Raw genomic sequence first — 144,179 nt, 5'->3', positions numbered from 1 at the left:
TCAGCTCACCTGGTGAGTGTATATAACATCTATAGCGGGGTTGTGTAAGGTGTCAGCTCACCTGGTGAGTGTATATAACATCTATAGCGGGTTGTGTAGGGTGTCAGCTCACCTGGTGAGTGTATATAACATCTATAGCGGGTTGTGTAAGGTGTCAGCTCACCTGGTGAGTGTATATAACATCTATAGCGGGTTGTGTAAGGTGTCAGCTCACCTGGTGAGTGTATATAACATCTATAGCGGGTTGTGTAAGGTGTCAGCTCACCTGGTGAGTGTATATAACATCTATAGCGGGTTGTGTAGGGTGTCAGCTCACCTGGTGAGTGTATATAACATCTATAGCAGGTTGTGTAAGGTGTCAGCTCACCTGGTGAGTGTATATAACATCTATAGCGGGTTGTGTAAGGTGTCAGCTCACCTGGTGAGTGTATATAACATCAGCGGGTTGTGTAAGGTGTCAGCTCACCTGGTGAGTGTATATAACATCTATAGCGGGTTGTGTCGGGCGTCAGCTCACCTGGTGAGTGTATATAACATCTAAAGCGGGTTGTGTAAGATGTCAGCTCACCTGGTGAGTGTATATAACATCTATAGCGGGTTGTGTAGGGCGTCAGCTCACCTGGTGAGTGTATATAACATCTATAGAGGGTTGTGTAAGGTGTCAGCTCACCTGGTGAGTGTATATAACATCTATAGCGGGTTGTGTAAGGTGTCAGCTCACCTGATGAGTGTATATAACATCTATAGCGGGTTGTGTAAGGTGTCAGCTCACCTGGTGAGTGTATATAACATCTATAGAGGGTTGTGTAGGGTGTCAGCTCACCTGGTGAGTGTATATAACATCTATAGCGGGTTGTGTAAGGTGTCAGCTCACCTGGTGAGTGTATATAACATCTATAGAGGGTTGTGTAGGGTGTCAGCTCACCTGGTGAGTGTATATAACATCTATAGCAGGTTGTGTAAGGTGTCAGCTCACCTGGTGAGTGTATATAACATCTATAGCAGGTTGTGTAAGATGTCAGCTCACCTGGTGAGTGTATATAACATCTATAGCGGGTTGTGTAAGGTGTCAGCTCACCTGGTGAGTGTATATAACATCTATAGCGGGTTGTGTAAGGTGTCAGCTCACCTGGTGAGTGTATATAACATCTATAGAGGGTAGTGTAAGGTGTCAGCTCACCTGGTGAGTGTATGTAACATCTATAGCGGGTTGTGTAAGGTGTCAGCTCACCTGGTGAGTGTATATAAGATCTATAGAGGGTTGTGTAGGGTGTCAGCTCACCTGGTGAGTGTATGTAACATCTATAGCGGGATGTGTAAGGTGTCAGCTCACCTGGTGAGTGTATATAACATCTATAGCGGGTTGTGTAAGGTGTCAGCTCACCTGGTGAGTGTATATAACATCTATAGCGGGTTGTGTAGGGCGTCAGCACACCTGGTGAGTGTATATAACATCTATAGCGGGTTGTGTAAGGTGTCAGCTCACCTGGTGAGTGTATATAACATCTATAGCAGGTTGTGTAAGGTGTCAGCTCACCTGGTGAGTGTATATAACATCTATAGCGGGTTGTGTAAGGTGTCAGCTCCGCTGGTGAGTGTATATAACATCTATAGCGGGTTGTGTAAGGTGTCAGCTCACCTGGTGAGTGTATATAACATCTATAGCGGGTTGTGTAAGGTGTCAGCTCACCTGGTGAGTGTATATAACATCTATAGAGGGTTGTGTAAGGTGTCAGCTCACCTGGTGAGTGTATATAACATCTATAGCGGGTTGTGTAGGGCGTCAGCACACCTGGTGAGTGTATATAACATCTATAGCGGGTTGTGTAGGGCGTCAGCACACCTGGTGAGTGTATATAACATCTATAGCGGGTTGTGTAAGGTGTCAGCTCACCTGGTGAGTGTATATAACATCTATAGCGGGTTGTGTAAGGTGTCAGCTCACCTGGTGAGTGTATGTAACATCTATAGAGGGTTGTGTAAGGTGTCAGCTCACCTGGTGAGTGTATATAACATCTATAGCGGGTTGTGTAGGGTGTCAGCACACCTGGTGAGTGTATATAACATCTATAGCGGGTTGTGTAAGGTGTCAGCTCACCTGGTGAGTGTATATAACATCTATAGCGGGTTGTGTAAGGTGTCAGCTCACCTGGTGAGTGTATATAACATCTATAGCGGGTTGTGTAAGGTGTCAGCACACCTGGTGAGTGTATATAACATCTATAGCGGGTTGTGTAGGGCGTCAGCACACCTGGTGAGTGTATGTAACATCTATAGAGGGTTGTGTAAGGTGTCAGCTCACCTGGTGAGTGTATGTAACATCTATAGAGGGTTGTGTAAGGTGTCAGCTCACCTGGTGAGTGTATATAACATCTATAGCGGGTTGTGTAAGGTGTCAGCTCACCTGGTGAGTGTATATAACATCTATAGCAGGTTGTGTAAGGTGTATATAAGATGGTGGATGGCCTACAGTGTATTATCTTATTTTATGGCTGTCTATATAGAATAAGGACGGTCCTTATTTCCAATAATAGTAGATGCGTGCGGAGTCCCTATCGTCAGACACGGCTCCCACTTCAGAGGGTGAAGGGATATACGCTGGAGGACAGCTGGGAATACGCTGTACTGTGGGTGAGGAGATCCAGCTCCCAATATAGAAGCTCCAATTATTTAAAAAGATGAGCTTCATTTATTCCATGCAAAACGGTGAAATGAGACGCGTTTCAGGCAATAAGCCATAACACAGTGTAACGGCTGTGGCGGTGTCCTGTGCTCCGGTCTACCACTGCGCCCGCATCCGCTGTCTGTAGTTTGTGGCGGACACAGAAGCCTTACACGTCCTCGCTCCAGTCTATTGCTCCCTCGGCCAACACGTGCGCCCCTGCCTCCTAGGGTGCGCCCGCTTGGTGCTCTGAGCTTAAAGGGGAAATCTGGGCAAAATAATTTTAAGATATTTTATTGCCCAACAAAAGTTATGAAAATTACTAATAGACACTTATTATAGGAAACGCACCTATATTGCATTTTCTCTGCACTTACTACAGCATGGCGCATTCAGGTCTCTAAAGTTGGTGCTGCAGCGGCAGGGGCTGGCTGGCAAATTTTAGCCTGGGGGGCAAGCACACAGCACTGGCCCATGAGTAGCCGGCTAGCGGCCCATCCTTCAAGGACCACTCTAGGCCCTCACTTATTACACTCCCCACATCAGTGCAGCGAAGGTAGATGCCACCCACTCCAATACTTCCTCCAGCGGCAATGTTCTCACACTTCGGATAACACATTCAGCCCTTCCAGTCATTTGTAAACAGGGAATTCCTACTGCTCGCTGTGACGGGGTCGGGGATCTCTTTACTGTATAAGTATATGGGACGGCTCAGCGCTGACACGGAACCATCCCATAGACTTACATTGACAAGGTGACTTCTGGCCCCTTCACACAGAGCAGTAGGAATTCCCTGTCACAAATGACCAGAAGGGAAGGAGACGTTACCCGAATTGTTGGAACATCGCCGCTGGCAGAAGTACAGACCCGGGGTGCCATCTACCGTCCCTGCACTGATGTGGGGAGGGTAATAATAGGTAAGGGCTGGAGTGCTCCTTAAAGGGAACCAATTAGCACAATTGTGGTGATATGGTTTTCAGCTGCACAGTATAGATATACTATGCAGCTCCCCGAGGCTACCAGCCACTGAGTATAAGATGGTGGGAAAGCTGGGTGACCTCCATCTTACTGAGTATAAGATTGTGGGAAAGCTGGGTGACCATAATATACTGAGTATAAAATGGTGGGAAAGCTGGATGACCATATTATACTGAGTGAAAGATATTGGGGAAGCTGGGTGACCTCCATTTTACTGACTACAAGATGCTGGGAAAGCTGGGTGACCTCCAACATACTGACTACTATATAATATGCTCCAAAATACCCTACAAAATGTGTATATTGTTCTGTATGAGTGCGTATTGTTCTGTATGGGTGTATATTGCACTGTATGGTTCTGTATGGGTGTATATTGTTCTGTATGGTTCTGTATGGGTGTATATTGTTCTGTATGGGTGTATATGGTTCTGTATGGGTGTATATTGCACTGTATGGTTCTGTATGGGTGTATATTGTTCTGTATGGGTATATATTGTTCTGTATGGGTGCATATTGTTCTGTATGAGTGCGTATAGTTTTGTATGGGTGTATATTGCACTGTATGGTTCTGTATGGGTGCATATTGTTCTGTATGAGTGCGTATTGTTCTGTATGGGTGTATATTGTACTGTATGGTTCTGTATGGGTGTATATTGTACTGTATGGTTCTGTATGGGTGTGTATTGTACTGTATGGTTCTGTATGGGTGTGTATTGTACTGTATGGTTCTGTATGGGTGTATATTGTACTGTATGGTTCTGTATGGGTGTGTATTGTACTGTATGGTTCTGTATGGGTGTATATTGTACTGTATGGTTCTGTACGGGTGTATATTGTTCTGTATAGGTGTATATTGTTCTGTATGGGTGTATATTGTACTGTATGGTTCTGTATAGGTGTACTGTATATTGTTCTGTATGGTTTTGTATAGGTGTATATTGTTCTGTATTGGTGTATATTGTTCTGTATTGGTGTATATTGTTCTGTATGGTTCTGTATGGGTGCGTATTGTTCTGTATGGGTGTATATTGTACTGTATGGTTCTGTATGAGTGTAAATTGTTCTGTATGGGTGTATATTGTTCTGTATTGGTATATATTGTTCTGTATGAGTGTATATTGTTCTGTATGGTTCTGTATGGGTGAGTATTGTTCTGTATGTGTGTATATTGTACTGTATGGGTGTATATTGTACTGTATGGTTCTGTATGGGTGTATATTGCACTGTATGGTTCTGTATGAGTGCGTATTGTTCTGTATGGGTGTATATTGTACTGTATGGCTCTGTATGGGTGTATATCGTACTGTATGGTTCTGTATGGGTGTATATTGTACTGTATGGCTCTTGTATGAGTGTATATTGTACTGTATGGTTCTGTATGGGTGTATATTGTACTGTATGTTCTGTATGGGTGTATATTGTACTGTATGTTCTGTATGGGTGTATATTGTTCTGTATAGGTGTATATTGTTCTGTATGGTTCTGTATGGGTGTATATGGTTCTGTATGGGTGTATATTGCACTGTATGGTTCTGTATGGGTGTATATTGTTCTGTATGGGTGTATATGGTTCTGTATGGGTGTATATTGCACTGTATGGTTCTGTATGGGTGTATATTGTACTGTATGTTCTGTATGGGTGTATATAGTACTGTATGGTTCTGTATGAGTGTAAATTGTTCTGTATGGGTGTATATTGTTCTGTATTGGTGTATATTGTTCTGTATGGGTGTATATTGTTCTGTATTGGTGTATATTGTTCTGTATGGGTGTATATTGTTCTGTATGGTTCTGTATGGGTGAGTATTGTTCTGTATGTGTGTATATTGTACTGTATGGGTGTATATTGCTCTGTATGGTTCTGTATGGGTGTATATTGTACTGTATGGTGTGTATGAGTGCGTATTGTTCTGTATGGGTGTGTATTGTACTGTATGGTTCTGTATGGGTGTATATTGTACTGTATGGTTCTGTATGGGTGTTTATTCTGTATGGGTGTATATTGTTCTGTATGGGTGTATATTGTTCTGTATGAGTGTAAATTGTTCTGTATGGGTGTATATTGTTCTGTATAGGTGTATATTGTTCTGTATGGGTGTATATTGTTCTGTATGGTTCTGTACAGGTGTATATTGTTCTGTATAGGTGTATATTGTTCTGTATGGGTGTATATTGTTCTGTATGGTTCTGTACAGGTGTATATTGTTCTGTATAGGTGTATATTGTTCTGTATGGGTGTATATTGTTCTGTATGGTTCTGTACAGGTGTATATTGTACTGTATGTTCTGTATGGGTGTATATAGTTCTGTATGGTTCTGTATGAGTGTAAATTGTTCTGTATGGGTGTATATTGTTCTGTATGGGTGTATAATGTTCTGTATAGGTGTATATTGTTCTGTATGGGTGTATATTGTTCTGTATGGTTGTATATTGTTCTGTATGGTTCTGTATGAGTGTAAATTGTTCTGTATGGGTGTATATTGTTCTGTATGAGTGTATATTGTTCTGTATGGTTCTGTATGGGTGTATATTGTTCTGTATGGGTGAGTATTGTTCTGTATGTGTGTATATTGTACTGTATGGGTGTATATTGCACTGTATGGTTCTGTATGGGTGTATATTGTTCTGTATTGGTGTATATTGTTCTGTATGGGTGTATATTGTTCTGTATGGTTCTGTTTGAGTAAAAAATTGTTCTGTATGGGGTGTATATTGTTTCTGTATGAGTGTATATTGTACTGTATGGTTCTGTATGGGTGTATATGGTACTGTATGGTTCTGTATTGGTGTATATTGTTCTGTATGGGTGTATATTGTTCTGTATGAGTGCGTATTGTTCTGTATGAGTGCGTATTGTTCTGTATGGGTGTATATTGTTCTGTATGGGTGTATATTGCTCTGTATGGGTGTATATTGCTCTGTATGGGTGTATATTGTACTGTATGGTTCTGTATGGGTGTATATTGTACTGTATGGTTCTGTATGAGTGCGTATTGTTCTGTATGGGTGTATATTGTTCTGTATGGGTGTATATTGCTCTGTATGGGTGTATATTGTACTGTATGGTTCTGTATGGGTGTATATTGTACTGTATGGTTCTGTATGAGTGCGTATTGTTCTGTATGGGTGTGTATTGTACTGTATGGTTCTGTATGGGTGTATATTGTACTGTATGGGTGTGTATTGTTCTGTATGGGTGTGTATTGTACTGTATGGTTCTGTATGGGTGTATATTGTACTGTATGGTTCTGTATGGGTGTATATTGTTCTGCATGGGTGTAAATTGTTCTGCATGGTTCTTTATGGGTGTATATTCTGTATGGGTGTATATTGTTCTGTATGGGTGCGTATTGTTCTGTATGGGTGTATATTGTTCTGTATGAGTGTAAATTGTTCTGTATGGGAGTATATTGTTCTGTATAGGTGTATATTGTTCTGTATGGGTGTATATTGTTCTGTATGGTTCTGTACAGGTGTATATTGTTCTGTATGGGTGTATATTGTTCTGTATGGGTGTATATTGTTCTGTATAGGTGTTTATTGTTCTGTATGGTTCTGTACAGGTGTATATTGTTCTGTATGGGTGTATATTGTTCTGTATGGTTCTGTACAGGTGTATATTGTTCTGTATGGTGTATATTGTTCTGTATGGGTGTATATTGTTCTGTATAGGTGTGTATTGTACTGTATGGTTCTGTACAGGTGTATATTGTTCTGTATAGATGTATATTGTTCTGTATGGGTGTATATTGTTCTGTATGGTTCTGTACAGGTGTATAATGTTCTGTATAGGTGTATATTGTACTGTATGGGTGTATATTGTTCTGTATGGTTCTGTATGAGTGTAAATTGTTCTGTATGGGTGTATATTGTTCTGTATGGGTGTATAATGTTCTGTATAGGTGTATATTGTTCTGTATGGGTGTATATTGTGCTGTATGGTTCTGTACAGGTGTATATTGTTCTTTATGGGTGTATATTCTGTATGGGTGTATATTGTTCTGTATGGGTGCGTATTGTTCTGTATGGGTGTATATTGTTCTGTATGAGTGTAAATTGTTCTGTATGGGAGTATATTGTTCTGTATAGGTGTATATTGTTCTGTATGGGTGTATATTGTTCTGTATGGTTCTGTACAGGTGTATATTGTTCTGTATGGGTGTATATTGTTCTGTATGGGTGTATATTGTTCTGTATAGGTGTTTATTGTTCTGTATGGTTCTGTACAGGTGTATATTGTTCTGTATGGGTGTATATTGTTCTGTATGGTTCTGTACAGGTGTATATTGTTCTGTATGGGTGTATATTGTTCTGTATGGTTCTGTACAGGTGTATATTGTTCTGTATGGGTGTATATTGTTCTGTATAGGTGTTTATTGTTCTGTATGGTTCTGTACAGGTGTATATTGTTCTGTATGGGTGTATATTGTTCTGTATGGTTCTGTACAGGTGTATATTGTTCTGTATAGATGTATATTGTTCTGTATGGGTGTATATTGTTCTGTATGGTTCTGTACAGGTGTATAATGTTCTGTATAGGTGTATATTGTACTGTATGGGTGTATATTGTTCTGTATGGTTCTGTATGAGTGTAAATTGTTCTGTATGGGTGTATATTGTTCTGTATGGGTGTATAATGTTCTGTATAGGTGTATATTGTTCTGTATGGGTGTATATTGTGCTGTATGGTTCTGTACAGGTGTATATTGTTCTGTATAGGTGTATATTGTTCTGTATGGGTGTATATTGTTCTGTATAGGTGTATATTGTTCTGTATGGGTGTATATTGTTCTGTATGGTTCTGTACAGGTGTATATTGTTCTGTATAGGTGTATATTGTTCTGTATGGGTGTATATTGTTCTGTATGGTTCTGTATGGGTGTATATGGTACTGTATGGTTCTGTATTGGTGTATATTGTTCTGTATGGGTGTATATTGTTCTGTATGAGTGCGTATTGTTCTGTATGGGTGTATATTGTTCTGTATGGGTGTATATTGTTCTGTATGGGTGTATATTGTTCTGTATGGGTGTATATTGTTCTGTATGGGTGTATATTGTTCTGTATGGGTGTATATTGTTCTGTATGGGTGTATATTGCTCTGTATGGGTGTATATTGTACTGTATGGTTCTGTATGAGTGCGTATTGTTCTGTATGGGTGTGTATTGTACTGTATGGTTCTGTATGGGTGTATATTGTACTGTATGGTTCTGTATGGGTGTATATTGTTCTGCATGGGTGTAAATTGTTCTGCATGGTTCTTTATGGGTGTATATTCTGTATGGGTGTATATTGTTCTGTATGGGTGCGTATTGTTCTGTATGGGTGTATATTGTTCTGTATGAGTGTAAATTGTTCTGTATGGGTGTATATTGTTCTGTATAGGTGTATATTGTTCTGTATGGGTGTATATTGTTCTGTATGGTTCTGTACAGGTGTATATTGTTCTGTATGGGTGTATATTGTTCTGTATGGGTGTATATTGTTCTGTATGGGTGTATATTGTTCTGTATGGGTGCGTTTTGTTCTGTATGGGTGCGTTTTGTTCTGTACAGGTGTATATTGTTCTGTATGGGTGTATATTGTACTGTATGTTCTGTATGGGTGTATATGGTTCTGTATGAGTGTAAATTGTTCTGTATGGGTGTATATTGTTCTTTATAGGTGTATATTGTTCTGTATGGTTCTGTACAGGTGTATATTGTTCTGTATAGGTGTATATTGTTTTGTATGGGTGTATATTGTTCTGTATGGGTGTATATTGTTCTGTATGGGTGTATATTGTTCTGTATGGTTCTGTATGAGTGCGTATTGTTCTGTATGGGTGTATATTGTTCTGTATGGGTGCGTATTGTTCTGTATAGGTGTATATTGTTCTGTATGGTTCTGTACAGGTGTATAATGTTCTGTATGGGTGTAAATTGTTCTGTATGGGTGTATATTGTTCTGTATGGGTGTATAATGTTCTGTATAGGTGTATATTGTTCTATATGGGTGTATATTGTGCTGTATGGTTCTGTACAGGTGTATATTGTTCTGTATAGGTGTATATTGTTCTGTATGGGTGTATATTGTTCTGTATAGGTGTATATTGTTCTGTATAGGTGTATATTGTTCTGTATGGGTGTATATTGTTTTGTATGGTTCTGTATGAGTGCGTATTGTTCTGTATGGGTGTATATTGTTCTGTATGGGTGTATATTGTGCTGTATGGTTCTGTACAGGTGTATATTGTTCTGTATAGGTGTATATTGTTCTGTATGGGTGTATATTGTTCTGTATAGGTGTATATTGTTCTGTATAGGTGTATATTGTTCTGTATGGGTGTATATTGTTCTGTATGGTTCTGTATGAGTGCGTATTGTTCTGTATGGGTGTATATTGTTATGTATGAGTGCGTATTGTTCTGTATGGGTGTATATTGTTCTGTATGGGTGTATATTGTTATGTATGAGTGCGTATTGTTCTGTATGGGTGTATATTGTTCTGTATGGGTGCGTTTTGTTCTGTACAGGTGTATATTGTTCTGTATGGGTGTATATTGTACTGTATGTTCTGTATGGGTGTATATGGTTCTGTATGAGTGTAAATTGTTCTGTATGGGTGTATATTGTTCTTTATAGGTGTATATTGTGCTGTATGGTTCTGTACAGGTGTATATTGTTCTGTATAGGTGTATATTGTTTTGTATGGGTGTATATTGTTCTGTATGGGTGTATATTGTTCTGTATGGGTGTATATTGTTCTGTATAGGTGTATATTGTTCTGTATGGTTCTGTATGAGTGCGTATTGTTCTGTATGGGTGTATATTGTTCTGTATGGGTGCGTATTGTTCTGTATGGTTCTGTACAGGTGTATAATGTTCTGTATGGGTGTGTATGGTTCTGTATGAGTGTAAATTGTTCTGTATGGGTGTATATTGTTCTGTATGGGTGTATATTGTTCTGTATAGGTGTATATTGTTCTGTATGGGTGTATATTGTGCTGTATGGTTCTGTACAGGTGTATATTGTTCTGTATAGGTGTATATTGTTCTGTATGGGGTGTATATTGTTCTGTATAGGTGTATATTGTTCTGTATAGGTGTATATTGTTCTGTATGGGTGTATATTGTTCTGTATGGTTCTGTATGAGTGCGTATTGTTCTGTATGGGTGTATATTGTTCTGTATGGGTGTATATTGTGCTGTATGGTTCTGTACAGGTGTATATTGTTCTGTATAGGTGTATATTGTTCTGTATGGGTGTATATTGTTCTGTATGGGTGTATATTGTTCTGTATAGGTGTATATTGTTCTGTATGGGTGTATATTGTTCTGTATGGTTCTGTATGAGTGCGTATTGTTCTGTATGGGTGTATATTGTTATGTATGAGTGCGTATTGTTCTGTATGGGTGTATATTGTTCTGTATGGGTGTATATTGTTCTGTATGGGTGCGTTTTGTTCTGTATGGGTGTATATTGTACTGTATGTTCTGTATGGGTGTATATGGTTCTGTATGAGTGTAAATTGTTCTGTATGGGTGTATATTCTTTATAGGTGTATATTGTTCTGTATGGTTCTGTACAGGTGTATATTGTTCTGTATGGTTCTGTACAGGTGTATATTGTTCTGTATAGGTGTATATTGTTTTGTATGGGTGTATATTGTTCTGTATGGGTGTATATTGTTCTGTATGGGTGTATATTGTTCTGTATGGGTGTATATTGTTCTGTATGGGTGTATATTGCTCTGTATGGGTGTATATTGTACTGTATGGTTCTGTATGAGTGCGTATTGTTCTGTATGGGTGTGTATTGTACTGTATGGTTCTGTATGGGTGTATATTGTACTGTATGGTTCTGTATGGGTGTATATTGTTCTGCATGGGTGTAAATTGTTCTGCATGGTTCTTTATGGGTGTATATTCTGTATGGGTGTATATTGTTCTGTATGGGTGCGTATTGTTCTGTATGGGTGTATATTGTTCTGTATGAGTGTAAATTGTTCTGTATGGGTGTATATTGTTCTGTATAGGTGTATATTGTTCTGTATGGGTGTATATTGTTCTGTATGGTTCTGTACAGGTGTATATTGTTCTGTATGGGTGTATATTGTTCTGTATGGGTGTATATTGTTCTGTATGGGTGCGTTTTGTTCTGTATGGGTGCGTTTTGTTCTGTACAGGTGTATATTGTTCTGTATGGGTGTATATTGTACTGTATGTTCTGTATGGGTGTATATGGTTCTGTATGAGTGTAAATTGTTCTGTATGGGTGTATATTGTTCTTTATAGGTGTATATTGTTCTGTATGGTTCTGTACAGGTGTATATTGTTCTGTATAGGTGTATATTGTTTTGTATGGGTGTATATTGTTCTGTATGGGTGTATATTGTTCTGTATGGGTGTATATTGTTCTGTATGGTTCTGTATGAGTGCGTATTGTTCTGTATGGGTGTATATTGTTCTGTATGGGTGCGTATTGTTCTGTATGGTTCTGTACAGGTGTATAATGTTCTGTATGGGTGTGTATGGTTCTGTATGAGTGTAAATTGTTCTGTATGGGTGTATATTGTTCTGTATGGGTGTATAATGTTCTGTATAGGTGTATATTGTTCTGTATGGGTGTATATTGTGCTGTATGGTTCTGTACAGGTGTATATTGTTCTGTATAGGTGTATATTGTTCTGTATGGGTGTATATTGTTCTGTATAGGTGTATATTGTTCTGTATAGGTGTATATTGTTCTGTATGGGTGTATATTGTTCTGTATGGTTCTGTATGAGTGCGTATTGTTCTGTATGGGTGTATATTGTTCTGTATGGGTGTATATTGTGCTGTATGGTTCTGTACAGGTGTATATTGTTCTGTATAGGTGTATATTGTTCTGTATGGGTGTATATTGTTCTGTATAGGTGTATATTGTTCTGTATAGGTGTATATTGTTCTGTATGGGTGTATATTGTTCTGTATGGTTCTGTATGAGTGCGTATTGTTCTGTATGGGTGTATATTGTTATGTATGGGTGCGTTTTGTTCTGTATGGGTGCGTTTTGTTCTGTACAGGTGTATATTGTTCTGTATGGGTGTATATTGTACTGTATGTTCTGTATGGGTGTATATGGTTCTGTATGAGTGTAAATTGTTCTGTATGGGTGTATATTGTTCTTTATAGGTGTATATTGTTCTGTATGGTTCTGTACAGGTGTATATTGTTCTGTATAGGTGTATATTGTTTTGTATGGGTGTATATTGTTCTGTATGGGTGTATATTGTTCTGTATGGGTGTATATTGTTCTGTATAGGTGTATATTGTTCTGTATGGTTCTGTATGAGTGCGTATTGTTCTGTATGGGTGTATATTGTTCTGTATGGGTGCGTATTGTTCTGTATGGTTCTGTACAGGTGTATAATGTTCTGTATGGGTGTGTATGGTTCTGTATGAGTGTAAATTGTTCTGTATGGGTGTATATTGTTCTGTATGGGTGTATATTGTTCTGTATAGGTGTATATTGTTCTGTATGGGTGTATATTGTGCTGTATGGTTCTGTACAGGTGTATATTGTTCTGTATAGGTGTATATTGTTCTGTATGGGTGTATATTGTTCTGTATAGGTGTATATTGTTCTGTATAGGTGTATATTGTTCTGTATGGGTGTATATTGTTCTGTATGGTTCTGTATGAGTGCGTATTGTTCTGTATGGGTGTATATTGTTCTGTATGGGTGTATATTGTGCTGTATGGTTCTGTACAGGTGTATATTGTTCTGTATAGGTGTATATTGTTCTGTATGGGTGTATATTGTTCTGTATAGGTGTATATTGTTCTGTATAGGTGTATATTGTTCTGTATGGGTGTATATTGTTCTGTATGGTTCTGTATGAGTGCGTATTGTTCTGTATGGGTGTATATTGTTCTGTATGGGTGTATATTGTTCTGTATGGGTGCGTTTTGTTCTGTATGGGTGTATATTGTTCTGTATGGGTGCGTTTTGTTCTGTATGGGTGTATATTGTTATGTATGAGTGCGTATTGTTCTGTATGGGTGTATATTGTTCTTTATGGGTGTATATTGTTCTGTATGGGTGCGTTTTGTTCTGTATGGGTGTATATTGTACTGTATGTTCTGTATGGGTGTATATGGTTCTGTATGAGTGTAAATTGTTCTGTATGGGTGTATATTGTTCTTTATAGGTGTATATTGTTCTGTATGGTTCTGTACAGGTGTATATTGTTCTGTATGGTTCTGTACAGGTGTATATTGTTCTGTATAGGTGTATATTGTTTTGTATGGGTGTATATTGTTCTGTATGGGTGTATATTGTACTGTATGGGTGTATATTGTTCTGTATAGGTGTATATTGTTCTGTATGGTTCTGTATGAGTGCGTATTGTTCTGTATGGGTGTATATTGTTCTGTATGGGTGCGTATTGTTCTGTATTGGTGCGTTTTGTTCTGTATGGTTCTGTATGACCGTATATTGTTCTCTATGAGTGTGTATCATTCTGTGTGTGGGGGCACAGCAGTCTGAAATGTGTGTGTGTGTGTGGGGGGGGGGGGCAAAGCAGCCTGAAAAGGGGGGGGGGGGACCGCAGCCTGAGGGGGGGGGGGCACAGCAGCCTGACGGGGGGGGCACAGCAGTCTGAAGTGTGTGTGTGGGGGGGGGGACACAGCAGCCTGAAAGGGGGGGGGGAGAGGCAAAGCAGCCTGAAGGGGAGAACACAGCAGTCTGGGGGGAAGGCTCACACAGCAGCCTTAGGAGGTACATATCAACTACAGGTGCAGAGGGGCAATGCAGCCTGTGGAAGAGGGTGCAGCTATAGGGGGTAAAGGGCAGCAGCTACAGGGGGTTGGGGGAACAGATGCTAGTGTGTGTGTGTTTGCCTCTGTCAGCCTAGCTCAGCAGACAGCCCTCTCCTCTCTGTCCCGACCTCCCTCCTATCTACAACCCGAAGTACCTGCATTTATAGCTGCTGAGCAGAGAGCAGGACACCAGGGGGATGGTCAGGGAGCAGGAGCCTGGAGCTGGAGGTTAGCAGCAGTCTCCTCATCTCCACACTGTGTAATACAGGAAGTCCTGGGCCAGGAGGAACATGGGAGGTACACAGGGGGCGGGGCTTAACGGGGGCGGGGAGCAGCTTCAGCTGCAACTGGCATCACAGAGCGGCCCTGCAGCACAGGCAGAGAGGAGAGCGCTGGGGCGGTAAGCAGCCTCAGCGCGGCCCTGTAATGTACTGGGGACGGCCGGCCCGGGGGGCAGATGCCACCCTGCCCCCCGGCCAGGGGCTGGCTGGCAAATTTTAGCCCGGGGGGCAAGTACACAGCACTGGCCCATGAGTAGCAGGCTGGCGGCCCATCCTTAAAGGACCACTCTGGCCTCTAACCTCTTACCTATAACATCTTCGGTCCTTCCAGTCATTTGTGACCAAATATCCTACTGTGCCCTGTGAAAGGGTCAGAACTCACTTTCCTGTATAAGTCTATTGGGCGGCTCAGTGATGACACGAAATGGTCCCATAGACAGATGCTAGGAAAGCTGGGTGACCTCTATCATACTGAGTATAAGATGCTGGAAAGCTGGGTGACCTCCATTATACTGAGTATAAGATGCTGGGAAAGCTGGGTGACCTCCATGATACTAAGTATAAGATGCTGTGAAAGCTGGGTGACCTCCATTATACTGAGTATAGGATGGTGGGAAAGCTGGGTGACCCCCGTCATACTGAGTATAGGATGGTGGGAAAGCTGGGTGACCTCCATTATACTGAGTATAAGATGCTGGGAAAGCTGGGTGACCTCCATCATACTGACTACAAGATACTGGGAAAGCTGTGTGACCTCCATCATATTTAGTATAAGATGCTGGGAAAGCTGGGTGACCTCCATCCTACTGAGTATAAGATGGTGGAAAAGCTGGTGACCCCCATAATACTGTGTACAAGATGCTGGAAAGCTGGGTGACCTCCATCATACTCAGTATAAGATGGTGGAAAAGCTGGTGACCCCCATAAAACTGTGTACAAGATGCTGGAAGGCTGGGTGACCTCCATCATACTGAGTATAAGATGGTGGGAAAGCTGGGTGACCTCCATCATACTGAGTATAAGATGGTGGGAAAGCTGGGTGACCTCCATCATACTGAGTATAAGATGGTGGGAAAGCTGGGTGACCGCCATTATACTGAGTATAAGATGGTGGGAAAGCTGGGTCACCTCTATCATACTGAGTATAAGATGGTGGGAAAGCTGGGTGACCTCCATCATACTGAGTATAAGATGGTGGGAAAGCTGGGTGACCTCCATCATACTGAGTATAAGATGGTGGGAAAGCTGGGTGACCTCCATCATACTGAGTATAAGATGGTGGGAAAGCTGGGTGACCTCCATTATACTGACTACAAATACAAGATGCTGGGAAAGCTGCCTGACCCTCATTATACTGACATGCACCTCACCTCCGCGCCGCCTGCTTGACCTGCACCTCTTGCCCGGCCGCCAACCCGTCACTCTACGCTGCTCCACCTGCAATGATTTTTTGTGAAAATTGAATTTATGGTTTTAATCGAAATTGATTCTAACCTTCTGGGCAAATTAATTTGATTAATCGCCCAGCCCTAACTCCTCTGTATGTATGTATCCTCTATGCACCCCTGTATATATGTCTCCTCCTGTATATATGTCTCCTCCTGTATGTATGTATCCTCTATGTACCCCTGTATATATGTCTCCTCCTGTATATATGTATCCTCTGTATGTCTCCTCCTGTATGTATGTATCCTCTATGTACCCCTGTATATATGTCTCCTCCTGTATATATGTATCCTCTGTATGTCTCCTCCTGTATATATGTCTCCTCCTGTATGTATGTATCCTCTATGTACCCCTGTATATATGTCTCCTCCTGTATATATGTATCCTCTGTATGTCTCCTCCTGTATATAAGTCTCCTCCTGTATATATGTATCCTCTATGTACCCCTGTATATATGTCTCCTCCTGTATATATGTATCCTCTGTATGTCTCCTCCTGTATATATGTATCCTCTATGTACCCCTGTATATATGTCTCCTCCTGTATATATGTATCCTCTGTATGTCTCCTCCTGTATATATGTCTCCTCCTGTATATATGTATCCTCTATGTACCCCTCTGTATGTCTCCTCCTGTATATATGTATCCTCTATGTACCCCTCTGTATGTCTCCTCCTGTATATACATATCCTATATGTACCCCTGTATATATGTCTCCTCCTGTATATATGTATCCTCTGTATGTCTCCTCCTGTATATATGTCTCCTCCTGTATATATGTATCCTCTATGTACCCCTGGTAAAGTCCAAGGTTGGAACAGCGGAACCTCCCAGGGATGCACAGTCTCCGTCAGGTGGGCCCACACCTGATACTCAATAGCGAAAAAGAAATGGTGTGGAGACAGCATCCATCCAGTAAAAATATTTTTACTTTATTTTAAGCCATTGCATATAAAAGATTACCGACGTTTCGGCTCTAACACTCCTGAGCCTTTCTCAAGTGTTAGAGCCGAAACGTCGGTAATCTTTTTATATGCAATGGCTTAAAATAAAGTAAAAATATTTTTTCACTGGATGGATGCTGTCTCCACACCATTTCTTTTTCTCTATGTACCCCTGTATATGTCTCCTCCTGTATATATGTATCCTATATGTACCCCTGTATATATGTCTCCTCCTGTATATATGTATCCTCTATGTACCCCTGTATATATGTCTCCTCCTGTATATATGTATCCTCTATGTACCCCTGTATATATGTCTCCTCCTGTATATATGTATCCTATATGTACCCCTGTATAGATGTATCCTCCTGTATATATGTATCCTCTATGTACCCCTGTATATATGTCTCCTCCTGTATATATGTATCCTCTATGTACCCCTCTGTATGTCTCCTCCTGTATATATGTATCCTCTATATACTCCTCAGTATGTCTCCTCCTGTATATATGTATCCTCTATGTACCCCTGTATATATGCTTCCTCCTGTATATATGTATCCTCTGTATGTCTCCTCCTGTATATATGTATCCTCTATGAACCCCTCTGTATGTCTCCTCCTGTATATATGTATCCTCTATATACTCCTCAGTATGTCTCCTCTTGTATATATGTATCCTCTATGTACCCCTGTATATATGCCTCCTCCTGTATATATGTATCCTCTATGTACCCCTGTATATATGTCTCCTCCTGTATATATGTATCCTATATGTACCCCTGTATAGATGTATCCTCCTGTATATATGTATCCTCTATGTACCCCTGTATATATGTCTCCTCCTGTATATATGTATCCTCTATGTACCCCTCTGTATGTCTCCTCCTGTATATATGTATCCTCTATATACTCCTCAGTATGTCTCCTCCTGTATATATGTATCCTCTATGTACCCCTGTATATATGCTTCCTCCTGTATATATGTATCCTCTGTATGTCTCCTCCTGTATATATGTATCCTCTATGAACCCCTCTGTATGTCTCCTCCTGTATATATGTATCCTCTATATACTCCTCAGTATGTCTCCTCTTGTATATATGTATCCTCTATGTACCCCTGTATATATGCCTCCTCCTGTATATATGTATCCTCTATGTACCCCTGTATATATGCTTCCTCCTGTATATATGTATGCTCTATGTACCCCTTTGTATGTCTCCTCCTGTATATATGTATCCTCCTGTGTAGGTCTCCTGTATATATGTATCCTCTATGTACCCCTGTATATATGCTTCCTCCTGTATATATGCTCTATATACTCCTCTGTATGTCTCCTCCTGTATATATGTATCCTCCTGTGTAGGTCTCCTGTATATATGTATCCTCCTGTGTAGGTCTCCTGTATATATGTATCCTCTATGTCAGGGAGGGGGAACCTTGGCTCTTCAGCTGTTGCAAAACTACAACTCCCATCATCCATGGACAGCCTATCACTCTCCAGCTATGATGGGAGTTGTAGTTTTGCAGCAGCTGGAGGGCCTTGGTCCCCTCCCTCTGCCCTATGTCCTGCTGTGTAGATCTCCTCCTGTGTAGGTACCTTGCTTGGTGCAGACACCATCTTCTCTGTCTTCAGGCTCTTCTAGCCCAGTTGCAGGAGAACGAGCTGGGAGGAGAGAGCGGCCTCTGGTGGCCGGAGGAAGATACTGCGTACAGCAGTTTGCTTTTTACCATAAGCCTCATAGGCTTATAGAAAGCATAGTGGCCATACAGGGGGCGGGGCTTACCGGCATGGGGGCGGGGCTTCGGCGGCCGCTTCCATCACAGTCCGGATCCACCACAGCCACAGGTAAATATGACAGAAGAGGGCGGGGCTGTAAGCAGGGGAGGTACTGAGGACTCCAGCCAGCTGTCAGCAGCCATGCGGCCCTGACAGCTGGGGGAAGACCGGCCCGGGGGGCATATGCCCCCCTGCCCCCCGGCCCAGCCCGCCCCTGTGCAGCGGTGGGACAGACTGGAGCAGCAGGAGTCGGCAGTTTATGTGACGTGACATCACCAACTTTACAGAGACCTGGACACGCCATGCTGTAGTAAGTGCAGAGAAAATGCAATATAGGTGTGTTTCCTATAAGTGTCTATTAGTCATTTTCATAACTTTTGTTGGGCAATAACATAACTTAAAATTATTTTGCCCGGACTTCCCCTTTAAAGGGCCAGTGCACCCTAATTGGCTGCAGCCAGTCCCTATAAATACCCTGCATGCATCACGGTCTGCATGCTTCCCTAAGTGTGTGGTCCCAGCTTTAGCCCCTGATTCCTGCCCATGGTTCCTGCTGTCTGTGACTGTGCGGCAAATCAGTATGGATGCCATTGGCCTGGGTAGGTTTGGCGGTGATGTGGCTGCTAGGTGGGTGTAGGCAGGGTCGGCTCCAGGTTTTTGTGGGCCCTTGGGCGACAGAGCCTCGGCGGGCCCCTTTGAGGAGCAAATCATGGAGATACAGGTGAGGAAAGATATGCAGAAGAAACATGCGGCTGCTGCATATCTTTCTCCTCCTGTGTCTCCTGATCTCTGCGGTAGTCAGGACTCTGGAGGAGTCAGACACAGTTACAGGATGAGGGGTAACAATCACTGCAGAGTAAGGGTAAATTCACAAGGGTGGACCCTGTGAATTCCAATGTGATTACATACTCGCACCGGGATTCTCATCTCGCTGCCAATATGTAAGTGCCGGCCCCATAACCCCTGCCGCCCGGGATAATACATTACCGGCAGTGAGATCCGGCCGTGTCTGAGGCTCCCAGCTCCCGGAGGTCCCGCGCAGCCAATCAGTGCACGGCCCCGCCACAGTCACTGATTTGCTGCGCGTGACCTCCGGGAGCCTCAAATGCGGCCGATAGCGGTGCAGGTAATTTATCATCCTGGGCGGCAGGGGTTAATGGGGCCGGGACTTACATACTGTCAGCGAGATGAGAATCCCGCTGCGAGTATGTAATCACATTGGAATTCACAGGGGAAGGATCCGCAGCGGTTTCAGCTGTGAATTTGCATAGTTAAATCCGCTGCGGATTCGACCGTGTGAATTTACCCTAAGGTCCAGCTTGCACAATGCTAAAAATGGCAAAATGGCCCTGGAACTAGAAGCCCCAGCTAACACATGAACATGCTGAGACCTCTAGTTCTCCTTAATACACTCACCGGCCACTTTATTAGGTACACCTGTCCAACTGCACGTTACCACTTAATTTCTAATCAGCCAATCACATGGCGGCAACTCAGTGCATTTAGGCATGTAGACATGGTCAAGACAATCTCCTGCAGTTCAAACCGAGCATCAGTATGGGGAAGAAAGGTGATCTGAGGCCTTTGAACGTGGCATGGTTGTTGGTGCCAGAAGGGCTGGTCTGAGTATTTCAGAAACTGCTGATCTACTGGGATTTTCACGCACAACCATCTCTAGGGTTTACAGAGAATGGTCCAAAAAAGAAAAACCATCCAGTGAGCGGCCGTTCTGTGGGCGGAAATGCCTTGTTGATGCCAGAGGTCAGAGGAGAATGGGCAGACTGGTTCCAGATGATAGAAAGGCAACAGTGACTCAAATAGCCAACCGTTACAGCCAAGGTAGGCCGAAGAGCATCTCTGAACGCACAGTACGGCCAACTCTGAGGCAGATGGGCTACAGCAGCAGAAGACCACACCGGGGGCCACTCCGCTCAGCTAAGAACAGGAAACTGAGGCTACAATTTGCACAAGCTCATCGAAATTGGACAGTAGAAGATTGGAAAAACGTTGCCTGGTCTGATGAGTCTCGATTTCTGCTGCGACATTCGGATGGTAGGGTCAGAATTTGGCGTCAACAACATGAAAGCATGGATCCATCCTGCCTTGTATCAACGGTTCAGGCTGGTGGTGGTGGTGTCATGGTGTGGGGAATATTTTCTTGGCACTCTTTGGGCCCCTTGGTACCAATTGAGCATGGTTGCAACGCGACAGCCTACCTGAGTATTGTTGCTGACCATGTCCATCCCTTTATGACCACAATGGACCCAACATCTGATGGCGACTTTCAGCAGGATAATGCGCCATGTCATAAAGCTAGAATCATCTCAGACTGGTTTCTTGAACATGACAATGAGGTCACTGTACTCCAATGGCCTCCACAGTCACCAGATCTCAATCCAATAGAGCATCTTTGGGATGTGGTGGAACGGGAGATTGGCATCATGGATGTGCAGCCGACAAATCTGCGGCAACTGTGTGATGTCATCATGTCACTATGGACCAAAATCTCTGAGGAAGCTTCCAGCACCTTGTTGTATCTATGCCACCAAGAATTGGGGCAGTTCTGAGGGCAAAAGGGGGTCCAACCCGTTACTAACATGGTGTACCTAATAAAGTGGCCGGTGAGTGTGTATATATATATATATATATATATATATCACTGCAGGACCTGTATACCCAAAACAACTAGAACACTATTAGTTTACACAGCCTACCTTTCTGCCCTCTATCAGGTGTCCGATCACATGACCTGTGACATCATCACAGGTCCTTCTTCTTGCCCCATAGATCTCCCAGCAGTGGAATATAGCCTATCCCACACATCAGACTGGTCACATGGGCATGACCTCATCAAAGGTCCTTTACACCTCCAGCCGGCCCTGGAAGGAAGACGTGATGTGCCCAGGGACCCCAGTATGTATCGGCGGGCCCCTAACTGTCACATGCGGCCTCTAGGGGCCCAGTCCCCTCTGTTACTACACTTTTTTATTTTTTACTAACAGAAAAAAAATGTAGCAACAGACGGGAGTGTGCCTAGAGGAGCTGTGGGCCCCGGCACTTGCCCTAGTCAGCCGGGTGCTGACGCCGGCCCTGGGTGTAGGCCACTTGGGCACTTGTCACAGTGGCCTGGAGTGGTGTTGGTGCCCACCCCCGGTCAGACAGGCACTACTTCCACAATTTTGGATAACCCAAGTGTGACCTAGTGTGTAGGTGCAGAATTATCCAGAATAACGTCCGTTTACTTGAGTTCTTCAGTACAATACAAAATAAGAACTGTAGAAGTGAGAGTAGAGGAGCGTCTTGACGGCCCTGCCCAATGTAGCTGTGTACTCTGCCAGGATAGTGTAGTGAAGAGAAGTAAAAGAAACTAGTACTCACGTATCTGACCGCCTAATGCCCTACATTGTCGGGATACCCGTCCTATAAGGGTAGTATGAGGCCCCAGGTGCCTGCGCTGGGTGATGTAGACTTCACAAAACTTTTCAGAATAGCTGTGCGTTACAGCAGGATACGTAGGCGTAATCTGCAGCTTTGTTGTCAGTACCCTACTCAGGTATACTTTGCCCAGGTGCAATACAAACTTAGTGGCACACCTGTGCTGGGACACTACAACTGTTGCTCTATTTCCAGCCTGCCAGTTCTGCTGCAATTCTGCCTGCCTACGTGTCTCCAGCTACAATTTTGCTGCCACTGCTAGCAAGCCAATCCAGGAGTAGCGACCTGAAAGAACGCCTTGCGGTGGGCACTGGTGAGAATCAGCGCCCCCTTGGACTCTGCTGCTGCTTAGCTATCTCTAGTGATGGTTCAGCGGATCCACTACTCCTGCCGTGACAGTAGGCTCCAACCATAAAGCAGATTGCACAGCACTTGCAGCAGTTGTCTGCCATGTTGCAGCGGCTTGTTTTGGCTTAGCAGGTTCCACCAGCACCTCCATCGCCTATGTCTGGTGCTGCCACCTACATTTTGTGGTGATCCGAAGATGTGCAGGGGTTTCATCTCTCGGTGCGCCGTGCACATCCAACTCATGGCTAATCAATTTACCACGGAGAGTTCCAAGGTGGCGTTAGTCCTCAGACCCCTTGAGGGGAAGGTCTTGGCCTGGGCAACACTACTGTGGGATCGAGATGAACAGGTCACTGCCAATCTCCAGGCCTTCTCTCCAGATGAATGGAACTACACCATTGGGGATCAAGAGCTTTTGGCCATCAAACTGGCTCTGGAGGAATGGCGCCATCTTCTGGAAGGGGCTGATCACCCGATCACCATCTACACGGACCACAAGAGCCTCCTCTAACCTCAGACAGTTCAGCGTCTCAATCCCAGGTGACCCGGAGCGGGTTCCTGTTGAGCGTCCGGCAATCATCTCACAATTATTTGTTATGACGACTAATACGGTGAAAGATTGAGAAATTAGGGAATTCTATAGTGTAATATCCGTATTCTGGGCGCAGGTATCGCGATTCGCGATATAACATCCAAAGAGGGGAGAGGGGGAATGGTTATTTATGATGAAATTTCCATCTCATTGTTGTCCTTTGCCCCTTTGTCTCACTCTGCAGCCTCCTCACTCGGCTCCATAGACAAGCGCAGCGCCCGTTCCATTCATCGCAGGGGAACAGGGGAGCTGCAGGATACACTGAGGCGGCTCTGGTAGTGAAATGGTTAAGGACATGTGACATCTTGGTGCATTGCTCCCTGTTCTCATGTTATCTCTCCTGTGCAGGGTTACATGCAGTGCCAGCTCTCTGCCCTCCTGGTACCGCCGCGCCACTCTTCATATAGACCATGCCAGCATCATATTCATTGTCCTCATAATCTCCCCCCCTCCCGTATGTGAGGAGCACCGGCCGCTAATGACCCCCCCCCCCCCCTGTATGTGAGGAGCACCGGCCGCTAATGACCCCCCCCCCCCCGTATGTGAGGAGCACCGGCCGCTAATGACCCCCCCCCCCCGTATGTGAGGAGCACCGGCCGCTAATGACCCCCCCCCCCCCCCCGTATGTGAGGAGCACCGGCCGCTAATGACCCCCCCCCCGTATGTGACGAGCACCGGCCGCTAATGATTCCCCCCCCCCTGTATGTGAGGAGCACCGGCCGCTAATGACCCCCCCCCCGTATGTGAGGAGCACCGGCCGCTAATGACCCCCCCTCCTGTATGTGAGGAGCACCGGCCGCTAATGACCCCCCCCCCGTATGTGAGGAGCACCGGCCGCTAATGACCCCCCCTCCTGTATGTGAGGAGCACCGTCCGCTAATGACCCCCCCTCCTGTATGTGAGGAGCACCAGCCGCTAATGACCCCCCTCCTGTATGTGAGGAGCACCGGCCGCTAATGCCCCCCCCCCCCCGTATGTGAGGAGCACTGGCCGCTAATGACCCCCCCTCCTGTATGCGAGGAGCACCGTCCGCTAATGACCCCCCCTCCTGTATGCGAGGAGCACCGGCCGCTAATGACCCCCCCCCCCGTATGTGAGGAGCACAGGCCGCTAATGACCCCCCCCCCCCGTATGTGAGGAGCACAGGCCGCTAATGACCCCCCCCCCCGTATGTGAGGAGCACAGGCCGCTAATGACCCCCCCCCCCCCCCCCGTATGTGAGGAGCACCGGCCGCTAATGACCCCCCCCCCCCCGTATGTGAGGAGCACCGGCCGCTAATGACCCCCCCTCCTGTATGTGAGGAGCACAGGCCGCTAATGACCCCCCCCCCCCTGTATGTGAGGAGCACCGGCCGCTAATGACCCCCCCCCCCCCGTATGTGAGGAGCACCGGCCGCTAATGACCCCCCCCCCCGTATGTGAGGAGCACCGGCCGCTAATGACCCCCCCCCCCCCCCCCGTATGTGAGGAGCACCGGCCGCTAATGACCCCCCCCCCGTATGTGACGAGCACCGGCCGCTAATGATTCCCCCCCCCCTGTATGTGAGGAGCACCGGCCGCTAATGACCCCCCCCCGTATGTGAGGAGCACCGGCCGCTAATGACCCCCCCCTCCTGTATGTGAGGAGCACCGTCCGCTAATGACCCCCCCTCCTGTATGTGAGGAGCACCAGCCGCTAATGACCCCCCTCCTGTATGTGAGGAGCACCGGCCGCTAATTCCCCCCCCCCCCCGTATGTGAGGAGCACCGGCCGCTAATGACCCCCCCTCCTGTATGCGAGGAGCACCGTCCGCTAATGACCCCCCCCCTCCTGTATGTGAGGAGCACCGGCCGCTAATGACCCCCCCCCCCCCCCGTATGTGAGGAGCACAGGCCGCTAATGACCCCCCCCCCCCGTATGTGACGAGCAGCGGCCACTAATGATCCCCACCCCCCTGTATGTGAGGAGCACCGGCCGCTAATGACCCCCCCCTGTATGTGACGAGCACCGGCCGCCAATGCCCCCCCCCCTGTATGTGAGGAGCACTGGCCGCCAATGCCCCCCCCCCTGTATGTGAGGAGCACCGGCCGCTAATGATTCCCCCCCCCCCTGTATGTGAGGAGCACCGGCCGCTAATGATTCCCCCCCCCCCCTGTATGTGAGGAGCACCGTCCGCTAATGATTCCCCCCCCCCCCCCGTATGTGAGGAGCACCGTCCGCTAATGCCCCCCCCCCCTGTATGTGAGGAGCACCGGTCGCTAATGCCCCCCCCCCCCCTGTATGTGAGGTGCACCGGCCGCTAATGCCCCCCCCCCCCTGTATATGAGGAGCACCGTCCGCTGATTGACCCACCATATGTGAGGAGCCCCGGCCGCTAATGCCCCCCCCCCTCCTGTATGTAAGGAGCAGCGACCGCTAATGACCCCCCCCTCATGTATGTGAGGAGCACCGGCCGATAATGACCCCCCCCCCCCCCCCCCGTATGTGAGGTGCACCGGCCACTAATGATTCCCCCCCCCCCCCCCGTATGTGAGGAGCACCGGCCACTAATGACCCCCCCCTGTATGTGAGGAGCACCGACCGCTAATGACCCCCCCCTTCATGTATGTGAGGAGCACCGGCCGATAATGACCCCCCCCCTGTATGTGAGGAGCACCGGCCACTAATGACCCCCCCACCCCTATATCTGAGGAGCACCGGCCACTAATGACCCCCCCTGTATGTGAGGAGCACCGACCGCTAATGACCCCCCCCTTCATGTATGTGAGGAGCACCGGCCGATAATGACCCCCCCCCCTGTATGTGAGGAGCACCGGCCACTAATGACCCCCCCACCCCTATATCTGAGGAGCACCGGCCACTAATGACCCCCCCACCCCTATATCTGAGGAGCACCGGCCGCTAATGACCCCCCCCTGTATGTGAGGAGCACCGGCCGCTAATGACCCCGCCTCCAGTATGTGAGGAGCACCGGCCGCTAATGACCCCCCCTCCTGTATGTAAGGAGCACCGTCCGCTAATGACCCCCCCCCTGTATGTGAGGAGCACCGGCCGCTAATGACCCCCCCCTGTATGTGAGGAGCACCGTCCGCTAATGACCCCCCCTGTATGTGAGGAGCACCGTCCGCTAATGACCCCCCCCCTGTATGTGAGGAGCAACGGCCGCTAATGACCCCCCCTGTATGTGAGGAGCACCGGCCGCTAATGACCCCCCCCTGTATGTGAGGAGCACCGGCCGCTAATGACCCCCCCCCCGTATGTGAGGAGCACCGGCCGCTAATGACCCCCCCCTGTATGTGAGGAGCACCGGCCGCTAATGACCCCCACCTGTATGTGAGGAGCACCGGCTGCTAATGACCCCCCACCCCTATATCTGAGGAGCACCGGCCGCTAATGACCCCCCCACCCCTATATCTGAGGAGCACCGGCCGCTAATGACCCCCCATCCCTATATCTGAGGAGCACCGGCCGCTAATGACCCCCCCCCCCCCCCCTATATGTAAGGAGCACCGACCGCTAATGACCCCCCCTTCATGTATGTGAGGAGCACCGACCGCTAATGACCCCCCCCTTCATGTATGTGAGGAGCACCGGCCGATAATGACCCCCCCACCCCTATATCTGAGGAGCACCGGCTGCTAATGACCCCCGCTGTATGTGAGGAGCACCGGCCGCTAATGACCCCCCCCCCCTGTATGTGAGGAGCACCGGCCGCTAATGACCCCCCCCTGTATGTGAGGAGCACCGGCCACTAATGACCCCCCCCCCCTCCTGTATGTGAGGAGCACCGGCCGCTAATGACCCCCCCCCTGTATGTGAGGAGCACCGGCCGCTAATGACCCCCCCCCCTGTATGGGAGGAGCACCGGCCGCTAATGACCCCGCCTCCTGTATGTGAGGAGCACTGGCCGCTAATGCCCCCCCCCCCTCCTGTATGTGAGGAGCACCGGCCGCTAATGACCCCGCTTCCTGTATGTGAGGAGCACTGGCCGCTAATGACCCCTCCTGTATGTGAGGAGCACCGGCCGCTAATGACCCCCCCACCCCTATATGTGAGGAGCACCGGCCGCTAATGACCCCCCCCCCTCCTGTATGTGAGGAGCACCGGCCGCTAATGACCCCCCCCCCTGTATGTGAGGAGCACCGGCCGCTAATGACCCCCCCCCTGTATGTGAGGAGCACCGGCCGCTAATGACCCCCCCCGTATGTGAGGAGCATCGGCCGCTAATGACCCCGCCTCCTGTATGTGAGGAGCACCGGCCGCTAATGACCCCCCCTGTATGTGAGGAGCACCGGCCGCTAATGACCCCCCCACCCCTATATCTGAGGAGCACCGGCCGCTAATGACCCCCCCCCCCTGTATGTGAGGAGCACCGGCCGCTAATGACCCCCCCCTGTATGTGAGGAGCACCGGCCGCTAATGACCCCCCCCCCCCTGTATGTGAGGAGCACCGGCCGCTAATGACCCCCCCACCCCTATATCTGAGGAGCACCGGCCGCTAATGACCCCCCCCCCTGTATGTGAGGAGCACCGGCCGCTAATGACCCCCCCCCTGTATGTGAGGAGCACCGGCCGCTAATGACCCCGCCTCCTGTATGTGAGGAGCACCGGCCGCTAATGACCCCCCCTGTATGTGAGGAGCACCGGCCGCTAATGACCCCCCCCTCCTGTATGTGAGGAGCACCGGCCGCTAATGACCCCCCCTGTATGTGAGGAGCACCGGCCGCTAATGACCCCCCCCCTGTATGTGAGGAGCACCGGCCGCTAATGACCACCCCCCCTGTATGTGAGGAGCACCGGCCGCTAATGACCCCCCCTGTATGTGAGGAGCACCGGCCGCTAATGACCCCCCCCCCTCCTGTATGTGAGGAGCACCGGCCGCTAATGACCCCCCCCCCTGTATGTGAGGAGCACCGGCCGCTAATGACCCCCCCCTGTATGTGAGGAGCACCGGACGCTAATGACCCCGCCTCCTGTATGTGAGGAGCACCGGACGCTAATGACTCCGCCTCCTGTATGTGAGGAGCACCAGCCGCTAATGACCCCACCTCCTGTATGTGAGGAGCACCGGCCGCTAATGACCCCCCCCCCTGTATATGAGGAGCACCGGCCGCTAATGACCCCCCCCTGTATGTGAGGAGCACCGGCCGCTAATGACCCCCCCCTGTATGTGAGGAGCAACGGCCGCTAATGACCCCCCCTGTATGTGTGGAGCACCGGCCGCTAATGACCCCCCCCCCCCTGTACGTGAGGAGCACCGGCCGCTAATGACCCCCCCACCCCTATATCTGAGGAGCACCGGCCGCTAATGACCCCCCCCTGTATGTGAGGAGCACCGGCCGCTATTGACCCCCCCCTCCTGTATGGGAGGAGCACCGGCCGCTAATGACCCCCCCCCCCTGTATGTGAGGAGCACCGGCCGCTAATGACCCCCCCTTCCTGTATGTGAGGAGCACCGGCCGCTAATGACCCCCCCACCGTATGTGAGGAGCACCGGCCGCTAATGACCCCCCTCCTGTATGTGAGGAGCACCGGCCGCTAATGACCCCCCCACCGTATGTGAGGAGCACCGGCCGCTAATGACCCCCCTCCTGTATGTGAGGAGCACCGGCCGCTAATGACCCCCCCTCCGTATGTGAGGAGCACCGGCCGCTAATGACCCCTCCTGTATGTGAGGAGCACCGGCCGCTAATGACCCCCCCCCCCCCGTATGTGAGGAGCACCGGCCGCTAATGACCCTGCCTCCTGTATGTGAGGAGCACCGGCCGCTAATGACCCCCCCCCCCCCGTATGTGAGGAGCACCGGCCGCTAATGACCCCGCCTCCTGTATGTGAGGAGCACCGTCCGCTAATGACCCCTCCTGTATGTGAGGAGCACCGGCCGCTAATGACCCCCCCCTGTATGTGAGGAGCACCGGCCGCTAATGACCCCGCCTCCTGTATGTGAGGAGCACAGGCCGCTAATGACCCCGCCTCCTGTATGTGAGGAGCACCGGCCGCTAATGACCCCCTCCTGTATGTGAGGAGCACCGGCCGCTAATGACCCCCCCTCCTGTATGTGAGGAGCACAGAACGCTAATGACCCCCCCCTCCTGTATGTGAGGAGCACCGGCCGCTAATGACCCTCCCTTCCGTATGTGAGGAGCACCGGCCGCTAATGACCCCCCCCTCCTGTATGTGAGGAGCACCGGCCGCTAATGACCCCCCCTGTATGTGAGGAGCACCGGCCGCTAATGACCCCCCCTGTATGTGAGGAGCACCGGCCGCTAATGACCCCCCCTCCTGTATGTGAGGAGCACCGGCCGCTAATGACCCCCACCTGTATGTGAGGAGCACCGGCTGCTAATGACCCCCCACCCCTATATCTGAGGAGCACCGGCCGCTAATGACCCCCCCACCCCTATATCTGAGGAGCACCGGCCGCTAATGACCCCCTCCTGTATGTGAGGAGCACCGGCCGCTAAGGATTCCCCCCTATATGTGAGGAGCATCGGCCGCTAATGACCCCCCCCCCCTGTATGTGAGGAGCACCGGCCGCTAATGACCCCCCCCCCCTATATCTGAGGAGCACCGGCCGCTAATGACCCCCCCACCCCTATATCTGAGGAGCACCGGCCGCTAATGACCCCCCATCCCTATATCTGAGGAGCACTGGCCGCTAATGACCCCCCCCCCCCTGTATGTAAGGAGCACCGACCGCTAATGACCCCCCCTTCATGTATGTGAGGAGCACCGACCGCTAATGACCCCCCCCTTCATGTATGTGAGGAGCACCGGCCGATAATGACCCCCCCACCCCTATATCTGAGGAGCACCGGCTGCTAATGACCACCGCTGTATGTGAGGAGCACCGGCCGCTAATGACCCCCCCCCCCTGTATGTGAGGAGCACCGGCCGCTAATGACCCCCCCTGTATGTGAGGAGCACCGGCCGCTAATGACCCCCCCCCCCCTGTATGTGAGGAGCACCGGCCGCTAATGACCCCCCCCTGTATGTGAGGAGCACCGGCCGCTAATGACCCCCCCCCTCCTGTATGTGAGGAGCACCGGCCGCTAATGACCCCTCCTGTATGTGAGGAGCACCGGCCGCTAATGACCCCCCCACCCCTATATCTGAGGAGCACCGGCCGCTAATGACCCCCCCCCCTCCTGTATGTGAGGAGCACCGGCCGCTAATGACCCCCCCCCCCTGTATGTGAGGAGCACCGGCCGCTAATGACCCCCCCCTGTATGTGAGGAGCACCGGCCGCTAATGACCCCCCCCCCTGTATGTGAGGAGCACCGGCCGCTAATGACCCCCCCTCCCCCTGTATGTGAGGAGCACCGGCCGCTAATGACCCCCCCCCCGTATGTGAGGAGCACCGGCCCCTAATAACCCCACCCCTCCTGTATGTGAGGAGCACCGGCCGCTAATGACCCCCCCTGTATGTGAGGAGCACTGGCCACTAATGACCCCTCCTGTATGTGAGGAGCACCGGCCGCTAATGACCCCCCCACCCCTATATCTGAGGAGCACCGGCCGCTAATGACCCCCCCCCCTGTATGTGAGGAGCACCGGCCGCTAATGACCCCCCCCTGTATGTGAGGAGCACCGGCCGCTAATGACCCCCCCCTGTATGTGAGGAGCACCGGCCGCTAATGACCCCCCCCTCCTGTATGTGAGGAGCACCGGCCGCTAATGACCCCCCCTGTATGTGAGGAGCACCGGCCTCTAATGACCCCCCCCCCTCCTGTATGTGAGGAGCACCGGCCGCTAATGACCCCCCCCCTGTATGTGAGGAGCACCGGCCGCTAATGACCCCCCCCCCCTGTATGTGAGGAGCACCGGCCGCTAATGACCCCCCCCTGTATGTGAGGAGCACCGGCCGCTAATGACCCCCCACCCTGTATGTGAGGAGCACCGGCCGCTAATGACCCCCCCTGTATGTGAGGAGCACCGGCCGCTAATGACCCCCCCCCTCCTGTATGTGAGGAGCACCGGCCGCTAATGACCCCCCCCCCCCTGTATGTGAGGAGCACCGGCCGCTAATGACCCCCCCCTGTATGTGAGGAGCACCGGACGCTAATGACCCCGCCTCCTGTATGTGAGGAGCACCGGACGCTAATGACCCCGCCTCCTGTATGTGAGGAGCACCAGCCGCTAATGACCCCACCTCCTGTATGTGAGGAGCACCGGCCGCTAATGACGCCGCCTCCTGTATGTGAGGAGTACAGGCCGCTTATGACCCCGCCTCCTGTATGTGAGGAGCACCGGCCGCTAATGACCCCCCCCCTGTATGTGAGGAGCACCGGCCGCTAATGACCCCCCCCCCCCTGTATGTGAGGAGCACCGGCCGCTAATGACCCCCCCCTGTATGTGAGGAGCACCGACCGCTAATGACCCCCCCCCCGTATGTGAGGAGCACCGGCCGCTAATGACCCCCCCCTGTATGTGAGGAGCACCGGCCGCTAATGACCCCCCCCCTCCTGTATGTGAGGAGCACCGGCCGCTAATGACCCCCCCCCCCCCTGTATGTGAGGAGCACCGGCCGCTAATGACCCCCCCCTGTATGTGAGGAGCACCGGACGCTAATGACCCCGCCTCCTGTATGTGAGGAGCACCGGACGCTAATGACCCCCCCCCCTGTATGTGAGGAGCACCGGACGCTAATGCCCCCCCCCCCTGTATGTGAGGAGCACCGGCCGCTAATGACCCCGCCTCCTGTATGTGAGGAGCACAGGCCGCTTATGACCCCGCCTCCTGTATGTGAGGAGCACCGGCCGCTAATGACCCCCCCCCTGTATGTGAGGAGCACCGGCCGCTAATGACCCCCCCTCCTGTATGTGAGGAGCACCGGCCGCTAATGACCCCCCCCTGTATGTGAGGAGCACCGGCCGCTAATGACCCCCCCCCTCCTGTATGTGAGGAGCACCGGCCGCTAATGACCCCCCCACCCTGTATGTGAGGAGCACCGGCCGCTAATGACCCCCCCACCCCTATATCTGAGGAGCACCGGCTGCTAATGACCCCCCCCCCTGTATGTGAGGAGCACCGGCCGCTAATGACCCCCCCACCCCTATATCTGAGGAGCACCGGCTGCTAATGACCCCCCCCCTGTATGTGAGGAGCACTGGCCGCTAATGACCCCCCCCTCCTCCGTATGTGAGGACCACCGGCCGCCAATGACCCCCCCTGTATGTGAGGAGCACCGGCTGCTAATGACCCCCCCCCTGTATGTGAGGAGCACCGGCCGCTAATGACCCCCCCCACCCCTATATCTGAGGAGCACCGGCCGCTAATGAACCCCCCCACCCCTATATCTGAGGAGCACCGGCTGCTAATGACCCCCCCCCCGTATGTGAGGAGCACCGGCCGCTAATGACCCCCCCCCCTCCGTATGTGAGGAGCACCGGCCGCTAATGACCCCCCCCCCCTATATCTGAGGAGCACCGCCTGCTAATGACCCCCCCCCCTCCGTATGTGAGGAGCACCGGCCGCTAATGACCCCCCCCCCTCCGTATGTGAGGAGCACTGGCCGGTAATGACCCCGCCTCCTGTATGTGAGGAGCAACGGCCGCTAATGACCCCCCACCCCTATATCTGAGGAGCACCGGCCGCTAATGACCCCCCCCCCCCGTATGTGAGGAGCACTGGCCGCTAATGACCCCCCCCCCCTCCTCCGTATGTGAGGAGCACCGGCCGCCAATGACCCCCCCTGTATGTGAGGAGCACCGGCCGCCAATGACCCCCCCTGTATGTGAGGAGCACCGGCCGCTAATGACCCCCCCACCCCTATATCTGAGGAGCACCGGCCGCTAATGACCCCCCCCTCCTGTAAGTGAGGAGCACCGGCCGCTAATGACCCCCCCCCTTCTGTATGTGAGGAGCATTGGATGCTAATGACCCCCCCCCTGTATGTGAGGAGCACCGGCCGCTAATGACCCCGCCTCCTGTATGTGACCAGCACCGGCCCCTAATGACCCCCCACCCTATATCTGAGGAGCACCGGCCGCTAATGACCCTCCCCCCCGTATGTGAGGAGCACTGGCCGCTAATGACCCCCCCCTCCTCCGTATGTGAGGAGCACCGGCCGCCAATGACCTCCCCTGTATGTGAGGAGCACCGGCTGCTAATGACCCCCCCCCCCCTGTATGTGAGGAGCACCGGCCGCTAATGACCCCCCCCTCCAAATGTGAGGAGCACCGGCCGCTAATGACCCCCCCCCCCTGTATGTGAGGAGCACCGGCCGCTAATGACCCCCCCCCTCCTGTATGTGAGGAGCACCGGCCGCTAATGACCCCCCCCTGTATGTGAGGAGCACCGGCCGCTAATGACCCCCCCTGTATGTGAGGAGCACCGGCCGCTAATGACCCCCCCCTGTATGTGAGGAGCACCGGCCGCTAATGACCCCCCCACCCCTGTATGTGAGGAGCACCGGCCGCTAATGACCCCCCCCCCCCCTCCTTTTTTTTTTCATTGCTAAAAAGACCTTCACGGAACAAAGCTAAATATATTCAAGGAGACCTACAGCACTGTGTGTATACAGCCACGCATCTCATAGAGAGAACAACACCCCTGCTATTATAGCATTGCAGACAGCTCTGCGGGCCATCACTCAGGCCTGACAGGACCCGCAGCCTCTCCATGTGACTACTAAATTTATAGATGGCCCATAATTCTCCGCACCATTATGTGATGTTACATAGGACTGCCGTAATTCCTAGATGGCCTATAATTCTGTGCACCAGTATGTGATGTTACATAGGACTGCCGTAACTCCTAGATGGCCTATAATTCTGTGCACCAGTATGTGATGTTACATAGGACTGCCGTAACTCCTAGATGGCCTATAATTCTGTGCACCAGTATGTGGGGTTACATAGGACTGCCGTAACTCCTAGATGGCCCATAATTCTGTGCACCAGTATGTGAGGTTACATAGGACTGCAGTAACTCATAGATGGCCCATAATTCTGTGCACCAGTATGTGAGGTTACATAGGACTGCCGTAACTCATAGATGGCCTATAATGCACCCGCTCAGGCACTGGGATCTGGGAACTGAGAACAATACATACTATTGTCCTATCCCATCGCTAACCATCAGCCTACAATGGTGAGTGCCGATGCCTTTCCAGTAATATAATGTGCAGCGGGGACCCCCAGGTCACTACCCGGGCGAGGTGCAGCTGGAGACAGGTAGGTGCACTGGCCCTTTAAGCTCAGAGCACCCGGCGAGTGTGCGCCCTAGGAGGCGGGGGTGTATGCATTGGCTGAGGGGGCAGGGGGCGAGTGTGCGTCCTAGGAGACGGGGGTGTACGCATTGGCTGAGGGGGCAGGAGGCGAGTGTGCGCCCTAGGAGGCGGGGGTGTACGCATTGGCTGAGGGGGCAGGAGGCGAGTGTGCGCCCTAGGAGGCGGGGGTGTACGCGTTGGCTGAGGGGGCAGGAGGCGAGTGTGCGCCCTAGGAGGCGGGGGTGTACGCATTGGCTGAGGGGGCAGGAGGCGAGTGTGCGCCCTAGGAGGCGGGGGTGTACGCGTTGGCTGAGGGGGCAGGAGGCGAGTGTGCGCCCTAGGAGGCGGGGGTGTACGCATTGGCTGAGGGGGCAGGAGGCGAGTGTGCGCCCTAGGAGGCGGGGGTGTACGCATTGGCTGAGGGGGCAGGAGGCGAGTGTGCGCCCTAGGAGGCGGGGGTGTACGCGTTGGCTGAGGGGGCAGGAGGCGAGTGTGCGCCCTAGGAGGCGGGGGTGTACGCATTGGCTGAGGGGGCAGGAGGCGAGTGTGCGCCCTAGGAGGCGGGGGTGTACGCATTGGCTGAGGGGGCAGGAGGCGAGTGTGCGCCCTAGGAGGCGGGGGTGTACGCATTGGCTGAGGGGGCAGGAGGCGAGTGTGCGCCCTAGGAGGCGGGGGTGTGCGCATTGGCTGAGGGGGCAGGAGGCGAGTGTGCGCCCTAGGAGGTGGGGGTGTACGCATTGGCTGAGGGGGCAGGAGGCGAGTGTGCGCCCTAGGAGGAGGGATGTACGCATTGGCTGAGGGGGCAGGAAGCGAGTGTGCGCCCTAGGAGGCGGGGGTGTACGCATTGGCTGAGGGGGCAGGAGGCGAGTGTGCGCCCTAGGAGGCGGGGGTGTACGCATTAGCTGAGGGGGCAGGAGGCGAGTGTGCGCCCTAGGAGGCGGCGGTGTACGCATTGGCTGAGGGGGCAGGAGGCGAGTGTCCGCCATGCTGATAATCTCCACACCTGGTCACAGTTCCCCTTTAAGCCCTGTACATAACATCCCCGTGTCTTTCAGGTTGAATGAACAGGTTGATTCTTTGGACGGACGGTGCATAGAATGGAGTCTATGGCATGGGCGGGAATTTGGGGAGTCCGCGAGCGGGTGCGACCTGCGGAATCCATAACAGGTTTTCCGTCAGGATTCCGTAATGTGAACGTACCCTTACACTGAGCAGGGAGGGAGAGAGAGCTCCGTACATAGTGTCCTTGGTGTCTTGGTATAGGGGGCCTCCTGCCCCCTCAGCCAATGCGTACACCCCCGCCTCCTAGGGCGCACACTCGCCTCCTGCCCCCTCAGCCAATGCGTACACCCCCGCCTCCTAGGGCGCACACTCGCCTCCTGCCCCCTCAGCCAATGCGTACACCCCCGCCTCCTAGGGCGCACACTCGCCTCCTGCCCCCTCAGCCAACGCGTACACCCCCGCCTCCTAGGGCGCACACTCGCCTCCTGCCCCCTCAGCCAATGCGTACACCGCCGCCTCCTAGGGCGCACACTCGCCTCCTGCCCCCTCAGCCAACGCGTACACCCCCGCCTCCTAGGGCGCACACTCGCCTCCTGCCCCCTCAGCCAATGCGTACACCCCCGCCTCCTAGGGCGCACACTCGCCTCCTGCCCCCTCAGCCAATGCGTACACCCCCGCCTCCTAGGGCGCACACTCGCCTCCTGCCCCCTCAGCCAATGCGTACACCCCCGCCTCCTAGGGCGCACACTCTAAGAAAAAGACAAGATGGTGCAAGTAACGGCCGCACGGCGGGAGGAGGTGGGGTGGTCTGGCAGACGCTGCATTGGCTGGAATCAGAGCGGACAGACTGTGTAGAGACACGCCTCCTAAGATGGAAAAAAATAAATAAATTAAGAGACCGGTGTGGTCAGTAAGGGGTTAAAGGGATTTTCTAGGCGCAATGATGATCTCTTCTCAGATTGTCAGACTCAGATAACGTCCTGTCTGTGTGTGGGGTGATCATCCCTCTGGACCCCCAAAACCAGTCCTATAACTCCGCCCCTTTAGATTCTTCCCCCAGGGCGGGGGTCTCCTGGATATACACTTTATGTAGAATTATTAAACACCCGCTCCACCAGTATGGCGGCTTTGTGCGCAGTCAGGTTTTCATTCTAAAGGACGAATATAGATCATCCCCAAACAATGCGGCGTCCCTGCGGCTGCGGAGCGATCGGCTGATCCTCCACATGTGAAATGGATTCTGGGAATTACCATATAAAATAACTTTGTCATTAAGGGATTAGGAGCAAAGCTGTGTCACCCCGGCCCCGTGCAGCTGCATAGCCCGCCTCATTATACCGCCTGATACTCTGCATCATACCGCACAGCCGCCAGCTGATTATACTCTGCATCATACCGCACAGCCGCCAGCTGATTATACAGTGCATCATACCGCACAGCCGCCAGCGTATTATACTCTGCATCATACCGCACAGCCGCCAGCTGGTTATACTCTGCATCATACCGCACAGCCGCCAGCGTATTATACTGTGCATCATACCGCACATCCGCCAGCTATTTATACTCTGCATCATACCGCACAGCCGCCTGCTGATTATACTCTGCATCATACCGCACAGCCGCCAGCGTATTATACTGTGCATTATACCGCACAGCCGCCAGCTGGTTATACTCTGCATCATACCGCACAGCCGCCAGCTGATTATACTCTGCATCATACCGCACAGCTGCCAGCTGATTATACCCTGCATCATACCGCACAGCCGCCAGCTGATTATACCCTGCATCATACCGCACAGCCGCCAGCTGATTATACTCTGCATCATACCGCACAGCCGCCAGCTGGTTATACTCTGCATCATACCGCACAGCCGCCAGCTGATTATACTCTGCATCATACCGCACAGCCGCCAGCTGATTATACTCTGCATCATACCGCACAGCCGCCAGCTGATTATACCGCACAGCCGCCAGCTGATTATACTCTGCATCATACCGCACAGCTGCCACCTGATTATACTCTGCATCATACTGCACAGCCGCCAGCTGATTATACTCTGCATCATACCGCACAGCTGCCAGCTGATTATACCCTGCATCATACCGCACAGCCGCCAGCTGATTATACTCTGCATCATACCGCACAGCCGCCAGCTGATTATACCCTGCATCATACCGCACAGCCGCCAGCTGATTATAGTCTGCATCATACCACACAGCCGCCAGCTGATTATACTCTGCATCATACCGCACAGCCGCCAGCTGATTATAGTCTGCATCATACCGCACAGCCGCCAGCTGATTATACCGCACAGCCGCCAGCTGATTATACTCTGCATCATACCGCACAGCCGCCAGCTGATTATACTCTGCATCATACCGCACAGCCGCCAGCTGATTATACTCTGCATCATACCGCACAGCCACTAGCTGATTATACCGCACAGCCGCCAGCTGGTTATACTCTGCATCATACCGCACAGCCGCCAGCTGATTATACTCTGCATCATACCGCACAGCCGCCAGCTGATTATACTCTGCATCATACCGCACAGCCGCCAGCTGATTATACCGCACAGCCGCCAGCTGATTATACTCTGCATCATACCGCACAGCTGCCACCTGATTATACTCTGCATCATACTGCATAGCCGCCAGCTGATTATACTCTGCATCATACCGCACAGCTGCCAGCTGATTATACCCTGCATCATACCGCACAGCCGCCAGCTGATTATACTCTGCATCATACCGCACAGCCGCCAGCTGATTATACCCTGCATCATACCGCACAGCCGCCAGCTGATTATAGTCTGCATCATACCGCACAGCCGCCAGCTGATTATACTCTGCATCATACCGCACAGCCGCCAGCTGATTATAGTCTGCATCATACCGCACAGCCGCCAGCTGATTATACCGCACAGCCGCCAGCTGATTATACTCTGCATCATACCGCACAGCCGCCAGCTGATTATACTCTGCATCATACCGCACAGCCACTAGCTGATTATACCGCACAGCCGCCAGCTGGTTATACTCTGCATCATACCGCACAGCCTCCAGCTGATTATACTCTGCATCATACCGCACAGCCGCCAGCTGATTATACCGCACAACCGCCAGCTGGATATACTCTGCATCATACCGCAAAGCCGCCAGCTGGTTATAATCTGCATCATACCGCACAGCCGCCAGCTAATTATACTCTGCATCATACCGCACTGCCGCCAGCTGATTATACTGCACAACCGCCAGCTGGATATACTCTGCATCATACCGCACAGCCGCCAGCTGGTTATACTTTGCATCATACCGCACAGCCGCCAGCTGGTTATACTCTGCATTATACCGCACAGCCTCCAGCTGATTATACCGCACAGCCGCCAGCTGGATATACTCTGCATCATACCGCACAGCCGCCAGCTGATTATACCGCACTGCCACACGCTGATTATACTGCACAACCGCCAGCTGGATATACTCTGCATCATACCGCACAGCCGCCAGCTGATTATACTCTGCATCATACTGCACAGCCGCCAGCTAACTTTACTCTGCATCATACCGCACAGCCGCCATCTGGTTATACCGTACAGCCGCCAGCGTATTATACTCTACATCATACCGCACAGCCGCCAGCTGGTTATACCGTACAGCCGCCAGCGTATTATACTCTACATCATACCGCAAAGCCGCCAGCTGATTATACCGCACAGCTGCCACCTGATTATACTCTGCATCATACCACACAGCCGCCAGCTGGTTATACTCTGCATCATACCGCACAGCCTCCAGCTGATTATACTCTGCATCATACCGCACAGCCGCCAGCTGATTATACCGCACAGCCGCCAGCTGATTATAGTCTGCATCATACCGCAAAGCCGCCAGCTGATTATACCGCACAGCTGCCACCTGATTATACTCTGCATCATACCGCACAGCCGCCAGCTGGTTATACTCTGCATCATACCGCACAGCCTCCAGCTGATTATACTCTGCATCATACCGCACAGCCGCCAGCTGATTATACCGCACAGCCGCCAGCTGATTATACTCTGCATCATACCGCACAGCCGCCAGCTGATTATACTCTGCATCATACCGCACAGCCGCCAGCTGATTATAGTCTGCATCATACCGCACAGCCGCTAGCTGATTATACCGCACTGCCGTACGCTGATTATACTGCACAACCGCCAGCTGGATATACTCTGCATCATACCGCACAGCCGCCAGCTGATTATACTCTGCATCATACTGCACAGCCGCCAGCTAACTTTACTCTGCATCATACCGCACAGCAGCCAGCTAATTATTCTCTGCATCATACAGCACAGCCGCCAGCTGGTTATACCGTACAGCCGCCAGCGTATTATACTCTACATCATACCGCACAGCCGCCAGCTGGTTATACCCTACAGCCGCCAGCGTATTATACTCTACATCATACCGCAAAGCCGCCAGCTGATTATACCGCACAGCTGCCACCTGATTATACTCTGCATCATACAGCACAGCCGCCAGCTGATTATAGTCTGCATCATACCGCACAGCCGCCAGCTGATTATAGTCTGCATCATACTGCACAGCCGCCAGCTGATTATACCGCACAGCCGCCAGCTGATTATACTCTGCATCATACCGCACAGCCGCCAGCTGATTATACCGCACAGCCGCCAGCTGATTATACTCTGCATCATACCGCACAGCCGCCAGCTGATTATAGTCTGCATCATACCGCACAGCCGCTAGCTGATTATACCGCACAGCCGCCAGCTGGTTATACTCTGCATCATACCGCACAGCCGCCAGCTGATTATACTCTGCATCATACCGCACAGCTGCCACCTGATTATACTCTGCATCATACAGCACAGCCGCCAGCTGATTATACCCTGCATCATACCGCACAGCCGCCAGCTGATTACAGTCTGCATCAAACCGCACAGCCGCTAGCTGATTATACCGCACAGCCGCCAGCTGGATATACTCTGCATCATACCGCACAGCCGCCAGCTGATTATAGTCTGCATCATACCGCACAGCCGCTAGCTGATTATACTCTGCATCATACCGCACAGCCGCCAGCTGATTATACTCTGCATCATACCGCACAGCCGCCAGCTGATTATACTCTGCATCATACCGCACAGCCGCCAGCTGGTTATACCGTACAGCCACCAACGTATAATACTCTACATCATACCGCACAGCTGCCAGCTGATTATACTCTGCATCATACCGCACTGCTGCCAGCTGATTATACTCTGCATCATACCGCACAGCCGCCAGCTGATTATACTCTGCATCATACTGCACAGCCGCCAGCTGATTATACTCTGCATCATACCGCACAGCCGCCAGCTGATTATACTCTGCATCATACCGCACAGCCGCTAGCTGATTATACTGTGCATCATACCGCACAGCCGCCAGCTGGTTATACTCTGCATCATACCGCACAGCCGCTAGCTGATTATACTGTGCATCATACCGCACAGCCGCCAGCTGGTTATACTCTGCATCATACCGCACAGCCGCCAGCTGGTTATACTCTGCATCATACCGCACAGCCGCCAGCTGGTTATACTCTGCATCATACCGCACAGCCGCCAGCTGATTATACCCTGCATCATACCGCACAGCCGCCAGCTGATTATACTCTGCATCATACCGCACAGCCGCCAGCTGATTATACTCTGCATCATACCGCACAGCCGCCAGCTGATTATACTCTGCATCATACCGCACAGCCGCCAGCTGATTATACCGCACAGCCGCCAGCTGATTATAGTCTGCATCATACCGCAAAGCCGCCAGCTGATTATACCGCACAGCTGCCACCTGATTATACTCTGCATCATACCGCACAGCCGCCAGCTGGTTATACTCTGCATCATACCGCACAGCCGCCAGCTGATTATACTCTGCATCATACCGCACAGCCGCCAGCTGATTATACCGCACAGCCGCCAGCTGATTATACTCTGCATCATACCGCACAGCCGCCAGCTGATTATACTCTGCATCATACCGCACAGCCGCCAGCTGATTATAGTCTGCATCATACCGCACAGCCGCTAGCTGATTATACCGCACTGCCGTACGCTGATTATACTGCACAACCGCCAGCTGGATATACTCTGCATCATACCGCACAGCCGCCAGCTGATTATACTCTGCATCATACTGCACAGCCGCCAGCTAACTTTACTCTGCATCATACCGCACAGCAGCCAGCTAATTATTCTCTGCATCATACCGCACAGCCGCCAGCTGGTTATACCGTACAGCCGCCAGCGTATTATACTCTACATCATACCGCACAGCCGCCAGCTGGTTATACCATACAGCCGCCAGCGTATTATACTCTACATCATACCGCAAAGCCGCCAGCTGATTATACCGCACAGCTGCCACCTGATTATACTCTGCATCATACAGCACAGCCGCCAGCTGATTATAGTCTGCATCATACCGCACAGCCGCCAGCTGATTATAGTCTGCATCATACCGCACAGCCGCCAGCTGATTATACCGCACAGCCGCCAGCTGATTATACTCTGCATCATACCGCACAGCCGCCAGCTGATTATACCGCACAGCCGCCAGCTGATTATACTCTGCATCATACCGCACAGCCGCCAGCTGATTATAGTCTGCATCATACCGCACAGCCGCTAGCTGATTATACCGCACAGCCGCCAGCTGGTTATACTCTGCATCATACCGCACAGCCGCCAGCTGATTATACTCTGCATCATACCGCACAGCTGCCACCTGATTATACTCTGCATCATACAGCACAGCCGCCAGCTGATTATACCCTGCATCATACCGCACAGCCGCCAGCTGATTATAGTCTGCATCAAACCGCACAGCCGCTAGCTGATTATACCGCACAGCCGCCAGCTGGATATACTCTGCATCATACCGCACAGCCGCCAGCTGATTATAGTCTGCATCATACCGCACAGCGGCCAGCTAACTTTACTCTGCATCATACCGCACAGCCGCCAGCTGATTATACTCTGCATCATACCGCACAGCCGCCAGCTGGTTATACCGTACAGCCACCAACGTATAATACTCTACATCATACCGCACAGCCGCCAGCTGATTATAGTCTGCATCATACCGCACAGCGGCCAGCTAACTTTACTCTGCATCATACCGCACAGCCGCCAGCTGATTATACTCTGCATCATACCGCACAGCCGCCAGCTGGTTATACCGTACAGCCACCAACGTATAATACTCTACATCAAACCGCACAGCCGCTAGCTGATTATACCGCACAGCCGCCAGCTGGATATACTCTGCATCATACCGCACAGCCGCCAGCTGATTATAGTCTGCATCATACCGCACAGCCGCTAGCTGATTATACTCTGCATCATACCGCACAGCCGCCAGCTGATTATACTCTGCATCATACCGCACAGCCGCCAGCTGATTATACTCTGCATCATACCGCACAGCCGCCAGCTGGTTATACCGTACAGCCACCAACGTATAATACTCTACATCATACCGCACAGCTGCCAGCTGATTATACTCTGCATCATACCGCACTGCTGCCAGCTGATTATACTCTGCATCATACCGCACAGCCGCCAGCTGATTATACTCTGCATCATACTGCACAGCCGCCAGCTGATTATACTCTGCATCATACCGCACAGCCGCCAGCTGATTATACTCTGCATCATACCGCACAGCCGCCAGCTGGTTATACTCTGCATCATACCGCACAGCCGCCAGGTGGTTATACTCTGCATCATACCGCACAGCCGCCAGCTGATTATACTCTGCATCATACCGCACAGCCGCCAGCTGATTATACTCTGCATCATACCGCACAGCCGCTAGCTGATTATACTGTGCATCATACCGCACAGCCGCCAGCTGGTTATACTCTGCATCATACCGCACAGCCGCCAGCTGGTTATACTCTGCATCATACCGCACAGCCGCCAGCTGGTTATACTCTGCATCATACCGCACAGCCGCCAGCTGGTTATACTCTGCATCATACCGCACAGCCGCCAGCTGGTTATACTCTGCATCATACCGCACAGCCGCCAGCTGATTATACCCTGCATCATACCGCACAGCCGCCAGCTGATTATACTCTGCATCATACCGCACAGCCGCCAGCTGATTATACTCTGCATCATACCGCACAGCCGCCAGCTGATTATACTCTGCATCATACCGCACAGCCGCCAGCTGATTATACTGCACAGCCGCCAGCTGGTTATACTCCGCATCATACCGCACAGCCTCCAGCTGATTATACTCTGCATCATACCGCACAGCCGCCAGATGATTATACTCTGCATCATACCGCACAGCCGCCAGCTGATTATACCGCACAGCCGCCAGCTGATTATACTCTGCATCATACCGCACAGCCGCCAGCTGATTATACCGCACAGCCGCCAGCTGGTTATACTCTGCATCATACCGCACAGCCGCCAGCTGATTATACTCTGCATCATACCGCCAGCTGGTTATACTCTGCATCATACCGCACAGCTGCCACCTGATTATACTCTGCATCATACAGCACAGCCGCCAGCTGATTATAGTCTGCATCATACCGCCAGCTGGTTATACTCTGCATCATAGTGTTACACAAGGAACCATGGGCGGGAAGAACGTCCGCAGTGGCTGGAGCTACATCTCAATTTCTACACCAGCAGGATTATCCATCCCCCCCAATAACCCAATGGTTCAGACCGCTGATCCCCGACCACAGAATAATGGTGAAGAGACCGCTGATCCCCGACCACAGAATAATGGTGAACAGACCGCTGATCCCCGACCCCAGAATAATGGTGAACAGACCGCTGATCCCAGACCACAGAATAATGGTGAACAGACTGCTGATCCCCGACCACAGAATAATGGTGAAGAGACCGCTGATCCCCGACCACAGAATAATGGTGAACAGACCGCTGATCCCCGACCCCAGAATAATGGTGAACAGACCGCTGATCCCAGACCACAGAATAATGGTGAACAGACCGCTGATCCCCGACCACAGAATAATGGTGAACAGACCGCTGATCCCCGACCACAGAATAATGGTGAACAGACCGCTGATCCCCGACCACAGAATAATGGTGAACAGACCGCTGATCCCAGACCACAGAATAATGGTGAACAGACCGCTGATCCCAGACCACAGAATAATGAACAGGTTGCTGATCCCCGACCACAGAATAATGGTGAACAGACCGCTGATCCCCGACCACAGAATAATGGTGAACAGACCGCTGATCCCAAACACAGAATATTGGTGAACAGACCGCTGATCCCCGACCACAGAATAATGGTGAACAGATCGCTGATCCCAGACCACAGAATAATGGTGAACAGACCGCTGATCCCCGACCACAGAATAATGGTGAACAGACCGCTGATCCCAGACCACAGAATAATGGTGAGCAGACCGCTGATCCCCGACCACAGAATAATGGTGAACAGACCGCTGATCCCCGACCACAGAATAATGAACAGACCGCTGATCCCAGACCACAGAATAATGGTGAGCAGACCGCTGATCCCCGACCACAGAATAATGGTGAGCAGACCGCTGATCCCCGACCACAGAATAATGGTGAACAGGCCCCTGACCCCCGACCACAGAATAATGGTGAACAGAGCACTGATCCCCGACCCCAGAATAATGGTGAACAGACCGCTGATCCCCGACCACAGAATAATGGTGAACAGGTTGCTGAATATTTAATACATGACTTTTTATTAAAAAAAATAAGACACACATTAAAAAGTGATCTTCTATAAAGTTCTCAATATTCACAGAGAGTGGGAAGAAGACCGGGTCTAATCCAGTGGATCCCAAATCAGTATATACAAAAAGAAAGATGACATCTGATGTCCTGGTCTTGTGCGATGCTCTGCAGACTCCTCACTCTATGGGAATGAACCCGATGGATCATAAGGTCTCTATCAGCTCCTGGATTCGCTTCTGTTCACTCTCCCGGAATTCCGCGCTCTTCCCGTCACCGATGTTCTCAGAATATTCTGGAAAAGATTAAACGGATTCAAAATAAAAAAACTAATGATACAAGTCAAACAGTACGACAGCGCCGGCACACATCAATGGCATAGGCCACAAGAGCTGTCATGGCTTCTGTTCAGCGGGACCAGGTGAGTTCTGAACTCTGCGTCGTTATAGGTGATGAAACTCATCAAATTCAATAGGAGCTGAGCGGCAGTGACCTGCGGCACCACTGCACTGTAGGTGGACCCCGGCTTCTGGACCAATCACTGTGCATGAGTGTAGCATCAGCCCCAAACAGCTGACGGACACTGGGGGATCAGACACTGTGCATAGACCATTACTGTCTACTATTATAGAGGGGGGTATATAGGGTTATTATAGAGGGGGGTATATAGGGCTATTATAGAGGGGGGTATATAGGGCTATTATAGAGGGGATATATAGGGCTATTATAAAGGGGGGTTGTTATAGTTTATTATATATTATTATAGGGCCCAGGGACAGACAAGAAGATAATATAATAGGCCGACCACTCACCCTTCAATATGTGTCGGATAATTTTGATGGAGCTCCCCCTCATGGTGAGGATCTGCATCACTCTCTGCCGCACCTAAAGCCAAAGACACGGACAAACTCAGAAACATAAAGAGTGAACGATGCTCCATCCTATAAGGGACCCCTAAAGCTAAAGCATGATGGGAATTGTAGTTCTGCCATAGCTGGAGGGCCGCAGTGTGACCCCCTGGTCTAGGGATGAAGCACTATTCTAATTTATATAAAGTTGTTAAATTCTCTGACGTTCAAAGATAACAGAGTATTGCGGAATTGCTAATTGTGCACAGTATATAGATGGCGGGGGTATAGAAATGGTAGTGGTATATAGATGCAGCAGTATATAGAAGGAGGTGATATATAGATTTCAGCAGTATATAGATGGCGGGGGTATAGAGATGGTAGTGGTATATAGATGCGGCAGTATATAGACGGAGGTGATATATAGATGGTAGTGGTATATAGATGCGGCAGTATATAGACGGAGGTGATATATAGATTTCAGCAGTATATAGATGGCGGGGGTATAGAAATGGTAGTGGTATATAGATGCGGCAGTATATAGACGGAGGTGATATATAGATTTCAGCAGTATATAGATGGCGGGGGTATAGAGAGGGTAGTGGTATATAGATGCGGCAGTATATAGACGGAGGTGATATATAGATGGTAGTGGTATATAGATGCGGCAGTATATAGACGGAGGTGATATATAGATTTCAGCAGTATATATATGGCGGGGGTATAGAGATGGTAGTGGTATATAGATGGTGGGGGTATAGAGAGGGTAGTGGTATATAGATGCGGCAGTATATAGACGGAGGTGATATATAGATGGTAGTGGTATATAGATGCGGCAGTATATAGACGGAGGTGATATATAGATTTCAGCAGTATATAGATGGCGGGGGTATAGAGATAGTAGTGGTATATAGATGGTGGGGGTATAGAGAGGGTAGTGGTATATAGATATGGCAGTATATAGACGGAGGTGATATATAGATGGTAGTGGTATATAGATGCGCAAGTATATAGACGGAGGTGATATATAGATTTCAGCAGTATATAGATGGCGGGGGTATAGAGATGGTAGTGGTATATAGATGGTGGGGGTATAGAGAGGGTAGTGGTATATAGATGTGGCAGTATATAGACGTAGGTGATATATAGATTTCAGCAGTATATAGATGGCGGGGGTATAGAGATGGTAGTGGTATATAGATGGTGGGGGTATAGAGAGGGTAGTGGTATATAGATGCGGCAGTATATAGACGGAGGTGATATATAGATGGTAGTGGTATATAGATGCGGCAGTATATAGACGGAGGTGATATATAGATTTCAGCAGTATATAGATGGCGGGGGTATAGAGATGGTAGTGGTATATAGATGGTGGGGGTATAGAGAGGGTAGTGGTATATAGATGTGGCAGTATATAGACGTAGGTGATATATAGATGGTAGTGGTATATAGATGGCGGGGGTATAGAGATGGTAGTGGTATATAGATGGCGGGGTATAGAGATGGTAGTGGTATATAGATGCGGCAGTATATAGACGGAGGTGATATATAGATTTCAGCAGTATATAGAAAGCGGGGGTATAGAGATGGTAGTGGTATATAGATGGCGGGGGTATAGAGAGGGTAGTGGTATATAGATGGCGGTGGTATAGAGATGGTGGTGGTATATAGATGGCGGTGGTATAGAGATGGTAGTGGTATATAGATGGCGGGGGTATATAGATGGCGGGGGTATAGAGATGGCAGTGGTATGTAGATGGCAGGGGTATATAGATGGTATATAGATGCGGGGCTATATAGATGGTAGTGGTATATAGATGGCGGGGGTATAGAGATGGCAGTGGTATATAGATGTCAGCAGTATATAGATGAGGGTATAGAGATGCTAGTGGTATACAGATGTCAGCAGTATATAGATGAGGGTATAGAGATGGTAGTAGTATATAGATGGGGGTATAGCGATGGTACTGGTATAGAGATGGCGGCAGTATATAGATGGCAAGGATTAGCTGTGGCTGGTTACTGTTGCAGACCTTGGCAGTATATAGATGGCAGCGGTATATAGACAGTGGGAGTAACTTGTGGCTGGTTACTGTTGCAGGTCTTAAAAGTATATAGATGGCGGGGGTATATAGATGTTGGGGGTTACCTGTGGCTGGTTACTGTTGCAGATCTCGGCAGTATATAGATGGTGGTAGTATATACACAGCGGCAGTATATAGATGTTGGGGGTTACCTGTGGCTGGTTACTGTTGCAGATCTCGGCAGTATATAGATGGTGGTAGTATATACACAGCGGCAGTATATAGATGTTGGGGGTTACCTGTGGCTGGTTACTGTTGCAGATCTCGGCAGTATATAGATGGTGGTAGTATATACACAGCGGCAGTATATAGATGTTGGGGGTTACCTGTGGCTGGTTACTGTTACAGATCTCTGCAGTATATAGATGGTGGTAGTATATACACAGCGGCAGTATATAGATGGTGGGTGTTACCTGTGGCTGGTTACTGTTACAGATCTCGGCAGTATATAGATGGTGGTAGTATATACACAGCGGCAGTATATAGATGGTGGGGGTTACCTGTGGCTGGTTACTGTTACAGATCTCGGCAGTATATAGATGGTGGTAGTATATACACAGCGGCAGTATATAGATGGTGGGTGTTACCTGTGGCTAGTTACTGTTACAGATCTCGGCAGTATATAGATGGTGGTAGTATATAGACAGCGGCAGTATATAGATGGTGGGGGTTACCTGTGGCTGGTTACTGTTGCAGATCTCGGCAGTGATGTAGCACAGCAGCTGGAGCAGGAACAGTCCGGCATCCAGTCTACGCAGGTAAAACTCATCCTCCAGATCATCATCTAGGATTTCCCCGCGCCGCACCATGTCCTAGAGAGGAGGAAGAAGTAATGGATGGAGGCCTGAAGGCCGGCTCCTCGCTGTGGGCACGGCCGGCTCCTCGCTATGGGCACGGCCGGCTCCTCGCTATGGGCACGGCCGGCTCCTCGCTATGGGCACGGCCGGCTCCTCGCTATGGGCACGGCCGGCTCCTCGCTATGGGCACGGCCGGCTCCTCGCTATGGGCACGGCCGGCTCCTCGCTATGGGCACGGCCGGCTCCTCGCTATGGGCACGGCCGGCTCCTCGCTATGGGCACGGCCGGCTCCTCGCTACGGGCACGGCCGGCTCCTCGCTACGGGCACGGCCGGCTCCTCGCTACGGGCACGGCCGGCTCCTCGCTACGGGCACGGCCGGCTCCTCGCTACGGGCACGGCCGGCTCCTCGCTATGGGCACGGCCCCAAGATGTGAAGTTTTCCATATTTCATTCTCATCTCACACACGGACACTGGTCGCATTTTTCCCGCAGAGGTCGGACACCGCTACATCCGCTGTATGGCAGAGTGGGCCGGCCACCTCACCTGGAAGCAGCTGCACACTGGGGAGCACGGATTACAGGCGGCAGCACAATAAGGCCTCCTGGATGGACAACCCCTTTAACTATCAGCTGAGATGGGAATTCCAATGACGTTACCTGGATCTGTAGAGGTCAGTGCGGCCCCCCCCCCTCCCCCCGGTAGAGGTCAGTGCGGCCCCCCCCCCCCCCGGTAGAGGTCAGTGCGGCCCCCCCCTCCCCCCGGTAGAGGTCAGTGCGGCCCCCCCCTCCCCCGGTAGAGGTCAGTGCGGCCCCCCCCTCCCCCCGGTAGAGGTCAGTGCGGCCCCCCCCCCTCCCCCCGGTAGAGGTCAGTGCGGCCCCTTTATGTAACCTAGTTGTAACTGGACGGACACTTACGTGCTTCTCGCCTTCGATCTTCTTGTCGGCCACCCGCACGGCTTCCAGATACTTGTAGTAGAGCTCCATGAGGCGGTCCACCTGTCAGGTAGAGAGTATGGTGAGTGTCTGGGCGTCACACACTGCGGGGACACAGCCCGGACCGCCGCCGCTGACCTTCTCGCTGTCGTTCTCGGTGAACTTGTTGAGCAGTCTGGTTCTTTGTTGTCCTTTCAGATTGCGCAGTAAGGAGGCCAGGATGGAGCAGACGTGTTCTGTGCGGAGAGACGGCAGCCATGGATTCAGTGAGGTATAACATACAGGACACAAGCGGTGGTGGTGGGGGATCTGGTATTACAGCTCACGGGAACCGAACGAAGATTCAATACCAGACACCGGCCGATAACAAAAGGGGAGGATAAGCACGTCCATCCTATTCCAGGATCACATTGGCCAAACAAGACGTGATTAGTGATCAGCCGGGGATCAGCTCATTCATTGCCTGATCACATCTTCTAAGCTGGTTATAAAAAAGCATTGCTCGCACCAGCACACGGCCATAGCGTCACATGGGTGTCTATAAGCCACGCCTGGCAAGGGCTTCTGGGTAATCAGATGGAGGAGTCTGCCCTCCTCAGAGCAGAAGACAAAGGACCTGATCTGGCACATGACAGGCGGCTAATTCTCTGCGCCCCCTCATGTATGTTCTACTTTTAACCTTGTGCGCACAGACGGTAAACATTCTGAGATTAGCGCGCCTCACTGCCCCGCCGCATCGCCTCACTGCCCCGCCGCATCGCCTCACTGCCCCGCCGCATCGCCTCACTGCCCCGCCGCATCGCCTCACTGCCCCGCCGCATCGCCTCACTGCCCCGCCGCATCGCCTCACCGCATCTCACTGCACCCTCACTGCCCCACCGCATCGCCTCACTGCATCCCACTGCACCGCCTCACTGCCCCGCCGCATCGCCTCACCGCATCTCACTGCACCCTCATTGTCCCACCGCATCGCCTCACCGCATCTCACAGCACCCTCACTGTCCCGCCGCATCTCACTGCACATACAGGGCAGGGGGTGGTTGCAGAGGTGAGGGAGCGCTCTGCCGGCAGCCATCATGTCCTCACCTTCATGTTCCTTCTCAGAGACGCCGGTTTTCTTCATCTTTTTGGGCGATTTCATGAAAAGTGGAAAGATGGTCCTGAGACCCAGGATGTCCACGAACTTGTGACAATTGTCGCTGCCTTCCGGCCCGATCATGGCGTGGTCCAGGACGCGAAGGGCGCTGCAGCGGGACATCTTTTTCTCTCTGCAATGGAAACAGACGGATGTAACGTCGCAGCGACTCATATGCCGTGTCTGATACCACCAAAACGTACAGCGTCTCACCTGAGCATGAGGTTCATGAGCTGCAGCCCCTCACCCTTCAGGAATCGATCTCTGTTACTGCTCAGCATCAAACACGAACAAAGAGCATCAAACAGGTTCTCCATCATCTCCTGCTCCTCTGCCGTGCTGGGATCATGGCGCTTAAACACCTGAGCGCAAACAAAATCAGCAGCGATGTATGACTAGGTGTATGGCGGCACCCCAACTATATGAGCCATAGAGCAGGTGGACAGAAGCAGACACCAGTCACCTCAATGGAGAAGCGGTCATAAATAATATATATATATATATATATTCACATACACACATATATACACACACAAACACACACACGCTGTTATACTATAGGGTACTGTATGGGGGCGCTGTTATACTATAGGGTACTGTATGGGGGGCGCTGTTATACTATAGGGTACTGTATGGGGGGCGCTGTTATACTATAGGGTACTGTATGGGGGCGCTGTTATACTATAGGGTACTGTATGGGGGCGCTGTTATACTATAGGGTACTGTATGGGGGTGCCGTTATACTATAGGGTACTGTATGGGGGGCGCCGTTATACTATAGGGTACTGTATGGGGGCGCCGTTATACTATAGGGTACTGTATGGGGGGGGCTTTTATACTATAGGGTACTGTATGGGGGCGCTGTTATACTATAGGGTACTGTATGGGGGCGCCGTTATACTATAGGGTACTGTATGGGGGCGCTGTTATACTATAGGGTACTGTATGGGGGGTGCTGGTATACTATAGGGTACTGTATGGGGGCGCTGTTATACTATAGGGTACTGTATGGGGGCGCTGTTATACTATAGGGTACTGTATGGGGGGCCCTGTTATACTATAGGGTACTGTATGGGGGGCGCTGTTATACTATAGGGTACTGTATGGGGGGCGCTGTTATACTATAGGGTACTGTATGGGGGGCGCTGTTATACTATAGGGTACTGTATGGGGGGTGCTGGTATACTAAAGGGTACTGTATGGGGGGTGCTGGTATACTATAGGGTACTGTATGGGGGCGCTGTTATACTATAGGGTACTGTATGGGGGCGCCGTTATACTATAGGGTACTGTATGGGGGCGCCGTTATACTATAGGGTACTGTATGGGGGCGCTGTTATACTATAGGGTACTGTATGGGGGCGCTGTTATACTATAGGGTACTGTATGGGGGGCGCTGTTATACTATAGGGTACTGTATGGGGGCGCTGTTATACTATAGGGTACTGTATGGGGGCGCTGTTATACTATAGGGTACTGTATGGGGGCGCTGTTATACTATAGGGTACTGTATGGGGGCGCTGTTATACTATAGGGTACTGTATGGGGGCGCTGTTATACTATAGAGTACTGTATGGGGGGTGCTGGTATACTATAGGGTACTGTATGGGGGGTGCTGGTATACTATAGGGTACTGTATGGGGGCGCTGTTATACTATAGGGTACTGTATGGGGGGTGCTGGTATACTATAGGGTACTGTATGGGGGCGCTGTTATACTATAGGGTACTGTATGGGGGGTGCTGGTATACTATAGGGTACTGTATGGGGGGTGCTGGTATACTATAGGGTACTGTATGGGGACGCTGTTATACTATAGGGTACTGTATGGGGGCGCTGTTATACTATAGGGTACTGTATGGGGGCGCTGTTATACTATAGGGTACTGTATGGGGGCGCTGTTATACTATAGGGTACTGTATGGGGGCGCTGTTATACTATAGGATACTGTATGGGGGCGCTGTTATACTATAGGGTACTGTATGGGGGCGCTGTGATACTATAGGGTACTGTATGGGGGCGCTGTTATACTATAGGGTACTGTATGGGGGCGCTGTTATACTATAGGGTACTGTATGGGGGGCGCTGTTATACTATAGGGTACTGTATGGGGGGCTGTTATACTATAGGGTACTGTATGTGGGCGCCGTTATACTATAGGGTACTGTATGGGGGCGCTGTTATAATATAGGGTACTGTATGGGGGCGCTGTTATACTATAGGGTACTGTATGGGGGCGCCGTTATACTATAGGGTACTGTATGGGGGGGCGCTGTTATACTATAGGGTACTGTATGGGGGCGCTGTTATACTATAGGGTACTGTATGGGGGGCGCTGTTATACTATAGGGTACTGTATGGGGGCGCTGTTATACTATAGGGTACTGTATGGGGGCGCTGTTATACTATAGGGTACTGTATGGGGGCGCTGTTATACTATAGGGTACTGTATGGGGGCGCTGTTATACTATAGGGTACTGTATGGGGGCGCTGTTATACTATAGGGTACTGTATGGGGGCGCTGTTATACTATAGGGTACTGTATGGGGGCGCTGTTATACTATAGGGTACTGTGCGGGTGGCACGGGCCTGGCACTAGGCAGCATGGCAGACAGGTGCGCACTGACATTCTCCTGTAAGAGCTGAGGCAGCAGTCTGCCACCACCAGCTGGGAGAGATGCCAGGGTGTAAGCTGGCCGGGAGTGGGGGGAGGAGGTGCTCACCGATAACTGCTGAAGCAGCACATCTATCCCATCCAGCTCTCCCAGGAGTCCCCGAGTGTCTGAGAGAAGAGAAGATAATGTCAGCAGAGAAGGATAAATCCATCAGCAGAGAAGATCAATACACGGTGACAGAGGGCAAGATGGTAGACGAGACTAAGGAGGGAGGAGAGGACGGACGGGGAGAGCGCTGGGTGTCAGGAGAGAACTGCGCGAGATAAAAGAGAGAACTGCGCGAGATAAAAGAGAGAACTGCGCGAGATAAAGGTGGAGGAGACAACTCAAACGTAAATTAGTGCCTTTACAGATCGGGGATACCCGGCTATTCCAAACTTTGTACTACAACCGCAAAGGGCAAACAGCCCAAACAAACCGGGATAGCCCCGACAAACTTATAAAACGTAACTTTTATTATAATATCTAATGATAAATTAATAAAGTGAGAATGTGAGTTAAAAACACTACTCCACAATCAACATCTATATCTATATAAGTCCACTACCAGTGGTACTAGTTAGTGTCTGAGTTAGCTGCAGTCTAACCAGACCAATATGACTGTGGTGGTAGAACTTTAAAATCTGATCACCGCCTCCACAAAGGTGGAGGAGAGAACCAGATGACATGAAGGAGAGAACTGCACGAGATGAAGGAGAGAACTGCACGAGATGAAGGAGAGAACTGGATGAGATGAAGGAGTAAACTGGATGAGATTAAGGAGTAAACTGCGAGGAGGAGGAGAGAATCGGATGAGATAAAGGAGAGAACTGCCTGAGATGAAGTAGAAAACTGAGCAAGATAAAGGAGAGAACTTGATGAGATGAAGGAGAGAAAGAGAACTGGATGAGATGAAGGAGGAGAGAACTAGATGAAATGAAGGATGGAAGACTTAAGCGCAGTCAGCTGAGCAATCCATCCAGACGACAAATGACAGAAACAATAGAGGGAAGCGGTAATCCTCTTACCATCGTTATTCTGGAGAAGAATGGCCAGGATCTCACTGCAGTACAGCTTGTTGGCATCAAATGGGAGCTTGGCCTAAACGTCAGGAAAAAGAGAGGAATTAGAGCGCTGGCAGCCGGAGAATACACACAGCGACCGCAATGTAAGGAGGAGGAGGAGGAAGGCTGCTGGTTATAGTGCAGGAAGGTTCTACAGAGGAAGGCTGCTGGTTATAGTGCAGGAAGCGGCTCCAGAGGAAGGCTGCTGGTTATAGTGCAGGAAGGTTCTACAGAGGAAGGCTGCTGGTTATAGTGCAGGAAGGTTCTACAGAGGAAGGCTGCTGGTTATAGTGCAGGAAGCGGCTCCAGAGGAAGGCTGCTGGTTATAGTGCAGGAAGGTTCTACAGAGGAAGGCTGCTGGTTATAGTGCAGGAAGGTTCTACAGAGGAAGGCTGCTGGTTATAGTGCAGGAAGCGGCTCCAGAGGAAGGCTGCTGGTTATAGTGCAGGAAGCGGCTACAGAGGAAGGCTGCTGGTTATAGTGCAGGAAGGTTCTACAGAGGAAGGCTGCTGGTTATAGTGCAGGAAGGTTCTACAGAGGAAGGCTGCTGGTTATAGTGCAGGAAGCGGCTACAGAGGAAGGCTGCTGGTTATAGTGCAGGAAGGGGCTACAGAGGAAGGCTGCTGGTTATAGTGCAGGAAGCGGCTACAGAGGAAGGCTGCTGGTTATAGTGCAGGAACAGCTACAGAGGAAGGCTGCTGGTTATAGTGCAGGAAGCGGCTACAGAGGAAGGCTGCTGGTTATAGTGCAGGAAGCGGCTACAGAGGAAGGCTGCTGGTTATAGTGCAGGAAGGTTCTACAGAGGAAAGCTGCTGGTTATAGTGCAGGAAGCTTCTACAGAGGAAGGCTGCTGGTTATAGTGCAGGAAGGTTCTACAGAGGAAGGCTGCTGGTTATAGTGCAGGAAGCGGCTCCAGAGGAAGGCTGCTGGTTATAGTGCAGGAAGCGGCTCTAGAGGAAGGCTGCTGGTTATAGTGCAGGAAGCGGCTCCAGAGGAAGGCTGCTGGTTATAGTGCAGGAAGCGGCTACAGAGGAAGGCTGCTGGTTATAGTGCAGGAACAGCTACAGAGGAAGGCTGCTGGTTATAGTGCAGGAACAGCTACAGAGGAAGGCTGCTGGTTATAGTGCAGGAAGGTTCTACAGAGGAAGGCTGCTGGTTATAGTGCAGGAAGCGGCTACAGAGGAAGGCTGCTGGTTATAGTGCAGGAACAGCTACAGAGGAAGGCTGCTGGTTATAGTGCAGGAAGCAGCTACAGAGGAAGGCTGCTGGTTATAGTGCAGGAAGCGGCTACAGAGGAAGGCTGCTGGTTATAGTGCAGGAAGCGGCTACAGAGGAAGGCTGCTGGTTATAGTGCAGGAAGGTTCTACAGAGGAAAGCTGCTGGTTATAGTGCAGGAAGGTTCTACAGAGGAAGGCTGCTGGTTATAGTGCAGGAAGGTTCTACAGAGGAAGGCTGCTGGTTATAGTGCAGGAAGCGGCTCCAGAGGAAGGCTGCTGGTTATAGTGCAGGAAGCGGCTCTAGAGGAAGGCTGCTGGTTATAGTGCAGGAAGCGGCTACAGAGGAAGGCTGCTGGTTATAGTGCAGGAACAGCTACAGAGGAAGGCTGCTGGTTATAGTGCAGGAACAGCTACAGAGGAAGGCTGCTGGTTATAGTGCAGGAAGGTTCTACAGAGGAAGAGCTGCTGGTTATAGTTGCAGGAAGCGGCTACAGAGGAAGGCTGCTGGTTATAGTGAAGGAACAGCTACAGAGGAAGGCTGCTGGTTATATGTGCCGGAAAGCAGCTACAGAGGAAGGCTGCCTGGTTATAGTGCAGGCAGCGGGCTACAGCGGAAAGGCTGCTGGTATATAAGTAGCAGGACAGCGGCTTACAGAGGAAGGCTAGCTGGATATTATTCGTGCAGGAAAGGTTCTACATGAGGAAAAAGACTGCTGGTTATAGAGATGTCAGTGAAGCACCTTGTGGCGCCTACGAGAGGAAGGCATGCTGGTTCATAGATGCAGGAAGGTTTCTACAGAGGAAGGCTGCTGGTTATAGTGGCAGGAAGCGGCTCCAGAGGAAGGCTGCTGGTTATAGGCAGGACAAGCAGGGCTCTAGAAGGAAGGCTGCTGGTTATAGTGCAGGAACTAGCTACAGAGGAAGGCTGCTGGTTATAGTGCTAGGAATGGTCTACAGAGGAAGGCTGCTGGCTCTATAGTGCAGGAAGCGGCTACAGAGGAAGGCTGCTGGTTATAGTGCAGGAAGCGGCTCCAGAGGAAGGCTGCTGGTTATAGTGCAGGAAGCGGCTCCAGAGGAAGGCTGCTGGTTATAGTGCAGGAAGCGGCTACAGAGGAAGGCTGCTGGTTATAGTGCAGGAAGGTTCTACAGAGGAAGGCTGCTGGTTATAGTGCAGGAAGCGGCTACAGAGGAAGGCTGCTGGTTATAGTGCAGGAACAGCTACAGAGGAAGGCTGCTGGTTCTAGTGCAGGAAGCGGCTACAGAGGAAGGCTGCTGGTTATAGTGCAGGAAGCGGCTACAGAGGAAGGCTGCTGGTTATAGTGCAGGAAACGGCTACAGAGGAAGGCTGCTGGTTATAGTGCAGGAAGCGGCTACAGAGGAAGGCTGCTGGTTATAGTGTCAGGAAGCGTGCTACAGAGGAAGGCTGCTGGTTATAGTGCTAGGAAGGTTCTACAGCAGGAAGGCTGCTGGTTATAGTGCAGGAAGCGGCTACAGAGGAAGGCTGCTGGTTATAGTGCAGGAAGCGGCTACAGAGGAAGGCTGCTGGTTATAGTGCAGGAACGGTCTACAGAGGAAGCTGCTGTTATAGTGCAGGAAGCGGCTACAGAGGAAGGCTGCTGGTTATAGTGCAGGAAGCGGCTACAGAGGAAGGCTGCTGGTTATAGTGCAGGAAGGTTCTACAGAGGAAGGCTGCTGGTTATAGTGCAGGAAGCGCTCCAGAGGAAGGCTGCTGGTTATAGTGCAGGAAGCGGCTCCAGAGGAAGGCTGCTGGTTATTAGTGCAGGAAGCGGCTCCAGAGGAAGGCTGCTGGTTATAGTGCAGGAAGCGGTTCTACAGCGGAAGGCTGCTGGTTATAGTGGCATGGAAGCAGGCTACAGAGGGAAAGGCTGCTTGGTTATAGTGGGCAGGAAGCAGGGCTACAGAGGATAGGCTGCTGGTTATAGTGCAGGTATAGTGCAGACGGTTGGCTACAGAGGAAGGGGCTGCTGGTTTATAGTGCAGGAAGCGGCTACAGAGGAAGGCTGCTGGTATATAGTGCAGGAAGCAGCTCCAGAGGAAGGCTGCTGGTTATAGTGCAGGAAGGTTCCTACAGAGGAAGGGCTGCTGGTTATAGTGCAGGGAAGCGGCTACAGAGGAAGGCTGCTGGTTATAGTGCAGGAAGCGGCTACAGGAGAGGAAGGCTGCTTGGTTATAGTGCAGGAAGGTTCTACAGAGGAAAGCTGCTGGTTATAGTGCAGGAAAGCGGCCCTACAGACCAAAGGCTGCTTGGTTATAGTGCAGGAAGGTTCTACAGAGGAAGGCTGCTGGTTATTAGTGCAAGGAAGGCGGGCTTCCAGAGGAAGGCTGTCTGGTGTATAAGTGCAGGAAGGCGGCTCTCAGAGGGAAGGGCTGCAGTGGGTTAATAGTGTCAGTGAACAGCTACAGAGGAAGGCTGCATGGTTATTACGTATGCAGGAAAAAAAAAAAAGTTCTGACAGAGGAAGGCTAGTGCTGGTTATAGTGGCAGGAAGGCGGACTAAAGAGGAAGCGCTGCTGGTGTTATGAAGTGCAAGGAAGCGGCTCCAGAGGAAGGCTGCTGGTTATAGTGCAGGAAGCGGCTCCAGAAGGAAGGCTGGCTGGTTATAGTGCAGGAAGCGGCTACAGAGAGAAGGCTGCTGGTATAGTGCAGGAAGGTTCTACAGAGGAAGGCTGCTGGTTATAGTGCAGGAAGCGGCTACAGAGGAAGGCTGCTGGTTATAGTGCAGGAACAGCTACAGAGGAAGGCTGCTGGTTCTAGTGCAGGAAGCGGCTACAGAGGAAGGCTGCTGGTTATAGTGCAGGAAGCGGCTACAGAGGAAGGCTGCTGGTTATAGTGCAGGAAACGGCTACAGAGGAAGGCTGCTGGTTATAGTGCAGGAAGCGGCTACAGAGGAAGGCTGCTGGTTATAGTGCAGGAAGCGGCTACAGAGGAAGGCTGCTGGTTATAGTGCAGGAAGGTTCTAGCAGAGGAAGGCTGCTGGTTATAGTGGCAGGAAGTTCTACAGAGGAAGGCTGCTGGTTATAGTGCAGGAAGCGGCTACAGAGGAAGGCTGCTGGTTATAGTGCAGGAACAGCTACAGAGGAAGGCTGCTGGTTCTAGTGCAGGAAGCGGCTACAGAGGAAGGCTGCTGGTTATAGTGCAGGAAGCGGCTACAGAGGAAGGCTGCTGGTTATAGTGCAGGAAACGGCTACAGAGGAAGGCTGCTGGTTATAGTGCAGGAAGCGGCTACAGAGGAAGGCTGCTGGTTATAGTGCAGGAAGCGGCTACAGAGGAAGGCTGCTGGTTATAGTGCAGGAAGCAGCTACAGAGGAAGGCTGCTGGTTATAGTGCAGGAAGCGGCTCCAGAGGAAGGCTGCTGGTTATAGTGCAGGAAGCGGCTCTAGAGGAAGGCTGCTAGTCATAGTGCAGGAAGGTTCTACAGAGGAAGGCTGCTGGTTATAGTGCAGGAAGGTTCTACAGAGGAAGGCTGCTGGTTATAGTGCAGGAAGGTTCTACAGAGGAAGGCTGCTGGTTATAGTGCAGGAAGCGGCTACAGAGGAAGGCTGCTGGTTATAGTGCAGGAAGGTTCTACAGAGGAAGGCTGCTGGTTATAGTGCAGGAACAGCTCCAGAGGAAGGCTGCTGGTTATAGTGCAGGAAGCGGCTACAGAGGAAGGCTGCTGGTTATAGTGCAGGAAGCGGCTACAGAGGAAGGCTGCTGGTTATAGTGCAGGAAGGTTCTACAGAGGAAGGCTGCTGGTTATAGTGCAGGAAGGTTCTACAGAGGAAGGCTGCTGGTTATAGTGCAGGAAGGTTCTACAGAGGAAGGCTGCTGGTTATAGTGCAGGAAGCGGCTACAGAGGAAGGCTGCTGGTTATAGTGCAGGAAGGTTCTACAGAGGAAGGCTGCTGGTTATAGTGCAGGAAGGTTCTACAGAGGAAGGCTGCTGGTTATAGTGCAGGAAGCGGCTCTAGAGGAAGGCTGCTGGTTATAGTGCAGGAAGCGGCTCTAGAGGAAGGCTGCTGGTTATAGTGCAGGAAGCGGCTCCAGAGGAAGGCTGCTGGTTATAGTGCAGGAAGCGGCTCCAGAGGAAGGCTGCTGGTTATAGTGCAGGAAGCTTCTACAGAGGAAGGCTGCTGGTTATAGTGCAGGAAGCGGCTACAGAGGAAGGCTGCTGGTTATAGTGCAGAAACAGCTACAGAGGAAGGCTGCTGGTTATAGTGCAGGAACAGCTACAGAGGAAGGCTGCTGGTTATAGTGCAGGAAGCGGCTACAGAGGAAGGCTGCTGGTTATAGTGCAGGAAGCGGCTACAGAGGAAGGCTGCTGGTTATAGTGCAGGAAGCGGCTACAGAGGAAGGCTGCTGGTTATAGTGCAGGAAGCAGCTACAGAGGAAGGCTGCTGGTTATAGTGCAGGAAGCGGCTCCAGAGGAAGGCTGCTGGTTATAGTGCAGGAAGCGGCTCCAGAGGAAGGCTGCTAGTTATAGTGCAGGAAGGTTCTACAAAGGAAGGCTGCTGGTTATAGTGCAGGAAGGTTCTACAGAGGAAGGCTGCTGGTTATAGTGCAGGAAGGTTCTACAGAGGAAGGCTGCTGGTTATAGTGCAGGAAGCGGCTACAGAGGAAGGCTGCTGGTTATAGTGCAGGAAGGTTCTACAGAGGAAGGCTGCTGGTTATAGTGCAGGAACAGCTCCAGAGGAAGGCTGCTGGTTATAGTGCAGGAAGCGGCTACAGAGGAAGGCTGCTGGTTATAGTGCAGGAAGCGGCTACAGAGGAAGGCTGCTGGTTATAGTGCAGGAAGGTTCTACAGAGGAAGGCTGCTGGTTATAGTGCAGGAAGCGGCTACAGAGGAAGGCTGCTGGTTATAGTGCAGGAACAGCTACAGAGGAAGGCTGCTGGTTATAGTGCAGGAAGCGGCTACAGAGGAAGGCTGCTGGTTATAGTGCAGGAAGGGGCTACAGAGGAAGGCTGCTGGTTATAGTGCAGGAAGCGGCTACAGAGGAAGGCTGCTGGTTATAGTGCAGGAAGGTTCTACAGAGGAAGGCTGCTGGTTATAGTGCAGGAAGGTTCTACAGAGGAAGGCTGCTGGTTATAGTGCAGGAAGTGGCTACAGAGGAAGGCTGCTGGTTATAGTGCAGGAACAGCTACAGAGGAAGGCTGCTGGTTATAGTGCAGGAAGGTTCTACAGAGGAAGGCTGCTGGTTATAGTGCAGGAAGCCGCTACAGAGGAAGGCTGCTGGTTATAGTGCAGGAACAGCTCCAGAGGAAGGCTGCTGGTTATAGTGCAGGAAGGTTCTACAGAGGAAGGCTGCTGGTTATAGTGCAGGAAGGTTCTACAGAGGAAGGCTGCTGGTTATAGTGCAGGAAGGTTCTACAGAGGAAGGCTGCTGGTTATAGTGCAGGAAGGTTCTACAGAGGAAGGCTGCTGGTTATAGTGCAGGAAGGTTCTACAGAGGAAGGCTGCTGGTTATAGTGCAGGAACAGCTACAGAGGAAGGCTGCTGGTTATAGTGCAGGAAGGTTCTACAGAGGAAGGCTGCTGGTTATAGTGCAGGAAGGTTCTACAGAGGAAGGCTGCTGGTTATAGTGCAGGAAGGTTCTACAGAGGAAGGCTGCTGGTTATAGTGCAGGAAGGTTCTACAGAGGAAGGCTGCTGGTTATAGTGCAGGAAGCGGCTACAGAGGAAGGCTGCTGGTTATAGTGCAGGAAGGTTCTAACGAGGAAGGCTGCTGTTATAGTGGGCAGGAAGGTTCTACAGAGGAAGGCTGCTGGTTATAGTGCAGGAAGGTTCTACAGAGGGAAGGGCTGCTGGTTATAGTGCAGGAAGCGGCTACAGAGGAAGGCTGCTGGTTATAGTGCAGGAAGCAGCGGCTAACAGAGGAAGGCTGCTGGTTATAGTGCAGGAAGGTTCTACAGAGGAAGGCTGCTGTTATAGTGCAGGAAGCGGGCTCCAGAGGAAGGGCTGCTGGTTATAGTGCAGGGAACGGCTACAGAGGAAGGCTGCTGGTTATAGTGCAGGGAGGTTCTACAGAGAAGGCTGCCTGGTTATAGTGCAGGAAGGTTCTACAGAGGAAGGCTGCAGGTTATAGTGCAGGAAGCGGCTACAGAGGAAGGCTGCTGGTTATAGTGCAGGAGGAAGCGGCTACAGAGGAGGCTGCTGGTTATAGTGCAGGAAGGTTCTACAGAGGAAGGCTGCTGGTTATAGTGCAGGAAGCGGCTACAGAGGAAGGCTGCTGGTTATAGTGCAGGAAGGTTCTACAGAGGAAGGCTGCTGGTTATAGTGCAGGAAGCGGCTCCAGAGGAAGGCTGCTGGTTATAGTGCAGGAAGCGGCTACAGAGGAAGGCTGCTGGTTATAGTGCAGGAACAGCTACAGAGGAAGGCTGCTGGTTATAGTGCAGGAACAGCTCCAGAGGAAGGCTGCTGGTTATAGTGCAGGAAGCGGCTCCAGAGGAAGGCTGCTGGTTATAGTGCAGGAAGCGGCTACAGAGGAACGCTGCTGGTTATAGTGCAGGAAGGTTCTACAGAGGAAGGCTGCTGGTTATAGTGCAGGAAGGTTGTACAGAGGAAGGCTGCTGGTTATAGTGCAGGAAGCGCCTACAGAGGAAGGCTGCTGGTTATAGTGCAGGAAGGGGCTACAGAGGAAGGCTGCTGGTTATAGTGCAGGAAGCGCCTACAGAGGAAGGCTGCTGGTTATAGTGCAGGAAGGTTCTACAGAGGAAGGCTACTGGTTATAGTGCAGGAAGCGGCTACAGAGGAAGGCTGCTGGTTATAGTGCAGGAAGCGGCTACAGAGGAAGGCTGCTGGTTATAGTGCAGGAAGGTTCTACAGAGGAAGGCTGCTGGTTAAAGTGCAGGAAGCGGCTACAGAAGAAGGCTGCTGGTTATAGTGCAGGAAGCGGCTACAGAGGAAGGCTGCTGGTTATAGTGCAGGAAGGTTCTACAGAGGAAGGCTGCTGGTTATAGTGCAGGAAGCGGCTACAGAAGAAGGCTGCTGGTTATAGTGCAGGAAGGTTCTACAGAGGAAGGCTGCTGGTTATAGTGCAGGAAGGTTCTACAGAGGAAGGCTGCTGGTTATAGTGCAGGGACAGCTACAGAGGAAGGCTGCTGATTATAGTGCAGGAACAGCTACAGAGGAAGGCTGCTGATTATAGTGCAGGAAGCGGCTACAGAGGAAGGCTGCTGGTTATAGTGCAGGAAGCGGCTACAGAGGAAGGCTGCTGGTTATAGTGCAGGAAGGTTCTACAGAGGAAGGCTGCTGGTTATAGTGCAGGAAGCGGCTACAGAAGAAGGCTGCTGGTTATAGTGCAGGAAGGTTCTACAGAGGAAGGCTGCTGGTTATAGTGGCAGGAAGGTTCTAGCAGAGGAAGGCTGCTGGTTATAGTGGCAGGAAGGCGGCTACAGAGGAAGGCTGCTGGTTATAGTGCAGGAAGGGTTCTAGCAGAGGAAGGGCTGCTGGTTAATAGTGCAGGAAGGCGGCTACAGAGGAAGGCTGCTGGTTATAGTGCAGGAAGGTTCTTACAGAGGAAGGCTGCTGGTTATAGTGCAGGAAGCGGCTCCAGAGGAAGCTGCTGGTTATAGTGGCAGGAACAGCTAGCAGAGGAAGGCTGCTGGTTATAGTGCAGGAAGGTTCTACAGAGGAAGGCTGCTGGTTATAGTGCAGGAACAGCTACAGAGGAAGGCTGCTGGTTATAGTGCAGGAACAGCTACAGAGGAAGGCTGCTGGTTATAGTGCAGGAAGCGGCTCCAGAGGAAGGCTGCTGGTTATAGTGCAGGAAGCGGCTCCAGAGGAAGGCTGCTGGTTATAGTGCAGGAAGGTTCTACAGAGGAAGGCTGCTGGTTATAGTGCAGGAAGCGGCTCCAGAGGAAGGCTGCTGGTTATAGTGCAGACGGTGGCTCCAGAGGAAGGCTGCTGGTTATAGTGCAGGAAGCGGCTCCAGAGGAAGGCTGCTGGTTATAGTGCAGGAAGGTTCTACAGAGGAAGGCTGCTGGTTATAGTGCAGGAAGGTTCTACAGAGGAAGGCTGCTGGTTATAGTGCAGGAAGCGCCTACAGAGGAAGGCTGCTGGTTATAGTGCAGGAAGCGGCTCCAGAGGAAGGCTGCTGGTTATAGTGCAGGAAGCGGCTACAGAGGAAGGCTGCTGGTTATAGTGCAGGAAGGTTCTACAGAGGAAGGCTGCTGGTTATAGTGCAGGAAGCGGCTACAGAGGAAGGCTGCTGGTTATAGTGCAGGAAGCGGCTACAGAGGAAGGCTGCTGGTTATAGTGCAGGAAGCGGCTCCAGAGGAAGGCTGCTGGTTATAGTGCAGGAAGCAGCTACAGAGGAAGGCTGCTGGTTATAGTGCAGGAAGCGGCTCCAGAGGAAGGCTGCTGGTTATAGTGCAGGAAGCGGCTCCAGAGGAAGGCTGCTGGTTATAGTGCAGGAAGCGGCTCCAGAGGAAGGCTGCTAGTTATAGTGCAGGAAGGTTCTACAGAGGAAGGCTGCTGGTTATAGTGCAGGAAGGTTCTACAGAGGAAGGCTGCTGGTTATAGTGCAGGAAGGTTCTACAGAGGAAGGCTGCTGGTTATAGTGCAGGAAGCGGCTACAGAGGAAGGCTGCTGGTTATAGTGCAGGAAGCGGCTCCAGAGGAAGGCTGCTGGTTATAGTGCAGGAAGCGGCTCCAGAGGAAGGCTGCTGGTTATAGTGCAGGAAGCGGCTACAGAGGAAGGCTGCTGGTTATAGTGCAGGAAGCGGCTCCAGAGGAAGGCTGCAGGTTATAGTGCATGGTTATAGTGCAGACGGTGGCTCCAGAGGAAGGCTGCTGGTTATAGTGCAGGAAGCGGCTCCAGAGGAAGGCTGCTGGTTATAGTGCAGGAAGCGGCTACAGAGGAAGGCTGCTGGTTATAGTGCAGGAAGCCGCTACAGAGGAAGGCTGCTGGTTATAGTGCAGGAAGCGGCTCCAGAGGAAGGCTGCTGGTTATAGTGCAGGGAGGTTCTACAGAGGAAGGCTGCTGGTTATAGTGCAGGAAGGTTCTACAGAGGAAGGCTGCTGGTTATAGTGCAGGAAGGTTCTACAGAGGAAGGCTGCTGGTTATAGTGCAGGAAGCGGCTACAGAGGAAGGCTGCTGGTTATAGTGCAGGAACAGCTACAGAGGAAGGCTGCTGGTTATAGTGCAGGAAGGTTCTACAGAGGAAGGCTGCTGGTTATAGTGCAGGAAGGTTCTACAGAGGAAGGCTGCTGGTTATAGTGCAGGAAGGTTCTACAGAGGAAGGCTGCTGGTTATAGTGCAGGAAGGTTCTACAGAGGAAGGCTGCTGGTTATAGTGCAGGAACAGCTACAGAGGAAGGCTGCTGGTTATAGTGCAGGAACAGCTACAGAGGAAGGCTGCTGGTTATAGTGCAGACAGCGGCTCCAGAGGAAGGCTGCTGGTTATAGTGCAGGAAGGTTCTACAGAGGAAGGCTGCTGGTTATAGTGCAGGAAGCGGCTACAGAGGAAGGCTGCTGGTTATAGTGCAGGAAGGTTCTACAGAGGAAGGCTGCTGGTTATAGTGCAGGAAGCGGCTACAGAGGAAGGCTGCTGGTTATAGTGCAGGAAGGTTCTACAGAGGAAGGCTGCTGGTTATAGTGCAGGAAGCGGCTACAGAGGAAGGCTGCTGGTTATAGTGCAGGAAGCGGCTACAGAGGAAGGCTGCTGGTTATAGTGCAGGAAGGTTCTACAGAGGAAGGCTGCTGGTTATAGTGCAGGAACAGCTACAGAGGAAGGCTGCTGGTTATAGTGCAGGAAGCGGCTCCAGAGGAAGGCTGCTGGTTATAGTGCAGGGAGGTTCTACAGAGGAAGGCTGCTGGTTATAGTGCAGGAACAGCTACAGAGGAAGGCTGCTGGTTATAGTGCAGGAACAGCTCCAGAGGAAGGCTGCTGGTTATAGTGCAGGAACAGCTCCAGAGGAAGGCTGCTGGTTATAGTGCAGGAAGCGGCTCCAGAGGAAGGCTGCTGGTTATAGTGCAGGAAGCGGCTACAGAGGAAGGCTGCTGGTTATAGTGCAGGAAGGTTCTACAGAGGAAAGCTGCTGGTTATAGTGCAGGAAGCGGCTACAGAGGAAGGCTGCTGGTTATAGTGCAGGAAGCGGCTACAGAGGAAGGCTGCTGGTTATAGTGCAGGAAGCGGCTACACCCTCCCCACACATGTCCTGTAGTACAACACCGTGCCAATCAGTGGCGGCCCAGCAGCGTGCCAATCAGCGGTGGCCCAGCAGTGTGCCAATCAGCGGTCCACCGGCGTGCCAATCAGCGGTGGCCCAGCAGTGTGCCAATCAGCGGCGCTGGAGAGAATTTCCTGATGCTTTTGGTCTGTATAAATGGTCTTTTATTAGGGTCTCTGTGGCCGTACCCACAGAGACCCTATCGGTGTGACCGCGGCCGTACCCCAGGGGCTCTCACATCGGTGTGACCGCGGCTGTACCCCAGGGGCTCTCACATCGGTGTGACCGCGGCTGTACCCCAGGGGCTCTCACATCGGTGTGACCGCGGCCGTACCCCAGGGGCTCTCACATCGGTGTGACCGCGGCCGTACCCCAGGGGCTCTCACATCGGTGTGACCGCGGCCGTACCCCAGGGGCTCTCACATCGGTGTGACCGCGGCCGTACCCCAGGGGCTCTCACATCGGTGTGACCGCGGCCGTACCCCAGGGGCTCTCACATCGGTGTGACCGCGGCCGTACCCCAGGGGCTCTCACATCGGTGTGACCGCGGCCGTACCCCAGGGGCTCTCACATCGGTGTGACCGCGGCCGTACCCCAGGGGCTCTCACATCGGTGTGACCGCGGCCGTACCCCAGGGGCTCTCACATCGTGTGACCGCGGCCGTACCCCAGGGGCTCTCACATCGGTGTGACCGCGGCCGTACCCCAGGGGCTCTCACATCGGTGTGACCGCGGCCGTACCCCAGGGTCTCTTACATCGGTGTGACCGCGGCCGTACCCCAGGGGCTCTCACATCGGTGTGACCGCGGCCGTACCCCAGGGGCTCTCACATCGGTGTGACCACGGCCGTACCCCAGGGGCTCTCACATCGGTGTGACCGCGGCCGTACCCCAGGGGCTCTCACATCGGTGTGACCGCGGCCGTACCCCAGGGGCTCTCACATCGGTGTGACCGCGGCTGTACCCCAGGGGCTCTCACATCGGTGTGACCGCGGCCGTTCCCTACCTTTAGCCTCTTCAGCAGCCACTGGAGCAGTCCTTGCTGGGCGGCATCGGAGCAGATCTCCGGACGGAACTCGGTCATGTTCTCGATGATGGCTGCGGGCAGAAGGCGAACGTTACTTGTGCCACTTTAAAATCAATAACTTTTCCGCCATCTAATTTCCTGCGGCCACAGATTCCTTTTACTATCGGACGAGTAATGGCGACAAAATTACACGCTGGTAATAAGTGCGTCCTCGGTCTATTACACGCTCAGCCTGTCTCCCTGGTGAATTATTTCCACTGCTGTGGCGGCAAAACTGTCTAGTGGAGGATTCTCCCACCGGATCAATAGATTATCAGTCAGCAACCTATAATAACGCCACACAAGCAATTCCCAAGTCTACAATTTAAAGGGGCTGTCCAGACGCTTGGCTGCTTTCATCCAGGAACAGCGCCACCCGTCTACAGATTGTATCTGGTACTGCAGCTCTGCTCCAATGAAGGGGATGGAGCGGAGACATGTTTACTTTAAAGGGATTATTCAGGCTCATGAGAACATGGCTGCTCACTTTCAGGGACAGAACTGTCTGGTGGAAGTGGGTGGACATATAGGTGGACGGCTCCCTGCATGGCCTGTACTGTACACAGCCGACCACCTATCTGCTCATGGGATGGACACATAGGTGGACGGCTCCCTGCATGGCCCGTACCGTACACAGCCGACCACCTATCTGCTCACGGGATGGACACATAGGTGGAGGGCTCCCTGCATGGCCCGTACCGTACACAGCCGACCACCTGTCTGCTCACGGGATGGACACATAGGTGGACGGCTCCCTGCATGGCCCGTACCGTACACAGCCGACCACCTATCTGCTCACGGGATGGACACATAGGTGGAGGGCTCCCTGCATGGCCCGTACCGTACACAGCCGACCACCTATCTGCTCACGGGATAAACACATAGGTGGAGGGCTCCCTGCATGGCCCGTACCGTACACAGCCGACCACCTATCTGCTCATGGGATGGACACATAGGTGGACGGCTCCCTGCATGGCCCGTACCGTACACAGCCGACCACCTGTCTGCTCACGGGATGGACACATAGGTGGACGGCTCCCTGCATGGCCCGTACCGTACACAGCCGACCACCTATCTGCTCACGGGATAAACACATAGGTGGAGGGCTCCCTGCATGGCCCGTACCGTACACAGCCGACCACCTATCTGCTCATGGGATGGACACATAGGTGGACGGCTCCCTGCATGGCCCGTACCGTACACAGCCGACCACCTATCTGCTCACGGGATGGACACATAGGTGGAGGGCTCCCTGCATGGCCCGTACCGTACACAGCCGACCACCTGTCTGATCCTTCCCTGCGGTCATACCCAGAGTATTGTGCACGCCATCTGCTTCCTCCTTTGCGGTTTCATCCAGGCGCTCCAGGTTCTGCACCAAGAGGGCGATCACTTGCCCTTCCACCTGGGAACAGCAGAAGCAAATAGGGTATTAAAGACGGGTAAGTATGCCACCAAAGAAGGAGGAATGGGAGTACTCACCAAGGCATCGATCAGGACCTGGGCCCCCTCCTCGCTCTCATGTAGGGTGTCTATATCCGTCAGCTCCTGCAGCAAGTCAACCACAGCAATGCAGACATGTAAGACGCTAAGGAAAGAGACCGCCATGTGCTGGGGTCACGCTGAGCGGAAACTTAAAGGGATAGTACACATCAGCAGACGGGACACTCATTACAGTCTATATCTGTCCAGCAGCCACTACCTGGAGACAAGCATCATCTGCAGTAACAGTAGGGGTCCAGTCACACGTCCACCTCCTTCTGCTCCCCTGCTGCTTACACTCCCTCCAGTCCCCTGACCCGTGTCCAGTCACACGTCCACCTCCCCCTGCCGCTTACACCCCATCCAGTCACACGTCCACCTCCCCCTGCTCCCCCTGCCGCTTACACTCCCTCCAGTCCCCTGACCAGTATCCGGTCACACGTCCACCTCCCCCTGCTCCCCTGCCACTTACACTCCCTCCAGTCCCCTGACCAGTGTCCAGTCACACGTCCACCTCCCCCTGCTCCCCTGCCACTTACACTCCCTCCAGTCCCCTGACCAGTGTCCGGTCACATGTCCACCTCCCCCTGCTCCCCTGCCACTTACACTCCCTCCAGTCCCCTGACCAGTGTCCGGTCACATGTCCACCTCCCCCTGCTCCCCTGCCACTTACACTCCCTCCAGTCCCCTGACCAGTGTCCGGTCACATGTCCACCTCCCCCTGCTCCCCTGCCACTTACACTCCCTCCAGTCCCCTGACCAGTGTCCGGTCACATGTCCACCTCCCCCTGCTCCCCTGCCACTTACACTTCCTCCAGTCCCCTGACCCGTGTCCAGTCACACGTCCACCTCCCCCTGCTCCCCTGCCGCTTACACCCCATCCAGTCACACGTCCACCTCCCCCTGCTCCCCTGCTGCTTACACTCCCTCCAGTCCCCTGACCCGTGTCCAGTCACACGTCCACCTCCCCCTGCTCCCCTGCCACTTACACCCCATCCAGTCACACGTCCACCTCCCCCTGCTCCCCTGCCGCTCACACTCCCTCCAGTCCCCTGACCAGTGTACGGGCACATGTCCACCTCCCTCTGCTCCCCTGCCACCTACACTCCATTCCCTCCCCTGACCAGTGTCCGGTCACACGTCCACCTCCCGCTGCTCCCCTGCCACTTACACTCCCTCCAGTCCCCTGACCAGTGTCCAGTCACACGTCCACCTCCCCCTGCTCCCCTGCCGCTTACACTCCCTCCAGTCCCCTGACCAGTATCCGGTCACACGTCCACCTCCCTCTGCTCCCCTGCCGCTCACACTCCCTCCAGTCCCCTGACCAGTGTCCAGTCACACGTCCACCTCCCCCTGCTCCCCTGTCGCTTACACCCCATCCAGTCACACGTCCACCTCCCTCTGCTCCCCTGCTGCTTACACTCCCTCCAGTCCCCTGACCAGTGTCCAGTCACACGTCCACCTCCCCCTGCCGCTTACACTCCCTCCAGTCCCCTGACCAGTGTCCGGTCACACTTCCACCTCCCCCTGCTCCCCTGCCGCTTACACTCCCTCCAGTTCCCTGACTAGTGTCCGGTCACACGACCACCTCCCCCTGCTCCCCTGCCGCTTACACTCCCTCCAGTCCCCTGACCAGTGTCCGGTAACACTTCCACCTCCCCCTGCTCCGCTGCCGCTTACACTCCCTCCAGTTCCCTGACTAGTGTCCAGTCACACGTCCACCTCCCCCTGCTCCCCTGCCGCTTACTCCCCATCCAGTCACACGTCCACCTCCACCTGCTCCCCTGCCACCTACACTCCCTCCTGTCCCCTGACCAGTGTCCAGTCACACGTCCACCTCCCCCTGCTCCCCTGCCGCTTACTCCCCATCCAGTCACACGTCCACCTCCCCCTGCTCCCCTGCCACCTACACTCCCTCCTGTCCCCTGACCAGTGTCCAGTCACACGTCCACCTCCCCCTGCTCCCCTGCCGCTTACACCCCATCCAGTCACACGTCCACCTCACCCTGCTCCCCTGCCGCTAACACCCCATCCAGTCACAGGTGCACCTCCCCCTGCTCCCCTGCCGCTTACACTCGGCCTCCAGGCCCCGATGCAGAGAGGGCCGGACCCATCGGCCTCCAGGCCCCGAAGCAGAGAGGGCCGGACCCATCGGCCTCCAGGCCCCGATGCAGAGAGGGCCGGACCCATCGGCCTCCAGGCCCCGATGCAGAGAGGGCCGGACCCATCGGCCTCCAGGCCCCGATGCAGAGAGGGCCGGACCCATCGGCCTCCAGGCCCCGATGCAGAGAGGGCCGGACCCATCGGCCTCCAGGCCCCGATGCAGAGAGGGCCGGACCCATCGGCCTCCAGGCCCCGATGCAGAGAGGGCCGGACCCATCGGCCTCCAGGCCCCGATGCAGAGAGGGCCGGACCCATCGGCCTCCAGGCCCCGATGCAGAGAGGGCCGGACCCATCGGCCTCCAGGCCCCGATGCAGAGAGGGCCGGACCCATCGGCCTCCAGGCCCCGATGCAGAGAGGGCCGGACCCATCGGCCTCCAGGCCCCGATGCAGAGAGGGCCGGACCCATCGGCCTCCAGGCCCCGATGCAGAGAGGGCCGGACCCATCGGCCTCCAGGCCCCGATGCAGAGAGGGCCGGACCCATCGGCCTCCAGGCCCCGATGCAGAGAGGGCCGGACCCATCGGCCTCCAGGCCCCGATGCAGAGAGGGCCGGACCCATCGGCCTCCAGGCCCCGATGCACACACTCGCCCTACCCACACACTCGCCCTACCCACACACTCGCCCTACCCACACACTCGCCCTACCCACACACTCGCCCTACCCACACACTCAGCAGTTTCTCTCTCCATGTAACAGGATATCAGTGTTATCGTGTCCCAGTAATCCCAGCAGTGACTGGACGGCGTTCAGCTCCACCAGCAGGTGATAGAGGTCGGGGATGGTGGCGATAACGTGCATCTCCTGGATGATGTCATTCAGGTCCAGCTCGGACTCCATGAACCTGGAGTGGAAATAAGAGGCATCGGTATACAGTGTATGATAGGAGATAGGAGATAGATAGATAGATAGATAGATAGGAGATAGATAGATAGATAGGAGATAGATAGATAGATAGGAGATAGATAGATAGATAGATAGATAGATAGATAGATAGATAGATAGATAGGAGATAGATAGATAGGAGATAGATAGATAGGAGATAGATAGATAGGAGATAGATAGATAGGAGATAGATAGATAGGAGATAGATAGATAGGAGATAGATAGATAGGAGATAGATAGATAGGAGATAGATAGATAGGAGATAGATAGGAGATAGATAGATAGGAGATAGATAGATAGATAGATAGATAGATAGATAGATAGATAGATAGGAGATAGATAGATCGATAGATAGGAGATAGATAGATAGATAGATAGGAGATAGATAGGAGATAGATAGGAGATAGATAGGAGATAGATAGGTAAATAAATAAATAGATAGATAGGAGATAGATAGATATACATAAACAGATAACTGCTCTGGCTTAGAGGATCAGGTCGGGGTTCTCACTTCTCGGGGTTGTCTGGGAACTTAATCCGCAGCTCCTGGTTCTTATAGGATCTCTTCTCGAAGGCCAAGATCATCCTCTTCACCGCCCCTTCATCCAGAGGCTCCACCTAAAATACAGGAACATCGATGGGACGCCATTATTATATACAGGAACAGTGAGGGAATACGGACAGGACGCCATTATTATATCCAGGAACGCGGACGGACGGGACGCCATTATTATATCCAGGAACGCGGACGGACGGGACGCCATTATTATATCCAGGAAAGCGGACAGACAGGACGCCATTATTATATCCAGGAACGCGGACAGACGGGACGCCATTATTATATACAGGAACGCGGACGGACGGGACGCCATTATTATATCCAGGAACGAGGACAGACGGGACGCCATTATTATATACAGGAACGCGGACAGACGGGACGCCATTATTATATCCAGGAACGAGGACAGACGGGACGCCATTATTATATCCAGGAACGCGGACGGACGGGACGCCATTATTATATAAAGGAACGCGGACGGACGGGACGCCATTATTATATCCAGGAACGCGGACGGACGGGACGCCATTATTATATTCAAGAACACGGACGGACGGGACGCCATTATTATATACAGGAACACGGACAGACGGGACGCCATTATTATATACAGGAACGCGGATGGATGGGACGCCATTATTATATCCAGGAACGCGGACAGACGGGACGCCATTATTATATACAGGAACGCGGACGGACGGGACGCCATTATTATATCCAGGAACGAGGACAGACGGGACGCCATTATTATATCCAGGAACGCGGACAGACGGGACGCCATTATTATATCCAGGAACGAGGACAGACGGGACGCCATTATTATATCCAGGAACGCGGACGGACGGGACGCCATTATTATATAAAGGAACGCGGACGGACGGGACGCCATTATTATATACAGGAACGCGGACGGACGGGACGCCATTATTATATTCAAGAACACGGACGGACGGGACGCCATTATTATATACAGGAACACGGACAGACGGGACGCCATTATTATATACAGGAACGCGGGCGGACGGGACGCCATTATTATATACAGGAACGCGGACGGACAGGACGCCATTATTATATACAGGAACACGGACGGACGGGACGCCATTATTATTTACAGGAACGCGGACGGACGGGACGCCATTATTATATCCAGGAACGCGGACAGACGGGACGCCATTATTATATCCAGGAACGCGGACAGACGGGACGCCATTATTACATCCAGGAACGCGGACGGACGGGACGCCATTATTATATCCAGGAACGCGGACGGACGGGACGCCATTATTATATACAGGAACGCGGATGGACGGGACGCCATTATTATATCCAGGAACGCGGACGGACGGGACGCCATTATTATATCCAGGAACGCGGACGGACGGGACGCCATTATTATATTCAAGAACACGGACGGACGGGACGCCATTATTATATACAGGAACACGGACAGACGGGACGCCATTATTATATACAGGAACGCGGACGGACGGACGGGACGCCATTATTATATCCAGGAACGCGGACGGACGGGACGCCATTATTATATCCAGGAACGCGGACGGACGGGACGCCATTATTATATACAGGAACGCGGACGGACGGGACGCCATTATTATATCCAGGAATACGGACGGACGGGACGCCATTATTATTTACAGAAACGCGGACGGACGGGACGCCATTATTATTTACAGGAACACGGACGGAGGGGACGCCATTATTATATCCAGGAACGCGGACGGACGAGACGCCATTATTATATCCAGGAACACGGACGGAGGGGACGCCATTATTATATTCAAGAACACGGACGGACGGGACGCCATTATTATATTCAGGAACACAGACAGACGGGACGCCATTATTATATACAGGAACGCGGATGGATGGGACGCCATTATTATATACAGGAACAGGGACGGAACGCCATTATTATATACAGGAACGCGGACAGACGGGACGCCATTATTATATACAGGAACGCGGACGGACGGGACGCCATTATTATATCCAGGAACACGGACGGAGGGGACGCCATTATTATATTCAAGAACACGGACGGACGGGACGCCATTATTATATCCAGGAACGCGGATGGATGGGACGCCATTATTATATTCAGGAACACAGACAGACGGGACGCCATTATTATATACAGGAACGCGGATGGATGGGACGCCATTATTATATACAGGAACAGGGACGGACGGGACGCCATTATTATATACAGGAACGCGGACAGACGGGACGCCATTATTATATACAGGAACAGTGAGGGAATACGGACAGGACGCCATTATTATATCCAGGAACGCGGACGGACAGGACACCATTATTATATCCAGGAACACGGACGGACGGGACGCCATTATTATATCCAGGAACGCGGACGGACGGAACGCTGCAGCACTAGTGACACAGACAGCTCCTCCCAGTGTAATGTCTATTCTATCGGTAACATGTAATATATAGACATGAGGGGAGGCTGCAGCACTAGTGACACAGACAGCTCCCCCCAGTGTAATGTCTATTCTATCGGTAACATGTAATATATAGACATGAGGGGAGGCTGCAGCACTAGTGACACAGACAGCTCCCCCCAGTGTAATGTCTACTCTAATGGTAACATGTATAATATAGACATCAGAGGAGGCTGCAGCACTAGTGACACAGACAGCTCCCCCCAGTGTAATGTCTATTCTATCGGTAACATGTAATATATAGACATGAGGGGAGGCTGCAGCACTAGTGACACAGACAGCTCCCCCAGTGTAATGTCTATTCTATCGGTAACATGTAATATATAGACATGAGGGGAGGCTGCAGCACTAGTGACACAGACAGCTCCCCCCAGTGTAATGTCTATTCTATCGGTAACATGTAATATATAGACATGAGGGGAGGCTGCAGCACTAGTGACACAGACAGTTGCCCTTAGTTTAATAAGGGAAATGGGAAATAGTTGTGAGATTAATTGTTTTAAATTGAAGGTATTTATTTTAAATTTTTGAAAAGATTACATTTCAGTTTTCTTTCTACACTTGTTTTTAGCCCCTCCTCCCCCCATTCATTTTGCTTAGTAGAAGTCCCCAATGTCCGATAACCTGACAATCCTCACATCTTCGTCATCAGCACTCCCCGCTCCATCAGCGGTGCCCAGCGCCATCCTCTCCTCCTCTGTCAGAGACTTATCCTCATCTCGGTGCCAGTTCCGACCACCCCGCTCTTTTCTCGGAGGTTTCACCTCATCTGGATCGTCATCTCTTCCTCTCTTCGTGCCTCTGTCAGGCTGAGAAAAAATGAATAAAAGGTAGATAAAGCGTGACGGGCAAAACAAGCGCAGCATTTAGTAGCTTATCGGTTGACAAGAAAGCAGGAATATCTCTGCCGCCCCCTCTGTCCATGTCAGGAACTGTCCAGAGCAGGAGAGGTTTTCTATGGGGATTTGCTGCTGCTCTGGACAGTTCCTGACATGGACAGAGGTGGCAGCAGAGAGCACTGTGTCAGACTGGAGAGAATACACCACTTCCTGCAGGACATACAGCAGATGATAAGTACTGGGAGACTGGAAGAAGTTAATTACAAATCTGTATAACCTTCTGAAATCAGGTGATTTGAAAGAAGAAAAAAAAAACACACGCCCCAGTACCCCTTTAAAGTGGCAAACTCGGCAAAAAAAAACCCAAAACACTCTTTGCAAATGGCTCCAGAACAAAACTTTGAGACTTTTTAATGGTAAAGTAGTAGTAGATGTGACTTACAGGGAAGCTGTGCAAGGTTATAGAGCTGGAGGAGCTGACACATAGTCGTGTGGGGGAAGGGTCCCGGATAACCTCTCATCTATTGCTATAAATGTCCCTGGGTCTGGGATATGGATGTACAACGGGGATGGGGAACATTCAACCTCCCATCTCTACAATTCCCCTCTGGACAGTCAGAGTAAAAGCATGATGGGAAGTGTAGTTTTATAACAGGTGGAGGGCGGAACGTTCCCCATCCCTAATGTCCAGGGACCATGCAGCGTCTGGGCACGGGGCTCTGCCATAGGCGCAGAGACAAAGGAGAGTACACACCTATTTATATCCATTGTTAATGAGATCTGTGATACTCCTGCATCTGTCGCATTGTTAATAAGACCTGTGTCATACTTCTGTATCTGTCGCATTAGTAATGAGATCTGTGTGATATTCCTGCATCTGTCGCATTAGTAATGAGATCTGTGTGATATTCCTGCATCTGTCGCATTAGTAATGAGATCTGTGTGATACTCCTGCATCTGTCGCATTGTTAATGAGATCTGTGATACTCCTGCATCTGTCGCATTGTTATTGAGATCTATGATACTCCTGCATCTGTCGCATTGTTAATGAGATCTGAGATACTCCTGCATCTGTCGCATTGTTAATGAGATCTGTGTGATACTCCTGCATCTGTCGCATTGTTATTGAGATCTATGATACTCCTGCATCTGTCGCATTGTTAATGAGATCTGAGATACTCTTGCATCTGTCGCATTGTTAATGAGATCTGTGATACTCCTGCATCTGTCGCATTGTTAATGAGATCTGTGATACTCCTGCATCTGTTGCATTGTTAATGAGATCTGAGATACTCTTGCATCTGTCGCATTGTTAATGAGATCTGTGATACTCCTGCATCTGTCGCATTGTTAAGGAGATCTGTGTGATACTGCTGCATCTGTCGCATTTTTAAGGAGATCTGTGTGATACTGCTGCATATGTCGCATTGTTAATGAGATCTGTGTGATACTGCTGCATATGTCGCATTGTTAATGAGATCTGTGATACCCCTGCATCTGTCGCATTAGTAATGAGATCTGTGATACTCTTGCATACGTTGCATTGTTAATGCGATCTGTGATACTCCTGCATCTGTCGCATTGTTATTCCCGGCACATACAGTTTTGGAGATCAGACAAACATCAAACGGTTCGATAAAGCAGTAACTAAAAAGGCAGCTTAATATTCCGCTCACCCCGACTAACAAAGGCGTAAAGGCTAAATGCGCGGAGCGACCAGATGTGTGGTGCAGGGTTACGGAGCAGGACCGGCCTTGTTCTGGATGCAAATGGTAATTTGTCAATTAATAATTCATGGCCCTGTCCGGGCGCTGACTAATCTCGGCCTGCCAGCTTACCCCGCTGCACGCGGCCAGGACTGGGATTTGGTGTAAGTGGATCCCGTCTGTCCGCTCCGCTCCCGGCTCCACCACCAATTTATAGGCTTTAATTGAAATTATTAATTACACAGCACGGAAAGAGGCGATTTATCTCCCAGAGACAGCGGGGGAGAATGTGCGCGGCAGATGATACCGGGCTGCTCCAGCACCCCAGGTCCATGCGCCCGTAACACTGCCCCTCCCCCACGTGCCGGTCCCATACGCCCCAAACCTGCATCTCCACGCAATAAACTTAGAAAGATTAATGCGACAAGCTGAAGTTTCCGGATCCAGAGCCTCGCTCGCCCCGGGTAAAATCATTAACGTTAGTTACGAGAAACGCGTTGGCAGAACTATTAGATTTCATACTGATGCGTCCACCATATGCCAGATCACCCGTAATAAGACGCCAGCTCTTCTTCTTCTGACACTGATGTTGCTCGCTTAAGTCTTTAATTTCCTGCTTTGGGGTTGAAGGACTGTAAGTGCTGCGCAGGGGGGACCTGTGATAGGAAACTCCTACAGGTTCCCTGATGAAGATCAACTACATGAGAAACCTGACAAATCCCTATAGCCAGAAAGAGAGGAGGCTGAAATACAGGGTGTTGTAATGGTTAAAAAGGATTACCCCCCCCCCCCCCCCTTTGGTATAAATACAGTCCTGGGGAGTCATGGGTCATATTCTATCCCACCCCCACCCCCGTGCTGTGATCTATACTCCATCCATAAACAAATGCTGTGATCCATAATGTGATCTATACTCCATACATGCATGCTGCTTTCTGTACATACTGTGATCCATACTCCATACATACATACATACATACTGTGATCCATACTCCATACATACATACATACTGTGATCCATACTCCATACATACATACATACTGTGATCCATACTCCATACATACATACATACTGTGATCCATACTCCATACATACATACATACTGTGATCCATACTCCATACATACATACATACTGTGATCCATACTCCATACATACATACATACTGTGATACATACTCCATACATACATACATACTGTGATCCATACTCCATACATACATACATACTGTGATCCATACTCCATACATACATACATACTGTGATCCATACTCCATACATACATACATACTGTGATCCATACTCCATACATACATACATACTGTGATCCATACTCCATACATACATACATACTGTGATCCATACTCCATACACCATACATACTGTGATCCATACTCCATACACCATACATACTGTGATCCATACTCCATACACCATACATACTGTGATCCATACTCCATACACCATACATACTGTGATCCATACTCCATACACCATACATACTGTGATCCATACTCCATACACCATACATACTGTGATCCATACTCCATACACCATACATACTGTGATCCATACTCCATACACCATACATACTGTGATCCATACTCCATACACCATACATACTGTGATCCATACTCCATACACCATACATACTGTGATCCATACTCCATACACCATACATACTGTGATCCATACTCCATACACCATACATACTGTGATCCATACTCCATACACCATACATACTGTGATCCATACTCCATACATACATACTGTGATCCATACTCCATACATACAGTGATACATACTGTGATCCATACTCCATACATACATACTGTGATCCATACTCCATACATACATACTGTGATCCATACTCCATACATACATACTGTGATCCATACTCCATACATACATACTGTGATCCATACTCCATACATACATACATACTGTGATCCATACTCCATACATACATACATACTGTGATCCATACTCCATACATACATACTGTGATCCATACTCCATACATACATACTGTGATCCATACTCCATACATACATACTGTGATCCATACTCCATACATACATACATACTGTGATCCATACTCCATACATACATACTGTGATCCATACACCATACATACATACATACTGCGATCCATACTCTATACAGACATACTGTGATCCATACTCCATACATACATACTGTGATCCATACTCCATACATACTGTGATCCATACTCCATACATACTGTGATCCATACTCCATACATACATACTGTGATCCATACTCCATACATACTGTGATCCATACACCATACATACATACTGTGATCCATACACCATACATACATACATACTGTGATCCATACACCATACATACATACATACTGTGATCCATACACCATACATACATACTGTGATCCATACTCCATACATACATACATACTGTGATCCATACTCCATACATACATACTGTGATCCATACTCCATACATACTGTGATCCATACTCCATACATACATACTGTGATCCATACTCCATACATACATACATACATACATACTGTGATCCATACTCCATACATACATACTGTGATCCATACTCCATACATACATACTGTGATCCATACTCCATACATACATACATACTGTGATCCATACTCCATACATACATACATACTGTGATCCATACTCCATACATACATACTGTGATCCATACTCCATACATACAGTGATACATACTGTGATCCATACTCCATACATACATACATACATACATACTGTGATCCATACTGTGATCCATACTCCATACATACAGTGATACATACTCCATACATGCATACTATGATACATACTGTGATCCATATATACATACATACATACATACTGTGATCCATACTCCATACATACATACTGTGATCCATACTCCATACATACTGTGATCCATACTCCATACATACTGTGATCCATACTCCATACATACATACTGTGATCCATACTCCATACATACTGTGATCCATACACCATACATACTGTGATCCATACACCATACATACTGTGATCCATACACCATACATACTGTGATCCATACACCATACATACTGTGATCCATACTCCATACATACATACATACATTCTGTGATCCATACACCATACATACATACTGTGATCCATACTCCATACATACATACTGTGATCCATACTCCATACATACTGTGATCCATACTCCATACATACATACATACTGCGATCCATACTCTATACAGACATACTGTGATCCATACTCCATACATACATTCTGTGATCCATACTCCATACATACTGTGATCCATACACCATACATACATACTGTGATCCATACACCATACATACATACATACTGCGATCCATACTCTATACAGACATACTGTGATCCATACTCCATACATACATTCTGTGATCCATACTCCATACATACTGTGATCCATACTCCATACATACATACTGTGATCCATACTCCATACATACTGTGATCCATACACCATACATACATACTGTGATCCATACACCATACATACATACATACTGTGATCCATACACCATACATACATACTGTGATCCATACTCCATACATACATACTGTGATCCATACTCCATACATACATACTGTGATCCATACTCCATACATACTGTGATCCATACTCCATACATACATACTGTGATCCATACTCACATACTGTGATCCATACTCCATACATACATACTGTGATCCATACTCCATACATACATACTGTGATCCATACTCCATACATACATACCGTGATCCATACTCCATACATACATACTGTGATCCATACTCCATACATACATACATACTGTGATCCATACACCATACATACATACTGTGATCCATACTCCATACACCATACATACCGTGATCCATACACCATACATACATACTGTGATCCATACTCCATACATACATACTGTGATCCATACATACATACTGTGATCCATACTCCATACATACATACATACTGTGATCCATACACCATACATACATACTGTGATCCATCCATCCATACAGGTTGGGATCCATACATACACACATGCCGTGATCCATACTCCATATATACATATTGTGATTAGAGATGAGTGAACCGGATTCGGGTTTGAGTCGATCAGAACCCGAGCGTTCGGTATGTGATTAGCGGTGGCTGCTGAACTTGGATAAAGCTCTAAGGTTGTCTGGAAAACCTGGATACGGCCAGTGACTATATCCAGGATTCCCACATAGCCTTAGGGCCCTATTCCACAGTAACGATGATCGGCCCCATTTGGCCCAATTCGGCCGATTATTGTTCGGTGAAATAGAGAGAACGATCAGCTGATGATCTTGTCATCGGCTGATCATTCATTTAGGGTCAGACCTAAAATCAACGTTACCCCACCGCGCATCGCTACGGTTGAATAGCGGTGCGCGGCGGACGATTTGACAAGCAGCATCATACATTACCTGTCAGGTCTCCTCCGCGCTGTTTTCATCCCCGGGTCCGGCGCGCTCTATCTTCAGAATGGCCGGTCAGCTGACGGAGCGCTCAGCCAATCACAGACCGGGACCACCGAGGCCTGTGATTGGCTGAGTGTGGCCTGTCAGCTGACCGGCCATTCTGAAGATAGAGCGCGCCGGACCCGGGGATGAAAACAGCGCGGAGGAGACCTGACAGGTAATGTATGATGCTGCAAGGACATCGGTAACGATCATCGGGCCGCGGAATAGGCCCAGAAAACAAGCACCAATCTAGCAGATTGCCGCTCGTTTACATCGTTGATCGGGCCTCCTCGGCCCGTGGAATAGGACCCTTAGGGCTTTATCCAACTTCAGCAGCCACCGCTAATCACATGCCGAACGATCGGGATCGGATCAACTCAAGCATGCTCCATGTTCACTCATCTCTAATTGTGACCCATACTCCATACACACATATACACACATACATATACACACACACTCCATCCATACATACATACATACTGGGATCCATACTCCATACACACATACATATACACACACACATACATACATACATACTGGGATCCATACTCCATACACACATACATATACACACACACACTCCATACATACATACTGGGATCCATACTCCATACACACATACATATATACACACACATACATACATACATACTGGGATCCATACTCCATACACACATACATATATACACACACATACATACATACATACTGGGATCCATACTCCATACACACATACATATACACACACACTCCATACATACATACATACATACATACATACATACTGGGATCCATACTCCATACACACATACATATACACACACACTCCATACATACATACATACATACATACATACATACTGGGATCCATACTCCATACACACATACATATACACACACACACTCCATACATACATACATATACACACACACACTCCATACATACATACACACTGGGATCCATACTCCATACACACATACATATACACACACACACTCCATACATACATACTGGGATCCATAGTCCATACACACATATACACACATACATATACACACACACACACTCCATACATACATACATACATACTGGGATCCATACTCCATACACACATACATATACACACACACACTCCATACATACATACTGGGATCCATACTCCATACACACATACATATACACACACACTCCATACATACATATACACACACACTCCATACATACATACACACTGGGATCCATACTCCATACACACATACATATACACACACACACACACACACACACTCCATACATACATACATACTGGGATCCATACTCCATACACACATACATATACACACACACACACACACACTCCATACATACATACATACTGGGATCCATACTCCATACATACACACACACACACACACACACACACACACACTCCATACATACATACATACTGGGATCCATACTCCATACATACACACACACACACACACACTCCATACATACATACATACTGGGATCCATACTCCATACATACATACATATACACACACACACTCCATACATACATACATACTGGGATCCATACTCCATACACACATACATATACATACACACACGTACTCCATACATACATACATATATACACACACACACACACACGTACTCCATACATACTGGGATCCATACTCCATACACACATACATATACACACACACTCCATACATACTGGGATCCATACTCACATACATATACATACACTCCATACATACATACAGGGATCCATACTCCATACACACACAAACACTCCATACATACATACATACTGGGATCCATACTCACATACATATACACACACACACACACTCCATACATACATACATACTGGGATCCATACTCCATACATACTGGGATCCATACTCCATACACACATACATACATATACACACACACACACACTCAATACATGCTGGGATCCATACTCCATACACACATACATACATACATACATATACACACACACATACTCCATACATACTGTGATCCATACTCCATACATACTGTGATCCATACTCCATACATACATACTGTGATCCATACTCCATACATACTGTGATCCATACTCCATACATACAGTGATCCATACACCATACATACATACAGTGATCCATACACCATACATACATACTGTGATCCATACACCATACATACATACTGTGATCCATACACCATACATACATACTGTGATCCATACACCATACATACTGTGATGCATACACCATACATACTGTGATGCATACACCATACATACTGTGATGCATACACCATACATACTGTGATCCATACTCCATACATACATACTGTGATCCATACTCCATACATACATACTGTGATCCATACTCCATACATACATACTGTGATCCATACTCCATACATACATACTGTGATCCATACTCCATACATACATACTGTGATCCATACTCCATACATACATACTGTGATCCATACTCCATACATACATACATACTGTGATCCATACTCCATACATACATACTGTGATCCATACTCCATACATACATACTGTGATCCATACTCCATACATACATACTGTGATCCATACACCATACATACATACTGTGATCCATACTCCATACATACATACTGTGATCCATACACCATACATACTGTGATCCATACTCCATACATACATACTGTGATCCATCCATCCATACAGGTTGGGATCCATACATACACACATGCCGTGATCCATACTCCATATATACATATTGTGATTAGAGATGAGTGAACCGGGTTCGGGTTGGAGTCGATCTGAACCTGAACGTTCGGTATGTGATTAGCGGTGGCTGCTGAACTTGGATAAAGCTCTAAGGTTGTCTGGAAAACCTGGATACGGCCAGTGACTATATCCAGGATTCCCACATAGCCTTAGGGCCGTATTCCACAGTAACGATGATCGGCCCCATTTGGCCCGATTCGGACGATTATTGTTCGGTGAAATAGAGAGAACGATCAGCTGATGATCTTGTCATCGGCTGATCATTCATTTAGGGTCAGACCTAAAATCAACGTTACCCCACCGCGCATCGCTACGGTTGAATAGCGGTGCGCGGCGGACGATTTGACAAGCAGCATCATCATACATTACCTGTCAGGTCTCCTCCGCGCTGTTTTCATCCCCGGGTCCGGCGCGCTCTATCTTCAGAATGGCCGGTCAGCTGACGGAGCGCTCAGCCAATCACAGGCCGGGACCACCGAGGCCTGTGATTGGCTGAGTGTGGCCTGTCAGCTGACCGGCCATTCTGAAGATAGAGCGCGTCGGACCCGGGGATGAAAACAGCGCGGAGGAGACCTGACAGGTAATGTATGATGCTGCAAGGACATCGGTAACGATCATCGGGCCGCGGAATAGGCCCAGAAAACAAGCACCAATCTAGCAGATTGCCGCTCGTTTACATCGTTGATCGGCCCTCCTCGGCCCGTGGAATAGGACCCTTAGGGCTTTATCCAACTTCAGCAGCCACCGCTAATCACATGCCGAACGATCGGGATCGGATCAACTCAAGCATGCTCCATGTTCACTCATCTCTGATTGTGACCCATACCCCATACACACATATACACACATACATATACACACACACTCCATCCATACATACATACATACTGGGATCCATACTCCATACACACATACATATACACACACACACACTCCATACATACATAGATCCATACTCCATACATATACACACTCCATACATACATATACACATACATACATACATACATATACACATACATACATACATACATAGATCCATACTCACATACATACATATACACACACACACACACTCCATACATACATACATATACACATACACACACTCCATACATACATACATACATACATACATATACACACACACACACACACACACACACACACTCCATACATACATACATACATACATACTGGGATCCATACTCCATACACACATACATAGACAGATATACACATACATACACATATATACATAGTGTGATCCATATATATATATATATATATATATATACACACACACACACGCGCTGTGCTCACCAATTCCCGCTTACCTGATACCGCAACAACTCCCCGACATCCATGTCTGCTACCGGAGCCCGCACACGGCAGTAAAACGAGCCTGTCTTTGTCGTAAAAAGCTACGTAAAAGCCGGCTCTGCCACACTGCCGTAAGGCTCACAGCGTCGGAATGGTCGCAAAACGTCGTGAGACTTGCCTCCCTGCCGTAAAGTCACTCGAACGTCACGCAAAGTGGATCGCGCTTGCGCAGTAGCACCTGCGGCTGGGTGACTGTTAGAGCGCGCTGAGACTTGTAGTTCCCCGACTGTGCATTGTTTCTGTAGCAGGATCTGTTTAATCTCTACAATGTAATGTATATATAGGGTGTGAGTGTGACGGACATGCAGCCACACAGCCCCTCTAAGCCAGTGCTCTCAGCTGTGGTAACACCACAAATCCCAGCATGCCCGGGCAGCCTATGGCAGCTGGATGTGAGACCACTCCTCCAAACAGCAAGAGATGGCAGGGCATGCTGGAAGCTGTAGTGCACAACCAATAGAGGTCACTGGCAGTGCTATAAAACATGGCGGCCTTCCTCCAGGGACAGCACCACTCTTGTCTCCAGGTCGGGGAGGGTTGGAAACTCAGTTCCATTGAAGTAAATGGAGCCTAATAGAAAGCGGCCATGTTTTTGTAGTGCTGGAGAACCCCTTTAGCTACCAGAGTGCTGGGCATGCTGGGAGTTGTAGTTTTGCACCAGCTATAGAGTGCGCCATGTTCCGTCCTATGATGGACAGACCCCCCGGTTATTGCTCTGCCCCCCCAGCATTGGCTTCTCTCACCACAACCTTAGGGCGAGTGCTCCAGGCCCTAATCTGCTAGCTGCACGTGGTCCCCATCCAATGTCCAGGGGGGACGGGACCCCCAGAGATGAGCCGCTTCTCTCCACAGGAGCCATGGCCTATGTTCACCTGTCACTGATCCTGATTTATAGCCCATGTTATCATCCAGAGCAGCATTCATAGTTCTGCTTATCGTCATTCCTATGGGGGCACTCAGCTGTTACTGTGTACTAACCAGCCACCTCATCCTGTAGGTTCTGATTACAGTCAGGATGGTCCGTCCTAGAGATGTGTGCGGAATAATGCAAGAAGAACGGCCGCTGGGCGCCTTGCAGCCTCATCATGGAAGAGTAGATGCAGGTAGCAAGTTTTTATATGTATTCCCCATCATTTCCCTGTGGTCAGCTAAGAGAGTCTGAACCAGAAAAAAACACGCCTTTAGGTTACAAACCCACTTGCCGGATCTGCAGCGAGTCTCCTTGCTGCGTTTTTGCAGTGAGACTCGCTGCAGATCCCGGCCCTATACTTTCAATAGCAGAGAAACTCGCAGCAGGGATGTACATCCCTGCTGCGATTTTGTCTGCAGCCCGCCCCATTAACCCCCCGGCCGCCGGACATTATACATTACCGGGTCCCCGTTCCTGCTTGCTTCGGGGCTCCCGGTGTCTTCACGGCCCGCCCGGCCAATCAGTGCGCTGCGGCGGGGCAGCGCACTGATTGGCCGGGCGGAACGTGCCGGGAGCCGCTGAAGCAAGCAGGAGCCGGGATCAGGTAATGTATATCGCCCCCGGCCGCACGATCGCCCCCAGCCCCGCAGCCCCCGACCGCACCATCGCCCGCAGCCCCCGGCCGCACAATCGCCCCCAGCGGGCGGTCGTGCAGCCGGGGGCTGCGGGGCTGGGGGCTGCGGGCGATCATGCGGCCGGGGGCTGCGGAGCTGCGGGCGATCGTGCGGCCAGGGGCTGGGGGGCTGCAGGCGATCGTGCGGCCGGGGGCTGGGGGCGATCGTGCGGCCGGGGGCTGCGGGGCTGCAGGGGGCGATCGTGCGGCCGGGGGCTGCGGGGCTGCAGGCGATCGTGCGGCCGGGGGCTGCGGGGCTGGGGGCGATCGTGCGGCCGGGGGCTGCGGGGCTGCAGGGGGCGATCGTGCGGCCGGGGGCTGCGGGGCTGCAGGGGGGCGGGCAGGATATACATTACCAGGTCCCCGCTCCTGCTTGCTTCGGCGGCTCCTGGCACGTTCCGCCTGGCCAATCAGTGCGCTGCCCCGCCGCAGCGCACTGATTGGCCGGGCGGGCCGTGAAGACACCGGGAGCCCCGAAGCAAGCAGGAACGGGGACCCGGTAATGTATAATGTCCGGCGGCCGGGGGGTTAATGGGGAGGGCTGCAGACAAAATCGCATGTACATGTACATCCCTGCTGCGAGTTTCTCTGCTATTGAAAGTATAGGGCCGGGATCTGCAGCGAGTCTCACTGCAAAAACGCAGCAAGGAGACTCGCTGCAGATCTGGCAAGTGGGTTTGTAACCTTAACCCCTTTAGGACCTTCTCCAGATAGTGCCTTAAAGGGAATGTTCACGAAAAGATTTGTAATTTACTTCTATAAAAAAAAATCTCCAGTCTTCCCGTACGTATCATCTGCTGTATGTCCTGCAGGAAGGGGTGTATTCTCTCCAGTCTGACACAGTGCTCTCTGCTGCCACCTCTGTCCATGTCAGGAACTTTCCAGAGCAGGAGAGGTTTTCTATGGGGATTTGCTGCTGCTCTGGACAGTTCCTGACATGGACAGAGGTGGCAGCAGAGAGCACTGTGTCAGACTGGAGACAATACACCACTTCCTGCAGGACATACAGCAGATGATAAGTACTGGAATAATGGAAATTTTTTAATACAACTACAAATCTGTATAACTTTCTGATACCATTTGATTTGAAAGGAGACAATTTTGCCAGAGTTCCCCTTTAAGACCTATACTTATACAACAGCTGTTGCCATATGCCAGCTAGGATCTCCTCTGCTCGGTGCCGGAGTTATTAACTTGGAGAAAATAAGTCCCCACTAGACACGTAAGAACATTGTATGTCCTGCAGTAATGAAGGACTGGCGGTTTCCTCGGATATCTCCTGTCGCTGGGGGAGGGGTTAGCGCCCCCTATATACATATATTGGATAGTCAGCAGATCCTTTCATGTTATGTATAGAAGCAGCTTCCCAGAGAGGCTGCACATACATATGAATGAGCGCGGCCGGCTTCCTGCTCGGGGACAGGCTTTCTATCAGATCTGGAGGAGATGGGCTGTCAGTCGATGCTTCCTAATACTTCATCTATTGCGCGGTATGAAGCATACGCCGCTCGGTCTCCTTCTCCAGTGTCCCACATTACCAATAGCTCTCACTCCCTCTAATAATCCTAAATTCATCTGGGTTTCTTGTGGGTGCAGTTACCCTCTAAGGTGTCAGACTGGCGGCCTCCAGTTTTTACAGAACTACAAGCCCCATCATGCCTAGACAGAGCCTTAGTGTAAACAGTCTAGTCATGATGGGAATTGCAACAGTGGGAGGACCGCAAGTTTGACACCATTGCTTAAAGGGCTGTATTACACGACAACCTGTTACCACAGAGACCGCCTCTGAAGCTCCACCAGCGGCTGCAGGCAGGAGGATAATGGGGAGCAGGCAGGAGCCAGGAGGATAGCAGGGAGCAGGCAGAAGCGAGGAGGATAGCGCAGAGTGGGCAGAAGCCAGGAGGATAGTGGGGAGCAGGCAGAAGCCAGGAGGATAGTGGGGAGCAGGCAGGAGCCAGGAGGATAGTGGGGAGCGGGCAGGAGCCAGGAGGATAGTGGGGAGCAGGCAGAAGCCAGGAGGATAGCGCAGAGCGGGCAGAAGCCAGGAGGATAGTAGGGAGCGGGCAGAAGCCAGGAGGATAGCGCAGAGCGGGCAGAAGCCAGGAGGATAATAGGGAGCAGGCAGAAGCCAGGAGGATAGCACAGAGTGGGCAGGAGCCAGGAGGATAGTGGGGAGCGGGCAGAAGCCAGGAGGATAGTAGGGAGCAGGCAGAAGCCAGGAGGATAGCGCAGAGCGGGCAGGAGCCAGGAGGATAGTGGGGAGCAGGCAGAAGCCAGGAGGATAGTGGGGAGCAGGCAGAAGCCAGGAGGATAGTGGGGAGCAGGCAGGAGCCAGGAGGATAGTGGGGAGCGGGCAGGAGCCAGGAGGATAGTGGGGAGCAGGCAGAAGCCAGGAGGATAGTAGGGAGCAGGCAGGAGCCAGGAGGATAGTGGGGAGCAGGCAGAAGCCAGGAGGATAGTGGGGAGCAGGCAGGAGCCAGGAGGATAGTGGGGAGCGGGCAGGAGCCAGGAGGATAGTGGGGAGCAGGCAGAAGCCAGGAGGATAGTAGGGAGCAGGCAGAAGCCAGGAGGATAGTGGGGAGCAGGCAGAAGCCAGGAGGATAGTGGGGAGCAGGCAGAAGCCAGGAGGATAGTGGGGAGCAGGCAGGAGCCAGGAGGATAGTGGGGAGCGGGCAGGAGCCAGGAGGATAGTGGGGAGCAGGCAGAAGCCAGGAGGATAGTAGGGAGCAGGCAGAAGCCAGGAGGATAGCGCAGAGCGGGCAAGAGCCAGGAGGATAGTGGGGAGCAGGCAGAAGCCAGGAGGATAGTGGGGAGCAGGCAGAAGCCAGGAGGATAGTGGGGAGCAGGCAGGAGCCAGGAGGATAGTGGGGAGCAGGCAGAAGCCAGGAGGATAGTGGGGAGCAGGCAGAAGCCAGGAGGATAGCGCAGAGCGGGCAGAAGCCAGGAGGATAGTGGGGAGCAGGCAGAAGCCAGGAGGATAGCGCAGAGCGGGCAGGAGCCAGGAGGATAGCGCAGAGCGGGCAGGAGCCAGGAGGATAGTGGGGAGCGGGCAGAAGCCAGGAGGATAGCGCAGAGCGGGCAGGAGCCAGGAGGATAGTGGGGAGCAGGCAGAAGCCAGGAGGATAGCGCAGAGCGGGCAGGAGCCAGGAGGATAGCGCAGAGCGGGCAGGAGCCAGGAGGATAGTGGGGAGCAGGCAGAAGCCAGGAGGATAGCGGATAGTGGGAAGAAGCTGCAAGGATATCGGGCAGGAGGATACCAAATAGTGGACAGAAGCTGGGAGGATAGCCGGGAGCGGGCAGAAGCCAGGAGGATAGTGGGGAGCGGCCAGGAGGATAGCGCACAGCGGGCAGGAGCCAGGAGGATAGCGCAGAGTGGGCAGGAGCCACAAAGATACCGGGGAGCGGGCAGAAGCCAGGAGGATAGCGGGGAGTGGGAAGAAGCTGCAAGGATATCGGGCAGAAGGCAGGAGGATACCAAATAGTGGGCAGAATTTGGGAGGATAGCCGGGAGCGGGTAGGAGCCAGGAGGATAGCGCAGAGCGGGCAGGAGTCAGGAGGATAGCAGGGAGCAGGCAGGATAGCAGGGAGCAAGCAGAAGCCAGGAGGATAGCGCAGAGCAGGCAGGAGCCAGGAGGATAGCGCAGAGTGGGCAGGAGCCAGGAGGATAGCGCACAGCGGGCAGGAGGATAGCAGGGAGCAGGCAGGAGCCAGGAGGATAGGGCAGAGCGGGCAGGAGCCAGGAGGATAGCGCACAGCGGGCAGGAGGATAGCAGGGAGCAGGCAGGAGCTAGAAGGATAGCGCAGAGCGGGCAGGAGCCAGGAGGATAGCGCAGAGCGGGCAGGAGCCAGGAGGATAGCAGGGAGCAGGCAGAACCAGGAGGATAGCGCAGAGCGGGCAGGAGCCAGGAGGATAGTGGGGAGCGGGCAGGAGCCAGGAGGATAGCACAGAGCGGGCAGGAGCCAGGAGGATAGCGCACAGTGGGCAGGAGCCAGGAGGATAGCGCACAGCGGGCAGGAGCCAGGAGGATAGCGCACAGCGGGCAGGAGCCAGGAGGATAGCGCACAGCGGGCAGGAGCCAGGAGGATAGCGCAGAGTGGGCAGGAGCCACAAAGATACCGGGGAGTGAAGCCAGGAGGATAGTGGGGAGCGGGCTGAAGCCAGGAGGATAGCGAGGAGTGGGAAGAAGCTGCAAGGATATCGGGCAAAAGGCAGGAGGATACCAAATAGTGGGCAGAAGCTGGGAGGATAGCCGGGAGCGGGCAGGAGCCAGGAGGATATCGGGGAGCGGCCAGGAGCCAGGAGGATAACGGGGAGTGGGCAGAAGCAGTGAGGATAGCAGGGAGCGGGCAGAAGCCAGGAGGATACCGGAAAGTGGGAAGAAGCCGGGAGGATAGCGGAGAGCAGGCAGAATCCAGGAGAAAAGTTAGGAGCGAGCAGGAGCCAGGAGGAATGTACCGGGGAGCGGGAAGAAGCTAGAAGGATAACGGGGAGCGGGAAGGAGCAAGGAGGATAGCGGGGAGTGGGCAGAAGCAGTGAGGATAGCAGGGAGCGGGCAGAAGCCAGGAGGATAGTGGGGAGAAGGCAGAATCCAGGAGGATAGCAGGGAAGCAGACCGAAATCAGGAGGATAGCGGGGAGCAGGCAGGAGCCAGGAGGATAGTGGGGAGCAGGCAGGAGCCAGGAGGATAGTGGGGAGCAGGCAGCCAGGAGAATAGTGGGGAGCAGACAGAAACCAGGAGGATAGCAGGGAGCAGACAGAAACCAGGAGGATAGCGGGGAGGCGGCAGAAGCCAGGAGGATAGCGGGGAGGCGGCAGAAGCCAGGAGGATAGCGGGGAGTGGGCAGGAGCCAGGAGGATAGTGGGGAGCGGGCTGAAGCCAGGAGGATAGTGGGGAGCGGGCTGAAGCCAGGAGGATAGTGGGGAGCGGGCTGAAGCCAGGAGGATAGTGGGGAGCGGGCTGAAGCCAGGAGGATAGTGGGGAGCGGGCTGAAGCCAGGAGGATAGTGGGGAGCGGGCTGAAGCCAGGAGGATAGTGGGGAGCGGGCTGAAGCCAGGAGGATAGCGGGGAGCAGGCAGGAGCCAGGAGGATAGCGGGGAGCAGGCAGGAGCCAGGAGGATAGCGGGGAGTGGGCAGAAGCGAGGAAGGTACCGGGGAGTAGACAGAAGCCGGGAGGATATTGGGGAGTGGGAAAAAGTTGGGAGGAAAGCAGGCAGAAGACAGAAGGATACCGAAGAGTGAGCAGAAGCTGGGAGGATAGCGGGGAGCGGGCAGGAGCCAAGAGGATAGCGGGGAGTGGGCAGGAGCCAAGAGGATAGCGGGGAGTGGGCAGGAGCCAAGAGGATAGCAAGGAATGGGCAGAAGCAGTGAAGATAGCGGGGAGTGGAAAGAAGTAGGTAGGATAGCGGGGAGCGGGCAGGAGCCAAGAGGATAGCGCGGAGCGGGCAGAAGCCAAGAGGATAGCGGGAAACGGGCAGAAGCCAGGATGATAGCTGGGAATGGGCAGAAGCCAAGAGGAAAGCAGGGGAAAAAGTAGGGAGGATAGTGGGGAGCGGGCAGAAGCCAGGATCCATAGGTGTAGGTCATATAGGGCCCTATAATATCCAGTTACCCCCTGTGACCCTGAGATGTTTGTGTGATGGGTGGCTGCGGCCCGCTGTGCTCTTTCAGCCGGGGTCGCGTCATAGTCGGGGTGCAGCCCCCCGGGGGGAGTACATTACTGCAGCTATAACAATGGGTTCTACCTATTGTATTGTCTGCTCTGCACTCCTGTAATTGCTTCTCATTGTGTGGAGGGACGGCTCCTCGGTGACGGTATTATATTGTCGCAGCACCATGCGGCCAGAGACTCCATGACTTATTATATGGTGACATTTAACTGCTAACTATACGAAAATCATTTACTGCAAACAACAATCAGTGAAAGATAGTGGCAGCACCCAGAACGCCAACTCTACAGGTTAGTGCTGCACGAAATAAGAACGAGCCACTGCCATAATAAACCATCCCTCACCCATGATGCTCCCCACAATTTCCTCACTGTTCCAATCACTGTTTGTAGGCAGATTCTATTCACGTCAATGGGAACCATGTATGTTAAGCTAAGATCAGAAGAGTGTCCATAAAGCAGATAAATTAAAGGGGTATCCTAGAGAAAAATTCTAATCAGAAAGTTATACAGATTTATAAATTACTTCTATTAAAAAAAGCTCTAGTTTTCCAGTACTTATCAGCTGCTGCATGTCCTGCAGGAAGTGGTGTATTCTCTCCAGCCTTCCAGTACTTATCAGCTGCTGTATGTCCTGCAGGAAGTGGTGTATTCTCTCCAGTCTGACACAGTGCTCTCTGCTGCCACCTCTGTCCATGTCAGGAACTGTCAAGAGCAGCAGCAAATCCCCATAGAAAACCTCTCCTGCTCTGGACAGTTCCTGATTTCCAGTTTTTCTCTGGAGTGCCCCTTTAGGGGAAGCAAGCATTACAATCTGACCTTGGGTATTATAACAAATGCTGCTACTTAGAAACATAATAAATTGCACTATATACTGATTTATCTGCCCCTTTATAACTGACCTCATTCTCGACCATCTGTAAATGAGCCCTGAAATAAGGGGAGATGTGCAGAGGAGCAGGAGGGCACCTGGTGCACGGAATCCTCTTGAAGTGGATGAGAATGGGGTTAGCACGCTGCAGTTTGCTTCTATCTAATGGGCAGCAGGGAGCGTCTAGCTGCGGCACCGGGCACAAATCTTTCATCTAACACAATAAACCTCTCCGTGAGCTTGGAGACAGGATTCAGTATATTTAATTTGCAGATAGTTTTCATTTCTTGCTTCAGCTTTGTGATAGTGAGAATAAATATACCGTGTATCTCATAACCTTACACTTACAGGCTGTGGACACCTATGGAATATGGCTTTTTAACGTTTGCTTTTTATCTATTATAGTGCAAAAACTTTTTTCTATAGGTCTTTATGAAAAATTCAGCTCACTTTTTCCTAACCTGCCTCTACAGTTTTCTGTGTGAGCTTTATTCCTCTCTACACTTGTACACAGGCTATATGATCATTGTACACAGGCTATATGATCCTTGTACACAGGCTATATGATCCTTGTACATAGCCTATATGATCCTTGTACACAGGCTATATGATCCTTGTACACAGCCTATATGATCCTTGTACACAGCCTATATGATCCTTGTACACAGGCTATATGATCCTTGTACACAGCCTATATGATCCTTGTACACAGCCTATATGATCCTTGTACACAGCCTATATGATCCTTGTACACAGCCTATATGATCCTTGTACACAGGCTATATGATCCTTCTACACAGCCTATATGATCTTTCTACACAGTCTATATGATCATTGTACACAGGCTATATGATCCTTGTATACAGGCTATATGATCCTTGTATACAGGCTATATGATCCTTGTATACAGGCTATATGATCCTTGTATACAGGCTTTATGATCCTTGTACACAGGCTATATGATCCTTGTACACAGCCTATATGATCCTTGTACACAGGCTATATGATCCTTGTACACAGGCTATATGATCCTTGTACACAGGCTATATGATCCTTCTACACAGCCTATATGATCCTTGTACACAGCCTATATGATCCTTGTACACAGCCTATATGATCCTTGTACACAGCCTATATGATCCTTGTACACAGGCTATATGATCCTTGTACACAGGCTATATGATCCTTGTACACAGCCTATATGATCCTTGTACACAGCCTATATGATCCTTGTATACAGGCTATATGATCCTTGTACACAGGCTATATGATCCTTGTACACAGCCTATATGATCCTTGTACACAGCCTATATGATCCTTGTACACAGCCTATATGATCCTTGTACACAGCCTATATGATCCTTGTACACAGGCTATATGATCATTGTACACAGGCTATATGATCCTTGTATACAGGCTATATGATCCTTGTACACAGGCTATATGATCCTTGTACACAGGCTATATGATCCTTGTACACAGGCTATATGATCCTTGTACACAGGCTATATGATCCTTGTACACAGGCTATATGATCCTTGTACACAGGCTATATGATCCTTGTACACAGGCTATATGATCCTTGTATACAGGCTATATGATCCTTGTATACAGGCTATATGATCCTTGTACACAGGCTATATGATCCTTGTACACAGCCTATATGATCCTTGTACACAGGCTATATGATCCTTGTACACAGGCTATATGATCCTTGTACACAGCCTATATGATCCTTGTACACAGCCTATATGATCCTTGTACACAGGCTATATGATCCTTGTACACAGGCTATATGATCCTTGTACACAGGCTATATGATCCTTGTATACAGGCTATATGATCCTTGTACACAGCCTATATGATCCTTGTACACAGCCTATATGATCCTTGTACACAGGCTATATGATCCTTGTACACAGGCTATATGATCCTTGTACACAGGCTATATGATCCTTGTACACAGCCTATATGATCCTTGTATACAGGCTATATGATCCTTGTACACAGGCTATATGATCCTTGTACACAGGCTATATGATCCTTGTACACAGGCTATATGATCCTTGTACACAGCCTATATGATCCTTGTACACAGGCTATATGATCCTTGTACACAGCCTATATGATCCTTGTACACAGACTTTATGATTTTTTCCTGCAAACGACCTTGTATCTGCGTTTATCTCTTTCTCCAGCTTGTGGGAGCTGTCCTCCAAGGACTCCCTCACACCTGTCAACTTTTTGAGCTGGTATGTAACACACTCCTCCTCCCTGCTGCCACCTTTAACATTAAAGGAGCAGAAAGTCCATCCAACATATTTATCTTATCATTCTCTCAGCAGCAGCTAAATGGTTGGAAATTTTTATTAAAGACTATTTAGAAGGTTTCTTCATTTCATATACAAGGAAAAAATCAACAACAAAAAAATCATTGCAAAGTTGTCCATGGCCTTTAAATAGTCACTGTTGTTCTAGCAAATGTTGTATAGATTAAGAGACAAGCAAATACCATATTAGAAACATAATGTGTAATATATCTTATCAGACAAAAAAGCATTCTTCTCTGTTATCAAGCACCTTCCATCTTCCTTCTTGCCGCCAAACTGTCATCCACTCTGATAATCAGCAGAGACTTTTGTTTTCTGGTTATGACTTGTAATCTGTTCCTGGAGCTATACAAGTCAATGGAGCCATGTTCGCTGTGTAGTGTGGGCACCCAGTAGCTGATCAGCATGGGTGCTGGGTGTCAGCACTCCCCCAGTCAGTGACTCCTGTGGATAGGTCATCAGTATATTTTACCCAGGAAAACCCCTTTAAGGCCTCAATAATGTAAACAGTCTCCTACATTGGACGGACAAAGCTGATGCATTTAGTTCAGATATTAATAGAAGGTAAAAAAAAAAAAAAACGTAAAATGATCAGCGACAGGAAAGAATAGCGCAGCACGAGGAAAGGAAACGTCAATAATCAGAGCAAATCACAGCATTGCCGTCTGATCATCTCTTACCGTACCCCACTGAATCAGGACTCGCCAACCGTGGTGCCAAGGAGCGATGCAGACATCCTTCCCTCTGACCAAAACTTCTCTGAGGCGAATGACCCCCACAGCTCTCCTGCCGACAGTAATTCAAAGCGTACAAGTCGGATTTTACAGAAAATCACTGTCGAACAAAGAGTCGCGCGGAGGCTTTTGTGAGGGCAAATTAGTAAGTGGTGTTGTTACAAGCTGCAGAATTCCTACTGTCACACTTCTATAGTGCAATTAATAAAGCTGTATAGCATCTATATGAAAGTGCCAGACAGTGCCCGTAGGAGTACCGCAGAACGCTCATTTACATAGTACTACACAGTACTCTGCGAAGAGCAGCACACAGCGCCCATTGTGCATAGTGCCACATAGTGCTCCAGCAAAACTCCTAAGTCACTAAGTGGCAGAACAAAAGTGCCCTGCGGGTAGTGTGCAGGGCATTGTCACAGGAAGGAGAAGTGCCGTCACGTCCGACAAGATAAACTGCAACTCAATCCAATAACAGGAGACATCCTCTCTGACTTCACTTCTCTACTTTTTCTTTACATCTGGTCAGATTAGTGCAGCAACTCCACTAATGGCCTCAATGACATCCTGGACAATCCATCCGTGTAACCTCAATGACATCCTGGACAATCCATCCGTGTAACTTCAGTGACATCCTGGACAATCCATCCGTGTGACCTCAGTGACATCCTGGAGAATCCATCCATGTGGCCTCAGTGACATCCTGGAGAATCCATCCGTGTAACCTCAGTGACATCCTGGACAATCCATCCGTGTGACCTCAATGACATCCTGGACAATCCATCCGTGTAACCTCAGTGACATCCTGGACAATCCATCCGTGTGACCTCAATGACATCCTGGACAATCCATCCGTGTGACCTCAATGACATCCTGGACAATCCATCCGTGTGGCCTCAGTGACATCCTGGACAATCCATCCGTGTGGCCTCAGTGACATCCTGGACAATCCATCCGTGTAACTTCAGTGACATCCTAGAGAATCCATCCATATGGCCTCAGTGATGTCCTAGAGAATGAATCCGTGTAACCTCAGTGACATCCTGGGGAATCCATCCATATGGCCTCAGTGACATCCTGGACAATCCATCCGTGTAACTTCAGTGACATCCTAGAGAATCCATCCATATGGCCTCAGTGATGTCCTAGAGAATGAATCCGTGTAACCTCAGTGACATCCTGGAGAATCCATCCGTGTGGCCTCAGTGACATCCTGGAGAATCCATCCATATGGCCTCAGTGACATCCTGGAAGTATCCATCCATATGGCCTCAGTGAAATCCTGGAGAATCCATCCATATGGCCTCAGTGACATCCTGGAAGTATCCATCCATATGGCCTCAGTGATGTCCTGGAGAATCCATCCATGTGGCCTCAGTGAAATCCTGGAGAATCCATCCATATGGCCTCAGTGACATCCTGGGGTATCCATCCATGTGGCCTCAGTGACATCCTGGAGAATCCATCCGTGTGGCCTCAGTGATGTCCTGGAGAATCCATCCGTGTGGCCTCAGTGACATCCTGGAGAATCCATCCATGTGGCCTCAGTGACATCCTGGAGAATCCATCCGTGTGGCCTCAGTGATGTCCTGGAGAATCCATCCGTGTGGCCTCAGTGACATCCTGGAGAATCCATCCGTGTGACCTCAGTGATGTCCTGGAGAATCCATCCATATGGCCTCAGTGACATCCTGGGGTATCCATCCGTGTGACCTCAGTGAAATCCTGGAGAATCCATCCGTGTGGCCTCAGTGATGTCCTGGAGAATCCATCCATGTGGCCTCAGTGATGTCCTGGAGAATCCATCCATGTGGCCTCAGTGATGTCCTGGGGAATCCATCCATGTGGCCTCAGTGACATCCTGGAGAATCCATCCGTGTGACCTCAGTGATGTCCTGGAGAATCCATCCATATGGCCTCAGTGACATCCTGGGGTATCCATCCGTGTGACCTCAGTGAAATCCTGGAGAATCCATCCGTGTGGCCTCAGTGATGTCCTGGAGAATCCATCTGTGTGGCCTCAGTGATGTCCTGGAGAATCCATCCATGTGGCCTCAGTGATGTCCTGGAGAATCCATCTATATGGCCTCAGTGATGTCCTGGAGAATCCATCCATATGGCCTCAGTGACATCCTGGGGAATCCATCCATGTGGCCTCAGTGATGTCCTGGGGTATCCATCCATGTGGCCTCAGTGATGTCCTGGAGAATCCATCCATGTGGCCTCAGTGATGTCCTGGAGAATCCATCCATGTGGCCTCAGTGATGTCCTGGAGAATCCATCCATGTGGCCTCAGTGATGTCCTGGAGAATCCATCCGTGTGGCCCCAGTAATCAGGCGCTGTGACGGGGCCCCACCATGTTTCTTTGCCTCGGATGTCATTCTTGTCATTGTGAGAAGGTCTCAGTGTTTATATACGATACTTCTTCCCCTATGTCACCCATTCGTGTCTTTTTATCTGCGGGTTTGCGCGTCCATCCTCTTTTTCACTAAGCTTTCATTCAGGATATTCCCATGGACCATCAGCTTCAAGGAAAAATGATTAAATCAGGAACAAACAAATCCCATTAGCCGGAGAGTCAATAAGTCTAAAAATGGTGCCTGCCCTTTGCTAATGTTAAAGGCCGCTAATGGGCAGAGAGAGAAGGAGGAATCCAAGAACCAAGCGGGGAAGAAAACTCTCCTGATCATTTCTCCAGCAGCAAATCGGTGGGGTGAACATACTGTACATACATACATACATATCGTACATACATAAATACATAGCATACATACACATATATACATACATACCGTACATACATACATATCGTACATACATAAATACATAGCGTACATACATACATATATACATACATACTGTACATACATACATACCTACCGTACATACATAAATACATAGCATACATACATACTGTACATACATACATACCATACATACATAAATACATAGCGTACATACATACATACCGTACATACATACTGTACATACATGCATACATACATACATACCGTACATACATAAATACATAGCATACATACATACATACATACTGTACATACATACATACCATACATACATAAATACATAGCGTACATACATACATATATACATACATACTGTACATACATACATACATACATAGATACCGTACATACATAAATACATAGCGTACATACATACACATATATACATACATACCGTACATACATACCGTACATACATAAACACATAGTGTACATACATACACATATACTGTAAATATATATACATACATACCTTACATACATTCATACCATACATACATAAATACATACTGTACATACATACATACATACATATATACAATACATACATAGTGTACATACCATACATACATACACATACATACACATATATACATACATACCGTACATTACATACATACATAGATACCGTACATACATATATACATACATACATAAATACATATATACAATACATACATAGTGTACATACTATACATACATACATAACATACATACATAAACACATAGCGTACATACATATATGTATACATACATACCTTACATACGTTCATACAATACATACATAAATACATAATGTACATACATACATATATACAATACATACATATATACATACATAACGTACATTACATACATACATACATATATACAATACATACAAACACACTTACATACATACATATATACATACATACTGTTCATACATACATACTGTATATACATACCTACATACAACACCATACATACATATATTCATACCTACATACATACATACTGTGCATACATACATATATACATACATACATACATACATACTGTACATACATACATATACACCCTACATACATACAACACCATACATACATATATTCATACATACATACTGTACATACATATATACATACATACATACATATACACCCTACATACATACATACAACACCATACACACATATACATACATACATATACACCCTACATACATACAACACCATACATACATATATTCATACATACATACATACACACCATACATACATACACATATATACATACATACACATATATACATACTTACATACATACACACCATACATACATACATACACTGTACGAACATACATATATACATACATACATACACTGTACGAACATACATACATACATACATACATACTGTACATACATGATTTTTTAGATGCTTTTTGTAGCTGCACCGAACTTTGGCAGTGGACCTCTCACTATTCCTCTGAGTGCCCCAATGTGACACATAGAAGGGGATTCACATAGCTTCAAGGGAATGTTTATAAGTGCCATCTGGGCGGTCCATTCCTGTGCTGTATCCTTAATTTTTTTCAGAAATCAATAGTACGGGTTGTAATTAGGTTTATTAGCCAAAAAAATGAATTTTTAACATGAAAAAGCAGTTTGAAGCTCTCCCTCCTGTCTACATGGTTCTCTTATGGAGAGGGGAGAGATGAGGTACCAAAACAGGACAACAAAGAGTTAATTTACAGCTACATCACCGGGCTCTCTCCTCTTATGTCACCACTGACCTCTCTGACCTCTGAATTCTGGTTTTCACACCGCTGTGTAATCCTTTGCTCTCTGCTGGCGACTTATCTTCCTCCTCCCCCTCCCCTCTCCATAGGTTACACAGGGCCCGACTGATGTAAAAGAGTCAAGATCAGTGACACTTTAAAGCAAAAGCAGGGGCAGGAGAGTAGAGGTGCTGACATCAGAGACTGGCCGGTGGATCAGGGGCAGGTGAGTACAGGTGCTGACATTAGAGACTGGCCGGTGGATCAGGGGGAGGTGAGTACAGGAGCTGACATCAGAGACTGGCCGGTGATCAGGGGCAGGTGAGTACAGGTGCTGATATCAGAGACTGGCCATTGGATCAGGGGCAGGTGAGTACAGGTGCTGACATCAGAGACTGGCCGGTGATCAGGGGCAGGTGAGTACAGGTGCTGACATTAGAGACTGGCCGGTGGATCAGGGGCAGGTGAGTACAGGTGCTGACATCAGAGACTGGCCGGTGGATCAGGGGCAGGTGAGTACAGGTGCTGACATCAGAGACTGGCCATTGGATCAGGGGCAGGTGAGTACAGGTGCTGACATCAGAGACTGGCCGGTGGATCAAGGGCAGGTGAGTACAGGTGCTGACATCAGAGACTGGCCATTGGATCAGGGGCAGGTGAGTACAGGTGCTGACATCAGAGACTGGCCGGTGATCAGAGGCAGGTGAGTACAGGTGCTGACATCAGAGACTGGCCGGTGATCAGGGGCAGGTGAGTACAGGTGCTGATATCAGAGCCTGGCCATTGGATCAGGGGCAGGTGAGTACAGGAGCTGACATCAGAGCCTGGCCATTGGATCAGGGGCAGGTGAGTACAGGAGCTGACATCAGAGACTGGCCATTGGATCAGGGGCAGGTGAGTACAGGAGCTGACATCAGAGACTGGCTGGTGATCAGGGGCAGGTGAGTACAGGTGCTGACATCAGAGACTGGCCGGTGATCAGGGGCAGGTGAGTACAGGTGCTGACATCAGAGACTGGCTGGTGATCAGGGGCAGGTGAGTACAGGTGCTGAAATCAGAGACGGGCAGGTGAGTACAGGTGCTGACATCAGAGACTGGCCATTGGATCAGGGGCAGGTGAGTACAGGTGCTGACATCAGAGACTGGCCGGTGATCAGGGGCAGGTGAGTACAGGTGCTGATATCAGAGACTGGCCATTGGATCAGGGGCAGGTGAGTACAGGAGCTGACATCAGAGACTGGCTGGTGATCAGGGGCAGGTGAGTACAGGTGCTGAAATCAGAGACGGGCAGGTGAGTACAGGTGCTGACATCAGAGACTGGCCATTGGATCAGGGGCAGGTGAGTACAGGTGCTGACATCAGAGACTGGCCGGTGATCAGGGGCAGGTGAGTACAGGTGCTGACATCAGAGACTGGCCGGTGATCAGGGGCAGGTGAGTACAGGTGCTGACATCAGAGACTGGCCGGTGATCAGAGGCAGGTGAGTACAGGTGCTGACATCAGAGACTGGCCGGTGATCAGGGGCAGGTGAGTACAGGTGCTGACATCAGAGACTGGCCGGTGATCAGGGGCAGGTGAGTACAGGTGCTGACATCAGAGACTGGCCGGTGATCAGGGGCAGGTGAGTACAGGTGCTGACATCAGAGACTGGCTGGTGATCAGGGGCAGGTGAGTACAGGTGCTGAAATCAGAGACGGGCAGGTGAGTACAGGTGCTGACATCAGAGACTGGCCATTGGATCAGGGGCAGGTGAGTACAGGTGCTGACATCAGAGACTGGCCGGTGATCAGGGGCAGGTGAGTACAGGTGCTGACATCAGAGACTGGCCGGTGATCAGGGGCAGGTGAGTACAGGTGCTGACATCAGAGACTGGCCGGTGATCAGAGGCAGGTGAGTACAGGTGCGGACATCAGAGACTGGCCGGTGATCAGGGGCAGGTGAGTACAGGTGCTGACATCAGAGACTGGCCGGTGATCAGGGGCAGGTGAGTACAGGTGCTGACATCAGAGACTGGCTGGTGATCAGAGGCAGGTGAGTACAGGTGCTGACATCAGAGACTGGCTGGTGATCAGGGGCAGGTGAGTACAGGTGCTGACATCAGAGACTGGCCATTGGATAAGGGGCAGGTGAGTACAGGTGCTGACATCAGAGACTGGCCATTGGATCAGGGGCAGGTGAGTACAGGTGCTGACATCAGAGACTGGCCGGTGATCAGGGGCAGGTGAGTACAGGTGCTGACATCAGAGACTGGCCGGTGATCAGGGGCAGGTGAGTACAGGTGCTGACATCAGAGACTGGCCGGTGATCAGGGGCAGGTGAGTACAGGTGCTGACATCAGAGACTGGCAGGTGAGCACAGGTGCTGACATCAGAGTCTGGCTGGTGATCAGGGGCAGGTGAGTACAGGTGCTGACATCAGAGACTGGACAGTGATCAGGGGCAGGTGAGTACAGGTGCTGACATCAGAGACTGGCTGGTGATCAGGGGCAGGTGAGTACAGGTGCTGACATCAGAGACTGGCCGGTGATCAGGGGCAGGTGAGTACAGGTGCTGACATCAGAGACTGGCCGGTGATCAGGGGCAGGTGAGTACAGGTGCTGACATCAGAGACTGGCCGGTGATCAGGGGCAGGTGAGTACAGGTGCTGACATCAGAGACTGGCCGGTGATCAGGGGCAGGTGAGTACAGGTGCTGACATCAGAGACTGGCCATTGGATCAGGGGCAGGTGAGTACAGGTGCTGACATCAGAGACTGGCCGGTGGATCAGGGGCAGGTGAGTACAGGTGCTGACATCAGAGACTGGCCATTGGATCAGGGGCAGGTGAGTACAGGTGCTGATATCAGAGACTGGCCGGTGATCAGGGGCAGGTGAGTACAGGTGCTGACGTCAGAGATTGGCCATTGGATCAGGGGCAGGTGAGTACAGGTGCTGACATCAGAGACTGGCCGGTGATCAGAGGCAGGTGAGTACAGGTGCTGACATCAGAGACTGGCCGGTGATCAGGGGCAGGTGAGTACAGGTGCTGATATCAGAGACTGGCCATTGGATCAGGGGCAGGTGAGTACAGGAGCTGACATCAGAGACTGGCAGGTGAGTACAGGTGCTGACAGAGTCTGGCTGGTGATCAGGGGCAGGTGAGTACAGGTGCTGACATCAGAGACTGGCTGGTGATCAGGGGCAGGTGAGTACAGGTGCTGACATCAGAGACTGGCCGGTGATCAGGGGCAGGTGAGTACAGGTGCTGACATCAGAGACTGGCTGGTGATCAGGGGCAGGTGAGTACAGGTGCTGACATCAGAGACTGGCCATTGGATCAGGGGCAGGTGAGTACAGGTGCTGACATCAGAGACTGGCCGGTGATCAGGGGCAGGTGAGTACAGGTGCTGACATCAGAGACTGGCCGGTGATCAGGGGCAGGTGAGTACAGGTGCTGACATCAGAGACTGGCCGGTGATCAGGGGCAGGTGAGTACAGGTGCTGACATCAGAGACTGGCCGGTGATCAGAGGCAGGTGAGTACAGGTGCTGACATCAGAGACTGGCCGGTGATCAGGGGCAGGTGAGTACAGGTGCTGACATCAGAGACTGGCCGGTGATCAGGGGCAGGTGAGTACAGGTGCTGACATCAGAGACTGGCAGGTGAGTACAGGTGCTGACATCAGAGTCTGGCTGGTGATCAGGGGCAGGTGAGTACAGGTGCTGACATCAGAGACTGGACAGTGATCAGGGGCAGGTGAGTACAGGTGCTGACATCAGAGACTGGCTGGTGATCAGGGGCAGGTGAGTACAGGTGCTGACATCAGAGACTGGCCGGTGATCAGGGGCAGGTGAGTACAGGTGCTGACATCAGAGACTGGCCGGTGATCAGGGGCAGGTGAGTACAGGTGCTGACATCAGAGACTGGCCGGTGATCAGGGGCAGGTGAGTACAGGTGCTGACATCAGAGACTAGCCGGTGATCAGGGGCAGGTGAGCACAGGTGCTGACATCAGAGACTAGCCGGTGATCAGGGGCAGGTGAGTACAGGTGCTGACATCAGAGACTGGCAGGTGAGTACAGGTGCTGACATCAGAGTCTGGCTGGTGATCAGGGGCAGGTGAGTACAGGTGCTGACATCAGAGACTGGACAGTGATCAGGGGCAGGTGAGTACAGGTGCTGACATCAGAGACTGGCTGGTGATCAGGGGCAGGTGAGTACAGGTGCTGACATCAGAGACTGGCTGGTGATCAGGGGCAGGTGAGTACAGGTGCTGACATCAGAGACTGGCCGGTGATCAGGGGCAGGTGAGTACAGGTGCTGACATCAGAGACTGGCAGGTGAGTACAGGTGCTGACAGAGTCTGGCTGGTGATCAGGGGCAGGTGAGTACAGGTGCTGACATCAGAGACTGGCTGGTGATCAGGGGCAGGTGAGTACAGGTGCTGACATCAGAGACTGGCCGGTGATCAGGGGCAGGTGAGTACAGGTGCTGACATCAGAGACTGGCAGGTGAGTACAGGTGCTGACAGAGTCTGGCTGGTGATCAGGGGCAGGTGAGTACAGGTGCTGACATCAGAGACTGGACAGTGATCAGGGGCAGGTGAGTACAGGTGCTGACATCAGAGACTGGCTGGTGATCAGGGGCAGGTGAGTACAGGTGCTGACATCAGAGACTGGCCGGTGATCAGGGGCAGGTGAGTACAGGGTTCTTTATATTTTCCCTCACCTTAAGCACAGTTTTTCTGGGACTAAATATTGATGAATTATTGCATTAGAACTGCAGCCTCCTGTGCTTTCCGGTCACAGCTCTGTCAATGTGGAAGCAGCTGCACCTGTTATTGGAGCTTGTCCCATTCACTTGAACAGAATAAGCTGCAATATCAGATAGAGCCACTGCCAAATCTACAGCCCAGTGCCTGCTAAGCAATGAAGAGGCCGCAGAGCTTGAACTCCTGGCTCCTTCAATCTGCCGGGTGTCAGAATCCCACCAGTCTGTATTGATGGTCTATGCTACAGATACGCCATGAATATTAACGTCCCGGAAAAAAACTCTTTAAATCTCTTGCAAATTTTCCCATGCTTTTAATGAATGTGTGCGCAGATTCATCTTTAATTATGGAGAAATGCGGAATGTTAATCTCATCTTGGATACACTACTTGATTTCCCCTGCCTGGCCTCATCAATAAGTAATTCTATTTCATTACCCCCAGAAGGAATATTTTACAATTAGACTTCATTGTTATCCAGTCCGTTGTTAAAATGCAAAACGCGACTCATTTCTGGAGTTATCTCTCCTATATGGCGGGAGGAGGAGGTGACAGGCCAACAAGATTATAGAGATTTAGGTATCTCGCAGCCCTCTAATAATGATCTAGGGTTGCAGGAAGCTCATGTTAAAGGGGCACTCCACACAAAAAATGTTTTCAAATCAACTGGTGGGCTTGTGAAGTGCAGAGCAGCCGATCCGAAGAGACAGAGCTGCAGAATAAAGGAACATCCTGTTGTCACTGATAGCTGTACCCTAATAGGTAATGTAGGTAACTGCTGTCACTGATAGCTGTACCCTAATAGGTAATGTGGGTACTGTCACTGATAGCTGTACCCTAATAGGTAATGTGGGTACTGTCACTGATAGCTGTACCCTAATAGGTAATGTGGGTACTGTCACTGATAGCTGTACCCTAATAGGTAATGTGGGTAAGCCACTGTCACTGATAGCTGTACCCTAATAGGTAATGTAGGTAACTGCTGTCACTGATAGCTGTACCCTAATAGGTAATGTGGGTAAGCTGCTGTCACTGATAGCTGTACCCTAATAGGTAATGTGGGTACTGTCACTGATAGCTGTACCCTAATAGGTAATGTGGGTAAGCTGCTGTCACTGATAGCTGTACCCTAATAGGTAATGTAGGTAAGCTGCTGTCACTGATAGCTGTACCCTAATAGGTAATGAGGGTAAGCTGCTGTCACTGATAGCTGTACCCTAATAGGTAATGTGGGTACTGTCACTGATAGCTGTACCCTAATAGGTAATGAGGGTAAGCTGCTGTCACTGATAGCTGTACCCTAATAGGTAATGTAGGTAAGCTACTGTCACTGATAGCTGTACCCTAATAGGTAATGTAGGTAAGCTGCTGTCACTGATAGCTGTACCCTAATAGGTAATGAGGGTAAGCTGCTGTCACTGATAGCTGTACCCTAATAGGTAATGTAGGTAAGCTGCTGTCACTGATAGCTGTGCCCTAATAGGTAATGAGGGTAAGCTGCTGTCACTGATAGCTGTACCCTAATAGGTAATGTAGGTAAGCTGCTGTCACTGATAGCTGTACCCTAATAGGTAATGTAGGTAAGCTGCTGTCACTGATAGCTGTACCCTAATAGGTAATGAGGGTAAGCTGCTGTCACTGATAGCTGTACCCTAATAGGTAATGAGGGTAAGCTGCTGTGACTGATAGCTGTACCCTAATAGGTAATGAGGGTAAGCTGCTGTGACTGATAGCTGTACCCTAATAGGTAATGAGGGTAAGCTGCTGTCACTGATAGCTGTACCCTAATAGGTAATGAGGGTAAGCTGCTGTCACTGATAGCTGTGCCCTAATAGGTAATGAGGGTAAGCTGCTGTCACTGATAGCTGTACCCTAATAGGTAATGTAGGTAAGCTGCTGTCACTGATAGCTGTACCCTAATAGGTAATGTAGGTAAGCTGCTGTCACTGATAGCTGTACCCTAATAGGTAATGAGGGTAAGCTGCTGTCACTGATAGCTGTACCCTAATAGGTAATGAGGGTAAGCTGCTGTGACTGATAGCTGTACCCTAATAGGTAATGAGGGTAAGCTGCTGTGACTGATAGCTGTACCCTAATAGGTAATGAGGGTAAGCTGCTGTCACTGATAGCTGTACCCTAATAGGTAATGAGGGTAAGCTGCTGTCACTGATAGCTGTACCCTAATAGGTAATGTGGGTAGCTGCTGTCACTGATAGCTGTACCCTAATAGGTAATGTGGGTAACTGCTGTCACTGATAGCTGTACCCTAATAGGTAATGTAGGTAAGCTGCTGTCACTGATAGCTGTACCCTAATAGGTAATGAGGGTAAGCTGCTGTCACTGATAGCTGTACCCTAATAGGTAATGAGGGTAAGCTGCTGTCACTGATAGCTGTACCCTAATAGAGACTAAGACTTAATAAATGAAATATCATCTGTGCCTCCCCTACAGATACCATATTATACGTTCGGAGCACTAGAGCCAGACATCCCATTTACCTTTATTTCCGGTTTGGAGAAACTTTACTTAAAATATTAAGAAAATTATAAACAGCCGCTTGCCGCAGAATTACCCCCGCTTCAAGGGAAACGATCCAGAAATGGGACCGCCAAGAGGAATGTAAATTTGCAGAGGTTATATTATCAGTAAGCCGCTTACCGTAATCTACGCTCCAGGAACGGAAGAGACGGACGCAGGATCGGCTCTTCATATCAATAAAGTAATTGAATATTTTAACTACCTCCACACTGGGCCCAGCGGGCACTATGGGTGAGCCTCCAGGATAGTCTGTGCTATCGGCAGCTTCTAGTGTCAATAGAATATACAGTGCTCAGCCGACTTATTGCTTAAGGGGTTAATCTTTCTAGCCATTTCACGGGCGCTGGGTACACAGACCCCACACACAGGGCGCGTTATATATTACACTTTGGACTTAATGGACTGAACATTTACAGAGATGTCAGGACTTCTAATTACAGCTGTTAGAGCGCATTAGAGTGGGAGGGAAGGAAGGGAAATGTGGGGGGAAGGAGAGCTGCAGAATAATAGTGCCAGGAGTGAGAGAGGGCCGGGCGGGGGGCAAGAACCGGAGGAAAGAGGGGGGATGTGAGAGAGGGGCGGGGGGGCAGGAACCGGAGGAAAGATGGGGGATGTGAGAGAGGGCCACGGAGGGGGGCAAGAACCGGAGGAAAGATGGGGGATGTGAGAGAGGGGCGGGCGGGGGCAAGAACCGGAGGAAAGATGGGGGATGTGAGAGAGGGGCGGGGGGGCAGGAACCGGAGGAAAGATGGGGAATGTGAGAGAGGGCCGCGGAGGGGAGCAAGAACCAGAGGAAAGATGGGGGATGTGAGAGAGGGCCGGGGCGGGGGAAAGAAACGGAGGAAAGATGGGGGATGTGAGAGAGGGCCGCGGAGGGGGGCAAGAACCGGAGGAAAGATGGGGGATGTGAGAGAGGGCCGGGCGGGGGGCAAGAACCGGAGGAAAGATGGGGGATGTGAGAGAGGGCCGGGGCGGGGAAAGAACCGGAGGAAAGATGGGGGATGTGAGAGAGGGCCAGGGCGGGGGCAAGAACCAGAGGAAAGATGGAGGATGTGAGAGGGGGCTGCGGAGGGGGGCAAAAACCGGAGGAAAGATGGGGGATGTGAGAGAGGGCCGCGGAGGGGGGCAAGAACCGGAGGAAAGATGGGGGATGTGAGAGAGGGGCGGGGGGGCAGGAACCGGAGGAAAGATGGGGGATGTGAGAGAGGGCCGGGGCGGGGGCAAGAACCGGAGGAAAGATGGGGGATGTGAGAGAGGGGCGGGCGGGGGCAAGAACCGGAGGAAAGATGGGGGATGTGAGAGAGGGCCGGGGCGGGGGCAAGAACCGGAGGAAAGATGGGGGATGTGAGAGAGGGCCGGGGCGGGGGAAAGAACCGGAGGAAAGATGGGGGATGTGAGAGAGGGCCAGGGCGGGGGCAAGAACCGGAGGAAAGATGGGGGATGTGAGAGAGGGCCGCGGAGGGGGGCAAGAACCGGAGGAAAGATGGGGGATGTGAGAGAGGGCCGGGGCGGGGGCAAGAACCGGAGGAAAGATGGGGGATGTGAGAGAGGGCCGGGGGCAAGAACCGGAGGAAAGATGGGGGATGTGAGAGAGGGGCGGGGAAAAGAACCGGAGGAAAGATGGGGGATGTGAGAGAGGGCCGCTGAGGGGGGCAAGAACCGGAGGAAAGATGGGGGATGTGAGAGAGGGCCGGGGCGGGGGCAAGAACCGGAGGAAAGATGGGGGATGTGAGAGAGGGCCGGGGCGGGGGCAGGAACCGGAGGAAAGATGGGGGATGTGAGAGAGGGCCGGGGCGGGGGGCAAGAACCGGAGGAAAGATGGGGGATGTGAGAGAGGGCCAGGGCGGGGGCAAGAATCGGAGGAAAGATGGGGGATGTGAGAGAGGGCCGGGGCGGGGGAAAGAACCGGAGGAAAGATGGGGGATGTGAGAGAGGGCCGGGGCGGGGGGCAAGAACCAGAGGAAAGATGGGGGATGTGAGAGAGGGCCGGGGCGGGGGAAAGAACCGGAGGAAAGATGGGGGATGTGAGAGAGGGCCGGGCGGGGGGCAAGAACCGGAGGAAAGATGGGGGATGTGAGAGAGGGCCGCGGAGGGGGGCAAGAACCTGAGGAAAGATGGGGGATGTGAGAGAGGGGCGGGCGGGGGCAGGAACCGGAGGAAAGATGGGGGATGTGAGAGAGGGCCGGGCGGGGGGCAAGAACCGGAGGAAAGATGGGGGATGTGAGAGAGGGGCGGGCGGGGGCAAGAACCGGAGGAAAGATGGGGGATGTGAGAGAGGGGCGGGGGGGCAGGAACCGGAGGAAAGATGGGGGATGTGAGAGAGGGCCGCGGAGGGGGGCAAGAACCGGAGGAAAGATGGGGGATGTGAGAGAGGGGCGGGCGGGGGCAAGAACCGGAGGAAAGATGGGGGATGTGAGAGAGGGCCGCGGAGGGGCAGGAACCGGAGGAAAGATGGGGGATGTGAGAGAGGGCCGCGGAGGGGCAAGAAACGGAGGAAAGATGGGGGATGTGAGAGAGGGGCGGGCGGGGGCAAGAACCGGAGGAAAGATGGGGGATGTGAGAGAGGGGCGGGCGGGGGCAAGAACCGGAGGAAAGATGGGGGATGTGAGAGAGGGGCGGGGGGGCAGGAACCGGAGGAAAGATGGGGGATGTGAGAGAGGGCCGGGGGGGCAGGAACCGGAGGAAAGATGGGGCATGTGAGAGAGGGCCGCGGAGGGGCAGGAACCGGAGGAAAGATGGGGGATGTGAGAGAGGGCCGGGGGCAAGAACCGGAGGAAAGATGGGGGATGTGAGAGAGGGCCGCGGAGGGGGGCAAGAACCAGAGGAGAGATGGGGAATGTGAGAGAGGGGCGGGGGGGCAGGAACCGGAGGAAAGATGGGAGATGTGGGAGAGGGCCGCGGAGGGGGGCAAGAACCGGAGGAAAGATGGGGGATGTGAGAGAGGGCCGGGCGGGGGGCAAGAACCGGAGGAAAGATGGGGGATGTGAGAGAGGGCCGGGCGGGGGGCAAGAACCGGAGGAAAGATGGGGGATGTGAGAGAGGGCCACGGAGGGGGGCAAGAACCGGAGGAAAGATGGGGGATGTGAGAGAGGGCCGCGGAGGGGGGCAAGAACCGGAGGAAAGATGGGGGATGTGAGAGAGGGCCGGGCGGGGGGCAAGAACCGAAGGAAAGATGGGGGATGTGAGAGAGGGCCGCGGAGGGGGGCAAGAACCGGAGGAAAGATGGGGGATGTGAGAGAGGGCCGCGGAGGGGGGCAAGAACCGGAGGAAAGATGGGGGATGTGAGAGAGGGCCGGGGCGGGGGCAAGAACTGGAGGAAAGATGGGGGATGTGAGAGAGGGCCGGGGGCAAGAACCGGAGGAAAGATGGGGGATGTGAGAGAGGGCCAGGGCGGGGGCAAGAACCGGAGGAAAGATGGGGGATGTGAGAGAGGGCCGCGGAGGGGGGCAAGAACCGGAGGAAAGATGGGGGATGTGAGAGAGGGCCGGGCGGGGGGCAAGAACCGGAGGAAAGATGGGGGATGTGAGAGAGGGCCGGGGCGGGGGAAAGAACCGGAGGAAAGATGGGGGATGTGAGAGAGGGCCGGGGCGGGGGCAAGAACCGGAGGAAAGATGGGGGATGTGAGAGAGGGCCAGGGCGGGGGCAAGAACCGGAGGAAAGATGGGGGATGTGAGAGAGGGCCGCGGAGGGGGGCAAGAACCGGAGGAAAGATGGGGGATGTGAGAGACGGCCGGGCGGGGGGCAAGAACCGGAGGAAAGATGGGGGATGTGAGAGAGGGGCGGGCGGGGGCAAGAACCGGAGGAAAGATGGGGGATGTGAGAGAGGGCCGGGGGCAAGAACCGGAGGAAAGATGGGAGATGTGAGAGAGGGCCGGGGCGGGGGCAAGAACTGGAGGAAAGATGGGGGATGTGAGAGAGGGCCGGGGCGGGGGAAAGAACCGGAGGAAAGATGGGAGATGTGAGAGAGGGGCGGGCGGGGGCAAGAACCGGAGGAAAGATGGGGGATGTGAGAGAGGGCCGGGGCGGGGGCAAGAACCGGAGGAAAGATGGGAGATGTGGGAGAGGGCCGCGGAGGGGCAAGAACCGGAGGAAAGATGGGGGATGTGAGAGAGGGCCGGGGCGGGGGCAAGAACCGGAGGAAAGATGGGGGATGTGAGAGAGGGCCGGGGCGGGGGCAAGAACCGGAGGAAAGATGGGGGATGTGAGAGAGGGGCGGGGGCAAGAACCGGAGGAAAGATGGGGGATGTGAGAGAGGGCCGGGGCGGGGGCAAGAACCAGAGGAGAGATGGGGGATGTGAGAGAGGGCCGGGGCGGGGGGCAAGAACCGGAGGAAAGATGAAGGATGTGAGAGAGGGCCAGGGCGGGGGCAAGAACCGGAGGAAAGATGGGGGATGTGAGAGAGGGCCGGGCGGGGGCAAAACCAGAGGAAAGATGGGGGATGTGGGTATGTGAGAGAGGGCCGGGGCGGGGGCAAGAACCGGAGGAAAGATGGGGGATGTGAGAGAGGGCCGGGGTGGGGGCAAGAACCGGAGGAAAGATGGGGGATGTGAGAGAGGGCCGGGGTGGGGGCAGGAACCGGAGGAAAGATGGGGGATGTGAGAGAGGGCCGGGGCGGGGGCAAGAACCAGAGGAGAGATGGGGGATGTGAGAGAGGGCCGGGCGGGGGGCAAGAACCGGAGGAAAGATGGGGGATGTGAGAGAGGGCCGGGGCGGGGGCAAGAACCGGAGGAAAGATGGGGGATGTGAGAGAGGGCCGGGGCGGGGGGCAAGAACCGGAGGAAAGATGGGGGATGTGAGACCGAGAGAGAGGGTCAGGGCGGGAGGCAAGTGGGGGATATGAGGATGGAAGGCAGAGAGAGAGGGGGTCAGGGCAGGGGGTAAGATGAGGAATGTGTGTGAAGTGTCTGAATCTTGAAGAAATTCTCGTACTTACGTTTAGATAAAGCTGTGTTATCTGAGCGTCTTTTGCCTTTAGTCTCGGAGGGAGCCCTGTGTGGTAGTACACGTCCCAGGCCTCTGTCTCTGGGTAGAACTAACTAGTGAAAGTTTTCCCATGTAGTCAAGTATTGTCAGTAGAGAGCAGCTAACTTGCAATCTGAGCTTTACTGTGGATCAGTTCCTCTTCCTTTCTTTTTAGGGGGTGACTGTCCGGCAGTTAAGATACTCGGTGTAGGCAAGGGATGCTCCTTTGTCCAGTGTCTAGGTTCAGCAGTGCATATCTGCTGTTGTCTCTCTTTGGGACTACACAGCTATGGAATAACCTTTTGGTAGTGCAAATGTTATCCCTCCTATACAATCACAGCAGCTTCACTATGGTAGTCTCTCTGTAGCGGTAGATTCAGCATAAAGTCTTATAGCTGGCCCAGAGCAAAGTCTCTAGAGGTGACTATGGATGGATTCACCACTCCTGTACTTTGAGGGATAAACTTTAAAATGAATACTTTGCTGTAAAGACCTTTGTGTGCTGTGATGCCCAATAGCTGGGCACAGGGCGGTAAGGTTTGGGGCATGGAAGTCATGTAGCTCTGGCCCGACACCCACAAGGAGTCCTGTAGTTGCAGGAGGCCACTTCTTCCTTTCTCCTCCCCTCTGATTATAGAATATGCAAAAGAGGAGCCCGCGGAGCCTCATTTAAGAGTCTCAAAACCCAGGACTGGCCAGATATCCCTCCGGGAAGGACCCAACCAGGGGGCGGCTCCTGTAGGGAAACCACCAAATCCACCATATTAAGTGGCCCTATAAGTCAATGTAATGACAAGGGATAAACCAAGGCTAGGTAACCATCCACAGACAGCTGTTTCCGGGTGTTGCCCCTCATCAGTGTGGAGCAGGATTCTGGCTAGGTGGGAGCAATGCCTAATAGAGCCATAAGAGAAACAGATCACTGATCTCAGGGAGACCAACCAAATGACAACACTGCCGGCTGCTAGTGAAAGCGCTCAATGCAGTGAAGTCCTAGGTGCATTGCCCCCTGGGAAACATGAGTATGCAAAAGAAAAGCCTGTGGAGCCTCAAAGAGTCTCGAAACAGGACTAGCCAGATATCCCTCCGGGAAGGACCCAGCCAGTGGCGTAGCTATAGGGGTCGCAGCGGTCGCACCTCTGGGGGCATTATTAGTTCATGGGGGCACCTCTGGGGGCATTATTAGTTCATGGGGTCACCTCTGGTGGCATTATTAGTTCATGGGGGCACCTCTGGGGGCATTATTAGTTCATGGGGGCACCTCTGGGGCATTATTAGTTCATGGGGGCACCTCTGGGGCATTATTAGTTCATGGGGGCACCTCTGGGGGCATTATTAGTTCATGGGGGCACCTCTGGGGGCATTATTAGTTCATGGGGGCACCTCTGGGGCATTATTAGTTCATGGGGGCACCTCTGGGGGCATTATTAGTATATGGGGGCATTATTAGTTCATGGGGGCACCTCTGGGGGCATTATTAGTTCATGGGGGCACCTCTGGGGGCATTATTAGTTCATGGGGGCATCTCTGGGGGCATTATTAGCTCATGGGGGCACAGCAGGGAATCCTTCATACAGGAGGCACAGCAGGGGATCCTACATACAGGGGGCACAGCAGGGGATCCTACATACAGGGGGCACAGCAGGGGATCCCACATACAGGGGGCACAGCAGGGGATCCTACATACAGGGGGCACAGCAGGGGATCCTACATACAGGGGGCACAGCAGGGGATCCCACATACAGGAGGCACAGCAGGGGATCCCACATACAGGAGGCACAGCAGGGGATCCTACATACAGGGGGCACAGCAGGGGATCCTACATACAGGGGGCACAGCAGGGGATCCTACATACAGGGGGCACAGCAGGGGATCCCACATACAGGAGGCACAGCAGGGGATCCTACATACAGGGGGCACAGCAGGGGATCCTACATACAGGGGGCACAGCAGGGGATCCTACATACAGGGGGCACAGCAGGGGATCCCACATACAGGGGGCACAGCAGGGGATCCTACATACAGGGGGCACAGCAGGGGATCCTACATACAGGGGGCACAGCAGGGGATCCTACATACAGGGGGCACAGCAGGGGATCCCACATACAGAAGGCACAGCAGGGGATCCTACATACAGGGGGCACAGCAGGGGATCCTACATACAGGGGGCACAGCAGGGGATCCTACATACAGGGGGCACAGCAGGGGATCCTACATACAGAGGGCACAGCAGGGGATCCCACATACAGGGGGCACAGCAGGGGATCCTACATACAGGGGGCACAGCAGGGGATCCTACATACAGGGGGCACAGCAGGGGATCCTACATACAGGGGGCACAGCAGGGGATCCCACATACAGGAGGCACAGCAGGGGATCCTACATACAGGGGGCACAGCAGGGGATCCTACATACAGGGGGCACAGCAGGGGATCCCACATACAGGGGGCACAGCAGGGGATCCCACATACAGGGGGCACAGCAGGGGATCCCACATACCGGGGGCACAGCAGGGGATCCCACATACAGGGGGCACAGCAGGGGATCCTACATACAGGGGGCACAGCAGGGGATCCCACATACAGGGGGCACAGCAGGGGATCCTACATACAGGGGGCACAGCAGGGGATCCTACATACAGGGGGCACAGCAGGGGATCCTACATACAGGGGGCACAGCAGAGGATCCTACATACAGGGGGCACAGCAGGGGATCCTACATACAGGGGGCACAGCAGGGGATCCTACATACAGGGGGCACAGCAGGGGATCCTACATACAGGGGGCACAGCAGGGGATCCTACATACAGGGGGCACAGCAGGGGATCCTTCATACAGGAGGCACAGCAGGGGATCCTACATACAGGGGGCACAGCAGGGGATCCTACATACAGGGGGCACAGCAGGGGATCCTTCATACAGGAGGCACAGCAGGGGATCCTACATACAGGGGGCACAGCAGGGGATCCTACATACAGGGGGCACAGCAGGGGATCCTACATACAGGGGGCACAGCAGGGGATCCCACATACAGGGGGCATCCCACACAGCGCAGTTACTTTGGGAGCCGACAGGAGGGAGGAAGGAAAGGAAGTTGCTAGAAATGTGCGGAGCCTAAATTGTTTGTCTCGCAGGTTCTGAAAAGATGAAACATATCTGGAGGGAATCATCCTGGAGGTCTGGGCCGGATGGAGAGGAAAAGGGAAAGTGACGCCTCAGATCAAAGAAGACGTCACCTGTCAGTCACTGTATGACGGTTTTCTTATTTTGTAGAACATCATTTAGTAGGGGCGCCCCGAGGTGACAGCTACTACATTATCTGTCCTCAGAGATATCACTGTGTTATCTGTGGTGTTACATAGGACTGCAGGTGACATCTACATTATCTGTACTCAGAGATATCACTGTGTTATCTGTGCTGTTACATAGGACTGCAGGTGACATCTACATTATCTGTACTCAGAGATATAACTGCGTTATCTATGGTGTTACATAGGACTGCAGGTGACTACTACATTATCTGTACTCAGAGATATCACTGTGTTATCTGTGGTGTTACATAGGACTGCAGGTGATATATACTACATTATCTGTACTCAGAGATATCACTGTGTTATCTGTGCTGTTACATAGGACTGTAGGTGACTACTACATTATCTGTACTCAGAGATATCACTGTGTTATCTGTGGTGTTACATAGGACTGCAGGTGACTACTACATTATCTGTACTCAGAGATATCACTGTGTTATTTGTGGTGTTACATAGGACTGCAGGTGACATCTACATTATCTGTACTCAGAGATATCACTGTGTTATCTGTGGTGTTACATAGGACTGCAGGTGACTACTACATTATCTGTACTCAGAGATATCACTGTGTTATCTGTGGTGTTACATAGGACTGCAGGTGACTACTACATTATCTGTACTCAGAGATATCACTGTGTTATCTGTGGTGTTACATAGGACTGCAGGTGACTACTACATTATCTGTACTCAGAGATATCACTGTGTTATTTGTGGTGTTACATAGGACTGCAGGTGACATCTACATTATCTGTACTCAGAGATATCACTGTGTTATCTGTGGTGTTACATAGGACTGCAGGTGACTACTACATTATCTGTACTCAGAGATATCACTGTGTTATCTGTGCTGTTACATAGGACTGCAGGTGACTACTACATTATCTGTACTCAGAGATATCACTGTGTTATCTGTGCTGTTACATAGGACTGCAGGTGACATCTACATTATCTGTACTCAGAGATATAACTGCGTTATCTATGGTGTTACATAGGACTGCAGGTGACTACTACATTATCTGTACTCAGAGATATCACTGTGTTATCTGTGGTGTTACATAGGACTGCAGGTGACATCTACATTATCTGTACTCAGAGATATCACTGTGTTATCTGTGGTGTTACATAGGACTGCAGGTGATATGTACTACATTATCTGTACTCAGAGATATCACTGTGTTATCTGTGCTGTTACATAGGACTGCAGGTGACTACTACATTATCTGTACTCAGAGATATCACTGTTTTATCTGTGGTGTTACATAGGACTGCAGGTGACTACTACATTATCTGTACTCAGAGATATCACTGTGTTATCTGTGCTGTTACATAGGACTGCAGGTGACTACTACATTATCTGTACTCAGAGATATCACTGTGTTATCTGTGCTGTTACATAGGACTGCAGGTGACATCTACATTATCTGTACTCAGAGATATCGCTGTGTTATCTGTGGTGTTACATAGGACTGCAGGTGACTACTACATTATCTGTCCTCAGAGATATCACTGTGTTATCTGTGGTGTTACATAGGACTGCAGGTGACTACTATATTATCTGTACTCAGAGATATCACTGCGTTATCTATGGTGTTACATAGGACTGCAGGTGACATCTGCATTATCTGTACTCAGAGATATCACTGTGTTATCTGTGCTGTTACATAGGACTGCAGGTGACATCTACATTATCTGTACTCAGAGATATCACTGTGTTATCTGTGGTGTTACATAGGACTGCAGGTGACAGCTACTACATTATCTGTACTCAGAGATATCACTGTGTTATCTGTGCTGTTACATAGGACTGCAGGTGACATCTACATTATCTGTACTCAGAGATACCACTGTGTTATCTGTGCTGTTACATAGGACTGCAGGTGACTACTACATTATCTGTACTCAGAGATATCACTGTGTAATCTGTGCTGTTACATAGGACTGCAGGTGACATCTACATTATCTGTACTCAGAGATATCACTGTGTTATCTGTGCTGTTACATAGGACTGCAGGTGACTACTACATTATCTGTACTCAGAGATATCACTGTGTTATCTGTGCTGTTACATAGGACTGCAAGTGACTACTACATTATCTGTACTCAGAGATATCACTGTGTTATCTGTGCTATTACATAGGACTGCAGGTGACTACTACATTATCTGTACTCAGAGATATCACTGTGTTATCTGTGGTGTTACATAGGACTGCAGGTGACATCTACTACATTATCTGTACTCAGAGATATCACTGTGTTATCTGTGCTGTTACATAGGACTGCAGGTGACAGCTACTACATTATCTGTACTCAGAGATATCACTGTGTTATCTGTGCTGTTACATAGGACTGCAGGTGACTACTACATTATCTGTACTCAGAGATATCACTGTGTTATCTGTGCTGTTACATAGGACTGCAGGTGACATCTACATTATCTGTACTCAGAGATATCACTGTGTTATCTGTGCTGTTACATAGGACTGCAGGTGACATCTACATTATCTGTACTCAGAGATACCACTGTTATCTGTGCTGTTACATAGGACTGCAGGTGACTACTACATTATCTGTACTCAGAGATATCACTGTGTAATCTGTGCTGTTACATAGGACTGCAGGTGACATCTACATTATCTGTACTCAGAGATATCACTGTGTTATCTGTGGTGTTACATAGGACTGCAGGTGACATATACTACATTATCTGTACTCAGAGATATCACTGTGTTATCTGTGGTGTTACATAGGACTGCAGGTGACTACTACATTATCTGTACTCAGAGATATCACTGTGTTATCTGTGGTGTTACATAGGACTGCAGGTGACTACTACATTATCTGTACTCAGAGATATCACTGTGTTATCTGTGCTGTTACATAGGACTGCAGGTGACAGCTACTACATTATCTGTACTCAGAGATATCACTGTGTTATCTGTGCTGTTACATAGGACTGCAGGTGACTACTACATTATCTGTACTCAGAGATATCACTGTGTTATCTGTGCTGTTACATAGGACTGCAGGTGACTACTACATTATCTGTACTCAGAGATATCACTGTGTTATCTGTGCTGTTACATAGGACTTCAGGTGACTACTACATTATCTGTACTCAGAGATATCACTGTGTTATCTGTGCTGTTACATAGGACTGCAGGTGACAGCTACTACATTATCTGTACTCAGAGATATCACTGTGTTATCTGTGCTGTTACATAGGACTGCAGGTGACTACTACATTATCTGTACTCAGAGATATCACTGTGTTATCTGTGCTGTTACATAGGACTGCAGGTGACTACTACATTATCTGTACTCAGAGATATCACTGTGTTATCTGTGCTGTTACATAGGACTGCAGGTGACTACTACATTATCTGTACTCAGAGGGATATCACTGTGTTATCTGTGCTGTTACATAGGACTGCAGGTGACTACTACATTATCTGTACTCAGAGATATCATTGTGTTATCTGTGCTGTTACATAGGACTGCAGGTGACTACTACATTATCTGTACTCAGAGGGATATCACTGTGTTATCTGTGCTGTTACATAGGACTGCAGGTGACTACTACATTATCTGTACTCAGAGATATTACTGTGTTATCTGTGCTGTTACATAGGACTGCAGGTGACTACTACATTATCTGTACTCAGAGATATCACTGTGTTATCTGTGGTGTTACATAGGACTGCAGGTGACTACTACATTATCTGTACTCAGAGATATCACTGTGTTATCTGTGGTGTTACATAGGACTGCAGGTGACTACTACATTATCTGTACTCAGAGATATCACTGTGTTATCTGTGGTGTTACATAGGACTGCAGGTGACTACTACATTATCTGTACTCAGAGATATCACTGTGTTATCTGTGGTGTTACATAGGACTGCAGGTGACTACTACATTATCTGTACTCAGAGATATCACTGTGTTATCTGTGGTGTTACATAGGTCTGCAGGTGACTACTACATTATCTGTACTCAGAGATATCACTGTGTTATCTGTGGTGTTACATAGGACTGCAGGTGACTACTACATTATCTGTACTCAGAGATATCACTGTGTTATCTGTGCTGTTACATAGGACTGCAGGTGACATCTACATTATCTGTACTCAGAGATATCACTGTGTTATCTGTGCTGTTACATAGGACTGCAGGTGACTACTACATTATCAGTCCTCAGAGATATCACTGTTATCTGTGGTGTTACATAGGACTGCAGGTGACTACTACATTATCTGTACTCAGAGATATCACTGTGTTATCTGTGCTGTTACATAGGACTGCAGGTGACTACTACATTATCTGTCCTCAGAGATATCACTGTGTTATCTGTGGTGTTACATAGGACTGCAGGTGACTACTACATTATCTGTCCTCAGAGATATCACTGTGTTATCTGTGGTGTTACATAGGACTGCAGGTGACATCTACATTATCTGTACTCAGAGATATCACTGTGTTATCTGTGCTGTTACATAGGACTGCAGGTGACTACTACATTATCAGTCCTCAGAGATATCACTGTGTTATCTGTGCTGTTACATAGGACTGCAGGTGACAGCTACTACATTATCTGTACTCAGAGATATCACTGTGTTATCTGTGCTGTTACATAGGACTGCAGGTGACAGCTACTACATTATCTGTACTCAGAGATATCACTGTGTTATCTGTGCTGTTACATAGGACTGCAGGTGACATCTACATTATCTGTACTCAGAGATATCACTGTGTTATCTGTGCTGTTACATAGGACTGCAGGTGACTACTACATTATCTGTCCTCAGAGATATCACTGTGTTATCTGTGCTGTTACATAGGACTGCAGGTGACATCTACATTATCTGTACTCAGAGATATCACTGTGTTATCTGTGCTGTTACATAGGACTGCAGGTGACTACTACATTATCAGTCCTCAGAGATATCACTGTTATCTGTGGTGTTACATAGGACTGCAGGTGACTACTACATTATCTGTACTCAGAGATATCACTGTGTTATCTGTGCTGTTACATAGGACTGCAGGTGACTACTACATTATCTGTCCTCAGAGATATCACTGTGTTATCTGTGGTGTTACATAGGACTGCAGGTGACTACTACATTATCTGTCCTCAGAGATACCACTGTGTTATCTGTGGTGTTACATAGGACTGCAGGTGACTACTACATTATCTGTCCTCAGAGATATCACTGTGTTATCTGTGGTGTTACATAGGACTGCAGGTGACATCTACATTATCTGTACTCAGAGATATCACTGTGTTATCTGTGCTGTTAATAGGACACAGTACAGTCCATTATCTATAGGGGGCAGTAGTGCAGTACATGAGGTGGAGGCAGTGACAGGGCATTAGAACATGGTGGCACATTAGAGTAATTGGATATAACGTTAGATAGGACTTTGCCTGATCGGGTGAGGTGGGGGTGGGGGGGCCAAGCTAACATTTTGCAGCAGGGCCCGTCAGCCTTTAGCTACGCCCCTGGACCCAGCCAAGTGCTGGTCTCCCTGAGATCAGTGATCTGTTTCTCTGATGCCTCTGACTATAGGTAATTCTCTTCTTCCTGGGGTCATATTATGTGTGATGATTCTCTACAACATGTTTTGTTTTTTAAAGTGACTGGCCCCCCTATAAACCACGTCTCCTTTGCTCACAACCCTCCACATCACCAAACCCATTTCCTCGTCCAGCTCTGTGCACAATAGTCATTTCTGTAATGTCCATCCATTGTGAATTTGGTGCCAAAATAGGGTTCTGAGCATCGTTAGCAGATGGGTGTCCAGCTCCGCCTCCATGACTCCTGTCCTGTCACCAGTTGAAACCTTAGGAGATGAGTGTCCAGCTCTGCCACCACAGCTCCCATCACCAGTTGGAACCTTAAGAGATCGGGTGTCCAGCTCCGCCTCCATGACTCCCATCACCAGTAGGAACCTTAAGAGATCGGGTGTCCAGCTTCGCCTCCATGACTCCCATCACCAGTAGGAACCTTAAGAGATCGGGTGTCCAGCTCCGCCTCCATGACTCCCATCACCAGTTGGAACCTTAAGAGATCGGGTGTCCAGCTCCGCCTCCATGACTCCCATCACCAGTAGGAACCTTAAGAGATCGGGTGTCCAGCTCCGCCTCCATGACTCCCATCACCAGTAGGAACCTTAAGAGATCGGGTGTCCAGCTCCGCCTCCATGACTCCCATCACCAGTAGGAACCTTAAGAGATCGGGTGTCCAGCTCCGCCTCCATGACTCCCATCACCAGTAGGAACCTTAAGAGATCGGGTGTCCAGCTCCGCCTCCATGACTCCCATCACCAGTTGGAACCTTAAAAGATCGGGTGTCCAGCTCCGCCTCCATGACTCCCATCACCAGTAGGAACCTTAAGAGATCGGGTGTCCAGCTCCGTCTCCATGACTCCCATCACCAGTAGGAACCTTAAGAGATCGGGTGTCCAGCTCCGCCTCCATGACTCCCATCACCAGTAGGAACCTTAAGAGATCGGGTGTCCAGCTCCGCCTCCATGACTCCCATCACCAGTAGGAACCTTAAGAGATCGGGTGTCCAGCTCCGCCTCCATGACTCCCATCACCAGTAGGAACCTTAAGAGATCGGGTGTCCAGCTCCGCCTCCATGACTCCCATCACCAGTAGGAACCTTAAGAGATCGGGTGTCCAGCTCCGCCTCCATGACTCCCATCACCAGTAAGAGACACTGTACCATGTAAGTATATGGCGGTGCATGGAGGCGGAGCTGGACACCCCATCTCCTTAAAGTTCCATGATGGAAAAAAACTGAGGTTCCCTGTAAAAATCTGATGAAATGTGTAGCGGAAGGCAGGCTGCCTCCTCAATAGCGGATATTATCAGAAGGGGAACACAATCAGCAGGAGAGAAGCCCACCACTCCTATCCTATTTATTGTTGGGGGATGTGACAGGTAATGGATGGCGCATATGAGGGATGACTAATACCAGGCTGCAATATCTGGCACGGTTACTGCGCTCACAAGAGGGAGGAAAGTCTCATTCATTTGCGCTTTAATTCACTTTTCACCTCCAGTCTGGAGATCTAATTCCCATCCAATAATTGTAAAGAGCAGCGGAGAGAGGGCAGGAATGAGATCTGCCGGGAGCCCCCTGCCCCCTCCCCAACCCCATTACAGGCTTAGTAACTCTTGGCTGCCCAGTGCCAGGCATGGCCTCAGTCATCCCCCGCTAGCAGCCATTCTCCTCCTGGTGTCACCGCCAACATTCCCATTATCCTGCATATCTAGTGGTGTCCGTGTTATAATGTCACATTATGTGTAATATAGTATATGCATATAGTATATGTCTGCTCATGTATCTGTATATAGTATATCTGCTCATGTATCTGTATATAGTATATGTCTGCTCATGTATCTGTATATAGTATATGTCTGCTCATGTATCTGTATATAGTATATGTCTGCTCATGTATCTGTATATAGTATATCTGCTCATGTATCTGTATATAGTATATGTCTGCTCATGTATCTGTATATAGTATATGTCTGCTCATGTATCTGTATATAGTATATGTCTGCTCATTTATCTGTATATAGTATATGTCTGCTCATGTATCTGTATATAGTATATCTGCTCATGTATCTGTATATAGTATATCTGCTCATGTATCTGCTATATATATCTGCTCATGTATCTGTATTTAGTATATGTCTGCTCATGTATGTGTATATAGTATATGTCTGCTCATGTATCTGTATATAGTATATGTCTGCTCATGTATGTGTATATAGTATATGTCTGCTCATGTATGTGTATATAGTATATGTCTGCTCATGTATGTGTATATAGTATATCTGCTCATGTATGTGTATATAGTATATCTGCTTATGTATCTGTATATAGTATATCTGCTCATGTATCTGTATATAGTATATGTCTGCTTATGTATGTGTATATAGTATATCTGCTCATGTATCTGTATATAGTATATCTGCTCATGTATGTGTATATAGTATATCTGCTCATGTATCTGTATATAGTATATGTCTGCTCATGTATGTGTATATAGTATATATCTGCTCATGTATGTGTATATAGTATATCTGCTTATGTATCTGTATATAGTATATCTGCTCATGTATCTGTATATAGTATATGTCTGCTTATGTATCTGTATATAGTACATGTCTGCTCATGTATCTGTATATAGTATATCTGCTCATGTATCTGTATATAGTATATCTGCTCATGTATCTGTATATAGTATATCTGCTCATGCATGTGTATATAGTATATGTCTGCTCATGTATCTGTATATAGTATATGTCTGCTCATGTATCTGTATATAGTATATGTCTGCTCATGTATCTGTATATAGTATATGTCTGCTCATGTATCTGTATATAGTATATGTCTGCTCATGTATGTGTATATAGTATATGTCTGCTCATGTATCTGTATATAGTATATCTGCTCATTTATCTGTATATAGTATATATCTGCTCATGTATCTGTATATAGTATATATCTGCTCATGTATCTGTATATAGTATATCTGCTCATGTATGTGTATATAGTATATCTGCTCATGTATCTGTATATAGTATAAATCTGCTCATGTATCTGTATATAGTATATCTGCTTATGTATCTGTATATAGTATATGTCTGCTCATGTATCTGTATATAGTATATCTGCTCATGTATCTGTATATAGTATATATCTGCTCATGTATGTGTATATAGTATATCTGCTTATGTATCTGTATATAGTATATGTCTGCTTATGTATGTGTATAAAGTATATCTGCTTATGTATCTGTATATAGTATATATCTGCTCATGTATCTGTATATAGTATATCTGCTCATGTATCTGTATATAGTATGTCTGCTCATGTATGTGTATATAGTATATCTGCTCATGTATCTGTATATAGTATATGTCTGCTCATGTATCTGTATACAGTATATGTCTGCTCATGTATGTGTATATAGTATATGTCTGCTCATGTATCTGTATATAGTATATCTGCTCATGTATCTGTATATAGTATATCTGCTCATGTATCTGTATATAGTATATCTGCTCATGTATCTGTATATAGTATGTCTGCTCATGTATCTGTATATAGTATATGTCTGCTCATGTATCTGTATATAGTATATCTGCTCATGTATCTGTATATAGTATATCTGCTCATGTATCTGTATATAGTATATGTCTGCTCATGTATGTGTATATAGTATATCTGCTCATGTATCTGTATTTAGTATATGTCTGCTCATGTATGTGTATATAGTATATGTCTGCTCATGTATGTGTATATAGTATATCTGCTCATTTATCTGTATATAGTATATCTGCTCATGTATCTGTATATAGTATATATCTGCTCATGTATCTGTATATAGTATATGTCTGCTCATGTATCTGTATATAATATATCTGCTTATGTATCTGTATATAGTATATCTGCTCATGTATCTGTATATAGTATATATCTGCTCATGTATCTGTATATAATATATCTGCTCATGTATCTGTATATAATATATCTGCTCATGTATCTGTTTATAGTATATATCTGCTCATGTATCTGTATATACTATATCTGCTCATGTATCTGTATATAGTATATCTGCTCATGTATCTGCTATATATATCTGCTCATGTATCTGTATATAGTATATCTGCTCATGTATCTGTATATAGTATATCTGCTTATGTATCTGTATATAGTATATCTGCTCATGCATGTGTATATAGTATATGTCTGCTCATGTATCTGTATATAGTATATGTCTGCTCATGTATCTGTATATAGTATATGTCTGCTCATGTATCTGTATATAGTATATCTGCTCATGTATCTGTATATAGTATATGTCTGCTTATGTATGTGTATATAGTATATCTGCTCATGTATCTGTATATAGTATATCTGCTCATGTATCTGTATATAGTATATATCTGCTCATGTATCTGTATATAGTATATCTTCTCATGTATCTGTATATAGTATATATCTGCTCATGTATCTGTATATAATATATCTGCTCATGTATCTGTATATAGTATATGTCTGCTCATGTATGTGTATATAGTATATGTCTGCTCATGTATCTGTATATAGTATATCTTCTCATGTATCTGTATATAGTATATGTCTGCTCATGTATCTGTATATAGTATATGTCTGCTCATGTATCTGTATATAGTATATCTGCTCATGTATCTGTATATAGTATATGTCTGCTTATGTATGTGTATATAGTATATCTGCTCATGTATCTGTATATAGTATATCTGCTCATGTATCTGTATATAGTATATATCTGCTCATGTATCTGTATATAGTATATCTTCTCATGTATCTGTATATAGTATATATCTGCTCATGTATCTGTATATAATATATCTGCTCATGTATCTGTATATAGTATATGTCTGCTCATGTATGTGTATATAGTATATGTCTGCTCATGTATCTGTATATAGTATATCTTCTCATGTATCTGTATATAGTATATATCTGCTCATGTATGTGTATATAGTATATCTGCTCATGTATCTGTATATAGTATATCTTCTCATGTATCTGTATATAGTATATATCTGCTCATGTATGTGTATATAGTATATCTGCTCATGTATCTGTATATAGTATATCTGCTCATGTATCTGTATATAGTATATATCTGCTCATGTATCTGTATATAGTATATATCTGCTCATGTATGTGTATATAGTATATATCTGCTCATGTATCTGTATATAATATATCTGCTCATGTATCTGTATATAGTATATCTTCTCATGTATCTGTATATAGTATATATCTGCTCATGTATCTGTATATAATATATCTGCTCATGTATCTGTATATAGTATATGTCTGCTCATGTATGTGTATATAGTATATGTCTGCTCATGTATCTGTATATAGTATATGTCTGCTCATGTATGTGTATATAGTATATATCTGCTCATGTATGTGTATATAGTATATCTGCTCATGTATCTGTATATAGTATATCTGCTCATGTATCTGTATATAGTATATCTGCTCATGTATCTGTATATAGTATATATCTGCTCATGTATCTGTATATAGTATATCTTCTCATGTATCTATATATAGTATATCTTCTCATGTATCTGTATATAGTATATCTTCTCATGTATCTGTATATAGTATATCTTCTCATGTATCTGTATATAGTGTATCTGCTCATGTATCTGCTATATATATCTGCTATATCTGCTATGTATCATATATCTGCTACCATCCAGCATTATATTATAGGGTGGAGTTCCTCCTCTCTGCTATCATCCAGCATTATATTACAGGGTGGAGTTCCTCCTCTCTGCCCTCATCCAGCATTATATTACAGGGTGGAGTTCCTCTCTGCCCTCATCCAGCATTATATTACAGGGTGGAGTTGGAGTTCCTCCTCTCTGCTCTCATCCAGCATCATATTATAGGGTGGAGTTGGAGTTCCTCCTCTCTGCTATCATCCAGCATTATATTACAGGGTGGAGTTAGAGTTCCTCCTCTCTGCCCTCATCCAGCATTATATTACAGGGTGGAGTTAGAGTTCCTCCTCTCTGCTCTCATCCAACATTATATTACAGGGTGGAGTTGGAGTTCCTCCTCTCTGCTCTCATCCAGCATTATATTACAGGGTGGAGTTCCTCCTCTCTGCTCTCATCCAGCATTATATTACAGGTTGGAGTTCCTCCTCTCTGCTCTCATCCAGCATTATATTACAGGTTGGAGTTCCTCCTCTCTGCTATCATCCAGCATTATATTACAGGTTGGAGTTCCTCCTCTCTGCTCTCATCCAGCATTATATTACAGGGTGGAGTTCCTCCTCTCTGCTCTCATCCAGAATTATATTACAGGTTGGAGTTCCTCCTCTCTGCTCTCATCCAGCATTATATTACAGGTTGGAGTTCCTCCTCTCTGCTCTCATCCAGCATTATATTACAGGGTGGAGTTCCTCCTCTCTGCTCTCCTCCAGCATTATATTACAGGTTGGAGTTCCTCCTCTCTGCTCTCATCCAGCATTATATTACAGGTTGGAGTTCCTCCTCTCTGCTCTCATCCAGCATTATATTACAGGTTGGAGTTCCTCCTCTCTGCTCTCATCCAGCATTATATTACAGGGTAGAGTTCCTCCTCTCTGCTCTCCTCCAGCATTATATTACAGGTTGGAGTTCCTCCTCTCTGCTCTCATCCAGCATTATATTACAGGTTAGAGTTCCTCCTCTCTGCTCTCCTCCAGCATTATATTACAGGTTGGAGTTCCTCCTCTCTGCTCTCATCCAGCATTATATTACAGGTTAGAGTTCCTCCTCTCTGCTCTCATCCAGCATTATATTACAGGTTGGAGTTAGAGTTCCTCCTCTCTGCTCTCCTCCAGCATTATATTACAGGTTAGAGTTCCTCCTCTCTGCTCTCCTCCAGCATTATATTACAGGATGGAGTTAGAGTTCCTCCTCTCTGCTCTCCTCCAGCATTATATTACAGGTTAGAGTTCCTCCTCTCTGCTCTCCTCCAGCATTATATTACAGGTTGGAGTTCCTCCTCTCTGCTCTCCTCCAGCATTATATTACAGGTTAGAGTTCCTCCTCTCTGCTCTCCTCCAGCATTATATTACAGGTTGGAGTTCCTCCTCTCTGCTCTCCTCCAGCATTATATTACAGGTTAGAGTTCCTCCTCTCTGCTCTCCTCCAGCATTATATTACAGGTTGGAGTTCCTCCTCTCTGCTCTCCTCCAGCATTATATTACAGGTTGGAGTTCCTCCTCTCTGCTCTCCTCCAGCATTATATTACAGGGTGGAGTTCCTCCTCTCTGCTCTCCTCCAGCATTATATTACAGGTTAGAGTTCCTCCTCTCTGCTCTCCTCCAGCATTATATTACAGGTTAGAGTTCCTCCTCTCTGCTCTCCTCCAGCATTATATTTCAGGTTAGAGTTCCTCCTCTCTGCTCTCCTCCAGCATCCGTCTCTCCCCCCTCTCTTCTCAGTCTCCTGGCTCTGGGGACATCAGCATGGCTGCTCGGAGTTCTCCTGGCATACGGCTCGCAGAGCTGCACCGGCCGTCATGCGGAACGTGCAGAGTTCCACTCCAGTGAGCGCAGAATTAAACTGGCCGGAGTTGTGGGTTTCTGAGCAGATAGTTGCGGCCGTGTTTTCGTCCGTCCTTGTATTCGTCCCTTCTAGTGCTCCATATGGCGGCGCATACACCGGCCACTCCGCAGCCGTCACTATCTGCTAACAAGCTGCCGGCGCTGTCATGTGTCGCACATCGTCACCGCTATGGCAGCTCCATATAACACCGCAGACTGGACGCTTCCTTCCACTCATTGTTATTGCTAGAAATTATCCAAAAACACCAATAAAAAGACTTTTCTTAAAGGGGCACTCCAGCCTTTTACATTTTTTATACATTGCTGTGGAGTGCAGTTCTATGTTTTATCCTATTCTTCCCTAACCCCCCCCCCCCCACCCCACTGAGACCCCCACTGAATGCTCCCGACTCTACTTTCGAGGCGGACTCGTCTATGCTGTGACAGCCGGCTCAGCCAATCACTGACTGAGGCAGGACAGCGCTGCGGCCGGGGATTGGCTGAGTTGGCTGTCACTGCCGAGATGGGAGCGTTCAGCGGGGGTCCCTGGGGAGGTGGGGTTAGGGAAGATTAGGATACAAGGGCAGCAATATCTAAACATTTGAAATGGCCAGAGTTCCCCTTTAATTAAACCATACAGGTTGTTAAAAAAAACTTTTGACAGTACAGATAAACCTAAAAAATATAAAGCAAAAGTGCAGCCAAAAACATAGCGGGGAGCGACATGAGGGCTGAGAACGCGGCCGTCCTTCTCTGAGCCGCAGACACTGCCGCCATGAGTCTGGAGATCTGGACATTTGCGCACAGTCTGTTGCAGAGAGTAATTGTGAGAGTGTCCAGGTGATTATGTGTAGGCGAGAAAGCTTTCTCTACATGGGGCGGAGTGCGGTGTGCGGAGTGCTGTGTGAGGAGTGTGGTGTGCGGAGTGCTGTGTGAGGAGTGTGGTGTGCGGAGTGCTGTGTGAGGAGTGCTGTGTGAGGAGTGTGGTGTGCGGAGTGCTGTGTGAGGAGTGTGGTGTGCGGAGTGCTGTGTGAGGAGTGCTGTGTGAGGAGTGCTGTGTGAGGAGTGTGGTGTGCGGAGTGCTGTGTGAGGAGTGCTGTGTGAGGAGTGCTGTGTGAGGAGTGTGGTGTGCGGAGTGCTGTGTGAGGAGTGTGGTGTGCGGAGTGCTGTGTGAGGAGTGCTGTGTGAGGAGTGCTGTGTGAGGAGTGTGGTGTGCGGAGTGCTGTGTGAGGAGTGCGGAGTGCGGAGTGCTGTGTGAGGAGTGCGGAGTGCTGTGTGAGGAGTGTGGTGTGCGGAGTGAGGAGTGTGGTGTGCGGAGTGCGGAGTGTGGTGTGCGGAGTGCGGAGTGCTGTGTGAGGAGTGCGGTGTGTGGAGTGCGGAGTGCTGTGTGCGGAGTGCTGTGTGAGGAGTGCGGAGTGCTGTGTGAGGAGTGTGGAGTGCGGAGTGTAGTGTGCGGAGTGCTGTGTGCGGAGTGCTGTGTGTGGAGTGCGGAGTGCTGTGTGTGGAGTGCGGAGTGCTGTGTGTGGAGTGCGGAGTGCTGTGTGCGGAGTGCGGAGTGCTGTGTGAGGAGTGCGGAGTGCTGTGTGAGGAGTGTGGAGTGCGGAGTGCAGTGTGCGGAGTGCTGTGTGCGGAGTGCTGTGTGTGGAGTGCGGAGTGCTGTGTGTGGAGTGCGGAGTGCTGTGTGAGGAGTGTGGAGTGCTGTGTGTGGAGTGCGGAGTGCTGTGTGAGGAGTGCGGTGTGCGGAGTGCGGAGTGCTGTGTGAGGAGTGCGAAGTGCGGTGTGCGGAGTGCTGTGTGAGGAGTGCGGAGTGCTGTGTGAGGAGTGTGGTGTGCTGTGTGAGGTGTGCGGAGTGTGGTGTGCGGAGTGCGATGTGAGGAGTGTGGAGTGGGGTGTGTGGAGTGCGGAGTGCACCGCCGCCGCCATCCTCCCTTCTATACCAGAAGCCGGGCACCGCCGCCGCCATCCTCCCTTCTATACCAGAAGCCGGGCACCACCGCCACCATCCTCCCTTCTATACCAGAAGCCGGGCACCACCGCCGCCATCCTCCCTCCTATACCAGAAGCCGGGCACCGCCGCCACCATCCTCCCTCCTATACCAGAAGCCGGGCACCGCCGCCGCCATCTTCCCTCTTATACCAGAAGCCGGGCACCGCAGCCGCCATCCTCCCTCTTATACCAGAAGCCGGGCACCGCCGCCGCCATCCTCCCTCTTATACCAGAAGCCGGGCACCGCCGCCGCCATCCTCCCTCCTATACCAGAAGCCGGGCACCACCGCCGCCATCCTCCCTCCTATACCAGAAGCCGGGCACCGCTGCCGCCATCCTCCCTCTTATACCATCAGCCGGGCACCGCCATCCTCCCTCTTATACCATCAGCCGGGCACCGCCGCCACCATCCTCCCTCCTATACCAGAAGCCGGGCACCACCGCCGCCATCCTCCCTCCTATACCAGAAGCCGGGCACCACCGCCGCCATCCTCCCTCCTATACCAGAAGCCGGGCACCGCCGCCCCCATCCTCCCTTCTATACCAGAAGCCGGGCACCGCCATCCTCCCTCTTATACCATCAGCCGGGCACCACCGCCGCCATCCTCCCTCCTATACCAGAAGCCGGGCACCGCCGCCACCATCCTCCCTCCTATACCAGAAGCCGGGCACCGCCGCCGCCATCCTCCCTCCTATACCAGAAGCCGGGCACCGCAGCCGCCATCCTCCCTCTTATACCAGAAGCCGGGCACCGCCGCCGCCATCCTCCCTCCTATACCAGAAGCCGGGCACCGCCGCCACCATCCTCCCTCCTATACCAGAAGCCGGGCACCGCCGCCGCCATCCTCCCTCTTATACCAGAAGCCGGGCACCGCCGCCGCCATCCTCCCTCCTATACCAGAAGCCGGGCACCACCGCCGCCATCCTCCCTCCTATACCAGAAGCCGGGCACCGCCGCCGCCATCCTCCTTCCTATACCAGAAGCTGGGCACCGCCGCCGCCATCCTCCCTCCTATACCAGAAGCCGGGCACCGCTGCCACCATCCTCCCTCCTATACCAGAAGCCGGGCACCACCGCCGCCATCCTCCCTTCTATACCAGAAGCCGGGCACCACCGCCGCCATCCTCCCTCCTTCCTATACCAGAAGCCGGGCACCGCCGCCGCCATCCTCCCTCCTATACCAGAAGCCGGGCACCACCGCCGCCATCCTCCCTCCTATACCAGAAGCCGGGCACCGCTGCCGCCATCCTCCTTCCTATACCAGAAGCCGGGTACCACCGCCGCCATCCTCCCTCCTATACCAGAAGCCGGGCACCACCGCCGCCATCCTCCCTCCTATACCAGAAGCCGGGCACCACCGCCGCCATCCTCCCTTCTATACCAGAAGCCGGGCACCACCGCCCCCATCCTCCCTTCTATACCAGAAGCCGGGCACCACCGCCGCCATCCTCCCTCCTATACCAGAAGCCGGGCACCACCGCCGCCATCCTCCCTTCTATACCAGAAGCCGGGCACCGCCGCCCCCATCCTCCCTTCTATACCAGAAGCCGGGCACCACCGCCGCCATCCTCCCTCCTATACCAGAAGCCGGGCACCGCCGCCACCATCCTCCCTCCTATACCAGAAGCCGGGCACCACCGCCGCCATCCTCCCTCCTATACCAGAAGCCGGACACCGCTGCCGCCATCCTCCTTCCTATACCAGAAGCCGGGCACCGCTGCCGCCATCCTCCCTTCTATACCAGAAGCCGGGCACCACCGCCGCCATCCTCCCTCCTTCCTATACCAGAAGCCGGGCACCGCTGCCGCCATCCTTCCTATACCAGAAGCCGGGCACCGCCGCCGCCATCCTCCCTCCTATACCAGAAGCCGGGCACCGCCGCCACCATCCTCCCTCCTATACCAGAAGCCGGGCACCACCGCCGCCATCCTCCCTCCTATACCAGCAGCCGGGCACCGCCGCCACCATCCTCCCTCCTATACCAGAAGCCGGGCACCACCGCCGCCATCCTCCCTTCTATACCAGAAGCCGGGCACCGCCGCTACCATCCTCCCTCTTATACCAGAAGCCGGGCACCGCCGCCACCATCCTCCCTTCTATACCAGAAGCCGGGCACCACCGCCGCCATCCTCCCTCCTATACCAGAAGCCGGGCACCACCGCCGCCATCCTCCCTCCTATACCAGAAGCCGGGCACCGCCGCCACCATCCTCCCTCCTATACCAGAAGCCGGGCACCACCGCCGCCATCCTCCCTCCTATACCAGAAGCCGGGCACCGCCGCCATCCTCCCTCCTATACCAGAAGCCGGGCACCACCGCCGCCATCCTCCCTCCTATACCAGAAGCCGGGCACCACCGCCGCCATCCTCCCTCCTATACCAGAAGCCGGGCACCGCCGCCCCCATCCTCCCTTCTATACCAGAAGCCGGGCACCGCTGCCGCCATCCTCCCTCCTATACCAGAAGCCGGGCACCACCGCCGCCATCCTCCCTCCTATACCAGAAGCCGGGCACCGCCGCCCCCATCCTCCCTTCTATACCAGAAGCCGGGCACCACCGCCGCCATCCTCCCTCCTATACCAGAAGCCGGGCACCGCCGCCACCATCCTCCCTCCTATACCAGAAGCCGGGCACCACCGCCGCCATCCTCCCTCCTATACCAGAAGCCGGGCACCGCCGCCCCCATCCTCCCTTCTATACCAGAAGCCGGGCACCACCGCCGCCATCCTCCCTCCTATACCAGAAGCCGGGCACCGCCGCCACCATCCTCCCTCCTATACCAGAAGCCGGGCACCACCGCCGCCATCCTCCCTCCTATACCAGCAGCCGGGCACCGCCGCCGCCATCCTCCCTCCTATACCAGAAGCCGGGCACCACCGCCGCCATCCTCCCTCCTATACCAGAAGCCGGGCACCACCGCCGCCATCCTCCCTCCTATACCAGAAGCCGGGCACCGCTGCCGCCATCCTCCTTCCTATACCAGAAGCCGGGCACCACCGCCGCCATCCTCCCTCCTATACCAGAAGCCGGGCACCACCGCCGCCATCCTCCCTCCTATACCAGAAGCCGGGCACCGCCGCCACCATCCTCCCTCCTATACCAGAAGCCGGGCACCACCGCCGCCATCCTCCCTCCTATACCAGCAGCCGGGCACCACCGCCGCCATCCTCCCTCCTATACCAGAAGCCGGGCACCACCGCCGCCATCCTCCCTCCTATACCAGAAGCCGGGCACCACCGCCGCCATCCTCCCTCCTATACCAGAAGCCGGGCACCGCAGCCGCCATCCTCCGTCCTATACCAGAAGCCGGGCACCACCGCCGCCATCCTCCCTCCTATATCAGAAGCCGGGCACCACCGCCGCCAGCCTCCCTCCTATACCAGAAGCCGGGCACCACCGCCGCCATCCTCCCTTCTATACCAGAAGCCGGGCACCACCGCCCCCATCCTCCCTTCTATACCAGAAGCCGGGCACCACCGCCGCCATCCTCCCTCCTATACCAGAAGCCGGGCACCACCGCCGCCATCCTCCCTTCTATACCAGAAGCCGGGCACCGCCGCCCCCATCCTCCCTTCTATACCAGAAGCCGGGCACCACCGCCGCCATTCTCCCTCCTTCCTATACCAGAAGCCGGGCACCACCGCCGCCATTCTCCCTCCTTCCTATACCAGAAGCCGGGCACCGCCGCCCCCATCCTCCCTTCTATACCAGAAGCCGGGCACCACCGCCGCCATTCTCCCTCCCTCCTATACCAGAAGCCGGGCACCACCGCCGCCATCCTCCCTCCTATACCAGAAGCCGGGCACCGCCGCCACCATCCTCCCTTCTATACCAGAAGCCGGGCACCACCGCCGCCATCCTCCCTCCTATACCAGAAGCCGGGCACCACCGCCGCCATCCTCCCTCCTATACCAGAAGCCGGGCACCGCCGCCACCATCCTCCCTCCTATACCAGAAGCCGGGCACCGCTGCCGCCATCCTCCTTCCTATACCAGAAGCCGGGCACCGCTGCCGCCATCCTCCCTTCTATACCAGAAGCCGGGCACCACCGCCGCCATCCTCCCTCCTTCCTATACCAGAAGCCGGGCACCGCTGCCGCCATCCTTCCTATACCAGAAGCCGGGCACCACCGCCGCCATCCTCCCTCCTATACCAGAAGCCGGGCACCGCCGCCACCATCCTCCCTCCTATACCAGAAGCCGGGCACCACCGCCGCCATCCTCCCTCCTATACCAGAAGCCGGGCACCACCGCCGCCATCCTCCCTCCTATACCAGAAGCCGGGCACCGCCGCCACCATCCTCCCTCCTATACCAGAAGCCGGGCACCACCGCCGCCATCCTCCCTCCTATACCAGAAGCCGGGCACCGCTGCCGCCATCCTCCTTCCTATACCAGAAGCCGGGCACCACCGCCGCCATCCTCCCTCCTATACCAGAAGCCGGGCACCGCCGCCACCATCCTCCCTCCTATACCAGAAGCCGGGCACCACCGCCGCCATCCTCCCTCCTATACCAGAAGCCGGGCACCACCGCCGCCATCCTCCCTCCTATACCAGAAGCCGGGCACCACCGCCGCCATCCTCCCTTCTATACCAGCAGCCGGGCACCGCCGCCGCCATCCTCCCTCCTATACCAGAAGCCGGGCACCACCGCCGCCATCCTCCCTCCTTCCTATACCAGAAGCCGGGCACCACCGCCGCCATCCTCCTTCCTATACCAGAAGCCGGGCACCGCCGCCCCCATCCTCCCTTCTATACCAGAAGCCGGGCACCACCGCCGCCATTCTCCCTCCTTCCTATACCAGAAGCCGGGCACCGCCGCCGCCATCCTCCCTCCTATACCAGAAGCCGGGCACCACCGCCGCCATCCTCCCTCCTTCCTATACCAGAAGCCGGGCACCGCCGCCCCCATCCTCCCTTCTATACCAGAAGCCGGGCACCACCGCCGCCATTCTCCCTCCTTCCTATACCAGAAGCCGGGCACCGCCGCCGCCATCCTCCCTCCTATACCAGCAGCCGGGCACCGCCGCCACCATCCTCCCTCCTATACCAGAAGCCGGGCACCACCGCCGCCATCCTCCCTCCTATACCAGAAGCCGGGCACCACCGCCGCCATCCTCCCTCCTATACCAGCAGCCGGGCACCGCTGCCGCCATCCTCCCTCCTTCCTATACCAGCAGCCGGGCACCGCTGCCGCCATCCTCCCTCCTATACCAGAAGCCGGGCACCGCTGCCGCCATCCTCCCTCCTATACCAGAAGCCGGGCACCACCGCCGCCATTCTCCCTCCTTCCTATACCAGAAGCCGGGCACCGCCGCCGCCATCCTCCCTCCTATACCAGCAGCCGGGCACCGCTGCCGCCATCCTCCCTCCTATACCAGAAGCCGGGCACCGCTGCCGCCATCCTCCCTTCTATACCAGAAGCCGGGCACCACCGCCGCCATCCTCCCTCCTGTACCAGCTGACGACGCTCTTTTCTGGGTGAAGCTGTGAAATTATTTTTCTACTTGAACAGTTTTCAATTTAGATTAAGAAAAATTTGAGACTTCACGTCAAGATGCGTCAGTAAGTGAAGCAGCACCGGCTGCCATAGAGAGGAGGAGGAGGAGGAGGAGGAGGGGGGCTGATAAGAGGAGAGGAAGATTAGGGAGAGGATGGGGAGATGCAAAGAGGCAGATGATAAAGGAGAAGAGATGGAGGGGGGGGGGGAGGGTGAGAGGTGAGTGTGGTGATCAGCCGCATTATATACCTAATAGGAATATCTCCCCCCAGGCGGAGATGTACAAGAGGAATGAGCCCATAGATACGGACCCCCCCCCAGCCGGAGATGTACAAGAGGAATGAGCCCATAGATACGGACCCCCCCCCAGCCGGAGATGTACAAGAGGAATGAGCCCATAGATACGGACCCCCCCCGGCCGGAGATGTACAAGAGGAATGAGTCCATAGATACGGACCCCCTCCCCCCCCCCAGCCGGAGATGTATAAGAGGAATGAGCCCATAGATACGGACCCCCCCCCAGCCGGAGATGTATAAGAGGAATGAGCCCATAGATACGGACCCCCCCCCCCCAGCCGGAGATGTATAAGAGGAATGAGCCCATAGATACGGACCCCCCCCCCCCAGCCGGAGATGTATAAGAGGAATGAGCCCATAGATACGGACCCCCCCAGCCGGAGATGTATAAGAGGAATGAGCCCATAGATACGGACCCCCCCAGCCGGAGATGTATAAGAGAAATGAGCCCATAGATACGGACCCCCCCCCCCCCCAGCCGGAGATGTATAAGAGGAATGAGCCCATAGATATGGACCCCCCCAGCCGGAGATGTATAAGAGGAATGAGCCCATAGATACGGACCCCCCCAGCCGGAGATGTATAAGAGGAATGAGCCCATAGATACGGACCCCCGCCCCCCCCCCCAGCCGGAGATGTATAAGAGAAATGAGCCCATAGATACGCGCCACCCCCATCCCCCCGCCCCCCGGACGGAGATGTATAAGAGGAATGAGCCCATAGATATGGACCCCCCCAGAAACTTGGAAACCTCTTCTATGTTGTCCTCACCCAGGATGATAGGTAGTGCCTAAAAATGGCAAATTATGGTGGAGCAGGATTGTGTGGGAATTTATTATAAGCGACAGGTTTTAAGTTAACATGCCTTACTTATGGTTTTCAATCAGCTTGGTGGGAGAAGGGGCGCCATTTCAGGTTTCGCCTCAGGCAGCAGAATGCCTAGAATCCGCCCTGGGAATGAGTCCATAGATACGGACCCCCCAGCCGGAGATGTACAAGAGGAATGAGCCCATGACCCCCCCCCTTCCCCCGGCCGGAGATGTATAAGAGGAATGAGCCCATAGATGCGGCCCCAACCCTTACTCTTCTCTACTAGCTGTATAGATGAGATCTTAATCCGCCACATCTGTTGTCTATGGGAGACCAGGAGTCATTGAGAGGAATGATATAAATGAGGAGCCCCCAAGATAACATGAGACCATTAAGACGCCCAGAGATAACATTGTAGTGTCCCAGCACAGGTGTGCCTCTAAGTATTTTATGCACCTGGGCAAAGTAACTCACTCAGGTTCCCAACAGTGCAACACAGTTAAGGTGTATTCTGTGTTTTCCCCACTAGGGGTCACTACAGTGTTTCTGTTATGCACAGTCCTCTGAGGATCACCTTGTCCATGCCAGGGATGCTATCTACAAGATACAGGGCAGTATACCTGAGTCTGGTACTGAACCCAGCAGGACAAAGCTGCAGATTACACCTATGTATCCTACTGTAATGGACGACTGTTCTGAAAAGTTTCTCAACTTTTGAAAATTCTGCTCAACCCAGTGCAGGGACCTTGGGCCTTGTACTACCCTTTTAGGACGGGTATCCTGACACTGTAGGGCATTATTCGGTCAGATACGTGAGTACGTAGCTATGCTATCCCAGAAGAGCACACAGGGTCCTCAAGACGCTCCTCTACTCTCACTTCTACAGTTACGACTTCTCCTACCTCTCCCCTGCACCTGTAGTTACTAAAGCCTTATCTTTTGTATTGCCCTGTTACCTCACAAACAGGATTCCAACCTCGCTGCTGCCTGTCACTGTCCCGCAACAACACTTATTTTTTCTTCTATGGTGTAGTGCAGTTTTATATGCAATTTTTTTTGGTGCAATACGCCCAGTTACCAGGAAGAGACTGCCTCAAAGTGAAGTTGCTGCCCAAAAGTGTTACAGGTACTGTGTACCCTGATCACCTTGTCGAGGCTTCCCTAGGCTTTCACTGTGCTCGGTATTTCCGCCTACTGGAAGTGACATCTCCTCGGCAGATGCTGACAAGATGGCGGTGAAAGAGCAGCACATGGAGGACGCCACCGCGAAAGCCCTCGCAGAGACCGTCGGTGTCCTGGCCCATGTGTCAGTGGCGACCGCTGCAAGCACAGCAGCAGCTTCAGATCTTGCGGCTACCAGCCGGGCGCTGCCACTATGTACTCCAGCCACACAGCCTCCTCCATGCACAGACGCCAGAGGATGAGGACGACCTTTATTCCAAATTTACCGTTTCTGAGGTAGAGGACGCTGCTGAGCCTGATCAAGTGGATGAGGAAGACCCGACTGCTACACTAGTACCCCCAGGCCATTAGCGATGGAAGTACACCCATTGCCGGCCACCGCCTATGCCTCCGCTGCCACAGTGGCTATTCGGGGATGAACCAAAGGTACTACAGGAGCTTCCTCCAGACTTCTTCTCAAATGCTCCATCGCCTTCCCGTCATTCAGCGGCAGAGAAGGAAGAGGCCGAGCCGAACCCCAGCCTGGTAGTGCCAGTGCTGCCCCAACCCGATTACCCGGCAAGTAACCAGTGCTGACATGGATGAGAAATTCATCCGGTGCTTTGAGAGGCCACGTCCAGCTGAGGTCCCTCTTGAGAGGTGAAGAGTCACAGTCGTTTCACTTGACAAAGAAAGAGGTTATGGAAGGCTGCAGGGCTCCTATTTGGGTGAACACGTCCCTGTCAACCTGTAAAGAGAGCCTACCTCCCTGAGAGCCTACCTCCCTGAGAGCCTACCTCCCTGAGAGCCTACCTCCCTCAGAGCTTACCCTCCCTGAGAGCCTACCTCCCTGAGAGCCTACCTCCCTGAGAGCTTCCCTCCCTGAGAGCCTACCTCCCTGAGAGCCTACCTCCCTGAGAGCCTACCTCCCTGAGAGCTTACCCTCCCTGAGAGCCTACCTCCCTGAGAGCCTACCTCCCTGAGAGCTTACCCTCCCTGAGAGCCTACCCTCCCTGAGAGCTTACCTCCCTGAGAGCCTACCTCCCTAAAAGCTTACCCTCCCTGAGAGCCTACCTCCCTGAGAGCTTACCCTCCCTGAGAGCTTACCCTCCCTGAGAGCTTACCCTCCCTGAGAGCCTACCTCCCTGAGAGCTTACCCTCCCTGAGAGCCAACCTCCCTGAGAGCCTACCTCCCTGAGAGCTTACCTCCCTGAGAGCCTACCCTCTCTGAGAGCCTACCTCCCTGAGAGCTTACCCTCCCTGAGAGCCTACCTCCCTGAGAGCTTACCCTCCCTGAGAGCCTACCTCCCTGAGAGCTTACCTCCCTGAGAGCTTACCCTCCCTGAGAGCTTACCTCCCTGAGAGCCTACCTCCCTGAGAGCTTACCCTCCCTGAGAGCCTACCCTCCCTGAGAGCCTACCCTCCCTGAGAGCTTACCTCCCTGAGAGCCTACCCTCCCTGAGAGCTTACCCTCCCTGAGAGCTTACCTCCCTGAGAGCTTACCTCCCTGAGAGCCTACCTCCCTGAGAGCTTACCTCCCTGAGAGCCTACCTCCCTGAGAGCCTACCCTCCCTGAGAGCCTACTTCCCTGAGAGCCTACCTCTCTGAGAGCTTACCTCCCTGAGAGCCTACCTCCCTGAGAGCCTACCTCCCTGAGAGCCTACCTCCCTGAGAGCTTACCCTCCCTGAGAGCCTACCTCCCTGAGAGCCTACCTCCCTGAGAGCCTATCTCCCTGAGAGCCTACCCTCTCTGAGAGCCTACCTCCCTGGGAGCCTACCCTCCCTGAGAGCTTACCCTCCCTGAGAGCTTATCCTCCCTGAGAGCTTACCCTCCCTGAGAGCTTACCCTCCCTGAGAGCCTACCTCCCGGAGAGCCTACCCTCCCTGAGAGCCTACCTCCCTGAGAGCTTACCCTCCCTGAGAGCTTATCCTCCCTGAGAGCCTACCCTCCCTGAGAGCTTACCCTCCCTGAGAGCTTACCCTCCCTGAGAGCCTACCTCCCGGAGAGCCTACCCTCCCTGAGAGCTTACCCTCCCTGAGAGCTTACCCTCCCTGAGAGCCTACCCTCCCTGAGAGCCTACCTCCCTGAGAGCTTACCCTCCCTGAGAGCCTACCCTCCCTGAGAGCCTACCTCCCTGAGAGCTTACCCTCCCTGAGAGCCTACCCTCCCTGAGAGCTTACCCTCCCTGAGAGCCTACCTCCCTGAGAGCCTACCTCTCTGAGAGCTTACCCTCCATGAGAGCTTATCCTCCCTGAGAGCTTATCCTCCCTGAGAGCTTACCCTCCCTGAGAGCCTACCTCTCTGAGAGCCTACCTCCCTGACAGCCTACCTCTCTGAGAGCTTACCCTCCCTGAGAGCTTACCTCCCTGAGAGCTTACCCTCCCTGAGAGCCTACCCTCCCTGAGAGCTTACCCTCCCTGAGAGCTTACCCTCCCTGAGAGCCTACCCTCCCTGAGAGCTTATCCTCCCTGAGAGCTTACCCTCCCTGAGAGCCTACCCTCCCTGAGAGCCTACCCTCCCTGAGAGCTTACCCTCCCTGAGAGCTTATCCTCCCTGAGAGCTTATCCTCCCTGAGAGCCTACCTCTCTGAGAGCTTACCCTCCCTGAGAGCTTATCCTCCCTGAGAGCCTACCTCTCTGAGAGCTTACCCTCCCTGAGAGCTTACCCTCCCTGAGAGCTTATCCTCCCTGAGAGCTTACCCTCCCTGAGAGCTTACCCTCCCTGAGAGCCTACCTCCCTGAGAGCCTACCTCCCTGAGAGCTTACCCTCCCTGAGAGCTTACCCTCCCTGAGAGCTTACCTCCCTGAGAGCTTACCCTCCCTGAGAGCCTACCTCCCTGAGAGCCTACCTCCTTGAGAGCCTACCCTCCCTGAGAGCCTACCTCCTTGAGAGCTTACCCTCCCTGAGAGCCTACCTCCCTGAGAGCCTACCTCCCTGAGAGCTTATCCTCCCTGAGAGCTTCCCCTCCCTGAGAGTCTACCCTCCCTGAGAGCTTACCCTCCCTGAGAGCCTACCCTCCCTGAGAGCTTATCCTTCCTGAGAGCTTACCCTCCCTGAGAGCCTACCTCGCTGAGAGCTTACCCTCCCTGAGAGCCTTCCTCCCTGAGAACGTAGGCGCCTGCCGCTTGTCAAACCCAAACCAGGCGGTCATCAGCTACTGTCATGGCTGCAGATGCCAGCACCATTTCTCAGGTGCAACCTCAAGTGACTTATAATGTTGCTGTTACTACTCCTACACCTGTGACTACAACTGATTCTACCACCGTGATGGAGACCTGCATCCACTGTAAGAGAAGTGGTTCACGGAGATTAGTGCCAGCTCAGTCAAGGAAAAAGGTGTCTGCCCCTCCACAGCCGACCATCAAGAAGGAGTAAGGTGGCATACGAAGAAAGCTCCGCTGTCAGGGAGAGATGGACACTCTGCTGAGCCTATGCTGCGGCCCTATTGGCCAAAGTTCATGTGTGCTGTGACCCCAGTTTACGTCCTGCAACAGTTTAAGATCATCCGTGCCCAGCTCTGCCGTGAACTTTTCCCCTGCCCTTTTTTCTCCTTTCTTGTGAGGAAAGAGACGCAGCCACCACCAAGGTTGTATATAGACTGGTGCACCCTGTGTTCCAGTTGTTCCAAGTTTATGCACTATGGACTGTTTAAGTATTGCTTTCGGCACTTCAAAAAGTTCACCATTGTTTTACATTTTTATAATTTGTATGTTTATATGTATTTATTGCTAAACCCCTACCTCGTACTACCCTAACAGGACAGGTATCCTGACACTGTAGGGCATTAATCAGTTAGATATGTGAGTAAGTGTCTTCTGCTCCTCTCAACTGCGCAATCCCGGCAGAGTACACAGCTACCTTGGACAGGGCCGTCAAGACGCTCCTCTACTCTCACTTCTACTGTTGCTATTTCCCTGAACCGGTGGATGGGAAGGGGTCTGAGCTCCGTACTCTCTCTACTCGGAGGCAACTATACCTAACTGGGGCAACTCTC

The 144,179-nt window shown here is 51.0% G+C and overlaps 1 protein-coding gene and 1 long non-coding RNA gene across 2 annotated transcripts; one reads left to right on the top strand and one right to left on the bottom strand.

Moving 5' to 3' along the window:
• Nucleotides 1–45,198: 45,198 nt before the first annotated feature.
• CTNNBL1 (catenin beta like 1) lies at nucleotides 45,199–86,075 on the bottom strand. Its single transcript, XM_069954071.1, has 16 exons — nucleotides 85,946–86,075; nucleotides 75,383–75,553; nucleotides 72,214–72,320; nucleotides 71,522–71,661; nucleotides 68,657–68,754; nucleotides 68,486–68,579; nucleotides 67,115–67,206; nucleotides 54,690–54,762; nucleotides 53,731–53,789; nucleotides 51,222–51,370; nucleotides 50,960–51,141; nucleotides 50,012–50,109; nucleotides 49,856–49,936; nucleotides 48,817–48,954; nucleotides 46,023–46,095; nucleotides 45,199–45,505 (listed from the first exon to the last, which is right to left on the bottom strand). Exons 1-16 carry the CDS (start codon nucleotides 85,973–85,975, stop codon nucleotides 45,417–45,419), a joined length of 1,674 nt encoding a protein of 557 aa, XP_069810172.1. The 5' UTR covers nucleotides 85,976–86,075; the 3' UTR covers nucleotides 45,199–45,416.
• A 104-nt stretch (nucleotides 86,076–86,179) lies between these two features.
• Nucleotides 86,180–109,185, top strand: LOC138773035 (uncharacterized). The gene is made up of 3 exons (XR_011359872.1): nucleotides 86,180–86,260; nucleotides 86,989–87,094; nucleotides 108,938–109,185. It is a non-coding gene; the product is annotated as an uncharacterized lncRNA (long non-coding RNA).
• Nucleotides 109,186–144,179: the final 34,994 nt, after the last annotated feature.

Source organism: Dendropsophus ebraccatus, chromosome 14, assembly GCF_027789765.1.
Source record: "Dendropsophus ebraccatus isolate aDenEbr1 chromosome 14, aDenEbr1.pat, whole genome shotgun sequence".
In the NCBI taxonomy this organism is placed as follows: Eukaryota; Metazoa; Chordata; class Amphibia; order Anura; family Hylidae; genus Dendropsophus; species Dendropsophus ebraccatus.
The sequence above is the reverse complement of the archived record's forward strand: the minus strand, read 5'-3'. Positions and strand labels throughout refer to the sequence as shown.

Excerpts from the sequence above, each read along its gene's own strand:
- CTNNBL1 (XM_069954071.1), bottom strand. The coding sequence starts at position 85,975 with ATGGATGTCGGGGAGTTGTTGCGGTATCAG. Across the intron at positions 75,554-85,945 it reads GGGAGTTGTTGCGGTATCAG|CCTGACAGAGGCACGAAGAG; the intron begins GTAAGCGGGAAT and ends ATTTTTTCTCAG. Across the intron at positions 54,763-67,114 it reads GGCTGCTGAAGAGGCTAAAG|GCCAAGCTCCCATTTGATGC; the intron begins GTAGGGAACGGC and ends CCTGACGTTTAG.